This window comes from Triturus cristatus, chromosome 7 (genome assembly GCF_964204655.1).
Source record: "Triturus cristatus chromosome 7, aTriCri1.1, whole genome shotgun sequence".
Lineage (NCBI taxonomy): Eukaryota > Metazoa > Chordata > Amphibia > Caudata > Salamandridae > Triturus > Triturus cristatus.
In genome coordinates, this window is record NC_140590.1 from 835,937,593 (window position 1) to 836,081,771 (window position 144,179).

The window sequence follows — 144,179 nt, forward strand, 5'->3', positions numbered from 1 at the left end:
GTCGCGTTAGCCATCCCTGGACACGTGTTTCGAGGTAGTTGCCTCTCATCAGCAGGGAGTAGGTATGTGTGTGGGGTTGCCGCGTAGGCTGCCGAAAAAGTATGGTCAGGTAAAGTACCTCTCATGGCGCGCAGGTGCTGGTCCATGGGCTCGTCAGCCCCACCGGCACAAGGAAGCCTGAATATAAACAAAAGTCCAATTGGCCGCACCCTGCTCGTCCTACCAGCGTGTTACCCCAAGGCATTGTGGTCCATGCAGTAGCATCGGCGAATACGCCTGTGCCAAAATTGTAAGTGAAGGTAAGTGTCGCGTTAGCCATCCCTGGACACGTGTTTCGAGGTAGTTGCCTCTCGTCAGCAGGGAGTAGGTATGTGTGTGGGGTTGCCGCGTAGGCTGCCGAAAAAGTATGCTCAGGTAAAGTACCTCTCATGGCGCGCAGGTGCTGGTCCATGGGCTCGTCAGCCCCACCGGCTCAAGGGAGCCTGAATATAAACAAAAGCTCATTTGGCTGCACCCTGCTCCTCCTACCAGCGTGTTACCCCAAGGCATTGTGGTCCATGCAGTAGCATCGGCGAATACGCCTGTGCCAAAATTGTAAGTGAAGGTAAGTGTCGCGTTAGCCATCCCTGGACACGTGTTTCGAGGTAGTTGCCTCTCGTCAGCATGGAGTAGGTATGTGTGTGGGATTGCCGCGTAGGCTGCCGAAAAAGTATGCTCAGGTAAAGTACCTCTCATGGCGCGCTGGTGCTGGTCCATGGGCTCGTCAGCCCCACTGGCTCAAGGGAGCCTGAATATAAACAAAAGTCCAATTGGCCGCACCCTGCTCCTCCTACCAGCGTGTTACCCCAAGGCATTGTGGTCCATGCAGTAGCATCGGCGAATACGCCTGTGCCAAAATTGTAAGTGAAGGTAAGTGTCGCGTTAGCCATCCCTGGACACGTGTTTCGAGGTAGTTGCCTATCGTCAGCAGGGAGTAGGTATGTGTATGGGGTTGCCGCGTAGGCTGCCGAAAAAGTATGCTCAGGTAAAGTACCTCTCATGGAGCGCAGGTGCTGGTCCATGGGCTCGTCAGCCCCACCGGCTCAAGGGAGCCTGAATATAAACAAAAGTCCAATTGGCCGCACCCTGCTCCTCCTACCAGCGTGTTACCCCAAGGCATTGTGGTCCATGCAGTAGCATCGGCGAATACGCCTGTGCCAAAATTGTAAGTGAAGGTAAGTGCCGCGTTAGCCATCCCTGGACACGTGTTTCGAGGTAGTTGCCTCTCGTCAGCAGGGAGTAGGTATGTGTGTGGGGTTGCCGCGTAGGCTGCCGAAAAAGTATGCTCAGGTAAAGTACCTCTCATGGTGCGCAGGTGCTGGTCCATGGGCTCGTCAGCCCCACCGGCTCAAGGGAGCCTGAATATAAACAAAAGTCCAATTGGCCGCACCCTGCTCCTCCTACCAACGTGTTACCCCAAGGCATTGTGGTCCATGCAGTAGCATCGGCGAATACGCCTGTGCCAAAATTGTAAGTGAAGGTAAGTGTCGCGTTAGCCATCCCTGGACACGTGTTTCGAGGTAGTTGCCTCTCGTCAGCAGGGAGCAGGTATGTGTGTGGGGTTGCCGCGTAGGCTGCCGAAAAAGTATGCTCAGTTATAGTACCTCTCATGGCGCGCAGGTGCTGGTCCATGGGCTCGTCAGCCCCACCGGCTCAAGGGAGCCTGAATATAAACAAAAGTTCAATTGGCCGCACCCTGCTACTCCTACCAGCGTGTTACCCCAAGGCATTGTGGTCCATGCAGTAGCATCGGCGAATATGCCTGTGCCAAAATTGTAAGTGAAGGTAAGTGTCGCGTTAGCCATCCCTGGACATGTGTTTCGAGGTAGTTGCCTCTCATCAGCAGGGAGTAGGTATGTGTGTGGGGTTGCCGCGTAGGCTGCCGAAAAAGTATGCTCAGGTAAAGTACCTCTCATGGCGCGCAGGTGCTGGTCCATGGGCTCGTCATCCCCACCGGCTCAAGGGAGCCTGAATATAAACAAAAGTCCAATTGGCCGCACCCTGCTCCTCCTACCAGCGTGTTAACCCAAGGCATTGTGGTCCATGCGGTAGCATCGGCGAATACGCCTGTGCCAAAATTGTAAGTGAAGGTAAGTGTCGCGTTAGCCATCCCTGGACACGTGTTTCGAGGTAGTTGCCTCTCGTCAGCAGGGAGTAGGTATGTGTGTGGGGTTGCCACGTAGGCTGCCGAAAAAGTATGCTCAGGTAAAGTACCTCTCATGGAGCGCAGGTGCTGGTCCATGGGCTCGTCAGCCCCACCGGTTCAAGGGAGCCTGAATATAAACAAAAGTCCAATTGGCCGCACCCTGCTCCTCCTACCAGCGTGTTACCCCAAGGCATTGTGGTCCATTCAGTAGCATCGGCGAATACGCCTGTGCCAAAATTGTAAGTGAAGGTAAGTGTCGCGTTAGCCATCCCTGGACACGTGTTTCGAGGTAGTTGCCTCTCGTCAGCAGGGAGCAGGTATGTGTGTGGGGTTGCCGCGTAGGCTGACGAAAAAGTATGCTCAGTTAAAGTACCTCTCATGGCGCGCAGGTGCTGGTCCATGGGCTCGTCAGCCCGACCGGCTCAAGGGAGCCTGAATATAAACAAAAGTTCAATTGGCCGCACCCTGCTACTCCTACCAGCGTGTTACCCCAAGGCATTGTGGTCCATGCAGCAGCATCGGCGAATACGCCTGTGCCAAAATTGTAAGTGAAGGTAAGTGTCGCGTTAGCCATCCCTGGACACGTGTTTCGAGGTAGTTGCACCTCATCAGCAGGGAGTAGGTATGTGTGTGGGGTTGCCGCGTAGGCTGCCGAAAAAGTATGCTCAGGTAAAGTACCTCTCATGGCGCGCAGGTGCTGGTCCATGGGCTCGTCAGCCCCACCGGCTCAAGGGAGCCTGAATATAAACAAAAGTCCAATTGGCCGCACCCTGCTCCTCCTACCAGCGTGTTACCCCAAGGCATTGTGGTCCATGCGGTAGCATCGGCGAATACGCCTGTGCCAAAATTGTAAGTGAAGGTAAGTGTCGCGTTAGCCATCCCTGGACACGTGTTTCGAGGTAGTTGCCTCTCGTCAGCAGGGAGTAGGTATGTGTGTGGGGTTGCCACGTAGGCTGCCGAAAAAGTATGCTCAGGTAAAGTACCTCTCATGGAGCGCAGGTGCTGGTCCATGGGCTCGTCAGCCCCACCGGTTCAAGGGAGCCTGAATATAAACAAAAGTCCAATTGGCCGCACCCTGCTCCTCCTACCAGCGTGTTACCCCAAGGCATTGTGGTCCATTCAGTAGCATCGGCGAATACGCCTGTGCCAAAATTGTAAGTGAAGGTAAGTGTCGCGTTAGCCATCCCTGGACACGTGTTTCGAGGTAGTTGCACCTCATCAGCAGGGAGTAGGTATGTGTGTGGGGTTGCCGCGTAGGCTGCCGAAAAAGTATGCTCAGGTAAAGTACCTCTCATGGCGCGCAGGTGCTGGTCCATGGGCTCGTCAGCCCCACCGGCTCAAGGGAGCCTGAATATAAACAAAAGTCCAATTGGCCACACCCTGCTCCTCCTACTAGCGTGTTACCCCAAGGCATTGTGGTCCATGCAGTAGCATCGGCGAATACGCCTGTGCCAAAATTGTAAGTGAAGGTAAGTGTCGCGTTAGCCATCCCTGGACACGTGTTTCGAGGTAGTTGCCTCTCGTCAGCAGGGAGTAGGTATGTGTGTGGGGTTGCCACGTAGGCTGCCGAAAAAGTATGCTCAGGTAAAGTACCTCTCATGGTGCGCAGGTGCTGGTCCATGGGCTCGTCAGCCCCACCGGTTCAAGGGAGCCTGAATATAAACAAAAGTCCAATTGGCCGCACCCTGCTCCTCCTACCAGCGTGTTACCCCAAGGCATTGTGGTCCATTCAGTAGCATCGGCGAATACGCCTGTGCCAAAATTGTAAGTGAAGGTAAGTGTCGCGTTAGCCATCCCTGGACACGTGTTTCGAGGTAGTTGCCTCTCGTCAGCAGGGAGTAGGTATGTGTGTGGGGTTGCCGCGTAGGGTGCCGAAAAAGTATGCTCAGGTAAAGTACCTCTCATGGAGTGCAGGTGCTGGTCCATGGGCTCGTCAGCCCCACCGGCTCAAGGGAGCCTGAATATAAACAAAAGTCCAATTGGCCGCACCCTGCTCCTCCTACCAGCGTGTTAACCCAAGGCATTGTGGTCCATGCAGTAGCAGCGGCGAATACGCCTGTGCCAAAATTGTAAGTGAAGGTAAGTGTCGCGTTAGCCATCCCTGGACATGTGTTTCGAGGTAGTTGCCTCTCGTCAGCAGGGAGTAGGTATGTGTGTAGGGTTGCCTCGTAGGCTGCCGAAAAAGAATGCTCAGGTAAAGTACCTCTCATGGTGCGCAGGTGCTGGTCCATGGGCTCGTCAGCCCCACCGGCTCAAGGGAGCCTGAATATAAACAAAAGTCCAATTGGCCGCACCCTGCTCCTCCTACCAGCGTGTTACCCCAAGGCATTGTGGTCCATGCAGTAGCATCGGCGAATACGCCTGTGCCAAAATTGTAAGTGAAGGTAAGTGTCACGTTAGCCATCCCTGGACACGTGTTTCGAGGTAGTTGCCTCTCGTCAGCAGGGAGTAGGTATGTGTGGGGTTGCCGCGTAGGCTGCCGTAAAAGAATGCTCAGGTAAAGTACCTCTCATGGCGCGCAGGTGCTGGTCCATGGGCTCGTATGCCCCATCGGCTCAAGGGAGCCTGAATATAAACAAAAGTCCAATTGGCCGCACCCTGCTCCTCCTACCAGCGTGTTACCCGAAGGCATTGTGATCCATGCAGTAGCATCGGTGAATACGCCTGTGCCAAAATTGTAAGTGAAGGTAAGTGTTGTGTTAGCCATCCCTGGACACGTGTTTTGAGGTAGTTGCCTCTCGTCAGCAGGGAGTAGGTATGTGTGTGGGGTTGCTGCGTAGGCTGCCAAAAAAGTATGCTCAGGTAAAGTGCCTCTCATGGCGCGCAGGTGCTGGTCCATGGGCTCGTCAGCCCCACCGGCTGAAGGGAGCCTGAATATAAACAAAAGTCCAACTGGCCGCACCCTGCTCCTCCTACCAGCGTGTTACCCCAAGGCATTGTGGTCCATGCAGTAGCATCGGCGAATACGCCTGTGCCAAAATTGTAAGTGAAAGCAAGTGTCGCGTTAGCCATCCCTGGACACGTGTTTCGAGGTAGTTGCCTCTCGTCAGCAGGGAGTAGGTATGTGTGTGGGGTTGCCGCATAGGCTGCCGAAAAAGAATGCTCAGGTAAAGTACCTCTCATGGCACGCAGGTGCTGGTCCATGGGCTCGTCAGCCCCACCGGCTCAAGGGAGCCTGAATATAAACAAAAGTCCAATTGGCCGCACCCTGCTCCTCCTACCAGCGTGTTACCCCAAGGCATTGTGGTCCATGCAGTAGCATTGACGAATACGCCTGTGCCAAAATTGTAAGTGAAGGTAAGTGTCGCGTTAGCCATCCCTGGACACGTGTTTCGAGGTAGTTGCCTCTCGTCAGCAGGGAGTAGGTATGTGTGTGGGGTTGCCGCGTAGGCTGCTAAAAAAGTATGCTCAGGTAAAGTATCTCTCATGGCGCGCAGGTGCTGGTCCATGGGCTCGTCAGCCCCACCGGCTCAAGGGAGCCTGAATATAAACAAAAGTCCAATTGGCCACACCCTGCTCCTCCTACCAGCGTGTTACCCCAAGGCATTGTGGTCCATGCAGTAGCATCGGCGTATACGCCTGTGCCAAAATTGTAAGTGAAGGTAAGTGTCGCGTTAGCCATCCCTGGACACGTGTTTCGAGGTAGTTGCCTCTCGTCAGCAGGGTGTAGGTATGTGTGTGGGGTTGCCGCGTAGGCTGCCGAAAAAGTATGCTCAGGTAAAGTACCTCTCATGGCGCGCAGGTGCTGGTCCATGGGCTCGTCAGACCCACCGGCTCAAGGGAGCCTGAATATAACCAAAAGTCCAATTGGCCGCACCCTGCTCCTCCTACCAGCGTGTTACCCCAAGGCATTGTGGTCCATGCAGTAACATCGGCGAATAGGCCTGTGCCGTCGCTACTACATGGACCACAATTCCTTGGGGTAACACGCTGGTAGGACGAGCAGAGTGCGGCCAATCGGATTTTTTGTATGAAGGCTCCCTCGAGCCGGTTGGGCTGACGAGCCCTGGACCAGCACCTGCACGCTATGAGTGGTACTTTACCTGAGAATACTTTTTTGGCAGTCTACGCGGCAACCCCACCCACTTACCTACTCCCTGCTGACGAGAGGCAACTACCTCGAAACACGTGTCCAGGGATGGCTCACGTGACATTTACTTTCATTTAAAACTTTGGCACAGGCGTATTCGCCGTCACTACTACATGGACCACAATTCCTTGGGGTAACACGCTGGTAGGACGAGCAGAGTGCGGCCGATCGGATTTTTTGTATTAAGGCTCCCTCTAGCCGGTTGGGCTGATGAGCCCTGGACCAGCACCTGCGCGCCATGAGTGGTACTTTACCTGAGAATACTTTTTTGGCAGTCTACGCGGCAACCCCACACACTTACCTACTCCCTACTGATGAGAGGCAACTACCTCGAAACACGTGTCCAGGGATGGCTCATCCGACATTTACTTTCACTTAAAACTTTGGCACAGGCGTATTCGCCATCGCTACTACATGGACCACAATTCCTTGGGGTAACACGCTGGTAGGACGAGCAAAGTGCGGCCATTCGGATTTTTTGTATTAAAGCTCCCTCGAGCCGGTTGGGCTGACGAGCCCTGGACCAGCACCTGCGTGCCATGAGTGGTACTTTACCTGAGAATACTTTTTTGGCAGTCTACGCGGCAACCCCACACACTTACCTACTCCCTGCTGACGAGAGGCAGCTACCTCGAAACACGTGTCCATGGATGGCTCACGCGACATTTACTTTCACTTACAATTTTAGCACAGGCACATTAGCCCTTAATAGGATCGATTGGAATTAGATATGTGACCCACAACGCCTTGACCTAGGTAAGGTTTATTATTCAGGATTATACATCAATTTAAAAATTAGCTATTAATATTGTTACAAGTTAGAGTTTTACAATATTATTATTACTTTTTTGGTAGAATTAATAACATTGAAGGACCACAGTATATAGCAATATTGAATGTTCAAAACATCAGACGGATATGCGTTGTCCAGTGGACAAGCAACGCTGTTAAAAAACATTGGTAGGTGTGCTCAAACTTTTTAAAACTTTTTTGAACTTAATAGTTGAATAGAGTGAAAGTACTATTAGGCCAAATCAATGTTCTAAAAATGTCATTGGATAAGGAAACCTAGTTGTACCCTTAAAGATTGTATGTTTGATGGTCCCATAAGGAGTATTTTCAATGTTCTCACAGACATCATACATTGAAAGCACATCAAAGTAAGATCTAAAAGATGATTGTACTGTATAGGTGTAACAGGTGCTGTAGATATGACTCGCCATATTGTGAATCTTTCATGACTTGCCTCATAAAGAGTATAGGTATAAAATACAATTTGTTTACTAATTTAAGGTTTATATTAGTTCCCATGTGCAACCATTGGACATGCTAAGTCATTGGTATGGTAACATTCGTAACTTCTGTCTTAGGGATAGTGTGATTCGTATATAATGGAATGTATCATGATAGTTGTACAATTTATATTACTTCTGTATTATATATGTATTTTAAATGTTTTTACAGCCCTGACGAATTTCTTTGTAAAAGAACGAAACGCGTTGGCTGCTTAAGAATTATGAAACTGTAAAGAAGAATAAAGAGGAAGTTTTGGAAATACACACATCACTGGATGGACATTTTGTTTGGACTTATAAGAGTGGTGCGATTTGCAGTGGGTTTAATGTTTTGGATCTAGTTGATCACCCCCGTGAAACAGTGGGGGTAGAAAAGTTGCACACTACGTTAGCTAAACAGCTTTCATACCTTATCTAAACTTGGGAGGGCAGGCAAGAGATTTGTCAGGTGAGGTGCGACCTGAACCTTTGGGTCCAGTAAATTGAACCGTTTCCTTTTAGTCTGTGACATTTACTTTCAGTTAAAACTTTGGCACAGGCGTATTCGCCGTCGCTACTACATGGACCACAATTCCTTGGGGTAACACGCTGGTAGGACGAGCAGAGTGCGGCCAATCGGATTTTTTATACATTGCATTTTGAATATAGGAAGGGGACTCACTCGGTACACTGCAGACTGAGTTGCGCAACACCATCATCATGACCACAGTGACATAGTATCTTCACAGTCAGTCAGTACACGGATCGGAGATGATTGATGGAATAAGTCAGGGCGTTTCATGAGTGGCATAAAAGGTAAACAAGTAAACAACAACCACACTAGACCTAAATGTCTGTGTAGCGGTGGAGTCAAGTGTAGCAGTGGTATGTGCTTTGTCCAACTCTTTCAAAAAATGTACGCTAAATGGAGGATGTGCAAAGGGTGCCATCACCGTGGGCCTGCTCTGTCCTGTTGGTGTTGTAGGTTAATGCTGGAAACAGACTAGACTAGAGATGATGCATCCATGCCGCCTCGGAAAGTGTTCTAGTTGCACTACACCATAAGTGGTGCATTTTTTTCAACTTGGTTTCTCAATATCCCTTTTGTTTTTGCATCTACAATTACAGGCCGGGCCTTACCCTGTGCTATACTTAGGAAAACAATGCACACTTACCTTACCAATGAATCTACATCTGCCAGGCAGGCAGTGGCGTCACCCAAGATTGATGGACGGAGCATCCATGGAAGGGAGGACCAAGAGGAATGCCGAGATTCAACTCCCCATTTGACCAGGATAACACAGTAAAAGTTTCAACTTTCATCATCTTTTAAATAATTTGATTCTTTTTTTTGTCTACAATCATTACAACATCGTGTTCTTGTTGTTATTATTATTATTATCATTAGGTTTGCTCTCTGTCTATAATTCATACCTACAGATATTTTAAAATTTTCTTTGCTATCTGTAAAAGTAAGCCCGGTAACATTGAACACAAACTGTATGTAATCCGGGTCTCCTTATCATCATCATGCATGCATTTCCTTTTTCTCCCTTAACATATTGTAATGGATATGGTAGTCCACAAAGATTCTGTCGTTTGATGTTTGTCCATGCATACTGTTTTTCTTTCTCAAACCTTTCCCCAAACCCTCCTTCTCTACCATTCAACAAACCCTAACCCTCTTCCCCCCAGGCTGTGTGACTTATTGAGGTATGACTACATTAAATGTACACCAATAATTTATCACACGCTTGCTGGGGTGGATGTGGCAAAATCAACAGTACTTCAATTTTAAGGCAGGGCGGGGATCTTCTGTGTAAGTACAAAAGGGTTCCCCTAATTACTTTTAGGCCCAAGAGGAGGGGAGAGGGTACAAACAAAGAAAGAGAGCCTCTTATCTGACCTATCTAATTTTTCAATAGTAGTTACTTGTATGTAGACATTCCCCAGAGCAAAATTACATTACACAGCAACTTACTCTTTCATCTTTTTATTGTTTTCATTTTTTATATCACAAAACATTCATTTAGTCTTTTTTATATATGATTTGTATATCATTTAAATATTTCCATAAAAATGTTTCCACATTAGATTGGATTGGATTATAACAATCTGTACAATTGAGACACTGAAAAAAGATTTTTTTACTCAACTTCTAAATTTTGAAAAAAAACAATTTAAAGAAACATTGGCGAACCCTCATAGAGACAATCATCACACTGTCATTCTCACCTATCACTTTTACTCTCACATACAATCAGACACACCACAAAGAAGTTTTTCTGCTAAAGACCACATCTGATATAGGATCCTGTTTAAATTCTAGTTCATACATTTTTGAAAGCCTTAAGAGGTCATAAAACGTCTTAGTCAACACATTGACATGTAGTTCTTCTGTGGATCTATCAGATGTGTAGTCACTGGTCTACGCATGTTTCGGAGACTCAATACAAATTTCGTGTCTCCTTCCTCAGGACCAAAAAGTTTTTAGAAATGTCTTTATCGTCTGTGCGGCAATAAACAGGGGTTCTATGCGTGATGTAACATAGAATACTATCTAGTTCAGGAAGGGCTGGTCCGTATTACGACTCGCATCAAGTAGGCAGATACTTTTTGGGTATAATTCCTCTAAATTTGTTAGGCTATAGAGGGAACAGTATGTATTGGCCAAATAAACATCTGGTTGTTCTTATTTTCTTTTTTCTTCTTTGGGAGAAAATGGCAACACTTTCTAAGGGGCTTTCATAGTTCCATCTACATGGTTTGTGGACATATTTCCACAGGGAAGATGAATGAAGACTTCCTATTTTCTCCTATAGGAAATCCCATTTAGGAGGCTTCCAATATATAAAACTTCGTTCTCACGATGTTGAAAACACTAACGCCATTTCATTCTTGCCCGTTCGAAAAAGCGGGGATCTTCTTCTGCTTGCCCACCCATGAGCAGTATATTTGTGAGGTAATGTCTTTTCAGCATTAATTGCCGGCATTGATTGGATTAATGGATTTCATTTGTTGTCATCCTACTACACAGCATTAACAGTTACGCTTGTGTCCAGTGTACTGTAGGCCTAGTCAAGTGACTCGACACAACTAGAGTTTATAACTCTGTGTACTACTAGGCTATCCCCACCACCATTATGTTTTGTTGTATTTTTGCATATTATTGTTTGGCAGTAAGTTCTGTACTGTACTTCATTCTACTACTCCTCGAAGAGTCTCTCTCAGGCTACTGACTTACTCATTTTCTTTTTTTGCAAATGCTGCTGCCAATGTCTACTACTACTACTACCACCCCCACAACCATGGCATGTTAGGAAAGTAAACCATCATCACTATGCAGCCATCGCTGTGCCTAAGTTAAACATCAAGCAAAGGTAAGAGAAGTTTGGGGGAGGCATAATTAATAATGGACATGTTTTCATTAATTCAATTGCACACACCCCTTTGAGTCCAGTTGCAGAGTGCCTAGAGTAGAAGAGACTGACAGTACTAGTAGGACAAGTCACTCAGTGAGGGGTGCCGCATCTATCTGTTTCTGTCTTACAAAGTCATCCAATTATTAAAATCAAATACTGGCTGTGGGCGTCCCTGCACCAGCAAGGATACAGTGTGATGTAAAAGTGTGATGTAAAACAAGAACCCCACCCAGAAAACATTAACAACATTGTATGTAAATTAGAAATATATTGTTTAATACCCTAACAAAAATAAACTATGTAAAAAATCCCACAATACCTGGCCCACCCCTCTGCCTAACACCAACTAATGTCCGTAAAGAAAATGTCAAATTGTCCAATGAAAAGAGAAATTCCAACGCCCGATTCCCACCCACCCAAAGAATAATTTAAAAAGGGGCGATAAACAGGGTCTTAAGTTCGGCGGGCTTGACTCTGGAGGACCCAAACTTGCTCCTCCAGGCGGGCAACATGGCGCTTCAATGAGCGGCAGTTGCATCCACGGGGAGGGGGCAGCACTGATGGAGGGGCGGCGGCGGGCGGCTGCCAGACGGTGGTGCCGTACCACTGGAGGACGGTGGCTGGGGCTGCAGCTCCTGCCACCTCCTCCTCTTCCAGGACCACCAGCCGTCGATATTCAGTCTGTATGGCCTCCAGCTTCCGGCGCCAGGTCTTGGCTGCCAACTCCTTCCTGTCAGGTATCCCCTTGGAAGGAGTAGCTATATATGAAGAAGAAAAAACAAGACTATTGTAAAATATACTATTAGCAAAGCAGTAAGACTAATTTTTTCTACACATAGTGTCATGGTAGCACTAGCAAACACAGTACATAACATTTGTGGTATGTATCTATCCTCCCACTTTCTTGGACTTTAACATTTGTGGGAGTTTCAGGCATTCAACCAACCATGCATCTGATTCCTATCAGCCACCTATGCATGCTGCATGCATTCCACAAATCCTTCTCTGACAGTCATAAATATTAAATCTCGCCCGTCCTTCTTCCTTCCACTCTTCTTTCCTTTTTTGTTCTACCCATCCATCAAGGTCATCTGATCTGACTTTTAGTCTTCTCCATAAAACTTTCACAGCTTGAAATCAGATAGAAGAGGCCATTGGTTACTCAACACTCCCGCCACTAATTCTTTTACTAATGTTAAGTAAAGGGTGCCTTCAACCGTTCACAACAACTTCTTACTTAGTAAGTCTCAACTGTACAGTATTATACAGTACACCCTTGCAGTGAGTGTAAGTCAATAAGTAAGGATTAGGAATCTAACTTACCACCGTCCGCCACTGCTGCTGCCTCACCCCCTGCAGTTCCTCCTGCAAGTGCCGCATCCTCTCCTCCGTCAGCAGCCACGTCGCCTTTGCCGCTGGCCCCGGCACTGGTGGTTGGTAGTGCGCCTTGAAAAAACATTACACATTTTTTAGGTGTCATATACGCCTCCCCCTATTTTTCACTAGCAAGATTGAAAAATGAGTTAATAGTAATACATACATATACAACATACATCACTAGTACAAATCAGGTAGTTGTAGAGTAGACACTAGTAGTTATATGGTCCCTAGGGTCATTATAGTCTTTGCTTAGTTAGCCCAAGCCATGCAACCATTTTACCTTTGTGTCTTTTATTTTTGCACACCCGTCGTTACCTCGCAGCTTGTTGTATAAAGAGTGACGCCTTTGAGCCCACATGAGCTCATACTGCTACTGTCTTAGCGCTGCATACAAGGTCAAACAAAACAAGCAACTTTGTTGTGGAGTTCTGGTGTTAGTCCATATTGCTTATGCAAAATGCTACACTTTTTGGCACGACTGAGAAATGCTTGCAATATACTAACGCGCACCATTTTTCTCCTAACAGACGGAAGATTCCCTTCTACGAACCAGAGCTTTGCAGAGCTTATGATGTAACCAGTACTAGGTTCTTCTAAGGTGAGGGGTCCACAGAATTCACTCAGAGATCTTCATTTATAATTTTATATAAACTATGTCCTACCAAGGGGATGGTGGTGCTTCCACCACTGTTCAGTTATCATGATTTTGCATTTTCTTTTCTTCATTCTATGGACTTGTAGTTGTTGTAAGTGTAACTAAGTGTAACAATGTTTATAGTTTTAATCTTATGCATTTTGCTGTTGGTGCTGCATTATAGAACAACGTACAGAGCTTGTCAGTTGCAAATAAAACTTTTGTACTTACATAGACTCTGTGGTATTTGGTGTGGATGGACTTACACGAGTGAGGGAGCGAAAGGAAGGGTGTGCAAACTGTGCATGTGCATTGCTTCCACGACTGAGAGGTCGGGAGTGTTATGTTCTCGGTTGTCTACTCATTGGGTATCTTGGGGGGGGTTCGGAGAGCTAATAGTAATAAAACACTATTATAACTAGTTGGGCAGGGGATTGTGGTGGGTTCTGTTCTGATTAAGGTGTGAGGAAGGTCCAACCTTCCATCACCAACATCCTATTTTCTTGTGCAAAGTTCTGTATGTGAAAAAGTCCCGACAACAGTAGTAGTATGTCCTATCCTATCAAAATAGTAAAATCTGGTTGGGCATTTTGTTGGTGGGCATTGTCGAAAAACATCAGGATTAATAAAGCCTCAAAGATTAAGAAGAATAGAAGGAGTAAAAGAGGACAACCCAAAGGACTGGACTCAATGGCTAGAGCTACTGGTGAATCTGAGTTTTATTTAAAACCTTTTAAATAAAGAGTGGCCAACTGGGCATGCTTAGCTACAGACAGGATAATAGTAGTAGTACAGAGAGTCATAGTTAGAGGCAGGGATAACAAGATTTTAGAAACAGATAGTCTAGATCGAAGGATAATTGTTGGTAAAAAATAGCATTTGGAAACGGAAACAATAGTTCAGAAAAAAATACGGTGCAGTAAAAGTTAGTGAATAAGAATTATTAATATTAAAAACAGGAAGACTTACTGGGGCCAGCAGAAGAGCCCTCGTTCTGGTCCTCCTGTCCTTGGTGTTCTGGAACTGCTCCCGCCGACTCTGCCCCCGTCTTCTTGCCCCTGGGTGTTGATCATGAAAGATATAAGAAAGAAAGAGACAAACATTGATGATTGGTGTGAAACAAATAAAATATTTTTAAAAGACTGTCCCAAAAACATTTGTGTAAACAACAATTGCAATAAAATTGACCTATCTAATCTGGTTGACAAGTAGTATCGGGGGATTCGCGGACCGACTACTTATTATTTATCTACACTAATCCAGTGTTCCTTTCTGATTCTAGAATACTAACTAAGCCTAAGTAGTACGTACCACCTGACCTAGCCCACCTATTCCAGGCATGCCAATTGTACATTAAGTAAGCATTTCCACTTCTTTTAGTCCTCAAAAATGCATAAATGGAGGACACATGCCTGCATTTTTGCATACACCAAATTGTTGGTTGGTTGATGCTGATGTTCTGCTAGTGCTAAGCATATTACCACTCACTGAACAAACTACAAAAGGTTCTACTAAGGACTGGGGTAAGCACTAGCAGCACTCAGCAGCACGTGACGTAACAGAGGGGGCTTCACGAGTTGCAGACCACTAAAAAAATACAAACTCGTAGTAAGTAACTAAACCTAAGTATCACTCCACCCCTATCTCTTAGTGACAGGACAAAGGAAGGACTAGAGTCACTCTAGCATTACCTAACTTAAGATTTCTAAAATAAACTCTTATATAATCCCGCAAAACGAGCGCAAACGCAAAGTTGCAAATAACAAGATTAGTAGCGCAGAGCACCTGCAATCACAGAAGACTTTTAAACGTAAATTACCTGTAATGTAAGCAGCAGCATTCTAGCTGGTCGGAAAAAAATATATTCGCAATATATAACACAGAGCAGAAGAACAGACACAAAGTAGTAATAATTAAATAGCTACTCACCAAGACCCGGGACCTCCACTCCTAGCAGGTCCAGCAGGTCCTGCTCCCGGTCCAGGATATCGGACCACCGGTGCGTCAACTGGTTCTGGCTGCGCCGGTCACCAGAGCAGCGAAACACTGCCCGCCACACCTTTCCCCACTGCCGCCGACGCTCCCGGAGCCCGTACCCGGACCCAGGTCTGCCGCCTGCTGCCAGGGTTAAGGGGAGGTGATGCTGCACGAAAAAAAACAGGGCGGCCAACTCCACCTCCCCAAATAAGGCCCGTGCCTGCACCCCTTGTGGGCGCCGCCTTCCGCAAGGAAGGTGGTCGCGACTCTGGCTGCGATGTGCCCTGTGGCCCTTTGCCATGGTTCTGGGGTAGGCGGGGGGCGGAAAAGAAAAGGTACAAATTAGAAAAGTAAGTAAAAGAAATGAAAAAAGCAGGTTATAGAAAAGGAGTAAAAAAGTAGTTAAAAAGCACACAAAAAGTAGACAAAACAAAAAATATAGAATTAGGAAAATAGAGAGAGAGATAATAAATAAAAAAGTTTTCAGAAAGAAAGGATTGAAAAGATAGAGGGAGGATTGAAAAGCAGGCCCCAGAACCATAGCAATAGAGTGAAAAACAAGAGGGCCGCGCCCATTGTGACCGCATGGGGCAAATTCGTGAGATATTTTCCCACCGAGCACGCAAAAAGCGTCGCGAACACGTAATACGTGTTCCCGAACAGGAAATACTTATTGCGAACGGGCGCGAGCATGCATTTCGTGACCCGGAACAGGAAATAGCATCGCGAGCGGGCGGGACAAGTGAAAACAAGATGGCCGCACCCATTAGCGACCACATGGGCAAGTTAACGACACATTTCCAACGCAATCACACAAAAAACATCGCGAACAGGCGGGACAAAAACGTCAGCGTCTTCACGATATTTCCGCGTGTTCGCGGAGATTTTTAACATTTTCGCTGAAGATTTGCGTAACGCGATTACGCAAATTCCGCCCACCCCTAGCTTCACTGATTAACCCTTGCCGCGAAGTTGCCAATTGTTATGTGGTACCTTCGGCGAGCCTCGGTTCTTCCGACACCAACATAAACCATGCTGAAATTAGTGATTTATTCAATGGCTAAAAAGCCAGTTCTGGCTGAAGGAGTCATGCATGATTTAAGGTCACTTGGAACCTGTGATATGAACCTTCATTAATTGGTCTAGTCCAGGAATGCTGTCACTTCTTGTTTTTGCAAATAAAACCAAATGTAACCCATTTGTAACTATTTCATAGACGTTTTACAATTACAACATGTATGCAAACAAGCATTGAAAAGACAGTTTGTTTTGATGTATACATATTTGTTGTTATAAATCATTACCAACATGTAAGACTGAAATAGCAGGGGCAGTGAATAGCAGTGCAATCCTTTTTACCAGAATACAAACCAGGGTTACAGTCACAGTAAAATAGCGCATGATTCTGTCACACACACAGAACAGAACAACACAGGCAGTTTCCTTTCCATGCAGAACAGTTCAGATCAAGCAGCGCCAGTAGAATATTTCTTTTTGCATAAAACAGGCACAGATCACTAAGAATCAATCCAAGCTTCCCTTGTTCAAAGGACAGGTATATATCAAGTATCCAAGGATGCTTATTTCCGGTCCAGGGAGGGCCTGGCCTGGCAGTTCGGGCTGGACTGTTCCCATGAGGCACAGGGTCAAAACTCATTTGCATATGGCTGGGTCTAAACTGGGGTGGCGAAGTCAGCTAAAGAACCAATCAATCAATCAGGGGGTTTAAAGAGCGGTCCTCACCCGTGAAGGTCTCAAGGCGCTGGGGTGAGGGGTGCACCTCTGAGTCATCCAAAATGCCAGGTCTTGAGGCTCTTCCTGAAGGTGTGCAGAGTAGGGGAGCATCTGATGTTGACTGAGAGCTCGTTCCAGGCTTTGGCTGCAGTGTAGGAGAAGGCTCCTCCGCCCGATCTGGTTTTGCGGATGCATGGGGTTTCTGCTAGGGCGAGGTCGGCAGAGCAGAGGTTTCTTTTGGGTATGTGGAAGGAGACTCTTTTGTTGAGGTATTTGGGTCTGGTGTTGTGGAGGGATTTGTAGGCATGGGTGAGTAGCTTGAATGTTACTCTCTTCTCAACGGGGAGCCAGTGGCGGTCTTGCAGGTGTTGGGTCATGTGCTCATGTCATGAGATGCTGAGGGCGAGTCTGGCCGCGGTGTTCTGGATGGTCTGGAGTTTGTGTAGGTTTCGTGCGGGATCCACTTGAAGATCTTACTGAGGATGCGGAAGGTGTTGAAGCAGGTGGAGGCGACGGCGTTGATCTGTCGGGTCATGGTGAGGGAGGAGTCGACGATGATGTGGAGGTTCCGGGTATGGTCCGTGGGGGGGTGGGTTGCCGAGGGTGCTGGGCCACCAGGAGTTGTCCCAAGCTGAGGGGGTGAGTCAAAGGACGAGGACTTATTTCTTCTCTGAGTTGAGTTTCAGACAGCTGCTGCTCATCCAAGCTGTGACGTCTTTCATTCCTTCTTGGAAGCTGAGTCTGGTGTTTTCTGGGTCCTTCGTGGGGGAGAGGATGAGCTGGGTGTCATCGGCATAGGCTACGATGCTGAGTCCATGCTGTCTGACGATGGCGGCGAGGAGGGCCACATAGATGTTGAAGAGCGTGGGACTGAGTGATGATCCTTAGGGTACTCCGCAGTTGGCCTCTGTGGGTTCGGAGAGGAAAGGCGGGAGTCTGATCCTTTAGGTTCTGCCGGCGAGGAAGGAATAGACCTAGTCGAGGGCGGTTCCCTGTATGCCGGCATCGTGGAGTCTGGCTGCGAGAGTGCAGTGGGAGATGGTGTTGAAATCTGTGGAGAGGTCCAGTAGGATGAGGGCTGCGGTGTGGCCTTGGTCTAGGAGCGTGCGGTTGTTGTCTGTGGCAGAGAGGAGGGCAGTCTCGGTGCTTTGGTTACTGCGGAATCCGGATTGAGAGGAGTTGAGGATGGCGTTCTTTTTGATGAAGTTTGTCAGCTGGGCGTTGACGATCTTCTCGATGACTTTGGCTGCGAAGGGAAGGAGAGAGATGGGTCGGTAGTTCTGAAGGTCCGTCGTCAGCTTCCATCTTTTACTGTGATTTCTGCTCTCACTACTATAAATCAAGCTGCTGTTATGACATGCCATTCCCACTTCTGTCTCTCCATCACACATAATGCTGACACTTTATTTTGGACCAGCTGCAGTAGCGGCTCCTGGAGGGAGTGCTGCGGGCAGTGTGGCAGGGTGGGGGAGGGGCAGGGTGGGGGATAGTAAATTCCGGCATATGGCCGTACCGAGGTAAGTACATAAATAAATAATTAAATAAAACGAATTACATTGCGCACGCTGCAACGCCAAATGGCGATACAGCGTGCGCAATGTAATTCGTTTTATTTATTTATTTATGTTCTTACCTCGATTCGGCCATATGCCGGAGTTTACTAACCCCACCCTACCCCTCCCCCACCACCCCGCAGCACTCCCTCCAGGAGCCGCTACTGACCAGCTGTCACCTACAAAGGATGTTTTCAGGAGTTCAAACTCCAAAGTGGATGGGCGAGGTATTCTCCATAAAGCCTTTGAGGGCAACTGAACTTAAGGGTACAGGACAAGCGTTTTCATGCATCAGCTTCAGTCAGGGCACGGATTACAGTCGTTAAGATATGTCTCAGACTGCTTTGAGCACATCAATGTGTGCAACTGAAGAGTGAGGCACCTAGGAGTGTTGTCTGTAGATAGAGAGGCTTTTTTTAACATCTTCATCTTCCTTTTCAAGAACATTCAACATCCGTGCAGCTGAGGAAATGAGCTGAACCCTTGCCCTCCACTTGCCTTGGCAAGTTGAAATACCTTTGAGAACCTAGGAGAAGGCACAGTTTTTTGTATCCCCCTTTCCATCCATGCCACCACATTTGAGCTTGTGCAGTCAATATCACATCCTCTGTTGATAGTGCCATAAACATTCACCTAGTAATCTTTACTCAAAAATGTCCCTGTCATTAAGTCTACTTCGCTCACCATCCTCTCTCTTTACCTCCTCTTTCATCGTCAACCCCCATTCCAACTCGGACACAATTGTTTCTCACATCCTTTCATTTCTTCCCTAAACTCCCTCTACCATCTCTCATGCCCTTCTAGTGTGCACAATCTTCTTTCCTTATTTCTATCCATCCTTGAAACTCTGCTCCCTTCCTCTCTCTCCACTTATCTTGCTCAACTAAGTCACACATTACTCTCTTCCTCATTCTTCTCTCTTTCCTTTGACATAACATCTAACCCCACCTTCCTATAACCCTCATATCTCTAACACCCTCCTCTCTCCCATACCCTTCTCCTTCCCGCTTCTTTCACACTTATCTCCCCACCTTCCTTCCACTAAGCCTCCTCAAACAGCCTCACTTTTAAGACATCCTCACACCCCCTTCCCTCTTAAATCCACCTCTTACTCACCCTTATCTCATACACCCTCTTCTACTTCTCACACTCCCTTTCCTTCCTCAGCCAGCCTTTACTTTTTCACAGTTTCTCTCAATCAACATGCCAGTTTCTTACAAGCAATTTGACACTTGAGATTCGCCTATCACCATCTTTGCCCAGAATTTGACTTTTTGGGCTGAACCCGTTTTTGTTGACCATAGGGCTCTGCACGCTTTCTTCCTGCTAACCAGTGCTAAAGTGCTTGTATATTCCCTTTATAATACAAAATTGGCAAATACCTAAATGGCACATTTAACTTATAGGTGCCTAATGTATGGTACTATATGTACCCAGAGCCTGTAAATTAAATGCTATTAGTGGGCTGCAGCACTCATTGTTCAACTCACTAAAGTAGCACTGAAAAGCATGTCTGTAGGCTTGCCAGTGCAACCTGGGGGGTGCAGTTTTAAACTGCCATATTATCCTTGCAAAACAAACCTTTTGACAGGCCTAAACCCATTTCAGGTCGAGCCTAGAGTAGCGCACATGCACTGCTCTATGGGAGGATTCTTGTGAACACTCCACACTGTTCCTAAACTTTCCGTGGGAGTTAGTTAACTCCCACATATTCTATTGGCCTTTACGTGTGGCTTTCAGTAATGAAAGCACGCAAATAGCCAAAGACAGCAGCATGTCCTGCCTTTTCTTTTACGGTTAACTCCCCTGGCCTAGGGAGCTCGGGAGAGAGCAGCGGCGAGCATTGTGCCAGCTGCATACCTTTCTTATCGTGATCTTGGCTTGTGTTCCTAAGTAAACAAACATGCTCACTTTCGCAGCCACGCTTGTTAATAAATATTCACTCCCACTGCCTTTGTCTTGCAGGAGCGAGCGGTGGCGTGCTGGGCACCAGCTGCATTCCTCGTGTGTCAGGTTACACACAAGGTGCCACTCTTTCGCTTGTTTTCCCTTATACCACTCGCGGGCTAGCAGATGACCATGCAGAGACCTCCGGTGCGAGTAATCTGAGGAGGCCACTGCTACTGATTTGTGTACAGGGGAGCGTTGTCCTCAGCCACCTTAACAAAGAGAGGGTCCGTTTCTTAACACAATTCCAAAGTGTATTGATAGGGCTATCACACCTCATGGATTTTGGCAGGACAGTTCCAGTGTCTGACCATCCGTCGCAATACATTTCTGTAAATTTACAGCACCGTGTCCCAATTTTCTGAGACTGCTGACTGAGCCAATCGTGACCACACAAGGAGCCGTAATGTTTGTCCTATTTCTATGTTCAATACACCTACATGTGTAATGGCTAAGTGATCAGCGTCTGTTTGTCCTGCGCTCTCTGAAGACGTCACAAAGGCGCGTTGCAAACAGTGGCATACTGCTTTGTTGTTGTTCTGTCCTCGGCCTGCTGTTGCATCTCCCCTGAGGATGGCCATGTTCCGAAGCTTTGTGTACAGGAACCAGCATCAGTCTCAGCCTGCACACGAGAGTCTGGAGGCTCAAAACAGCTGTCCTACCCATCTCGAAGTCTACCAGCGACCCGTTTGCATCAACGGCTGTGCCCACACGTGAGCAACCATTGGGGCTGGGAAGAGGGAGGGCATGGAGAGGCAAAATAGGCAAGGCGTTGAGGGAGGCGGGCCTGGAATATGTTTGGGCAAATGTTTTGGGGCCCTGCAAAATCTGGCAGACTGTAATTATTATTAATTTAGCAGATGGGGTGGCATCAGGGCATAGTTTGTGAGCAACCCACTGCATCTCAATTATGGCTGTCATTTAGTAACATAGAGGGGGCAAATTGACACATTTCCTTGCTCGTAAACCACTGGATGAACGTGAAGTTGAAGGAACAATTTGGTGGAAGGCGCTTTAGGAAGTATGTCTGTCTTCTAGTCCTGTCAAAAGGTGTAGTCAGTTAGGAAGTGGGGCAGCGGTGAGGTGTGAATATGTGGGGTAGCTGAAAAGTGGAGGGTTTTTCATTTCTCTTTGGCCAGAGCTTTTCCTTCTGTGTTTTGGACCCCGACTTAGTCTAATCCCTTCCCCACTCCCAGTCCAGTCGTTAAAAAAACTTGATTTCCATCTGTTCGAGAACCTGACCATAACCATCAGCCCCTTGTACGGGGCACTGGACAATCTTCCTTCTTGTATCCAGCAGGCCAGTCCCGAATACAGCACGTTTGGTCTCTTTGCCCCTTCCTAACTATGCAGCACAACTCTAGTCTCTTCTCCCAGGCTTTTGCAATGGCCGAAACACTTTCCTGACCATTCTGTCTGTCTTCTGTGCCCCAGAAGCAGCCCTGGTCAGCGTGACCCAAAGGTGAGACCTATTGGCTATGCCAATGCTTGTTTTTACTACCATCAAGTCACCCTTAAGTAAGGTCCTAAATGCTCAAAGGGCAGGGTGCATAGTATTTGATCCATTGGATACGTATATTTAATGTTTTATATGTCCTGGCAGCGAAAAAACGCCCAAAGTCATTTTTCACCATGGCAACGCTGGCTCTCTCACAGGACATCAATGGGTTTCATAATAACAACTTGTGATGCTTAATTTAAGTTAGGGAGCAGCGAGAAAAGATTCAATGAATCATTTAATAGTAATTTGAAGTCCAACCTAGTGGTCAATTCAGATTTCATATTAATTGTTAGAAATGGGGTTTCTGGTTGACTAGGGTATGCACCTAAGCCAGGGTAAGGGAGTTACACACCGAAGATAAACCCTGGTCACACCTTTGGAAGCTTGGCTGAGCAGTCAGGCTTATCTCAGAGGGAATGTGTAAAGCATTTGTGCAACACACACACACACCAGTGACACAATAAATACACCACAAAAGAGACTCCACACAATATTATATAATACATCTCATATATTGTATATATCACATAGACCAAAACACCATAAAACAATAATCACTTTGCTAACGAGGCAATTATCATAACATCGCAGTTAGTGCAATAAAGTACAGACTTATATGTTGCATATGTCATAAAAACACTATCCCTGCACACACAAGGCGAACCCTTAAATAATACTGGTTATCCTGACAATGCAAGGCAAAAACGACATACATTAGAACACAACAGGGCCTGTAATGTAGGTTACATCATACATAAATCCTGGCTTCTGGGCATACTATGCAGGTCCTGGACCTGTGAGGAAAACCACATATATCACTCATTAGGGCATAAATATGAAGCAGTTTGGTAATGCTGAAAACACATAAATCACCATATGTCACTTACAAACTATAAGAACATAGGTCACAGTGACTTTGCGCTTCTACTAGACTCTATGTGGCACTGAGGGATTCCAATTTAGGGTACGGGAGCAGCTGTGCACCTATTTTCGGTAATATGATCATTTTTAGCATACACACACACCGGGAACGTCCTTCAAGGATTTACCCCATCCTGTGTACATGATCCTGTGCCCCCACGGTATGTGTAGGAGAGGGAGGGCACAGTCCCATGGCGATCTGTGGCGAGACCCTGCACGGTCTCCCCATATGTAATGAACTCAAAGCACCACACAGCTACAAATACATGGGGCCAGCTCCATTTGAGACTGTCTAAAGTAAATACACAAAATAGGCACCTGTCAGTCTAAAACCAGACGTTGATCGGAGTCAGGCTGCGGAGCCCAAGAAATCATAAGCATGCAGAAATGCCTACTTTTTTAAAAGTGGCATTTCTAAAATATTGATAAAAAATTCCGCTTTCACCAATAAGCAGGATTTCTCACCACTATTCCAAACATACCACACATGACAATGCTATTCCTTCCAGATCAGTAATTACCACTGAAACATGTATCAGGGAATTTCCAATGCAAACCTATGAGAGGATGACCCTCACAGCAGTGAGAAACCAAATAGGCTGTTTGTCACTACCAGGACATGCCACATAACTAATCAACAAAGGCCCATGTCCTACCTTTTACCTACCCAGCACCAGGCCCTTATGGCTACCTAGGGCATACCTTAGTGTTGATCTATATGTATTATAAGGGGAGTTTCAGACTTGGCAAGCACTTTAACTGCCAAGTCGCTGTGACAGTAAACTGCGTATGCAGGCCTTGTAGTGGCAGAGGCCTGAGACAGGTTTGAAGGGCTACATCTGCGGCTGCCACAAGCATTGCTGCAGGCCCACTAGTAGCATTTAATTTACAGGCCCTGGGTATATGGAATACCACTGTACAAGGGACTTTAAGGTAAATAAAATATGTCAAACATGTGTAGACCAATCATACCAAGTTTACAGGAGAGAGCACATGCACGTTAGCACTGACCAGCAGTGATAATATGCCCAGAGTCCTAAAACCAACATAAACAGGTCATGTCATGTAGGTCATAAAAATACATAGGATCTGCGCATTTAGACAACATAAACTAAGGAATTGGTGTGCAGACTGATTCCAGACACCCCCAAGGATATGTTAGCCTTTAGACCAGCTAACTCACTGTGCCACCATAAGCCCCCTAACCTTACCAAGGAGCGAAGAGTTTCCGGCAACTATTGAACATGACAACCCGTGATCATTCAGGTATCATGGAAACAGTACAGTACCTTTTGCTCAGTCAAACTTGCTCACTTAGTCTCAGAGAGATACACAGAATAAACGATGGAGACGTTTTCAATAGGCATTTATTGAACGAGCATCATTCGAGTATAAAACATGTCTTCTGTGGCAATCATTACACAGAAACAGATGCATAAGATTAGAAACACCAACAGAGTAAATAAAAGGTAGAATTCTACCCTGGTGCTGAAACAGTGAAAATATGTAGGCATATATACATGACAGTAATCAAGCGTACTCCTACGATGCAAAACCTACCTAAGTGTACCTAAGTGTACCTAGCATGTATGTGGGTGTAAAGTCAAGAATTCCCTAGGAAAGAGCCAATCCCATTACCTGATGGGAGAGAATGAAGGACCCCGTCTTGGTCTCGAGTTGGACAACCCGCAAGGGATGTCAGACCATTGCGTGCTGGAGCTTCTGCGTGCAGGGACCTCAGCGTCTTGTGTCAGCGTGGAAGCTTCTCCTCGGCCTATCTAGGGTTGGTATGGGTCTTTTAGACCATAAATATAGCCTTGGGGTTCCTTACATAATCGATATGTTGTGAGTATGAATATGCATATGAGCCTAGAACAATACCTGTGATTATGCAAAGTAGTTCTTTCGTCCTAGGATGAAGATGACCATGACTTTTACACAGAGTACGTTCCTGCTGTTATGTACATCATGTGCATCTACCTTTCTAAGAATCCTCATGCATAATAAATAAGGTTAGTTTCAAGGTAACCAATCGAAATTCATTCGGCTCATAACTGGGTAAAAGGTCAGTGCTGTAACCGTTATGCAAAGCAAGGCAGGATAAATGTAGATAAAAGGTTGTGTAGCTACCTAGGCCTAGATTGGGGTACATTGGGGTACATAAAAGTCAGAAAAAAATGCAGAAGGAAGGCAAAAAGTTTGGGAACAAGCCTGCAGAAATGGACAGGTTCAACATTAATATTTAAAAAAACAATAATTTGTTTTATTTTTAGAACATTTTCATTTTCATTATTAAGTTAAAAGGAGTCTTTCTGTCACTGTCCAGTTTCACCTCGCTCCTGATGATTACCCTGTAGTGAGATATGAATTGCTCCCAGACAGTCAAAAAAGGGCCAGGGTGTGGAGAGGTGTTTTTCTTTCTTGAGCAGAATGGCCTGGGGACTGTTCCTTAGTCCATTCCTGATGCATACCCTGTCACTGGCAAATGTAGCTCGTACCTAGCTTTGCATCCATTTTGTCTTGCTAGTTAGCTTGGCTCCACACCTAGTGGTGAGGGGGCATTGCCCCATAACTGGGTTGGAGTGCCCGCAAGGGAGGGTTTGTTCATTATCATAACCCCACATCTGGGTGTCACAGGGAGTTCTGACCAAGATAATGAAGGTACTTCCATGTTGAATGTGGGAATAGGGCGGCACTGTTGGATGCTTTACAGCAAAACACACGGAGTGCTGCAAAAGTGGATATGGTCACCTATCCCTGGGAACTTTCACCCATTTGTTAACAAGTGGCCATGAGTTTTCCCCACCCACAGGCTGGCAGTGGACATAAATGTGGCATCCGGTGTACCCTCTTGAGAACACTCCTGGGCCTGTGGAGCATCAGAAGAAGGGCTGTCATGCTTTCAAGAACCTGAAGGAAGATTAGACCTGCTCGCTGTTATTCCCGGAGTACAGAAGTGACTGCAAGGATCAATTCAATTCAAGGTACTTATAAAGCACATGGCTACCCAAACACAGGCTTCCCAGCGCTGATCAGTTTGATCTACAAGGACACAACAAATTTCCAGAGGCCTGTCTCCCTTGACTTGTCCAGAAGACCAGTTCCAACTGGACCTGCCCCATATGCTGCTGCTGGCCTCTATAGGAATAGTACTAACCTCCAAGTGGTGATCCCCAAGTCCTGGACCCTTGGCTGGTATTAGAGTGTACTCCTGTCCCCATTGCAAAAGTTGAGACTTTGAAACTTTCTGCCAACTTTCATCCTGTAGAACCAACAGAGACCAACAGAGACCAGGATTGCCATCGAAGCCACAGTCATCAACGTTGAATTTCTGATCAGCCTCAACCCCCTATTTGCCCCATTGACACAGATCTGATTTCCAGAAAAGTTTTTAAGTCCAAACATAGCAGGATTCAACAGGACCAGCGCCGAGCAGCAACCCATCACTAAGGGGGCTTTCCTGGGCGCAGAAATTGGACTTCACCCACTTGTAGTTTTCCTGGCTTCGCTGACGGCCACTCCTGGATCCCACGCTTCAACAACCCATCATCGCTGAGCTTGTTCCGCTGACGTCACCCTCCTAGGAAAGCTGACAAAAGGGTGCAGAGCCAGTAACGGGCAAGGTCTGAGCCATTTCTTTACCCTGGGCTCTTCTAACGAAGTGAGCCCTATAGTTCTACATCTGCGACAATGTAAGTTGATTGAGTGACAGGAAAGGAGGTGACACTGCTATGCAAGGAGCTGTTAGTCTCACCCCATCACCTACCATACTGCCGGAAGCGAGATATGACATTTTAAAGACCAGTTTACTCTAGGTCAGAAGAGAAATGTTGCATCAATTGTGAAATTCATTGACTGTGATGGGAGTGTGTGTGCAGGTTTGACTCTTGGGGTGTCTGTTGTGAGAGAAAGTTTAGCATGAAGCAAAGAAAAAAAAAGAAGTGCATAGCGTGCAGTGGTTCTAGAACTAGGTTCATATAGGGTGTTGCACCACTCCCAGATAACCTTGAGGGAGTTTACTTTGTAAATTAACAAATATGGCCTTTGCATGTTTGCCTTCCAAGATGCAATGTTTTTTTCAAAGATGAACTGCCAGAAGTCAGATGGCTTCTTCTGACCTGCTAATGATAATTCTTTTAAAAAGTGTTTTCTTTTCCATGTTGTCACTCAAAAGGTGAAGGCATTTTGTAACTTGACCCTAGTGACACTCTAGGAAAGTGCGAAATGAGAAGGCTGCAGTATGTCAAAGTTTGTTCTATGCACTCACATGAAAAAAAAAAAAAAACATCTGCTTGGCGTACAAAATAAACTTTCCAAATATTTATTTTAAAAAATGCAACATTAAAATATTATCACATCACGGCATGCAAGGATGTTGATACTGCACTAACTAAATACAGCTGTGGTGCCGAATTTACCAGCTGTAGTATTACTTACCTATTCTGAGATCTACACCTTGGATTGAAGGATATCTCAGTTATCACACATTGTCTCTCTTCAAAGCTCCAAAAATCGCAGAATTAAGTGGTACTTCCCCATAGAAATTCTGTCAGGCTTTACCTGACAAATTTTGTACCCGGAAAATGTATTTTATTTTTGCACTACCGGACCTTGCACTATTCCCCCGTGTACTAAACAGCAGTAGCTCATTAAATACACTAGCTCTTTAAGTAGCATTTGGATTTTTGTCAACTCTATGGGGCTCATTTATGAGCCCCTGCGTCACTTTTGCGCAACCGGTGCGTCACTTTTTGTGACGCACCAGTGGCGTAAAACATGCGCCATGTTGCGCCATATTTATGAAGTGACGCATCTAGGTAGATGCGTCACTTCGTAAACCCCTGCGCTACATTATACCTGCGCCAGGTATAATGTATGCAGGGTGGGCGTACCCCCGCAAGAAAGGGTCGTAGGAGTGGCGCAGCGAAATCTATGAGATTTCAGTGCGCCACTTCTAGGACGCAAATGCGTTAAAACCTTACGCCTGCCTCATGGCAGGCGTAAGGGTGACGCAGGCCCTTTCACATGGGTCTTGCCCCATGTGAAAGGAACATTGCTGGAGTTGCGTCAGGCTTCCGACACAACTCCAGCAATGCGCAACTTTTTGCGCCGACAGATACGTCAGTTATACTGACGTATCTGTCCTTCCTTGCGACATGATGCGTCATATTATAAATATGACGCATCATTGGTGTGGCAAGGAGAGCGCATTTCACGCAGCGATGCGTCACTTCTCATAAATGAGGCCCTATGTCTTTAGTGTGTTGATGTTGCTGGCCAACACCCCCACTCTGGAAACTGTTCCAGAACCATTGGTAGTGTGTGAATAGAAGGTACAGGGATCAGATTGGTTCAGGCTTCAGCAGAAAGAGCAGAGATCAAAGAGGGCAGAGAGCGTACGGGGCAAGGGTCAGTGTGTGGGCACAGCGGACAAGGAGCATAGAGGGCAATTAATGGCATTGTTCGATCTTTAAACGGATCAAATTGTATATACATGTTAGAAGTGGATAAGCTTGCTGTGCTCCCGCCCCACTTGCAAATCATCTTAATTAATAATTAAACGAGCCAATTGGCCCCAGACCTGCCAATAATCTTGTGAATCTGGCTCCCTAGCTATTTAGTAATGTACACTGTCTCTTTAAATACTGCACTAAAATATCCAACAGGCCCCTTCCAAATATTTAATCTGGAAGTAGCCAGCATGCTCTGGGATATGCTGTTTTAAGAGTCATTCTCTGTATTCAGCAAACTCTTCCCGTCAGTGTCAAAAAACTGCCTTTTTTTCCTGGTGGTCGCAGAAGAGGACTTGATTGACATATTTTACCACTTATTTAATGACACCCTTGACATTATTGGTTTGGAGAGGGTGAACTTTCTCAGAATTCAAAAACTTAATCAACATGTCCAGTACAACACGCTCTGCCGATCTGTTGCTTTCACAGTAAATATGGGTCTGGGTTTGCTTGTAAAGTTTTTATAGTGTGAAAAGTAACTCAATATTCTCTTTTCTTCCTGGAGGATGCTGTGAGATGCATCTTGATCAGCGCAGAGTATTTGATTCAGGCAGCTGCTGGTAACACCTGCCCACCGGCCCACCTCCCTTCAGCTTTGTGACTGTACATGAGAATTGACACTAATTTCTTTCACACCAGCTATCCCGAAATCACGCCCAATGATTAAAAACAGAATGAAAAGAGATTGGCAGAGCCTGCAGTGTGTCTGGAACCATGCTTTGGGTGGCCAGCAGCTCGTGGCCTAAATTAAAAGATCTGGTGGAAGAATAGCCCTTGTGTGGTCGTCGTAATTATCTATATTTGGGAATTTTGAAAGTCGGCGCGCTCCGTCGTCATCGGACGACTTGCCTGCCTCGGGCGGGGAGAGACAGAAGGAGCAAACCATGAGGAATAACCTTATATAGATATAGCATTAGAGCCTGGTGCACAATGTGAAAACAGGCGTAAATGATATTTGTGCTAGTGTTTACACTAAATGGCCCAGATTTGTCAAGTTTTTGCATTGTCCTTGCATCACGCAAGGTGACAACACAAAGGCTTCAGTAATATTTTCAAAGCCACTCAAGGGGTTATTTGCGCTGTCTTGCATGCCTTTGTAAAGACTTGTGAGGCAAAGCCGCTGCTTTTGCTACATTTTGTTACTTTTCAACTTGGGAGGCTTTGCATGGGTGTTCCCATGCATTGCCCCCTGGATTTTGGCGCATTCCAACATTTACTAAAGCTAGGAAATATGGGAATGTATCACAATGCTACTACACCTTCCCCAGTGATGCGTAACGAGGAAAAATATCATTATTTTTCCTTACTATTTCCTCTTTTTACATGTGCTGCACTGTGCGGCACACATAGAGAGAGAGGAAATGACTCTGGGGGTTGATTTCGTGCAGGAGAGTGTCCCTTCTTGCCCAAAAACAATCTTGCATAATAACTCAAGGGTGCATGAATTGACTCTAGGCAGCACACAATGTGCCAGCGCAAGGAAAGAGGGGAATAATGGTACAAACATTTTTTGCACTGATTTTGTAAGTTGTTGGGACAGAAATGTCCTTCTGCCTGCCTCTTTAGAGCATGTGCCCCTGCTCAGAGTTCTCCTCAAAGCATAGCTCTGTAGGTGTTTGATTTTCTGCCTCAGCACACAACAAATCATACATGTGTTCCAGAAGGCTCTTTGAAATGGGATGCAATGAAGAGTGGTGGTTTATGGTGTGGAGGAAAACATCAAGTTTACTCTGCTTTTGTGAGAGATCATGGGGTGGGGAAAGGGTGCATTGGTAGCACCAACTAGGGGGCGTATATATGACATTCTGATGCAGCACTGCGCAGCAAGTCACCTTGATGCGCCACACTGTGCCAGAGGGAAAGGCAGGAATGCACCATATGTATCCAATATGGTGCCTTCCTGCACCATTTTTATTCAATACGGTGAATTCCTGTCTTTCCCCTTGTGCCAGTGCTGTTTTGGCAGCCTAGCGCCAACAAAGGCGCCCTAGCACCAGGGTGCAAGGGTGACTCCATTGCATGCAGGATTGTTTTTGTGAAGGAAAGGGCACCTTACTGCACAAAAACAATCCCGAGACGCTTTTTCCTGTTTATTATATTTACTGCATAATGCAACACACACAGAAAGAGGAAATACAAGGAGAAATACAAATATTTCTCCTTGTTACACCTCACCTGGGAAGGGCCAATATTTTGATGCATTCCCAGGTTTACAAGTCCTTGTATGGGAACACACACCATAACGCCCATGGAATGCCTCCCTTGCGCAGAGTAAGGGAATACAGAGATTTGCACTGTGTTGCCTTACTCCTTATTTTTGAAGCTATTCAAAGACACACAAAGTGACTTTGCATGGCTTCATAAATCCGACTGAGGCTTGCATCATGTATGTACCAATTTGTGTGGTCCAAACATGGTGCAAGCCTCTTATAAATATGCCCCTAATTGTATTAGAAAGAACAGGACTTTTTACATGTTGGCATCAATAGCAGATCTGCTTATCAGCCTTTCAAATGGGATCTTCAGCTCATTCATATAGTATTTATGCCTTACTTTGTATAGTTTAGGCCAGAGTGGTATGCACGTGGTTCTTTACTGTGTGCAGACGACAATCTATTATGGGACACCTCAAGGTGGACCGTTTACAAAATGAAGGATTAGGATGAATCTGACAGAAACAGATGTGAATTGGAGGAAGACCAGACAACATTCCTGTGACTTATTTAGTGAGCCGACTAATAAGATACGAGGGTGGAGAGAGGGTGCCGTTCTGAAATATAGGAACAGAACCTGTCCCTATCCTGCTTTATTATTTGACCAGAAGTGTGGTGTGGCTAATTGTGTGCCTGGAAGGAGTTGTCTACTCTTGAGCCATTGTTTAAGAGTCCCTGAGAGGGAACACTCAATTCCACCCTCCTTCCTGCTTAATCTGCAGATCAAAAGAAGTTTGGTGGATAACTTTTGTGAAAGTGGTACACTCCCCTGAAAGGAGACCTGAGGAGAAACAGAACTGGACTTTGAGATACACATCTCTATCTTTAAAAAAATAGGGTAAATACTGAGAAGAAATCCTAAATCATGGTGCTACGATTTATCATTGACCAGTGCCAGATTCCCACATCAGCGTAGGTCAAGAAAGACTTACCTCCAGGGTTGGGGTCTTTTACCACCTACTCCCTTCCTTTTCCAAACCTAGTCAGGTTTGGAAACTGAAACTTGGAAGTGCTGACACCTTCTAGAATAAGCTGTCTTTAACCATCCTGAAGGAAGGAGCCCACTGACTGCTGAGGAGGGGTACTCAAGGTATCTTTGTATGAAGTATAACCTGCTTTGAGGAAGAGGAGGACCGTGCAGGAAGAGCTGGATGTTGACCTACTATCGGGAAGGAAAATCTGCATGGACAGGCAATTTGGTGCGACCTTGTGCCCTTGACCCCCTGGAGTGCAACCCAGAGGGAGGACACTTCCTTCTAGAATATATTCTTGCATTTAGGCTCTTTTCTCTCGCTTGACCAGTATGTGGGGAGCTGCAGAAGGCAGCCAGAAAAGGGAAAAGTGACTACAAAGGAAAGACAAGAAGAAGGCGCTCTTGCAGCTGCTTGCCAGTAAGAATATTGCAGTTTCGTATTAACACCTGGCAAGATTTCTGCACAATTTGGGATTGGGTTCTCCATTTGTTTGGGTGGAGGGCTTTAGTTTTGGGGACAAGGAAGATGTGAAGACAAAAAATCCCCAGCCATTTGGCACAAACGGAGTGCAGTCTCTACTTTACTATGCTCCTGCAGACCTCCCTTTTTAGGAACAAAGGTACACACCAACACAATGTCGTCAAGTTGGAGAACTTCATTGGAACCTGTGCGGCTGGGCCAGAGTCAGTGCTGCAACTCTCCATGATCTGTGGGAGAGTGCTCAATCATTTATTTTTATATAGAGCGCACTGCTACTCATATTGGTGTCCCGGCGCTTAGGTCCTATAACCACCAGTCAGAAGAGGAGAGACTTAGAAGGCCTGGTTGAACTACCAGCTTTGTAGGCACTGTTTAAAGGAGCTCTCGTCTTTGGTGGCCCGTAGATAACAGGGGAAAGTATTCCAACTGGAGGCAGTAACGGCGAGAAGGAGGAATCACCCTTGGTATTTGGGTACAGCAGCCAGAAAGGCATCTAAAGAGCACAAGGCTCTTGTAGGAAGGTGCACTCTATTGGGAGTGAAGCACCTTCGCCATCTGCAGTGTAAAATATGAGGTTCTTCCATTCAGTTACTTCAAGGTACAGTGCAAGACATTGTGGTAACAATATCAGCAAGAGACCCTGGTGCAGCCATGAAAGCAGCCTACAGATAACCCTGCCTTGTTGTTGTATCCACAAACAGCCATATTGAAAGTGAAAGTTAATTGTACTTTACAAGCTCCTTTGGACTTCTTATAATGTTGCAAAACCATAACCTTATCTGTAAAACAACAGGAATACCCTGAAATGGGAAACATCCATTACAATGCAGTCACTACTTTGCACTGCTTTTACAATGCAACTGTTACAACACAGCTGCCTTTACATCGAATGCCATTACAACGCATGCCATTACAACACATGTCACTACAACACATGCCATTACAATGCATACCATTACAATGCATGCCATTACAACCCATTATAAGATAAGTAATGGAGATTTTTTAGTTTTAGGGTGGGTATGGGTTTTGTGGTGGATGAGAATAGTAATTTTTACCCCTACACTATTCAACACTTTCCCTACTGTTTCACTCACTGGAGTGGGAATAGTAATTTTTACCTCTACACTATCCAACACTTTCCCTACTGTTGCACTCTCTGGAGTTGGAATAGTAATTTTTACCCCTGCACTATCCAACACTTACCCTACTGTTGCCCTAAAAGTAGTATGTGTTGTAATGCTATGTGTTGTAATGGTAAATGCGTTGTACTGGCATGCGTTGTAAAATCATGCGATTTAATGGTAGTTGCGATGTAAAAACCGCGTTGTAAAAGCATGCGTTGAAATTGTTTGCGTTGTAACGTCATATATTCCCCTGAAGTTGGTACCAGACAACTTTCTACACTATTGAATCCCCATCGTTTGTGCTCTCTGTTGCACTTTATATTTCATGTGTAGTAATCAGCTAAGTACTGTCATTAAAGTGCTTTTACTTTTGAGGTAAAAACACTGATTTAACAGTTATTTAAAAATTGTTGTCACGAACCTCTACCCCATAACACATTCCTGGGTAAATCTTGCACCACTATGCCTCGTGCAAAAGGGAATTAAAAGGTGCTCAGTTGTGGGCCCACGGCACTAGAAGTAAAAGTCTCTATTTGTTACAGTTTGAGTCCAGTAACTCCAGATAGCCCTGGGACTCCTGAAAAAACGTTATTATCACATTACTGGTGTGTACGTGCATTTAACAAAACCGCAGTCTGTGCAATTACTGCAGAGATCTAAATTAATAATTTCTAAAAATAGGCATGAAAACCAATTGTGCTTGATTTTAGTATTGTGCTGACCTATAATGCAGTCATAAATTGGCAGGTAAACTCCACTGGGAATTGTGTGATTTTGTCAGACGTTTTTGCCACCAGCTTTACCATCAAACCGCAAAAGAGATCCAATGTGTAAAAACCCCTCCTGAATCCAAATGTTTCCTCCTGCCGATGCAAAATGCTGCCTCTCATCTGGCAACAGGGCTACGCAATGCACTGTGAAATGGCTTTGCTGGCGCTTGACTGCATGTAATTTAAAATCATGGCTGGTGCAAATTGTTGAGGCTCCCTCCGTGGAAGGCTGCAAGTCTGAACAGACTTCTGTTATCTGCCTTGTCTGTCTGTAGATCATCTCTACCTATGTGCCTTTCTATCAATATCTTGCTGTTTACTACTATAAGTGCCGTGCTTGTACATAATTATTTGGTTCCATACGTAGTAACGTTCTTTTATTTGTTTGTCCACTTAATTCTTTGTGGTGATATTTTTGGGATGGGAGATGTTTGACCAGAAGCTGAGGTCTATTCTTGTTTGGTAGAGAGGACACAGAGCCCAGGGAAAGAATAGCGGTTTCACTTGTATATGTGTCAAAGGCAGATGTAAATGAAGTTCCTTGTAGATGAGTAAGTTGCTACACCTAGTAAGGTAATTGTCAGAGTAAATAGAGCCAATGAAAGGTCCTAGCTGAGGATGTGATAAAACAGTAAGGATCCTACCAGATCCTGATCTCGCAGCTGAAAGGATGGATCAGTTGAAAGGGCCTGACTTCAAGAGTGGAGGTAACCAAGCAAGTCAGTATTTGGTAACTTATGGGTGGTCTGAAAGGCAGGTGCAAGAAAAAAAGCACATATTGAAGAGGCCTGTCAAGGATGGAAAAGACAGCATCATTTGTTGTTTATATACAATATGCTGTGCATAGACACTGCACCACCCACATGCTAATTTTTTCTATGTACCTCTGGGACGATGGCATACTCCTTGCCATCCCAGAAATGGGCCATGCCGCATGGGCAAAACTCTTGGAGATGCACCTCACCGTCAATATCTCCAGGGGTCATGTACAATAAAAGGTCAAACATGCAGATCTTAAGGGGAACACAAAACTGCTGCTGCAGCATTTTAGTGTCAGCAGCATACTGCCAGTGACTGGGAGAGTTACAATTTCTGTGGTCCTGGACCTTCCATTGCTTAATTTGTGCAAGTATTTTACGGAGGTTAGCACCAGCACTTATTTGTTAACAGTGGAACATATGAAAATCTACCATACCCCTTCAGCCAGTACTGCCGGCTCCACATTTGGCTTTGCTTTCCCCAGCTGTGCCATTATTTGTTTTGCCTTCTCCATGGCATTGCCCCCGCGGCCTGACACCCCCGCTGCCGGGAACCAGTTTCCCATGGTCTCAAGCCATGGAAGTACCGCTGCCAAGTTGGCCAAAATGTCTGGCGGTTAGGGGTAGCCACCCCCATACCTTCCGCTGGGGGTACTGCTGGAGCCTGTGGCTGATCTCCTGTCGGTGCCGCGATTATCGGGGTAGTGGGTTCGCTGTTGTTTAGTGGGACCAACGTAGGAACCACAGGCTGCGGTATCACTTCTCTAGGGGCTGGCCCCCTGGCCCCTTTTTGCCTGTTTCCACCCACCCTGGACTTACTTCTCTTTGATAAGGGCGGGGAGTAGGGTCTAGGAGGTACTATGGGTCGCCTATGCCTCTCTTCCCCCTCAGGACCATCAACCTTCTCCTGTAAACGTGTCAACGCCTGCCCCATAACCTGTACTTGTTGCATCAAGGCCTCCAACATAACATCCTTGCTGGACCGTTTCTCATTACGTCTCACCTTAGGGGCCATTGCATTTAACTATAACTGCTGGGGAAGGCACAAAATTCCCCCCTGCGCACCGACCTGAGACAAAGCCCAAGCCCTTATCTGACAGTCATAGCAGTCACCAGCCGACCATAGCACCCACGCAAACAGAGCCACGCCCACCAGCTAGTCCAGTGGGTCAGGTGATTATTCAAACCCGCGTAGCTCCCGGAGGCGATGAAAGTGCAGGCCTGCCGATGCTGCAGTCAACAATTACCCCCAGCTGACAGCCTTGTCGTGGTGTTCCACCGATTGCTCGCCCGCTATGGCGAATGGGACCGTCCTGGTCGAAGCCCACAAAGATGTGCCTGAAATTAGAGGAAAAAATGACCAGTACCTGTGAACACCAAGCATTAAGCTTTAAAACATTTTACACGAGGAACAACCGTAACTGTGACTGTGGGTCAGACAAAAACAATGCTCCCCTCCGCATTCAAAAAACAGCCTGGCTGCAAGAAAAACAGCCTGTACATAACCCCCTCTCGCTCCTTTGTAACCCACTCTCCCAAAAACCCTGCAGTCTAAACGAAAAGAGATGCAACAAATCTCCCCTGTACCAGCACCTACCGCTTCTATGCACTTTTTAACTCGATTAAACCCGATTCAATTGCAGCTGTGTTTCTTTCTAGAAACGTGATCGGACGATGTGGCAGAGACACATTAAATAATCTGGTAAAGCCCAAAAGTTAATTGCGCACCGAGCGTCCGTCGCACCTCGCACGCTTGCCAGAACGTACCTTCCCAAAATACAGCTATGTTGAGTCGTGGTCACTATTAATCATCAGCCGCTGCGCCGCGCAATAAAACAGACCACACACAGTTGGGTCTCTAGGCGCGAACTGCCGAACTCGGGGCACGCCCCTCTTTATTTAACTTGACGCGTACGCCACCGTCGCGGCGTACGCATCACGTCGTTTACATGTGCGCTCTAGCGTCCGACGCTAGAGCGCTAACTTCAACATCCCTCTCCAACTTGGATGACGAAACTCCCCACTCAGTCACTTACTTGGCAGGCAAAGTCTCTGAGGCGGCTACTTGGTGGAGGATTCCCTCTCAGCCCATACCTGGTCGTCGCTCGGGTGTTGGCGTCTGGCGTGCAGTCGCGTTCCGCCCGGTCGGCTGCGGAGCTGGGCCCGCCCGGGTCTATTGTCGACTCGGGTTGGGTCAGAGGTGATGAAAGTTCTCTTTCGGGAATCCTGGTGTCCTCCTCCTCTTCTTCTGCGGCCTCTGGCCGGTGTTCTGTGGCCGAGGGTATGCGCTTGAACCACGAGATGTTACGTGTGGCTGACTCAGCCCCTCTTCGGGCCGTGATCATTGTCCCGTGGCGGCGTTCCACTGTCCAGCTCCCGGGCTCGTACGGTGGCTTGAATTTCCCCCCGGGTCTCCGGGTCTTTATGAGGACATTGTCTCCCGGCCCTAGGGCGCGCTCCCGGGTTCCCCTGGCCCGGCTTGCTTGCTGGTTCCGCCGCTCTCGTCATTTCAGAGCCTGCTCCGCTGCAAACGGCGGGGGGGCCCACCTGGGGACTGTGGGTAGGCCATCACGGCTTGTCCCTTTTAGCATGAGGGCCCAGGGGGCTTGTCTGGTGGAGCAGTGTGGTGTGCTGCGATACTCCCCAAGGAACCGTTGGATTTCTCGTTCCGGGTCCAGATGTTCGGCGCTGGCTATTCGCAGAACTTTGTTTAGTGTCCGCATGAAGCGTTTAACCTCGCCGTTGGCTTGGGGCCACTGTGGAGTGATCCGCCTGTGGCGTATGCCGTGATGTGCGAGGAATTCGCGGAATTCATGGCCCTGGAACGGTGGCTCGTTATCGCTCTTCAGTTCTGAGGGGCGCCCGAACATGTGGAATATCTTCTCTAGTGCTGGCCCTACAAACGTGAAGGCGGTGGATGGCAGCGCCTCCACTAGGGGGTATTTGGAGAAGTTGTCCACGACTACCAGCGTTACTCTCCCGTCTGGGAGGGTCCCAAAGTCCACGCTGACTTTGTCCCAGGGGTGTCTCCCGGGCTCTTCAGTCACGATGGGGGCTGGAGGTTCAGGTCTGCTAGTCATCTGACATGCCGGGCAGTTCCTTACGATGTTTTCCCCCAATGCGTCCATTCCCGGAAACCACACCTTTTCTCTCATTCTGGCCTTCATCCTCTCCGTTCCTTGATGACCTCTGTGGGCCAGGAGGGTGGCTTGGTGGTGAAGCGCTGCTGGCATGACGATCCTCGCTCCTCTCAGGACTATTCCATCTCTGGTGGCGCTGAGCTCATTCCGTACGCGCCAGATCTGCTGCAGGTCAGCCCTCTCGTCCTCTGTCCACGTGTTGGCAGACTGTAGGAAGTTGGTCCACGACCCCTGTTGGAGGGCTTCCCGAGTTCTGGTCATTACGGTGTCGCGATCCGCAGCTTGCAAGATCTCTTGGAGTGTCAGTACCTGCGGGCAGGTTAAGGCCGCGACGAAGTCTAGATGCGCTTCAGCTGCGTCTTCCTCATCCTTCCCGGCTTGTGGGGGCTCTCTTGTGTCCGGGTGTCTGGACAGGAAGTCGGCCGGGTTCTTGGCGCCAGGCCGGTAGGTTATGTCCATGTGGTATTGTTGGAGTCCAATGGCCCATCGTTCAATTCGTGGCGGGGGGTGTGGTGCTGTCCCTTTAAAAAGGGGTACCAGGGGCTGGTGGTCCGTCACGACCGTGAACGGATGTCCACAGACGTATAGGTGGAAGTGTCGACAGCCCCACCTTATGGCCAACGCCTCCCGCTCGATCTGGGAATACCTTTGTTCGGTTGCTGTGAGTGCTTTGCTCGCATAAGCCAATGTGGCCCACCACCCTGGCTCTTGTTCCTTCGTGAGGACTGCCCCGAGTCCCACCAGGCTGGCATCGACGAGTAGCTCCGTTCTTCGTGTGGGGTCGAAGTAAACCAGAGTAGCGTGGTCGAGGAGCGCTGTCTTGATGGCTTGGAACGCGGTGTCTTCCTGGGGCCCCCACTACCACGGTGCGTCCTTCTTCGTCAGTTGTCGGAGGGGCTCAGCAAGCGTCGCTAGGTTCGGAATGAATCGGCCGCAGTACGTGGCCATTCCCAGAAAGCTGCGTACCTCCGAGGCAGATGTGGGTGCTGGGGCATCCTTAATGGCTTGGGACTTCCGGGGGTCCACCTGAATGCCGTTGTTGGTGAACTTGTACCCGAAGAATTCCATCTGCTGCTGGAATAGCTGGCACTTGTCCTTGTGGAGTGTGACTCCGTAGTCCCTGAGGCGTGTCAGTGTGGCTCTGACTCTCCGATAGTGCTCATCTATGGTGGTGGAGTGGATCAGTATGTCATCACTCACATTCATAACTCCTGGCAGGCCTTGTAGTATGTCCCTGATCGTGTTCTGGAAGATCTCCGCCGCAGACGATATCCCGAAATTGAGCCGCCTGTATCGTCTCAGCCCAAGGTGTGTACTGAAGGTGGTGATGTCCCTACTCTCTTTGGCTAGTGTTAGCTGGTGGTAGCCGGCGTTTAAGTCCAACTTGGAAAACCACCGTGCCCCGTTAAGGTCCGCAATGATGTCGTCCATGGTGGGTGTGATGTGTCTCTCCCTCTTGATGGCTTTGTTGGGGAGCCGCATATCAATGCACACCCGGATCTTGCCTGGTTGGCGAGGCTTCTCCGCGATTACCATTGGGGACACCCATGGGGTGGGGCCAGTGACTGTCTCTATGACCCCTTGTTCTTCCAGCTTCTTGAGTTCTTCTTCCACCAGAGGGCGTAGCTGAAAGGGGATCCGTCTGTGCTTCAGTGCCGTGGGTGTGATAGAGCGGTCGATGTGGAGTCTGACCGGCGGGCGCTTGATTTTCCCCAGGCCCGTGAACAGTTCAGGGAACTGGTCCAGCAGGTTGGCCGTTTGATTATCTTGAACTTTCCGGATGAACACTAGGAGTCCTAGGTCCTCGGCGGCGTGTCCACTTAGGAGCGTATCTACCTCTTGGTTGATGATGTGTACATCAATGGTGATCTCGGCATCCTCTGTTCCCACCGGTACTGTCATTTTTCCCAGAAGGGGTAGTGGGACGTCGCTGCCATATGCATTTATGCGGGCCTTCGATGCCTTGAGTTCTGGCTTCGGTCGGAGTCGGTTGTACTACTGCACCCCCATGACGGTGACTGATGCTCCTGTGTCGATCACCGCGTTCACCTTTGACCCTGCGACTCTGACGTCACACCGGGGTTGTGGCCCTCTTGTGCTTTTTAGGGCTCTGGTGAACGAGATCACGTATGTCTCCTCTCCATCATCAGACTCCGAGTCGTCCTCCTGCAGGGCTCGCGTGTGTCTGGGTTCAGCGTCAGTACGTGAGGAGAGGGACAGTTGGGATAGCTGTCTCACCATGCCTTTCGCAGGCCTCTTGCTCCTGTGATCCTTCCGCGGGGCGCGCTTCCAGCAGACGGAGGCAAAGTGGTTCAGGGTGCCACAGCTGGTGCACGTTTTACCTTTCGCAGGGCACGTCTTGCCTTGGTGTTCTTCATACCCGCAGTAGTCACAGTGCGCTGGGGGCGACCTCCTGGGTGTTGGTCGGCGCGGCTGTTCGCGCGTCCTCACTGCGTCTGCGCGCTCTGTCTTGACGGTCACTCCTGGCCCCGTGCCTCGTGTGAGCGCTTGTTCCATCTCCTCCGCACGTGCGTCGGACAGGTCGTGGGACCGTGCCAGCACCAGAATGTAAGCCATCGGGAATTTTGGTTGGCGGAGGATGAGGCTCCGCAGTTTCTTGCTTCGGATGCCATAGATGAGCTGCGCCCTGATCTCTTCTTTTGCTCGGTCACCAACCAGGTGAGTGTCTGCGAGCACCCTCAGCCGTGCATGAAAAGCATCCACTGACTCCCCCTCTTTCTGCTTCGCCTGACGCATCTTGAAGTTCTCGAAATCCGGGTTCATCTGGGGGTCAAAGTGAGTATTGAGGGCCGTCACGGCCGCGTCGTAGTCGTCCGCATTACCGGTGTTGGGAAGGTGCTTAAACAACAGGTAGACTTCCTCCCCCGCGTAGTGAAGAAGGAGCGAGCGCTTCACCGCCCCGTCCGTCTCCCGAGAACCGATGAAGTAGTTGTTGAGCCTGCCGATCCACGTCTGCCAGCGTGGGGCGGCCGTGGCGGGGTCAGCCGTCTCGCTGAAGGGTGGCAGGACACCGGTCGGAGGGTGAAACGGGTGGGCAGGCGCCTGGGCTCCGTCATCTCCCATGGTGCGGCAGGGAAGGCGTGGCGCTGGGAAGCAGGGCAGCTGCTAGAGGACCAGCGCGGCGAAGGGAAGACGAGGGCTACGTGGAGGACTTCGGGGCCTCTGGGGGGAAGCTGGCGCAGAAGATGTGGCACGATGCACCAGGAGAGGCGCAACGCTGAGGCGAGACCAGCGGGAATCTTCTTCCACCGGTTGCAGGCACAAGTGATTGGTGCACATACGCTCACCGTGTGGAGAGGGCAGCAGTGAAGTCCAGGCCCTGGCAGCAGTAGCAGGAGACACAGACACGTGGTGGCCCTGGCTCGAGCGAGCAGCGTGACCGTCCGGAGGGGGGCTCAGGCGAGGCCAGAGCAGAATTGTTATTGTTATTAAAAATTTGTAAAGCGCGCGTACGCCCAAGGGCTTCTTGGCGCTGGTAAGATAAAAAACATAACAAGAGGTGAGTCTGCCGGAAGAGTTATTTCGGGTAAGCTTTTGTGAAGAGGTGAGTTTTAAAAGCCTTTCTAAAGGCAAGGAGGTCTTTACTCTGTCTGAGAGCTAGTGGTAAAGAGTTCCATAGGGTGGCTGCCAGGAAGTGGAAGCTGCTGCCGCCTTGTCGTTTTTTCTTGAAACGAGGAACTTCTAAAAGGTCTTTGTGGGCGGATCTTAGGTTCCGTGAGGGGACATATCTACCGATCAGCTGTCTGATAAATAGGGGTCCCTTGCCTTGCAGAGCCTTAAAGATAATGCACCCGGCTTTGAATTCGGCTCTTTGAGCCACGGGTAGCCAGTGCAAACTCTCCAGGCCTGGTTTGATAGGTTCCCATTTGGGTACTTTGCAGATCAGCCTAGCGGCCTGATTCTGCAGGTACTGTAGTCTTTTGAGTTGTCCTGCAGGTAGGCCTAGGTATAGGCTATTGGAAAAGTCAATGTGGGAGAGGACTAAGGCCATGACTACCTGGATTAAGGCGGAGGGAGTGAGGAAATGGGCGATTTTCCTGATTTTCCTTAGTTGGAAAAATCCAGAGGAGACCACGGTACCAATTTGGGATTTTAGCGAGAGGTCCCCGTTGATGGTTATCCCCAGGCTTTTTACAGTGGAAGATTTCTTAGGGGGAAGACCCATGTCCGACGGCCAGAAGTTAGGGCTCCAACTGATTTCGCTCTTGCCGGGCAGAATCAACTCAGTTTTCCCTGGGTTTAACTTGAGGTGATTTGAGGACATCCAGCTCTGGATTAGGGTCATGGATGGTGGCTTGGAAGTCCTCCACCGCGTTAGGGGAATTGAGAACAAAGATAAGCTGTAAGTCATCTGCATAGTTATATACAGTGACTTTGTGCTTACTCAGGGCAAAGAGGAGGGGCCGCATGTACAGGTTGAACAACAAGGGGGATAGTGAGGAGCCCTGGGGCACCCCACAGAAAGACTTGACCTTGGCGGCAGAAAAGGAGCCTAAGCGAACCGATTGGGTGCGTTCGGAGATGAACGATTTTAACCAGGCTAGGGCAGAGTCTCTGAGACCCGCCTGTTCGACACGGTTGACCAGAATGGAATAGTCAACCGTGTCGAATGCCGCGGACAAGTCGAGAAGTACTAAGGCTTGATGAAGGTTGTTATCAGCGTTGGACCTCAAGGTGTTCTGGACTGCCAATATTACTGCCTCAGTGGAGTGACCAGGTCGGAAGCCTGCTTGGTTGGGTTGGAGATATTCTGTTTCCTCCACGAAGTTAGAGAGGCAGTTGGTGACGTGCGCCTCCAGCATTTTCGATAGAAAAGGTAGCAAAGATATGGGCCGATAGTTCGTAAGGTCGAGCGGATCGATGCCAGGCTTCTTGGTGAGGGGAATCAGTAAGGCCTGTTTGAAGCTGCTAGGTACTGTCCCTGACGTGAGAGAGTCATTGAGTAGGGATATCATGCTGTTGGGCATAGCTCGACCAATTTCTTTCATGATATGGGGGGGGCAGACATCCATAGGGGATCCTGATTTGACTCTAGACAATAATGTCAAGAAAGTTTTCAAATCAATAAGGGGATAGGAATGTAAAGTTGAGGGATTGAAATAGATGTCATCCACTGGGGCGGATGATGGGAGTGTGGAGATGTTCTGCTTAATCGTTAAGATCTTATCACGGAAAAAGTCGTTCAGGGAGTTGCATAACGCTTGTGAGGGAACTACCGGGGGGGAAGTTCTATCGTCGTTGCAAAGGTCGTTCACAATCCTGAAAATTTCTTTTGACTTGTTGGTAGAGTTGAGGACTTTAGATGAATAGTAGGTTGTTTTATGGTTCTGTAGAGTTTTTTGGTATGTCTTCCTGGCTGAGCAGTATGTGGCCTTGGCCAGTGGACAGTACTGGGAGCGCCAGGTTCTTTCCTTTTGCCTCACTTCTAATTTCAGTGTTTTTAGTTCGGGTGTAAACCATTTATGTGCATCCGGGCTCCTTGAGCAACTGAGATGCGTGAGGGGAGCATAGATGTTAATCGCTTCAGTGAGCCATTCATTGAGCCGGCTATCGGCCTCATCCACATTGTTGCTGTCGAGGGGGGGGGAGTTACCCAAGAAGTTTAGAAAGGCTGGCATATCCATGGAGGACCATTTCCTGATGGTTTTGCTGGATTGTAGTTTAAAGTGGGTTGTCTTATCTAGCTGGAAAGAGAAACTTATGCTGTGGTGATCGGACCAGCAACAGGGTTTTATGTCTAATACAGATAGGGGCAGGTTCAGAGACCAGATTTGGTCGAGGCTGTGGCCCTTCTGGTGGGTCTCGGTGTGGATGTGTTGTGTCAGGTTAAGATCACAGAAGAGTTCGCTCATCTCTGCAGCTTGGGGGTCCAACGATAGGTTGTCGAACCAGAAATTTAGATCTCCAACCAGGAGTAGTTTAGGATGGTTAGTAACCAATGGTGCCAGTAGCTGAGCTAGAACGGAAGGGAATGTAGCCATGGTTTGGGGAGGGCGATATAATAGGACCAATATAAGTGAGCCATTGGGGGTGTCTATTTTGGCGACTATGTTTTCAGTATTAGGTAAAGGCAGAGAGGGGAGCTGTCTGAGTTGGAACTTTTTATTGACGATTATTGCTGCTCCTCCCCCAGTTTTTCCGCCTGGGCGGAGTGCTGATAGAATATAGTAGTCTGCAGGTAGGGCAGCTAAAATATCCGGTAGTGAGTCCGGAGTGAGCCAGGTCTCCGTCAGTAGCAGCATGTCAGGTTGTTTGTCCATGAGTAGCAGAAATATATCAGATTGGTGCTTAATCATGGAGCGGGTGTTAAGATAGATACACCTGAACGTGTAGGTGGAGCAGGGTGTGGTCGTGCGCATAGAGTACTCAGGAGCAGGGGCGTTCGTGAGGGAGGCAGAGTTGCCTATACCTAAGTGAAAAATGCGTTTAGCTGCGTGATAAGGGACAGGTGGACACGTCGTGGCGGTTGGGCCCAATACCTGTAGTTCAGCAGAAGTATAAGTGTAGTGGCTCGCAGGGTCCTTGGCCCCTGGTCCCGGACGCTCGCGGACGAGCGCAGACGAGCTTGCCTTATGCGCGCCTTCGGCGCGCATTCGTCGCGCCCGCTGCGCTCGTCCGCTGCGCTTCCTGTATAGGCACATGATTTATAGCTGGCAGGGGGGATGAGATGTGGGCGTGGCCTGACCGGGTGGGCGTGGCCTATGTCCTGGGCAATGGCGGCAGGGAAACCAAAACAAACCCTCGCCAATGGAAGCTTGTATCTCAGCTGTCAGAGGGCTCGTGAAAGCGCGAAGTGCTCGGTGCAGGTGAGTGCAAGTTTTTAAAAGACCAAAGAAATTCTGTCACTTTCTATTTAAAATATGCAAAATCGCTCTACTCCCGGCTCAAGCCTCAGGAGGTTCCGTTTTTTAAGATGCAGCGCTTGTAGTCAGCGCTCTCTATATAGCGCGGGAAGGTAGGGGTGGGCGTGGCCTGACCGGGTGGGCGTGGCCTATGTCCTGGGCAATGGCGGCAGGGAAACCAAAACAAACCCTCGCCAATGGAAGCTTGTATCTCAGCTGTCAGAGGGCTCGTGAAAGCGCGAAGTGCTCGGTGCAGGTGAGTGCAAGTTTTTAAAAGACCAAAGAAATTCTGTCACTTTCTATTTAAAATATGCAAAATCGCTCTACTCCCGGCTCAAGCCTCAGGAGGTTCCGTTTTTTAAGATGCAGCGCTTGTAGTCAGCGCTCTCTATATAGCGCGGGAAGGTAGGGGTGGGCGTGGCCTGACCGGGTGGGCGTGGCCTATGTCCTGGGCAATGGCGGCAGGGAAACCAAAACAAACCCTCGCCAATGGAAGCTTGTATCTCAGCTGTCAGAGGGCTCGTGAAAGCGCGAAGTGCTCGGTGCAGGTGAGTGCAAGTTTTTAAAAGACCAAAGAAATTCTGTCACTTTCTATTTAAAATATGCAAAATCGCTCTACTCCCGGCTCAAGCCTCAGGAGGTTCCGCGGGACTGCCGCGATCCCAGGAGCAGAGGCAGCGCTCGTTGCAGTGCACACAGCAGGTCCGGCCGCCTCGTCGCCAATGTTGCGTCGTGGTCACTATTAATCATCAGCCGCTGCGCCGCGCAATAAAACAGACCACACACAGTTGGGTCTCTCGGCGCGAACTGCCGAACTCGGGGCACGCCCCTCTTTATTTAACTCGACGCGTACGCCACCGTCACGGCGTATGCATAACGTAGTTTACATGTGCTGACGCTAGAGCGCTAACTGCAACAAGCTACACCCCACTCAATGGCACACCACTCCCCGGTACCAGATTTGCGGTACCAGATCCGAACTCACCCGGCTTAGGATCACAGCGCACGTCCTTGCCACCGCTTGCGAGCACTCTCCACAGCTGATCTCTGCCGCCGCACTCCTCGCAGCTGATCCCCGCCACAGCACCCCTCGATGCACCGCCACCGACGCCTGTGTTGTCGGTCGCTGCTTCCAGTGCACGGCAGCTTCTCATCCTCCAATGCTGCCTTCACAGCAAGTCCAGGCTCGACCAAGGATGCTTCTGTCCTGGGAAACTCCAACAACGAGCCTGCAATACAAAAGAGAAAAAGAAGTTACGGGCCGCCGATGACCCGGGTGCCGTTCTTGGTGGGGAGCAAGAGGAACAATAGGCTGTTCCCGCTCCCACTGCCCCCTTTTAAAAGGGACCGATGTGCCCACTGGGAAGGCTGGTCTGCCACAACGTCTGGCATTCGTATGAACCAGAAGCACTTAAAGTGCTTCCGGTTCATGGCCCTGCTGACACCTCCATTGGATGTCTGCTGAGTGGGGGGGTGCCACATCATCAGATGGCGCTAGACACACCCCGCCTCCTCTGTTTACCGGGGCCTGTCGCGACCGCCATAATGGCGGTGCGCGCTAGTTTGCGCTCTGCCATGCCCACTGTCTGTCTATTTCTGTACCAAACACATCAGGTTATCTATTAAATGCACATTTAAAAGGTGCCCAGGCCTTTCTTGCCACTTTGGGTGGCCTGAAATTGTCCACACTCTCACATGTATTTAGAGTGTGATGTTTAGTAGGGAGTGCTTATACTGAGATGTGGTGGTGATAGCAGTTCCAGGAGGTAGTGACCTTCTCAGCAATATCTTACACTCTGGTACTTGTTTATGTACAAATGAACCACGGGGGCTTTTCTGTGTGATATTATGATCCAGAATTGGCCTTGAGTTCGAAGCGTGTCTGAAGAGTGCTTGGTTGGCACCAGTACTTCTTTGCCTGTCAAGTGTAAAGAGATCTGGAAATTCTTCCCAAAATGGAATCACCCTTGAGAGCCAGGAGAAACATATAGCTCTGTGATGACAATTGACTGAGAAATGGAGGGAGGTTTCCGGCCATCAGTCAGCAGCCTACTGGGCTGTGAACACAATTAGCATGGGCTCAGTTCTACAGAGACCTAAAACCTTGCCACTGAGAGGGCATATGTGTTCTGAAAGCTAAACAAACCATGTCTGGGGGAAAGAGGGAAGAAATCTATAGCTTCCTTTTGAGCAGGCCAGAGGCCCTAATGGACTACCATCCATACCAGAGTTCTACCAGTATCTTTTGGAGAGAATGATTATAGAGAGAAGTATATTGGTTATCTATTTCAAATATGATTCAGACTAAAAGGTGTGCCTAGTTAATGATATGAATGACTATGTTTGTTGCCCTAAGAAGTTATCTACTGCTTTTTAATCTGAGCCTCTGAGATTTGTCCCATTGCAGGGGAAATCCTTGTGTCCCATGTTAAGGAAGACTTTGAGATCTGGTTCAGCTAGACTACCTAGGTCTTCTCTGTAGATATGGTTTATCACATTGCCCCATATCATTTCTGTTCATACGGAGTAATGTTGGTTTGTACTTCGCTTTCTCGTAATTGCTCTGATTATTGTGTACCCACCATTTAGCAGGTATTGGATTAAATGTTACAGTGGGATTACTCACTAGCTGATTCACCAGTTTAGTAGGGTGGAGGCATGCCAGGCTGGGAAATGTATTTCTGCTATTAAGCACAAATGTAAAAGGGTGCCTGTTGGAGTGATGTCACAGAGTCTAGGTGCCTCACGCATTCACACCCCCTGACCCCCACACAAAAGAGATTGTTTTTGCAGTTTTATGTATCACAACCCTGGACAAAGGCCATTAGAGAATATTGCATAAGCACCAAAATATTTTACACCTTTTCAGGCACCTGGAAGTTAACTGATTTGCAGAATCACAGGATCTTGAGCTGAGGATAGTAGTCGCAAGGCCACATCTCCTACCCTGAATAGCTAGTGACAGTACTGTAAAGCTTTAAATCCTTTGACCACATGAAGACATTTGTGATAATTCGAAACTTAGCAAACAGGAAGCAACTGAATAACCAGAGGAAGAGCACGTAATAACCTATTTGCAATTTCACAAAATGAGCATGGTACCACACTAGGATAATGGGGTAAAAAAGCATCATTAATCTCAGGTAAGAACACCCCTTTGTATCTGATATAGCTCTATTGAATGCAGGTTTCTCCCAGTCATTGAGGCGGAGGGGCGCATGGCACATATTTTCAAAGGAGCATCCTGCGGTTTGAACAAACCACTGTTGGTGCTTTGTAGCATTTATAAGGGCCGACTGATGGATGGGGGCTATGCGTGGGTCTTTGAAAAAGAGAGCCCTAAACACAAGTCACGTAAACCCAAAAGAAACACATATGAAAATCCACCCAGGAAACTCCACACAAGACAAGGTTCAAAGAACAAACCATGAAGGTTTATTAATATTTAGAAATCAATTCAGATGACGAAAAACATTGGTTATTCACCCATTTCAAAATGCTCAAAATGCAAATAATTGTTAAATCATTGGCAGAGGAATCTAATAAATAATCTAGTCAATAGCCAGCACTGAAAACAGTCCAGCACCAGGCAGAATGGGAGTGAAATAACATTTGTCATAAAGGAAGCTTAGTAAGTCAGGAGAGGGAGAACATGGAAAATTATTCCAGGTTCAAAGTGATAAACAGACCAACATAGGAGAGAAAGAAGTCTTAGCTAGTCCCTAAAATGGTGAGCCTGTATACATCTTCTAGACAGAAAACTGTACAGTCTGTGGTCTGAAAGCGAAAGTTACACATCACAGCCAATAGTAAATAGGAAACACATCACTTAATAAACTTAAAATCTGCCAAAAATCTCATTACTACCCTGTACTATGCCTTATCCAGAACACAATACCAGATTCACGATAAGTACAATACCTCTATTTGGCTTGAATGAAGTGACCTTAAATTACATACAGTGGTAAATTCCACCCGCTCCTGAAACATCAGGAACAGAAAACAGTACGGGGTATATTCACAAGAACGTGTGATAACTACTGCAAGAGTAGCTTAACGCAACTCTCAACATTGCAGCCCATCGCAGGAAAATAACCCTGTGTCAACGTGGAATTCACAACAAGGCGGTACTATGTGATAGTCTGCCGAAACCGCGGACAATGTCCGCAATACAACCACCTCGATGGAGATAAAAACACAAAGCACAACACAAAAAAACCTGTGATGGGCCAAAGCGCGATGAGGAAATCAACGATAAGCACTGCCAGGCCTGCAACACACACGTGGCAGGCGGGAAAAAATCACCATAAAGTAGAAAAAACACCCAAACACAAACTGACCAACACCCAAGCACCATGGAGGCAGCCGAATCAGGCGCAGAGGATGAGTGCAACCCCAAAAGCACCCCGAACGACCAGCCCGGGACCTCAGGGACAGGGAAGGGCAAGGACAAGAAGAAGAGGAAGACGAAGTTCAGTCCACAGGGAACAGGATCATAGTCATGGAGGTGATGGAACACCATCAACAACTGTTCATCACCTCCAACGTGTCATTGGGTACCAAAACTGGGATATGGCGGGACATCGTGGACAAGGTAAATGCCGTTGGAGAGCACAAGAGGACAATGGACAAGGTCAAGAGGCGATGGAATGACATCAAGCGGAAGACCAAGGAGAAACTCACAGCCAACCAGAAGGCAGCAATGCAGACTGGAGGTGGGGGCCCAGCGCCACAGCTCCTGGTGGATGATATGGAGGAGCTGGTGTCGACAGTCATCAGTGTGGATACTGTGGCCGGAGTCGGGGGACCAGACACTGCTCAACAGGACACAACACAACCGCAACAGGGTGAGTGACCACCAGGTACTGGGGGGACGGGTGGAGATGGCCATGATGGCACACATGCACAATCAAGCAGAGCACAGTGCACACCCTCAATGACTCTGGGTCATCGCCCAGATCTATAGACTGTCACAATGTACAATGCCATGCTGTCTGAATGTCAACATGTACCTTGCGGCTACATACATGTGGACACATTGCAATACACCATCTCCCCTTCACATTGCAGGGCCCCCGTCAACAACCCCTGCAGAGCAGTTCCAGCCACTGTTCACTGATGATGAGGAGGACAACCCCAGCATCGATGCACAAGCCCTCCTAGACATCATTGACATCATCCGTGACTCTCCTGCAGGATCAGGGCTGACCAGCTGCATCGAGGTGACCACACCCACCGCCCAAACCACCCAGCAGGAGGCACCCACGGCCCGGCAGTCTCCCAAGACCCCCAGGAACAACACAAGGCCTCCAACGCCGTGTGCTGGAGGCCCAGAAGGAGACGGCTGAGCAGGTACGGGTGGGGTTCCACCACATGGCCACCAAACTGGATGCCATCCATAGGTGTCTAGGCCCACTCCATGGTCTCCAACGAGCCCTGACTGACATCGCTGGAGTCCTGATGCAGAGAGAAGAACACCTGTCCACTCAGAGGGACACCAGCGATACCAGCCGTGAGCTGGCACACATGCGGAGGCTCATGGAGGACATGGTGCGGATGGAGGCAGAAAGGATGGCAGCCACCGCTGTACATCAGCGAAATGTAGCTGGGATCTACCATGCCCTGCAGATCATCATCATGGCATTGCTGCCACAAGGCGCGGTGCACATGAATGCTGCTGCCCCCACATCATCCACATCTCCACCCCCTGGTGTGCCATTGCCTCACAGAGCGGCAGACGTATCCACTCCAGCACCTGATGTGTCAGTGGCACACAGTGCCTCAGCCGGTACTGCAACACCCACAGGTGGGGCAGGGCATACATCCGGGGACGAGAACATGGATGGGTTTGTGATCAGGAGGCACTAGCATTCATTTCTGCCACCTGGCCTGTTTCTGCTTGGTGCTGCACATGGCCCCATGACCTTCCACTGACCCTGATACACTCAGATGCACTCACCTTGGACAGCGACATGGACTGCCATATCCTGTTTGATGACCAATGACATAGCGACCAGACTGCAGACTGTATCCTTCCTCTTCCACAGTACTTGTAATCCCCGGATGGACTATGGCTGGCCCTCCACGGGCACCTATTGTATAGTGTGCTCGGCATTGCCCTGTACCGCTCCAGCTGCAGAACTGCGCTGGATGTGCAATAAACATCCAGTGATGTACTGCTGTGTCATGTCTTTCATCATTCATGTATGAATGTGTGGATGAATGTAGGGACAGTGAATTCCCTTGCGTCAATGATGCTCATCCTGTGGGATGCCAGTCAGAGGATGCTGCATTGCATATTGTGTACCGGATCCCGTGAACACTACAACAGAGACTCATGCATCAGTCACTTCCATGTCCGGACATGGACTGAAACACACCCAGAGCCCATGAGCCATTGTTGCAAGTCCTGCACTGGTCTGGCGTACAGCAGGCCAGACCACTCTGCTTACTCTCCGATGGGGGGCCTCATTGCTACCTGTCGCAGGTGTACTCGCTGTTGGTGTGCAGGTCACTGGTCTAGTTGTCAGCATGTCACAGCCACTCCCCGAGAGCAGGTTTGCAAGCACACCACACCCATCTGGCACAGGTGTCACAGGCCATGTGACTCCGCCAACATAAGGGGCTGACGACGTCTCATTCCCCTCTGCCGGTGGTGACTGGATGACGGGCACTCCATGGTTCTCGATCATAAAGGGCCCATGAGTTGTTATGCACAGGGCTAGTGGCACCCGAGGCCTTGCGGCCGTCACTGGCCTACCACCACGTGGCGCTGACTGGGGTTGCACAGGGTTAGTGGCACCCGGAGCATTGCGGCCGGCACAGGCACCCCGGCACAGGACGGCGACTTTGGGTGCACTGAGTTAGTGGCCCCTTAAGCTGCTGAGTGGGTGTGCAGCCTGCGATGATGCCCCGTCCCGGTGTTCCGGACAGCTCAGGTTTTGTGGGCACTGCTGGACTGCAGTGTAGGCCAGAGCCAGTGGGCAACGCGGGCCTACCCCCATGTGGCGTTGCTTCCGGGATCCCATAGTTAGTGGCACCTATTAAGCTCAGCGGGTGTGCAGCCTGCGATGATGCCAGGTGCACTGGTATGTCCTATGCCATGGAGTAATCAAGACCCAGCACCAAACATGAGACCTGGTTGCCTGCGGAGCGGGGCTGCATGGTGTGGAGGGTGCCATGTCTGCGGCACGTGGTGAGACCTCCTGTCTGCATGCCGGTGGCGGAAGGTGAGCAGTGAGCCTGGGTGTGCATGGGCAGGCATGCTCTGATGTACGGCAGCAGGGGCTGAGGTGCCTCTGCCTGGATGTGCATGGGCGGACAGGTGATGTTGTCTTGTGCAATTGTGTGTACTGTGCCAATAATGTCTTTGGACTCTGTTTCAGATGACAGTTCTGTCTCAGATGTGTGACCTGGTGTACTGGTATACATACCGGCAAGTGGTTGGAGACACACCGGTGGCAGCCGGTGAGCAGTGTGGCCTGCGTGCGCAGGGGAAGCACTCTCTCTCTCTCTCCCCCTCTCTTCTTCACTCTCTCTCTCCCCCTCTCTTCTTCTCTCTCTCTCCCTTTCTTCCTCTCTCTCTCCTTCGCTCTCTCTCTGTCCTTTGATGTGCGCAGGACACACCTTCTCATCATGATTTTTGTCTTGCAGGCTGTGACCTGTGGATTGTCCCGAGGGGAGCCGCCATGTGTCTTCATTTCATTTCAGTGTTCATTTTAATAAAGTTTCATTTGTTGCTTCGAAAGTGAATGTGTGATGCTCATTTTTGTGATGACACATGCATGTCACCAGCTGTGAATGTGCGACATCAAGCGGATTATTTTGTACATGTTTAGGTTTAGCTGATGTGGCATGTCTTTGGTCGGGGGGTGGGGAAAGGGGGTCCTGGGGATGGGGGCAGCGGGTGTTGTTGCCCTTTTGGCCCTCTGGGCTGCATGTTCAGTTGCCCGGGTGCATCTGTTGTTCTTCAGGTGTGGCTCTGGGCTGGGCTCCCTTTTGTGGTGTAGGCTGTGGACCGACTTTGCACTAGGTCAGAGCAGGTGTTAATTTCCTGCTGCTAATGCGCCTTATCACCTGTTTTGTGTTCTTATCGCAGTTCTGGCTGGTCGTTATGAATGTTGTGGAGTGGTGTTGTCGCGGATTTTGGCACGGGAATGCCTACTCTGCATCTCATTAGCGATAGTTGCGGGGGTCATCTGTGGCGATGTTTTTTGCGGCAGCTATCGCGGGTAAAATGGTGCTGTGGGATGTTAACACCAGCTTGTGATTGGGGGGATAAGTTTATCGCTACTTTGGCTGCGATAAAGTGCCGTTAACTTGGCGATAGATCCTTGTGAATATCCCCCTACGTTTTATAAATTTCAAGCAGACATGAATATGAAGTCTGAAGAACACATCTGAACTTCCTGGTGCAGAGGAAGGAAAGGGAAAGATGAGCTTGTACCAAGCGCTAGAAAACACACGCATTAACAAGTGCAAATTGAAAACACAAGTAGGCCTAGAGCCTCACTCAACTAAATCTAACTTCATAATTTGAAGGACATTAAAACATTGCATTTGTTACTCTTCAGTGTTCATTTGTGGAGAGAATGATTTTTTGTGGAGTTCGGCTCCACAGCATCTTCAGGCTTGTAGACTCTGAAAGGCCGCAGGTGGTCATTAAAATGATGGAATATGTTAGAAATAAAAACAGTGCAACATAACACAACTTAGTGGTAGCTTGCTCAGGATCTCATTTCTTTGCTTGATTTGTTCACTTATATGAGACTTCTGTTTACTCTCAAGTGTAGAATTTACTAGCTCATTCTATTTTGTTTTACGAGAACTCAGTAAACTGTCATCCAGTAGTACTGAATTGTCAATTAACAAAAATGAAAATGTATGCTGTTATGAAAAATTCCATTTCATACCCCGTGAAGGTTTTAAAGTATTGGAAAAATTCTAGTAAAAATTGCATTTTTCAGAGTATACTTCAGAATATTGTGTGTGGGAGCTTGGTATTTAATTGCAACGAAAAGTTTTTTTGTTTTCCTTCAATTTAGGCCGTGTATTAATTTCAATGAGATGTTCATAAAACAGCTCTTACTAAATCCATCAGTTTCTTAAATTTTGTGCTCATTCAATTCGTTGGTGAAGGTTTCAATAGTGGAATGCACAGGGGAGTATGGGTGGTGTGTCACTCTCAAACCCTGAATAAAACAATTCCTTGCTCGGTGTTTGTGTAGCGGGATTGCCTGTCGGATCTGCCACGTGTCTGTGTCCAGTTTTAGCTGAAATGAGTAATAATGACTGGTTAAAGGTATGTCCCTGTGAAGTTTTTAGTTTTTGTTTACCCCAACCTCTCCCACACAGTAATAGGCAAAGGCATTAAAGTGATATATTTACACAAATAGATACATGATGGCGCTGTCATCAGCAGATGTTCAGAATCATTCACACTTCTCGCCTGTTCTGTTCAGAGAGAAGTTGCTCTAATCAGAAAACAGCTCACAGGTTCGCAGTGTCAAAATACAATCTGTGATTTAAACGTTGAGAGGAGGAAAAAGAACAATGGTGCCCTCTTAGGCAGCATTTCTATTTTCTCTGGAGAGGGAGGAAGTTGTGGGGCTGGTAAGACAAAAGTAGACTACTTCCCATCTGCATGTGTTTTTCTTTTTTTTTACAGGAGTTATGGAATTTGCTTAAAGCCGTCAGTTCATGGATTTTAGCCGTCCCTCTTTAGCATGACAATCCTCAACTTTTTTCAGCTTCACTGGAATTATGTGTTTATGGTGCCACAGCATTTTCACTTGACTGTGTATTTACCACATTTGCCAAATTTTCCATCTGCTACATAATTTTCTGATTTCAGTATAAACTGTCTTTCTAGCTATAATGATTCAAAAGCTATTCATAGAAACATGACAATTGGCTCAGCACAGTGGCAGGTGGTTTTCAAAAGTTAACTGGTCACTTTTCCGTTATTGATTACTGTATGCCGGTGCTAAACTAGCAATAAAGAAGAGGAATTGTTAAGTTGATAGTATCCTGAGATGTCCTTCAGCATCTCCAGATAATGGGGATAGGAGGAATCTTGTCATCTTAAAATAAAGCTTTATATTTTAAGATAATACAAATTCTTTGTACTACATGGACACTGTTAAGGTCTTGTGTCTTGAATATTACAGTGCCTTTTAGGGAGACACCACATTATGCATATGTAATTCAACATATATGTCAAACTTCTTGTAGCACTCACTAATTTACTCATGGAGGAGACGACGTTAATAGACAGTGTTCATTAGCTTCCGTGTAAGGAAAATCTTAGTATTAGCGATAGTATTTGTGATTGCTTTGGCATCAATGAGTGTTACACTGAGGGGCCGATTCCGATCCGGGTCGGAAGGGCACAGAACGCGATCTGGCCGGAAAAACTATAAACCGAATGCGTGTTTTCCGCCCGACTCGTACAGCTGTACGAGCGAGCAAGTACGATGTGAGCTACGTGAAATTCACCGACCGAGTCGTTTCCGGGTCCGAACCGCTCCATCCATCTCGGTCGGAAGCTAACCATGGCTTGCAATGGATGCGATTTCCAACCGAGCCAGTACGATGCACGCGTCGGACAGCCTGTGCGAGCTGGAGTGTCCGGCTCGCAAAACGTCCGGCTCGTTGCCTTTGGGGGTCCGCGTCAGACCCCCTGTCAGCCGCAGCCCTATCACCAACGCATACCCACTGTAGGGGGTGCCCTTGCGCGAGACGTACCCATTCAGTCAATGGGAGCCCATGTACGCGCCGTACGACCGGCTCCCATTGCCTTCTATGGGAGTCTGATCGAACCGAGTCTGGCAGCATACGGCCGTATCGTACTCGCTTAGTCGGACTGCAGGACTCCGGCTCGGTCAGAAAACACTCTGGATCCAGCTCGGTTGGAGCTCTTTCCGACCTGGATCGGAATCGGCAGCTGAGTGTTAAAATGTCAAATGTGCAAGACAATACAGCCGCAGAATGTGCCACACAATACTACACAATGTGTCTTTTCATGCTATACAATGTATTTAGCCCCGCAAGGTTTTTTGGTCATCCATTACTGCATAATTGTAGAGACCCTGTTTATACTTGCAGGTGTGTATTATTTCTTACTAATTTTTTTATACTCATATAAAACAGATGCCCAATGTTAAAAGCAGAGGTTGGTGAAAATTTTCACTAAAAAGTGAAATTGGAGAATACATCCTTTTAAATCCACTTAAAGAGAGGAGTTCTGTTTGTTAAATAGCCAAAATCCATACTCCGAAAACTGATTGGAGAAAATCATGGATTTTGTCCTTCGTCACAGAAAAGTGCCAGTCTTCAGGCTTCATGTGCCTCTTGCAATTCAACACTTTGTCCACAGAAGCATGGGCGACCCACTACAGTTATTATTGTCTGCCACCAGATCATCAGATTGCCCAGATATCGGGGACCTTTTCTAGCTAGTCAAAAGGATGACCAGTCAGATTGCATTCTGATTGGCCACACTTTCAATCAATTCAAATAAGCGTAGGAAGAACTGCCCATGACTCATGAATGGGCCAGAAATGTCACAGTGGTGGATGCACTACTGCAAAACTACAATATTTCTGTTTCTGTTCTCTTTTTGGTTAATGGTGGGAGGAAGTTGATTCTTCAAAAAAGGCGGATTCACCCCTGTTGTGCTTCCATGTATAGCAACCTGAAAAAATAAGACATTTGCCCAGCTCTAGTTGAACAGCTCATGTTCTGTTGTTGGAGAGCGGATAGGGTGGAATTCGTCGCACGTCAGTTGCCCACAGGCCCCTGCATCCTACCGAGTTATGGGAAAAGAGAACACTACACTGACAATGTTGGGAAACTTCATGGAGGAGTGTAAAGTTCCCTACCTTGTCCAGGGTATGTTTTTACTTTATTGACTTGATTCCCTGCATCAGGATGCCCCTCATGCCATGGATAGGATATAAATATAGAAAACAATGGTCCCAGACTTCTGAAAGCTGAAGTTTAGTTATGAAAACATTCATTAGTCAAAAAAAGCATCAGGTACGTATATGATTAGCATGGGATCATTAATGCACCACCAATTTCCTAAAAATGCAAGTATGTACATCCGCAAATGACACAATGGCACCCAATATCGCTCCAATAGTGACTGTTCATTATTTCTCAGTTACTTTTATAACAAATTACCATATTCATTTTTCCATTAGAAAGGTTGCTCCAAGGGGAGTGTGAAAAGGAAAGTGCTTGTGAAGTAGGACAGATATAAAGGAGGGTAATCCAGTCAGAACAGATTCAACAAACAATTCATTTTGCACTTTAATATCCTTAGTAAACTGGTCGTGGTTCATAATGACACCAGTTTACAAATAGGCCTGTCCCTCATAGATTTTTCAAGTGTTCTTTTTCGATTTTCTGATGGTGTGAAAAGGAGAAGGCTGGGGTGGTATCAGGTATAGGCCCACTGGGGAGAGTGTCGACTTTTTGACCCTGGCGCATAGAGGGTAAATTACATCCTCTGCAGGTGGGTCTTCCTCAGGACAGGGTGAAGGGAGGCAACCTATGGTAAGGTAAAGTCAGGATACAGTCCCTCCTGCGGTGGTCTGCAGTGAATTTGCGGCGTGGCTAAGACTAAATCAAAAGGGTTGAGGCTGCAGTGTGAAATTAATCAATCACGGTTGAGTCAATCGCCCACAGCATCTGATAGTAGCAGTTTAAGCGCAGCCCGGGGGATCCACGCTGAACTCCTCGAGGATATCACGCTGCAGAGAATTCTATCTTCTCGCTGTCACTATTAGAAAATTTGTATGCACTTACATAAGCCTTTGAACTGAAAACAGGGTGCCAATTGCTGTCTTTTTTCAAGTGACTATAAATCGTGTAATTGAAGGCAAATACCTGAACGTCCCTGTAGCTCATATTGTAAATGTATTTAATATAAAAATATGCAATTTAAAAAGTAACTGGACATTGACTGGCCTGTTTAAGTTGAAATACCCCATGGCTATGCCTTACCTTTTCCTCATCTCACATGACTTTTTATTTTCCTGTAACATGACGTCTGCTGGAGTCAACACAAACAGTACTGTTCTATTCACAGCTGCTCATGTTTTCATACTCCATCTCACAAGAAAATATTCACTGTGAAGCTGGGAACCCAAAGCAGCCCTGGCATTTGGCAAGTTTGTCAGACTGGTGTCCCGGGAGGAGAGGGGGGCAAGTACGAAGCACTGCTGGTTTTGTTACTGGTGGCCAATATTGCAGCACTGCTGCAAAACCGTCCCCCAGTAACTAAACCGACCCCCACCCTTCCAGTGTCCCGGAAAACGCTATGGCCAGTTCACCCCTGCTGTGAAGTATCTAACTGCTCCTGAGTGTTAGAAGCAGATCTACTAAGATAGGCTTCGCAAAAATCTGTTGTAAATTGGGAACCATATTTTGTGAATCCAAACTGATTTTGTGGTCCAACCTACGTACTAAGAGGTTAGTTTGCAAAAAAAGGCATCAGAGTGGCTCACAATTCAACCTTCCTATTAATATTCATTCTGTAGGTCGCAAATTGTGTCTCAGTCTGATTGACTACAATCACAAGTATGGTGGCCCGCAAAGGTTAGTAGGCCACAATGTCTGTAATAGCCTTTAATAAAGACACTTTTTTATTAAAATAAAAAGGAATTCTGCCTGATTCCTCAAATGGAAACTGGGCTTAATTTTTTTAAATAATTTGTCCTTTAAAAAAAGTTTTAAACAGAATTGGCAGTGGTTGCTTGAACTGCCTGCCTACTCCCCCTAAAACTTATACCACAAAGGGCACCCCATTTGCATTTGTGAATGGGTTACCACCACAACTTGAGAGTCTGTAGCTTTTCAATGGTTTGCGACTGGAATTTTGGTTGCAAACCATTTATAGATATACACCTTTATTTGGAAGACCCTTGCACACCCCCTTAAAATAGAGGTTTGGTATTCATTTCTAAGGCAGATTTGGAAATCTGTAAAAAACTTTTTGGAAACACTTAATGAGTTTAATCCATGGTTTAATGGACTTAGTACAGTAGAAAAATGGTTTTGACATTCACAAACCCTCTGCTTTAGCAGAGGGTTTGAGAATGCAAAAATCCTTCATACATCTGACGCTAGGTCTATACTACATCAAGTATGGAATATCAAATTTAAACTTGCATGAGTACAAAGATGCACACACTTGTGAAGCAAGCTATCTTACTTTGAACTGTAGGTAATGCACTTCAGCACTTAACCTCCTTAGCTTACTCACAGTCATTCAACTCTGGCGTGTGCTTCAATCAGTAATACATTTTGTGATAAACTTTTTCTCACTGTTTTTTAATAATAGAGAAAGCCCTCATTGCTTAGAAATATATTATGGAATTCCCAAATGTTTTTACTTTTCAAAATACATCCCTCTAGTAATCCTAAAACCCCCTCTACCCTGCCGAAAACATTATTTTCCTGCTCAACTCACCATATTCTTTTGTTGGGTACACCACAGTGCTTCGGAAAATATCAGACTCACGCCCTTGAATCCAACTAAGATGAACTCCTGCGAATGCTTCTTTGCGACCAAGAAGGGGGGATGTGGGGAGGCACACGATTCTGTACATAACCCCAGAGTGTAGGAGCAAGAAGTTTCTTTCAATCATGAACATCAAGGAAAACCTTTATCAGCTTTACCTTTTGTTGAAAAAAGTCATCTCTCCATTAAGCTTTGATTGTGCTCGATGTGGATTTGCACTATTGCACCCTGGTTGAGAATGCTTTCTTCTTCTATCTAACCTTGTAGTCTTCATCATCGGTCAGACTGTAATGCAGTGGCAGCCGGCAATATTCGCAGGTGTCGGGCTGGGGGGGGGGGTTAGTGCGAGGGTTGAGCAAAAAAAAAAAACATTATAAAAGAAACACTTACATTGCTGTGCCTGCTCTGCTTCTCTGCTCCTGCTCTCCTCGTCATACAGAGGCACAGGAAGCACAGAAAAGCCTCCCTAAACCAATCACAATGCTGCAATGCAGCGTTGTGATTGGTTTAGAGCGTCCAGGATCGATGCTCAACCAGGGAATGGGGGCCTGGGCTTGTTCTCCACACAGGCTGTAATGCAGCCTGCATGGAAAGTGGCATGGCTGGTTTGGGTGGCCCGAGAGGGCCGACCAAACAGTCATTGTGCAGTTAGTAGTGGGCAAACCACTCCTTCAGGAAACATAAAATGATAATAACTCAAAGTTATTATCATTTTATGTTTCCTTTACTTTGCAGTGCACTGCTTAAAAACAGTGGGACGCTGCTCCTCCACCATAGCGGAGGAGCCGCCCCTGCTGTAATGCCTGAGATCTTGCCCAATGAAGACCCATTTCTTAGAAATGCAGAAAACGAGGCAGTCCGCTACCCGCTCACAGAGTCTGATATCATCACTGCCTCCTGCAGGAACTATGTACTGTAAATCTGTCATCCACTCTCAGTATTCATTACATGAAAATTACACTCTTATTCCTTATATTTGTACCTGCTCATGCTGCCGGGCTCAGTAAAAAAAATTAGCTAGTAATAGATCCGTGTAGTAACGATGAAGCTTATTCCTGTATATGTGCTTCTTCTTTTGTATCTCATCTGCTTCTACCCACTCACATTTTTCTCATCCCTTTTTCACAGGGGAAATCAAAGGGTAAACAGTCTTTACAACGCTGTCTTAACCATGCATGCCTTTACCATGAATCCTTTACCACTCAATGCCTTTATCACACAATTCCTTTTCCACGCATGACTTTACCATGCATATGCGTTTACCATTCATTCATTTACCATGCAAGGTAAGTATATATAAGGGAAGTGTGTCTGTGTGTCTTTGTAAGTGTATGAGTGCGTGTGTGTGTGTGTGTGTATATTATGGAGTGGCGGCAATTATAGTTCGGAATCCCAGGTATAAGAATTCCTCTAAATGTTTCTCGCTAATAACTTTGCCCCCGTTGGATGAATCTCCATGAAATTTTCCAGACCTATATCTTTTTCTACATTGGCGGAGGATAGAAAGTTTTGCAATGACAGGTGAAGGGGGTGCAAAGATAAAAGGAAGGTTCTAAAACATGTTTTTCCACCCATGCAATTTACATAGCCTAATTAGTTTGAAAGCAGCTGAACGGTTCGCCGTGAAATTTGGCAGGATTATACATTATTGTGTGCAGATGTTTCTTTCGAGTACTACAGGTAAATAGGGTAAGTACGTTTTAAGTTATAGGGCATTTAAGCTTGGTGATATGCTTTTGTGCTAGCTTCACAAAAGGTTGCAATATTTTGTGAAACTACAGTGGTACATAGTGATGACAAGGCATTATGTGATTGGCTGTGACTGCGTTTACAAAACATTAAAAGGCAGCTATGTTGTTTTCAGTACACTTTGGCTGTGCTGTGCGTTACGCCCTTAGATGTACATAAGTATTAGGTTTTTATATTTTTTCTCTACCTATTACCACTTTATTAAACTGGTAAAAGGTAGTGAAAATGATTTATAAGTTACATATATCTTAAAGAAAATGTACAGAGTATCGTAATAATTCATAGGAAGTACCGCAGTACTTGAAATAAAGAAAATAATTCAATATGTTATAAAATGAAAAAAGTCCACTGTACTACACTATATTTTGCAAATATAGCATACTACGGTGTGATATTTTATTCTTTCCATAAAAGTATGTGGAGTACCGTAGTAAGAACTAAAAATTACTGCACTATTTATACATTTTTTCAAAAAGCCCAGTTCTCCTTAGCATGCTGAAAAAATATATAGAGAAATATAAAGACATTTCCCTACCTATTACCACTTTAGTAAAGTGATAATAGGTAGGTAACAACAATAAAACCTACTACTTACCTATATCAAATGTCCTAACACAGAACGCAGTTAACTGCAGAACGAAGAAGTGTGCTAAAACGACATAGCTACCTTTTATATTTTGTAAAGACAGCCATTAGAAAATAAGATACAGCTTTCTCATCGGCATACAGCGTGGCATAACTGCGAAGTTACCATGGTATACCGCAGCACAGTGTATAACTAGGTATTTTAACGATTTGAATTTTAACACTACTTACACTATCTACTACGAAAAATTACCATTAACACCTCATAACTTATATTCCTGCCACATTACATCTACATCCATACACCAACCTTCACAATACGTCTCTTTCAAGAACCACACTCCACTCTATGCCATTCCACTCTGTGCCACTCCACTCTACCCCGCTCCACTCTATTACACTCTATGCCACTCCACTGTATGTCACTCCACTATATGCTTCTCCACTCTTCTCTAATCCACTGTAGGCTACTCCACTCTATATCACTCCTCTGTATAGTATTACACTCTACACCACTCTGCTCTATGACACTCTAGTCTATGCCACTGTATGCCCTGCCATTCTACGCTTCTCTACTCCATGCTAATCCACTCTACGCATCTCCACTCTACAACACTTCACTCTATGCCAGAGATCTTCAAACTGTGGGCGTGCCTGTGGTATTATCCCAAGGGGGTGCAAATCCCTCAGTAAGCACTTGTTGAAGAGGGCCTGGAAGTATAGCTTTGTTTATTTTTTGCATTTCCAGGCAGTTTCACTTACATGGATCGGTTGTTAGGTAGATTTGTCAGCCATCTGTTCACCTTTTATGAATCTGCAAAGGCCCAGACATTGTTAAGTAGAACTCTATATAGACTCCTCTGTATTCATTTTTAACATGGCTTTTCTGTCTTTATTTACTTTAGTTATCAGTCAGAGGTCATTGGTCCAGCCGTTGAAGCATTTTAAAGTGTTTTGTTCAACTATCTATTTGGTTTTAAGTATGTGCTCATAACATGATAAATAGTGGCTTAGATAGGGATAAAAACAACAAAAAAAATTATAATTATGTTGTTGTTACTTAACCTTCACAGCAACTGCATATGAAGTAATGCACACACTGTGAAGGAAAAATAACAGCAAATTAAAGTATTTGGTGGGATATTGCACTCTTTCACATTGTGAAGCATTAATGAGTTAATGCAATCACTGCAAATGTCTATTTGTGAGACCAGAGATTCACAGAATTGAATTATACTTGGCACAGTGCAGAATAGTGACTTGTGTCATTATACTGCTATGATGTCCCAGCACGTGACAGAAGGTTATGGAATATTTGTCATTTCTTTAAAATTGCATTACACACAGTATAAGGTAGGCTGCCACACAATGACTTGGTGTATATGATAAAAACAAGTGCTTTCCAAGAATACATATTAGTAGTAGCTTACTAGACTGAACCTATTGTAGACATTTTTATAACTCGATTTTTAAGGACACTTTCCAAAACTCAGCATCCTTCCCTTATCTCTCAAAAACAATGAATGTTTGCCATAATGAGCCCTAAAGCACTTTAGAGACCCTTCCCTGTCAGCACTCTTTAAGGTCTCCAGGTGCCCAGAAACAATTCAGGCATGGTTGCTTTTAGCAAAATATATAGGAGCTGATTTTGTAAAATTAAAAATACCCTGGTCCCCATACACCTGGCAAACTTCTACCTCAGTTTACATGCAGATGTCCTCTAAGGTGACTCGAGGAGGTGTCAGGGAGGAGGCCAAAAGGATCATATTCAGAGCAGTGATCGCCTAGACCCTCTGAGGCCTCAGATTAATAGCTCATGAAAAAACGGAACTGGGCAAAATCCACAGATGATGTTAAAGAGATGATGTCAAAGAGATGGTCTAAAGAAGGGGGCAATATGTGGGGTGTAATCTTTTCATTTACAAATGGACAGAGACAGCTTCACCACTTCCTCAAAGAGATTCCCTCAAAGAAGGTGTTGAGAAATTCAGACTCTTTTTTCTTTCAAAGTGTGAACTAAACCTCTATTACAGCTGTTTTCACCATCACCTGTTGCTTTTACTAGGGCTAGGCGCACACTTGTTGTGTCAGTGTTGCTTTGGCCATTGAACCAATGGCCCAAGAGAGGAGAACAATGAAGTAGAGGAGACACCTTACATTGAGCCTCACAGAGATGGCAGAAAGATAGGGGTGGTGTAACAAGGGGCAGAGGAGTCTGTCTGATTCACAAGGCAGCGGGCGATTCAGTGGCACCTGGGCACAGGAGTGTGAAGGGCCCACTGTATCACAATTATAACAGTCTTACTTTACAATCAAGTCATGGTGGATAGCATAGGGCTGAACGTACTCTTGCTGCAAAGAAGCAGGCTACACATGAAAGTCAATTTTTTTCTAAAAAGGACAAAGTTTGTTTCAAGATTAAAGTGATGGGCGGCTTGGTGGGGAAGGGGAGAAAGAGTCAAAGGGGATAGCTTGCTACTCAGAGCTTCAGCTATGATTAGTGCAGAAGGTGCAGTTGCATTGGGGCTGAGGTGTGTGATGGGTTCACAAGATCCCAAATAATGGGAGTAGTGTTTTGTCTATTTCATTTTTAAAGTATTTTCTCATTATAACTCTCACATTTAGTGTATAAACTACTGAAAAAGTACCCCAGAAATATTCTTATACATCCCACGCTAAGTGCTGCCCCACCTGAGTCTAGTGATTTGGAGGGGTGCCCAACTTCAAAATATTTATGGGAGGCTCAGAGTAAAAATGTTTGAAGACCTCTGCCCTATGCGATTCCACTCCATGCCACTCCACTGTGCGCCACTCCAGGTTACTACACTTGATGGTACGCTATTTCACTGTACACTGCGCCACTCTAGGTCATTCCACTGAATGCCGCTCCTCTATATGCCATTCCATTCTACAACAGTCCACTGCATGCTATTACACTGTACACCACTATCCTCTACGGCACTCCACTATACGCCACTTCACTCTATGCCACTCCACTCTAAACCACTCCAGTCAATGCTATTCCACAATATGGCACTCCACTCTATGTCATTCCAGTGTAAATCACTACACTCAACATTATTCTACTATACGCCACTCCATGGCATGCTACTCTATTGTGTACCACAACACTCAATGCCATTCCACTTTACACTATACCATTTTACGCCGCTGCACTCTATGCCACTCCACTGTACGCTATTACACTGAACATCACTACCGTCTACCCCACTACATTTTACCCAGCTCCACTCTACAAAACTTCACTTTACGGTATTCCACTGTATCCAACTCCACTCTACACCAATCCGGTCTACGCTATTTCATTGTATGGCACTACACTATACCTCACTCCACTCTACGCCACTTCACTCTAAGCTATTCCACTCTATGCCACTCCACTCTACTTCACTCCACTCTATGCTATTCCATTACACTGTCCCTCACCCCACTCTATGCCACTCCACTCTACATTCCACTGTACGCCACACTACTTTATGCCACTCCACCCTATACCACTCCACTGTGCGCTATTCCACTGTACGTCAGTCCACTCTACCAATCTCCAGTCTATGCAACTGTTTTGTACATCACTCCACTGTGCACTATTCCACTGTACACCACTCCACTCTATGCCACTTGATTGTAAACCACTACACTGTGCACCAATCCACTCCACGCTATTCCACTCTACACAACTCCACTTTATGCCCCTTCCCTCTACAAGTGTCCACTTTATGCCATGCCACTCCACTCTACACCACTCCAGTCTATGCAACACTTTTAAATTAATATACCTTTATATAGTCTTTATCTTTTTTCTTTTTGTTTTATATTGCGCAAACTCTACCCAAAAGTATCAGAGCGCTTTACATGAGCACCAGTTGCATTACAGATGGACACATTCATTCTGTTAGGCACGGGAGATTAAGTGATTTACACAGATTCACAGGATGTTGAGCATCCCTGCCGAGACTTTAACTCATTTCCCCAGCCACGAGGCCCCAGCTTCACTCTAGCTGTTAGGCCACATCTACTAACCAAACCTGAACTGCACACACATTTAAAATGCTTAACTTATACTTTTGTAAAAACAAGGAGATGATGGATGGAGCACTGAACCTTTTCAGACACTTACCCCAAGTCACAGATCATCGTTCTTTAGCTCACCTCGCCATCCCAGTTCAGACACAGCTATATGCAAATCAGTCTTGACCCTGTGCCTCATGGGAACACTCCAGCCTGAACTGCCAAGCCATGTCTTTCCTGGACTGGAAACAAGCATCATAGGACAGGTTTTGGGCTAACAGCTCTTATCAGCCAGGCTCATGGGAACAGTCCAGCCCTCATCAGGCAGGCTAGCTTGAATCCAGTGGCAAAATGAGCAAGAGACCCACGTCTGGGCATACCCTGCCAACATACGGTGAACAAGATAAACACAAGGAGATGATGGATGGAGCGCTGAAACTTTTCAGGCACTCACCCCCTGTCACAGATGTGGGTTGAATCCATCATCGTTCTTTATCTCACTTTGCCACCCCAGTTCAGACACAGCTATATGCAAATCAGTCTTGACCATGTGCCTCATGGGAACAGTCCAGCCTGAACTGCCAAGCCATGTCTTCCCTGGACTGGAAACAAGCATCATGGGACAAGTTTTGGGCTAACAGCTCTTATCAGCCAGGCTAGCTTGAGAATCCAGTGGCAATGTGAGCAAGGGACCCACGTCTGGGCATACCCTGCCAACTTAGGACGAACACAGCAAATACAAGGAGATGATGGACAGAGCGCTGAAACTTTTCAGACACTAATCACCAGTCACAGATCTGGGTTGAATCCATCATCGTTCTTAAGCTCACTTCGCCACCCCAGTTCAGACACAGCTATATGTAAATCAGTCTTGACCCTGTGCCTCATGGGAAGAGTTCAGCCTGAACTGCCAAGCAATGTCTTCCCTGGACCGGAAACAAGCATCCTGGGACTCTCTTCGCCACTCCAGTTCAGACACAGCTATATGTAAATCAGTCTTGACCCTGTGCCTCATGGGAACAGTCCAGCCCAAACTTCCAAGCCATGTCTTCCCACGTCCATCATCTCCTTGTGTTTGCTTTGTTCGCCCTAAATTGGCAAGGTATGCCCAGATGTGGGTCACTTGCTCACTTTGCCACTGAATTCAAGCTCGCCTGAATGATGAGGGCTGTTAGCCTGAAACCGGTCCCAGGATGCTTGTTTCCGGTGCAGGAAAGACATGGCTTGGCAGTTCGGGCTGAACTGTTCCCATGAGACACAGGGTCAAGAGTGATTTGAATATAGCTATGTCTGAGCTGGGGGGCAAAGTGAGCTAAAGAACGATGATGTATTCAGCCCAGATCTGTGACTGGGGGTGAGCGTCTGAAAAGTTTCAGCGCTCCGTCCATCATCACCTTGTGTTTGCTTTGTTCGCCCTGAGTTGACAGGGTATGCCCAGACATGGGTCCCTTGCTCACTTTCCCACTGGATTCAAGCTAGCCTGGCTGATGAGGGTTGTTAGCCCGAAACCGGTCCCAGGATGCTTGTTTCTGGTCCAGGGAAGACATGGCTCGGCAGTGCGGGCTGGACTGTTCCCATGAGTCACAGGTTCAAGATGTATTTGCATATAGCTGTGTCTAATCTGGGGAGGGCGAAGTGAGCTAAAGAACAATGATGGATTCAACCCAGATATGTGACTGGGGGTGAGTGTCTGAAAACATTCAGTGCTTCATCCATCATCTCCTTGTGTTTGCTTTGTTCGCCTTAAGTTGGCAGGCTATGCCCAGATGTAGGTCCCTTGCTCACTTTACCACTGGATTCAAGCTAGCCTGGCTGATAGCCCGAAACCGGTCCCATAATTCTTGTTTCCAGTCCAGGAAAGACATGGCTTGGCAGTTCAGGCTGGACTGTTCCCATGAGGCACAGGGTCAAAACTGATTTGCATTTAACTGTGTCTGAACTGGGGTGGCGAAGTGAGCTAAAGAACGATGATGGATTCAGACCAGATCTGTGACTGGGGGTGAGTGTCTGAAAAGTTTCAGCGCTCCGTCCATCATCTCCTTGTGTTAACTTATACTTTACCATTAATGTATAATGTATGCAACATCTTCAAATTATTATAACTCGCACCCCTCCATACACACTGTATTCTACTTACTAGCCACACAACAATAACTATAACTCACCACTCTACCATGGATTGTGTTGTCACAATTGATATGATTTGTAATGTCATAAGTCTTTTTGTAAATGCTAATATTTTAGATGGTATAAGTAACATATTATTAAATGGTATACACAGTGCATAGAGAAGGCGCAAGTTATCATTAATGTAGTGCGGCTACCAAGTTGAATACAGTGTTTTTGGAGGTGGCTGGAGGAAACCAGCATGCTGTGCAGCAGAAAGAGGAGGAGCAGGCCATCCAGCAAGAAGAGGAAGAGTTGGAGTGGCGGAAAACTCCAAAGGAGTTTATGTTGTGGCAATTATTTTCTTTACCTGCTGGTGAGAAAAAAGTGAGCACCAGGCTGATAACCTGCAAATTGTGCCAGAAGGTGATATAACGAGGTACTCACCAGCAGCACTCATTGGGCACAAATAGGATAAGGAAGTATCAGGCCATCCACTCCACACTTCTTCCACGTGTAGAAAGGCGGCACCAGATGGAGCTGCAGGAGGCTGAGGCAACAACAACAGACATTACCCGCAGATACAAACTCTGCAGCACCCTCCACACCCGGAGTGTCATCTTCAGTCCGACCACCATCCACTCCATCTACTGTAACTTCTGTTCCTGCACCTGCACTGCAAATCCAGGTCACCTTCTCAGACAGAAATGTCATGTGGTAGATCAGGACGCCAATACTATAATGTACTGTTTGTTATGTCTCACCATTATTGTTGCAAGGGAGCAGGACTTAAATTTCTACAGTGAGCTTGTGATGCCTGACAAGTTTTTTATTGTTTATCCTCCCTCTCTTCCTTTCCCTCGTTCATCCTTTCCTTGCTTTTTTGTTTCTAATTGGTCCAGATGACCTGTTCTGAAAAAAATTAATCTAGAAAGAAATTAAAAACAACAAAAAGAAGAAAAAAAAATAGTTTTTTCAGAACTACCTTCAATTTTCGAATAATAAAGAGCTTGTGTTTATTGTAGCCATATTTTTAAAGGCAACGCCAACATGCCATCCAACCCTATATAGCAAGGAAAGGTAAGTGTAAGGTAAGTTATACATTTGTGGGTGACATCAGTCTTAGATGTACAGTACATTAAAGGTTTATACTGATAAATGCTGATAAGTTGAGTGATGTTTGATTGCATGTTAGTGATTAACATGTTTCTAATGTGAGTATATTTGAAAATAAAAGCGTGAGAGCACTGTTAAGTGTGTATAAGGTTTTTTGTTTTAATCAGCTTTTAAGAAAAGAAGTACAGCAATGATATAGATTTGTTCCTTTGTTATACACGCTTACTCAAGTTTCAAAACAGAAGTATCAGTTAGTCCAAATGTGATTTTCCTTTTCATGTGTTTCTCAGTAATCAGTAGCATTGCAGTTATATGAATATGCACTTAGATGCTTCTCAGGCCAAGATGATCATGTTGTGGTAGTCATCATGAAGCACTGGGGAAAAACAAATCATTTGAATTGCGTAAAATCCGATAAATGTCTAACTGTTTCAATTTTTAAGGGCACTTGCACATATATGTCATGCAATGATATTTAATAATGCTGACAGTATACCATCAAACATGCGAGGCCACATAATAACATATCTATTGAAAGAGATAACTCCTTCTCTAAAATACCATTGTATGTTTCTTCAAATGGTGATACAGTTAGTCAGAATTTAGAATGCAGAATTAACTGAGAATAGTGTTGCAAAGTTTTAGGTAGCCAGTGCTTAAAAGTCAGAATGTTATCATCACATTCTGTACACCCTGCGTTTTTCTTTAAATAGATCGTATAGTGTCCCGATGCTGAACTGTCCCCATGCCTTAAAAATATAGCAGTACAAGCAAAAGTCTGGACTGAAAAAGAAGTTTGGGAAGGTATGAAGTTAGCTATTCATGTATTGATTTATTTTTCTGTTATCAACAGTGCATCTTTGAATCATTAAGATGATATATTTTGTTACCACTGTTAAAAACAGTAAGGAGACATCTCCCAATTTACAGTTTGGATAGATGTTTGAGTGCACAGCGTTGTATATATTTCATTTTTAAATGCAATTTATTTGCTTTCAGTCATTGGTGTATATTTGCAAATCTGTCAAAATGAGTTATACTAGACATTGAATACAAGCAATGAAAGCTTTCATGTTCCCAAAAGTAGCTTCCACCAAAGTGTTGTACATTAGGCTGAGTCTCATTAGAATTTATTTATAAAACAGTCAGAAATAATTCTTGAGCATCTTGCTGTTGATTTATTGATAACTGAGCAGCCCGTGTTCACATATCTACCATATCTCTAATGCCACTTTTAGAGTGGCATATGTGGTTGTCTGAAACAATTTGTCTATAAAGGGTAGATAAGGTCTTGCACAAAGGTTGATGTACATGTTGTTGTACTACCTATTTGGCAGATGGCATATAGAAAAGTAGATTAAAATTGACATTTCTATAGTAGTTAATGTTCTTTTGATTATTAAACTGATATCCATTTTTTTCCTCGAGTTTATGCCACATCACTGGTGTAAAATATATGTTTTCTTTTGAAAGATATTTTAGGTTTTGCAAGAATGGACTATTCACCAAGATGGGGAGTGTATGATTTTTGTAAACAATTGTATCCACTGACACAGCTATAGTCTTCCATCATTCTTGTGTCATCAAAGTGTTTAAAATATAGTCATGTCATTCCCTCTATGAATACAGTAGAGTCATTGTTAATTATTGCATAATCTAAGCTTAGCCATTGTGAGCAGTGTATTGTAACTGCATAAGCTAAATAAAGAAGAAACTGTTCTCTTCTAATATATACATCTTTGATCAGTAAGACTTTGGCCGAACAGCAAGAGATTATTTTGTTGTTGTTCTATGTGGTCAAACTTACAATAAATTGTATATCTTCATTATTTGCAGACATTGAACACTGAACCACAAATCATTTGGTTCCATTTACAAGTCCTTCTTGTACATGTAAATTCTGAAGTAAAATAACGAAACAATTGTTAGAGAGATATAAGTCTCTATCAAATCCTGTTGTCTGACACACAGATTTTTGCATATTTTTTATTTTGTAGATAAGCTTTTGCTAATAGGTATGTTTAGTCTGTGACTCTCCAGTGTATCATTTCCTGGTTTTTCTGATGTAGCCAGTGATTGTTTATGTCAGTATATTACTGTGGAGTTGGCATCAAACAAACCATGTCTTGTAAGATAATGCATTACTTCTGATGTTGAAGAAAGGTTAAGGGACAATATAGTTATACTTAATTTCTTGAGGGTAATCTTTGCTTCTTTTATCAGAACTTTGAGGCAAATGTCTTGTAAATAGTTTGCCATACTATTCATCATTAGCTTCTTTGAGTTAGTTCTGTGTATGTAAAATTCATCCAAACGTTGACATTTGCTATACTCCTAAGGGAATTATGAGGTGGGTGCTGCAAAGGTTTTTTGAAAATTGGCTCAGTGTTTACAGGTGTAAGTTCTGATGAGTCTTCAAAAACAATTACATGTTTCCTCCAAGCAGGATGTCATTGGATATCCTGAGTACTTGTTGCATCCATAAATGAACAAAGGCCAACATTACTTTGGAAACCATGCTGACTTCATCAATGATCAAAACTTTTTATTTTTACTCTCCCAAGTTCTTGACATGTGTCAGTATTTAATTTCAAGTATTCCAATGTGTTATCATGCTCCACAGTCAGCAACAGTAGACAAAGTGAGGTAATGCCTATTATTTTATGTGCTGCTAATCCAGTAGAAATGCAAAAAGAACAATTGATGGACAGAATGCAGAACAATATCATACATTCACCCCAGTACAGAGATCTGGGCCTAAATCCATTGTTGTTTTGCCCACCATGCCATTCCAGTTTGGACCCAGCCCTATGCAAATCAGTCTTGACCCTGTGCTCAATGGGAACAGTCCAGCCCGAACTGGCCGGCCAGGTCCTCCTTGAACTGGAAACAAGCATCCTAGCACCAGTTTCGGGCAGTAAGCCCTCATCAGCCAGGATGACTTGACTACAGTGGCATGGAGAGCACGCGACCCACGTCTTGGCATACCAGTCCCACTCAGGGAGACAAATGCAAAAAGAACAATTAATGGACAGAATGCAGCTCAATATCATACATTCACCCCAGTACAGAGATTTGGGCCTAAATCCATCGTTTTGTTGCTCACCATGCCATTCCAGTTTGGACCCAGCCATTTGCAAATCAGTCTTGACCCTGTGCCCAATGGGAACAGTCCAGCCTGAACTGCCAGGCCAGGTCCTCCCTGAACTGGAAACAAGCATCCTAGAACCGGTTTCAGGCGTTCAGCCCTCATCAGCCAGTATATCTTGACTCCAGTGGCATGGAGAGCACGGGACCCACGTCCGGGCATACCGTCCCACTCGGGGTGAAAAATTCAAAAAGAACAATTGATGGACAGAATGCAGAACAATATCATACATCCACCCCAGCACAGAGATCTGGGCCTAAGACCATTGATTTTTTGCTCACCATGCCATTCCAGTTTGGATCTGGCCATATGCAAATCAGTCATGACCCTGTGCCCAATGGGAACAGTCCTGCCCAAACTGCCAGGCCAGTTCCTCCCTGAACTGGAAACAAGCTTCCTAGGACCAGTTTTGGGCTTTCAGCCCTCATCAGCCAGGATAGCTTGACTTCAGTGGCATGGAGAGCACAGAATCCACGCCTGAATTGGAAACAAGTATCCTTGGACTAGTTTCAGGCTTTCAGCCCTCATCAGCCAGGATAGCTTAACTCCAGTGGCATGGAGAGCACAGGACCCACATCTGGGCATACCCGTCCCACTCGGGATGACAAATGCAAAAAGAACAATTGATGAACAGAATGCAGAACAATATCATACATTCACCCCAGTACAGAGATCTGGGCCTAAATTGATTGTTTTTTTTGCTCACCATGCCCTTCCAGTTTGGACCCAGCCATATGCAAATCAGTCTTGACCCTGTGCTCAATGGGAACAGTCCAGCCCAAACTGCCAGGCCGTGTCCTTCCTGAACTGGAAACTAGCATCCTAGGACCGGTTTCCGGCTTTCAGCCCTCATCAGCCAGGATAGCTTGACTCCAGTGGCATGGAGAGCACGGGACCCATGTCTGGGTTTACCGTCCTACTCTTGGTGACAAATGCAAGAAGAACAATTGATGGACAGAATGCAGAACAATAGCATACATTCACCCCAGTACAGAGAGCTGGGCAGAAATCCATTGTTTTTTTGCTCACCATGCCATTCCAGTTTGGACCCAGTCATATGAAAATCAGTCTAGACCCTGTGTCCAATGGGAACAGTCCTGCCCAAACTGCTCGCCAGGTCCTCCCTGAACTGGATACAAGCATCCTAGGACCAGTTTCGGGCTTTCAGCCCTCATCAGCCAGGATAGCTTGACTCCAGTGGATTGGAGAGCATGGGACCCACGTCTGGGTATACCCGTCCCACTCAGGGTGAGAAATGTAAAAAGGACAATTGATGGACAGAATGCAGAACAATATCATACATTCACCCCAGTACAGAGATCTGGGCCTAAGACCATTGATTTTTTGCTCACCATGCCATTCCAGTTTGGACCGCCATATGCAAATCAGTCATGACCCTGTGCCCAATGGGAACAGTCCAACCCGTACTGCCAGGCCAGGTCCTCCCTGAACTGGAGACAAGCCTCCTAGGACCAGTTTTGGGCTTTCAGCCATCATCAGCCAGGATAGCTTGACTTCAGTGGCATGGAGAGCACAGAACCCACGCCTGAATTGGAAACAAGTATCCATGGACCAGTTTCAGGCTTTCAGCCCTCATCAGCCAGGATAGCTTGACTCCAGTGGCATGGAGAGCACAGGACCCTTGTCTGGGCATACCCGTCCCACTCGGGATGACAAATGCAGAAAGAACAATTGATGGACAGACTGCAGAACAATATCATACATTTACCCCAGTACAGAGATCTGGGCCTAAATCCATAGTTTTTTTGCTCACCACGCCATTCCAGTTTGGGCCCAGCCATATGCAAATCAGTCTTGACCCTGTGCCAAATGGGAACACTCCAGCCCGAACTGCCAGGCCAGGTCCTCCCTCAACTGGAAACAAGCATCCTGGTACCTGTTTCGGGCTTTCAGCCCTCATCAGCCAGTATAGCTTGACTCCAGTGGCATGGGGAACACGGGACCCATGTCTGGGCTAGTCCAGTAGAAGCAGGAACTGCACATGATAAATTTAAATTGGTAGCTTATTGAATGTAAACAGTAATTACTTTCATAAGGAGGTTTTTTCCAGTTGCAGCTTGTCAGGTAGTTTTAAAATTATTACATTGACATAATCCATTTTCATGTTGAAGTCCATTTCTACTACCTGCTGAATTTCTTTGAACATTTTATGTTGCTCAGAATTTAAGTTGAATACTAAGTAATCAACATTTTTTAGGTCCTTTTGAACTTTGGAAGTACAACCTCATCCATGACAACTATAGCCTCATCATAATTGGTTTTCCAAGTGTGTCGCCAATCCTAGAAGTGGATGTGTTAGTACTCCTTGCAGTAGTGCATATTATTTATTCATTAATGTTATTCTCATCTCATATTTCTTGTTCCAACATTTCTAAATATGTGTGATATTCAGGCACTGCAATCTAATTTTTATATACATGGAAAGCAGTTTCATAGGAATGAAAGGGTCCTATAATGTGTTCCTCTTTGTATCACGGTTTAAATACTTGTGGAAGTGCTAGGTAGTATATATTTTTTTCTCCTGTCTCACAACTGAGTTGAGTTGATTAAGTGTAGATTTTGAATGATGTGTTAAACATTCATTTGTCCCTTGAACTTGAAATTTGCCTGTGTTAATAACTTCTACTACATTATTTCTATATGTGTAGAATTGAGCAATTTCATAGAGTGATAGATTTTCTAACAAAAGGCTTCTGTTTGGGTAATATGCATCCAAGAAATGCCTTTGTCAATTGGATAAAGATGTGCAAGATATTCAATGTCAGGTAGGCTTTTCAGAACTCTTTGGTGTGGCAATGACACTCCTAAGCTAAATCAGAGAATTGTCTGGTATGTACTGTATGATCTTGAAGAACTTAAACTGTCACATGCTTCATTAGTACTGAAGTCTCAGTGAGAGAGCATTTGAAGGCTAAATCAGTATAGTCTTTTGCTTAAAGATTGCTCTGCAGACATTTCTTACCAAACTTCCTCTATACCAGTTTTTCTGCCTTTTTAATACAGGAAGTAACATAATGTGCTACCACTGTAGAGTTATCTGCACTGAATTGTATAACCATGTTAGCATTGCACATATGCAGACATAAGGGTTTGTAGTCGTTGATCTGTTGTAATGCTTGCTGTCTTTTAAGTTTGTAGGTAATTTTGGGTTATTTTCCAGTTACAGCAATTCATACAGATGGCATACAATTGTTCATTGTTCCTTTCTGAAAATTTGATCTTGGAAATCCAAAGCAACATTTAAAGTAATGTTTGAATTTGTTTGTATATTTTCTTGAGGAATATTTATCACAAGTATGTGCTTGAAAGCATATCACTTGCTCAAATAGTTTCTTATTTTTGTCTTCATAACGGATATCACAAGTGAACATTATGTTCAATGAAGTGTAGAATGGATTCTTCAGAGTTGTGTCCAAACGTAGGTTCATGTTTAATCCACAAAAACATATGAATGTTTAGTCCACCTCTTCCTTGGTACTCTTTACTCCCCAAAAAATCAAGTACCTCTCCACCAGGGTTTTTCTTCTTGTTGGTTAAGTATTTAACCATAGCTTGGTATTTATGGTTGAAATATCTGCAAACATTAGCAGGATCTAAAGAACATAATTCACCCTGTTGTCTTGGAGGTAATATCAGGAATATTAGCATTTGCCTGAAGTAAACGTGTATATAAATCATCCCATAGATACTCTGCACAGCTTGAAGTGCTAAACCAAGTAGGTGGACCTAAGTTTCTGAGCATCCATTTCAACTGTCTATTTCTTCAAAAAACAATATTCATTTGTTCCTCGCTAACATGCCATGATGTGGATCAAGTTGTATTCCAGGCGTTACTCATTGATTTCCACCTTTTTGAACAAAATCTTGTGCAGTCACATTAATGTAGCCAGTTCCACTTTGCAAAACAAGCACAACAGAATAGGAAGTGACTGAAAGTTCACTGTCGTATAATAGTGTGAAAATGTAAGGAATGTCTTGACAGAAGAGTGGAAACTTTAAATATGATTTGGTTGCTCAGTACGCTAAAGCAGAAATTTGCACTGAATAATCATCATATCATCCATCTTTCCCAGTGGGAACCTAAGGTGGATAACATCATGCTTCCAGAGTTTTTCCCCAATACTAAGCGGTTGTCCTTAAGCTTCCCTCAATTGATACGTTTTTATAGAATCACACATCATATCTCTAGAGTGTAGTGGGTGAATACTGTAAAGTTCTTATACATCTTGAGTGCGTTCTTTATTGATCTTCTGGAATTGGCCAATTACTTTTTAATTTGTAAAAAAACTTTTAAATTTCCAAATATATATAGGATATATTGTGCTCCTGAAGTTAAGACATAGCTTTTTGAGTGTTGTCGATACTTATTAATTCTTGACAAACTTTCTTGTCTTTTGTAGGTACTTCGTCGACAAATACCAGTAAAGGTTCATCTCATTTTCACTGTATTCCAAGAGTGTGTGAGTTTTTGTTACAATCTAATGGAAGGAAAACCACTTTTCCTTTCATTACGCATACTATTTCATGGAGCTGTAAGTTTCCAGATTGTTATTGCAGTCTAAGAATGGTTTGAATAAGATGTACTGTTTGAATTAGACTATTTTCATGTAATTTCCGTGTCATGAGTTCTGATGTGTGAGAAAGTGCCCTCTTTCTGCATGGTTACCCCCACTTTTTGCTGAACTGCTGATGTGCTTTGACTAAACAGGTACCCAGGGCCTGTGTTCTTTCCCTAAAACAGCTTTGAAACCCAAACCCAATTGCCATCACTGGCCACAGGTCAGCCCCAGGTAAATGGTACCACAGGTACCCAGGACACTGTGACCAGGGAAGGCCTCTAAGGGCTGCAGCACTTATTGTGCCACCCATAGGGGCCCTGTACCTTTACACTCACACACTGCCTTTGCAGGCTGCGTGTCTTGGTGCAGAACAAAGTGAAGATTCGACATGGCACACATTCCTGTGTGCCATACCTACAACACACTGCCCTGGTATAGATCAGTCACCCCTCTAGCTGGGTGCCCTATACCAGTGGTAAGGGTAAAGGTGCATGAGCCCTGTACCCCTACAGTGTCTTAGTTCATTCTTAGACATTGTAAGTGCAGTGCTGCCATTAAGAATATATTGTGCTGGGAGCTTGTCATTACGAACTCCCCAGCACCATAATGGCTACACTGAAAACTGAGAAGTTTGGTATCACACTTCTCAGCACATTAAACCCACACTGATGCCAGGGTGGGAGTTAATGAAAAATGCACACAGTGGGCATCTTAGAGATGCCCCCTGAAAAACTACCTGCCACTAGTGTCCAGGCTGAGTGGCTGTTTTCAGCTGCCACCACCAGACATGTTTATGGACCCCTGGGTCAAGATCCTGCTGCTCTCGGGGCCTGAAACAATGCACATCCTGGGAAGAGGTGCCAAGCTTCCTCCCCCAGGATGGGCAGGGTCCACAAAGGGGAAACTTCAAAGGCTTGCCGTCTTTGTTAGCTTTCCCAGGCCACTTGCTGCTTTCAGCAACTGGTCCCCACTGGTTCTGACCTCCACTTTAGGTGGGAGCACCGATGGGAAAAACAGGTGAGGAAGATAGGTGTGCCCACCTCTGCCAACTCCACCCCTCAGGTGGTGGTGGTGAGGTAAAGCACAACTCCTAGGCCACGCCATCTTGCAAATGGGGGGACCCAGCCAACTAGGATGAGGCTTATGCCCCCTCTCACTGGAGGGTGGCATAATAGGGGGTGCACCCACTCCACAGAAGGGACCCATTGGTCTCAACCTTTTACCTACCAGTAACACCCCTAAATCTAGTATTTAGGGGCACCCTTGAACCTTGCTTCTTCAGACCAGAAACCAGAAGAAGAAAAGAAGAAGAAGGACCAAACAGCTGTGCCGAAGCTAACAAGAGGAGGACGCTCACTGACTACCGGCCTGTCCCCCCGCCCTCACACCTGTTTCAGCGTAATTCTGGTGTGTCCTGCAGCCAGCAACCTTCATAAACCCGGAGGACATGACTGCATTCCATCCCAAATGTCTCCTGTGAACCACAGATTTGTTCATCAACAGACTCCAGCTTAGCAGGGATCCGCGGGTCTGCACCACTCTGCACCCGACGCCCACGACCCGAGTTCGAGTGGCTCAACACCAAGAAGAGGTCTCCCTGGTGATCCTGACCCAAGATCCGGTGACCCCTGACCTGACTCACAGTCTCCAGCTGACGCCTGCAGCCTCAAACAGGAAGGTCCCCCCAACCACGACCAGGAGCTGGTAAGAAGATCCGATCCTAAAAGGCACCCCTGCACCTGACACCCCACGGCCTTGGGTGGCCCAACCGACTATGACTAACCAACACCCAACTTCCCAACTTACCTCTCCAAGTGGTGGTCGCACCTATAGACCTTTGTCCCAGAGTCTGCAGTGTGTTTGCAAACCAGAGACTCCCCATTGAAAGCTAAAGGGTATCCAACTCCAAAACAGCACTCTGCACCCGGCCGCCTCAGTGCCGCTGAGGGTGCACCTTTTGTGCTGGCCTAATCCCCAATTTGCGATGAGCTTAAGTCCAGGAGCTTTGCTCCCACAACCCAGTGGCCTGCTCGTCAGCAGCCACCAACCGGAGGCCCCCTATCCCCCATTGGATAACATTGGGCCTCAGCACTCTGCACCCAGCCTCCCTAGTACCGCTGAGGGTGTGCCAAGAGTGAATCCTTGACTCTGGGGGAACCCTGAGTCTAACCCTAGAATACCAACTCCCACAACAAAGTACTTACTTGTTAACCGATAACACTATTATCCTCCATAGGATAACATTGACTGTTTTTCTATGCAAAGTTTTAAGTGTGGAGTTGGAAAACCTAAGAAATCCTTTTAAAAGTGTGCTAACTAACAAAAACGCTTTTATTCACCTGTTTTCAGGAAATGTCCCAGTGCAGTATCCAGGTATACTGCACTGTGTAAGAAAAGTAATCTACATGGTCATATTTACTAGAAAACCTATACAAAGTATATGTACTGTATTTCCGAAGCATTGCATTTTCAGTAACAGTACTGTAATCAAAACAAAGTGCATATACAATTGCAATCCAAACTGTGTTACAACTGCATTACTACTATAAAGTATGTATTGCTTACTTGTGCCAGGCTTGCTTGGTTCTAGAAAAGAAAATAACTCAAATAATATTTTTATACAAAAACAATTGGTCTGAACTTCAGTCTTTGAGTGTGTGAATTCATTTGCTGACTGAGTGCGCACAACAAATGCTTAACACTGTCTTTTGATAAAGCCTTACTGCTCGACCACACTACCCCATATAGAGAGTGAGGTGCTATCTATTTTACCACTGCCTACCTTTTGGGTTCCACTGGACTCTGTGCACACTGTACCTCACTTTGGTATAGTATACATTTCCAAATTGTTATCAATTTCACATGAAGACATGAAGTTATGGTCCAATTATCCAACGCAGTAACTGAATATGAACTTATAATCACAAACATCGTATCTTTCTTCCACCATTAAACATAGAGACACACTTTTCCATGCTACTCTATCTTCATTATTTAGTTTTTTTCAAGTAGATAAATACTTTGCAATTGGTTGTTATAATATGTTTTTATTCAATATTTTGTAAATGGTTTCTTGAAAGGCTGGGATCTCCTTTTAATTAACATCTAAGCCAAGTAATGGATTGTCTGATGGATCGCAAATCAACACAACATCTGGACAGTTATGGGTTTTAGTGCAGTAAAGTATTTGGATTGTATGTACTCTGTAATAAGGTTCACTTATGTTGGATTTTAATAAAGAAGAGAATAATTAAATTGTCCCATTTGCATGGTTGGAGTTTTCACAAAGTATAATGTGCGCACAACTTTTCTTATACGCGAATGATGAGTCAAGAGCATTTTAATGAGATGGAAAGTGGAGTTGCACATCTCATTTTGAAGGCAACCAAAAGAATGTCCTTGTAGATTAGTAATGTCACAACATAGGCAAATGTCTAAGGTTTGCAGTAAGTGTATTTTTTAGGGATTTTTGATGGGAAGTATTTTGAATATTGCAAATGGAAGTGCAATTTCATTCATAAATAGTTTTTTTTGCCTCATATAAAACATCCTTACATATACTTGGTTCTTTGCTTTTTCTATGCCTACTACACTACCATGCAAGACTTCATTTACAGTGTCCTTCATCTGTGACAGACATTGCGCATTTAGGGGCTGATTACGATATCAGGCGGTGTTTGCATGAGACTGATCGACACAAGGTGAGAAGTCCCGGACGACTAATTAGGATGCGACCGAACACTGTTCGGTCACATTCCTATACTTTACAATGGGAGCATGTATTCCAGCCGGTATGCATGCTCCCATTGTAAAATAGGAGGTGCAGTACATCCCTGCACCCTGTGCAAGGTGCCTGCCATGGGGTGCAGGGATCAACAGGGGGGCACAATAGATGCCCCCTCGGCCTCCAATCAGAAGCCGTGCACCCAAAGGGGCCCTGCTGTGGGCCCCTAAAGTTGAGTTCTGAAAGCCTTTCTGTGTCAGAAAGGCTGCAAAAACCCAAAATTGTAATCCCAGTGGAAGAAAGAGCCGCACTTGAGATTACTGGCTGCATTCCGACTAGCGGACGGGCTCCTACAGCCCATCGGAAGCCAGTCGGAATGACCATTCAGATTTCTTTACAACCGCCTCCATCACAATGAGGCAGTAGGAAAGGAATCCGACCGGCCTATTACGTTGCGGTCAGAAAGGCTCCTGACGACTGTCAGAGCCCTTTCCGACCGTATCGTAATCAGGCCCTTAGTGAGTTGATGGTAAGTCTCTTGGTGAAAATAGGGTTCAGTAGTCAATGTATGATGGCAATTTCCTTGTAAAATTATGACTTTTCATGTGATTCATGATAAAAATGAATGTTTTTCTTTTGACATCTAGGGGCATATTTGCGAGGAAGTGGCACATTAGCCTCCTTGGCTTAATGCAGTGCTCTGCCACTTCTGCACCGTATTTACACAGATAAGGTGCAGCCCTGCGTTTCCCCCTGCGCTGGTGATAAATTTAGCCACATAGCACCAACGCAGACAGGGGAAGATTGTTTATGTGCAGGTATAAGTATAGCATGAAAGGGTGCCTTATTTCCAAGGCAGCGTTAAGCCACTTTAAGCTGCTTAGCGCTGCCTTATACATAAGGCGAAGACCCTATCGCCACCACAACGTCAGAAAAAGTGATGCTTTGTTGGCGATAGGGGCTTGTAAATATGTCCCTAATTGCTTTCTCAACAATATGGTGAACCTATTGTTTCTATGCAAGTTTTTCCATCTTTTTCCTTATAAAAGCAAGTGTTTGTAGTAAATTTGTGAGGGCACAAATTTTATTATGTTTAGCATTAGTATTGCCAATCTTGTCCCTTCTCGCTCAACTGCATAATCTAACCAAATATTAGTTTTGTTGTTTTTGTGATGTGTAACAGATATATTGTTGGTGTTTGCTAACTTATTTGTAATAATTTGGTTATTTTTAATAACATACAGAGTAAAAACAGTCTAAGAATTTGAATAACAGGGAGTGTTTTTATTGCCATGTGATCAGTATTTCAGTGTAGTAAAACTGGGATGTGTTTGTGATGCGTTTTGAGTTAACAACCTATCTGATCATGCTTTAATACCGTTTTTACCTTCTTATGTATTTATTTGTTGGTTCTCATTGCTGTGGGACCAGAAATGTGTGTTTCACTAGACTAAGTAGTATGTGTGAAATTTTATATGTGCAGAGTAGCTAATTTAGGGTGTAAAGGAGTAAACATAACATGGTTTGGTGAAAGAGGTTTGAGACGGAATCGGCTAGGCCCTTTACTTTCATCTCTTACTGCATGTGAGCATCCGCAGTTTATGAAAATCCACTATGGAGGGAAATATTTAGGCCACCTAACTGGCATGAGACTTGAAATCGAGATGAACAACACATTTCGCAAGTTAGTGACTAAGGGCCTGATTTAGTTCTCGTGGACGGGTTACTCCGTCACAACGGTGACTGATATCCCATCTGCCAAAATATAAATACCATAGGATATCATTGGATCTATGTTTTGGCAGGCAGGATATCTGTCCCTGTTGTGACAGAGTAACCCGTCTGCCGAGATCTAAATCAGGCCCTATGTTTCCAATGACACATTTTGTGTCCTCAAACATTTATCAGAGACAAAGTGGAAATACTCAACTGTAAATCCTGAAAGACTGTATCAGCATTCCTCCAAGATGATGTAATGTCTTTAGTTTTTCACTTAAAAAGTTTTCCTGTCCAACATTACCAATTGAGTTAGTAAATCTATGTAACTCTACTTAATTTGGAATACACTAAAGGCTCTTTTAAGAGCCAGCCTATAATGTCTGTAAATGTAAATGCAATGTTTTTTACTTTTTTGAATGTTTTTTTGGTACTGCTGTACTATCTAGATACTACTGTGGTAGTATTGCTGTACTCCATAAATATCATTTTTAGAACAACACGCATTTACATTTAAATTTCCTTACCACTACTAACTTATCTACAGTGTCTTAAGTCTACCTAGACTACATATCAAGAGTACAGACATAGAGTGATCAATAACAACAAAATACTGCAAAACTGTGCTGAAACCTAGATGGCTGCCTTTTCATTGTGAAACTCTTTCAGTAGGCAATCAGATTTTGTTTTGCAATTGCCATGTGCCATGATACTACTCTATTACTACGGCAACAACAGATATTGCTAAGTTTTGGGCCTTACAACATAATAGCCAGTAGACCACATGAGTTGAAATCCCAAAAACAATCATCTATATACTACAATGTAAAATCCCGTCAAATTTGATTGAAGTACCTTGAGCCATTTTTTCACTACATCCAATACAAAAAAATCTATGGAAAACGCATTGGTGTCAAAACTGTTTTGGGAACCCCCTTTTTTCTTTGCACCCTTGCCTTGTGACCAATCACTGTGAAACTTAGCATCATCTACTAATGTAGAAGGAAGGATAGGTCTGCAATGTTTTGTGGAGATTCATCATATGGGCTCAAAGTTATTAATGATAAAAAATGTGAAGAATTCCTATCTCAGGGAACCCTAACTAAAATTATATAGTGGCTAGCCATGAACAAGATCAAGTGGTTGAAACACATTGGAGTAGTTGCAGTTGTGCCAGATTAAAGTAATCATATTCAACTTCACTGAGTGCAGCAATCTGTTGTTTTGGAGACAATATTGGGGGAATATGGTCCTTCCCCCAAGCCTCTACCCACTCACCAGAAAAGCTGTGGTTGCACTGATAAGAGGCCAGGCATTGCCGGGGCACCTGACAGTCCTAGATTTCATATCAAAGATAAGTACATAACTGTCATCTTATGCAATCCATGGCAAACAAGAAGCTGCACACAAAACAAGGTTATGCAGCCCTTTTAATCTTGCTTGGTACCTGTACAGTACTGAGCATGATTAAAAGTGCTGAATAACCTCGATTGGTGTTCCGCTTCTTCTTTGCCATGAGTTGCATGGGGCGACTGTTGTGTACTTATCTTTGACAGAAGCCTAGGACTTTTGTGAGCATATATATATAAAATGTATCGTTGATTGCTCCCAAAAAGACACGATGGGCACTCTCAGGTGATAAGAATTTCTTTATTTCATTGTTTTTCAGCGATCTGCCTTTTGGTTTCAGATCCTCTTAAAAAGCAAACGTTCATGGACTTGGAAGGCATTATAAATCAAAACACACAAAGGAAATATTATTAACAGAAATGGAAGAAACAGATATACATAGTGGCCATCTTACTAGTGTGCATGAATTCAATCAAAATAACATGCACTCGTTTTAGTAAATCACATGGCCACCAATCTTTTGCCCTCATCAAATGCAATTTTTTAATATACATATATCCCTCTAATATGATCAATATGTACAGCTTGGTTCAGCACTCAACAGCAGTCACATAGCACATTCAAAGCATGATTGATAACCACTCTAAACGGTACAAAATCAGGCAGAAAAGCAATATGGTCGCTACCCGTCACAATATAAACTATAGAACAAACTAACACACTCATTGGATGGTGTCATCAGTGATGTCATCAATTATGTCATTTGAGATGTTATAGAACATGTCCTGAGTATGTAACATATGAGGTCATAAGAAGTGCATGGCAGGGGCAAAAATTATAGTTAGCTCTGCTAACTATAACTGGGGAATTTCTGTGCCTCTTTTGGACTGCATTAACCAGTATGCCTTGCGGTGTGCAAGGCGAGAGGATTCCTGCAAGAAAGGGCGGGACTCTATTTTTGAATAAAAAGCAGGTGTTCCAAAACCACGCTGTCCTCATTCTGATTGGCTCTTGAGAAAGGAAGAAATTTGGAAACGCGTCGAGCCTTTGGCCATGGTTGAGATCAAGGGCTGGTACCTGTGGCTGATTCTGCTTTACGAGAATATGCTGGCATGAGGGCTCTCCCACTATGGGCAACTTTGGTGTTTGAATGTAATGCGGCTTGGTCCAAGTCGCGGCACTGCCCCGCTGCAGTTTGCAGACCTGCAAAGTCGGAAAACTTTGGCTCGCGTTTGGGACATCAGCACTCAACTACAGGAGGTTACGTAAAGCCGCGGGTTCTGTGCCCTTTTCAACCTGGACCAACTTGGGTTTTATCTTTCAGTGTGGCCCCCAACAGCACTCACTTGGGGTATACTCACAGCTTTTGGACTGCATTAACCAGTATGCCTTGCGGTGTGCAAGGCGAGAGGATTCCTGCAAGAAAGGGCGGGACTTTTGAATAAAAAGCAGGTGTTCCAAAACCATGCTGATGGTGTCCTCATTCTGATTGGCTCTTGAGAAAGGAAGAAATTTGGAAACGCGTCGAGCCTTTGGCCATGGTTGTGATCAAGGACTGGTACCTGTGACTGATCCTGCATTACGAAAATATGCTGGCGTGAGGGTGCTGTGCCCTTTTCAACCTGGACCCACTATGTGCAACTTTGGTGTTTGAATATATATATATATATATATATATATATTCACTGAAAAAACCATAGGTTTCACACATGTTATAGTTAGCGGAAATTTTACTGATAAAAAAACAATGAAATTCCCCCGTTATAGTTAGTGCAGGCAACTATAACTCACGCGACCGCAATCCTCTGCTGATGCTAATACTGTATTTAGACACTTATTTGCCCATGTCTTCTTCCATACATTTTTAGCTATACATATATTACAAATATTTTTTTTTCATAAAGACACATATGTCATCAGCAGAAGATTGCGGTCGCGTGAGTTATAGTTGCCTGCACTAACTATAACGGGGGAATTTCATTGTTTTTTTATCAGTAAAATTTCCGCTAACTATAACATGTGTGAAACCTATGGTTTTTTCAGTGAATTTGCAAGGTTTTTTAAATGCTAATTCCTAACTATAACGTGTGTGAAACCTATCGTTTTTTCAGTGAATTTGTACGGTTTTTTAAATGCTAAGTTACTTTACGCCATTCGTGGCGTGCGCGCCCACTTAACGCAGTTCGTTCCGTGCGCGCACGGTGCGCTTCGCGCACCGTGCGCGCACAGTGAGCACGCGGTGCGCTTCGCGCACCGCGCGCCCACTTTACGCAGTTAGTGCCGTGCACGCACGGTGGGCACGCGGTGCGATGACAAAGCAAGAAAGCACGTCAACAAATCTGTTTCTGCTTTCCTCCGTGACTATGGTATGGGTGCCATTTACCACAACAACTTGCGTTATGACATGCAAGACATTTATAGAGGAGATGGTGTGCACTTCAATGATGAAGGGAACAGAGTCTTCCTCTTGAACCTTAGACTCTGCATCGGTACTTACTTGTAGATACCACTAAAAAATCATTTCATAAACACAACGGCTCTTTTTAGAGCCCCCTAATATCTAAACACTTAAATCTGATTTTCATTTTTTATTTTTATTTTTTTCTACCGTACGCTTACCGTAAGCTTACCGTACGCGTACCCCGTGATTTTTTTTAAAATCAATAAATGTTTTCTTTGTACTTTACAGTCCTTCTTTGACCCCCTCACAAATGTAAGGGGGTCTGTAACTCTCCTCATTGCCCCCTTTTCTTGTTTTCACTCTTTTTTTTCTGAGTGAAATACACAAAATGGCGGCCGCCGCTTCCTGGTTTCGGCCGATTCGAATGTTTACTAAGATCTAAGAGCCAATCAGAATCGCGCTCGCGCACGCCACCGTACGCTTACGGTAAGCGTACGGTAAGCGTACCGTAAGCGGGCTCAGATATATATATTGATTTAAAGGCTATTTTCTCAGAATCTACTGAACAGATTTACACCAAACCTACAAAAGGCACTTCCTTGACCTAGGGACTACCTCTCTGCCAAATTTCGAGTAATTCTGTTCAGCCGTTCGGGCTGTAGCTCGTTCTAAAGGTCCTATGGAAAAATGCATGGGGAAAACGCGTTTTGGGACCCCCCTTTTATCTCAGCCCCCGCTTGACGGATCCCCCCGAGACTTTCAGGGTAGGAGCGGAGCGTAGCGCCCCACCTATTTTGAGAAATTCGCGAGGATTCATCGACCGGCGCCAAAGTTATTCAAAATAGAATGTTGAGGTTTTCCTATGGAAAAGGGGTCCTAACTATAACTACCTACTGGCGACCGCCAGTAGGTAATATATATATATATATATATATATATATATATATATATATATATATATATATATATATATATATATATATATATATATACATATATATATATATATATGTATATATATGTTCACTGAAAAAACCATAGGTTTCACACACGTTATAGTTAGGAATTAGCATTTAAAAACCTTAGAAATTCAATGAAAAAACCAAAGGTTTCACACATGTTATAGTTAGCTGGACATTTCACTCGTAAAAAACCAATGAAATTCCCCCGTTATAGTTAGTGCAGGCAACTATAACTCACGCGACCGCAATCTTCTGCTGATGCTAATACTGTATTTAGACACTTATTTGCCCATGTTTTCTTCCATTAAATTTTAGCTATACATATATTACAAATATTTTTTTTTCATAAAGACACATATGTCAACAGCAGAGGATTGCGGTCGCATGAGTTATAGTTGCCTGCACTAACTATAACAGGGGAATTTCATTGGTTTTTTACGAGTGAAATGTCCAGCTAACTATAACATGTGTGAAACCTTTGGTTTTTTCATTGAATTTCTAAGGTTTTTTAAATGCTAATTCCTAACTATAACGTGTGTGAAACCTATGGTTTTTTCAGTGAATTTGTACGGTTTTTTAAATGCTAAGTTACTTTTCGCCATTCGTGGCATGCGCGCCCACTTAACGCAGTTCGTTCCGTGCGCGCACGGTGCGCTTCGCGCACCGCGCGCCCACTTTACGCAGTTAGTGCCGTGCACCACGTGCCCACGTTACGCTAGATGGGCCATGGAGGACATATGATGCGCTTCGTTGTGAAAGGTAATATTTTAATTTACGGTACGGTAAGCGTAATCGGCGAAATCATCGAAAAATTTAAAATTGCGTTTTTTACCTTGGGTGATCTTTGAGGACTCCCTCACCATGGCTAGGTGCTTAGGAGCTGTCTAAACAGCCCCTTTACATGTTTTTGGACTTTGTTTGTTATCCCCCTCTCAGAGTGCGAGAGAGAAAATGGCGGCCGCCACTTCCTGGTTTCGACCGATTCGAATGTTTACTAAGATCTAACAGCCAATCAGAATCGTGCTCGCGCACGTCACCGTACGCGTACGGTAAGCGCACCGTAAGCACACCGTAAACTGGCTCAGATATATATATTGATTTAAAGGCTATTTTCTCAGAATCTACTGAACAGATTTACACCAAACCTACAAAAGGCACTTCCTTGACCTGTAGACTACCTCTCTGCCAAATTTCAAGGAACTCTGTTCAGCCGTTCGGGCTGTAGCTGTGTCTAAAGGTCCTATGGAAAAATGCATGGGAAAAACGCGTTTTGGGACCCCCCTTTTATCTCAGCCCCCGCTTGACGAATCCCCCCGAGACTTTCAGGGTAGGAGCGGAGCGTAGCGCCCCATTAGTTTTGAAAAGTTTGCGAGGATTCGTCGACCGGCACCAAAGTTATTCAAAATAGAATGTTGCGGTTTTCCTATGGAAACAGGGTCCTAACTATAACTACCTACTGGCGACCGCCAGTAGGTAATATATATATATATATATATATATATATATATATATATATATATATATACATATACATACACACACACACACATATATATATATATCACCCTACCACCTGTTAAGAAACTGTGATTCATTGCCTTAAGTTACCTAATGGCATAAGTTATAATTTCTTCAGATAAATTTAATTATAAGTATAACTATAACTGCTGAATTTCTATGGTTTTGTGCGAGCAAATTCAGAACCTAAGTATAACGTCCCAGTTACCTTTGTTTTTTCAGTGAATTTCTATGTTTTTTAGCACACGTTAACATAAGCAGAGCTGCTCATGACCAAAGGCTGTGCGAGGCGGAGGTTTGGCCACAGGGCTTGGCCTACAGCCAGGCCCTTAGGCCAGCCCTACAGCATGCGCCCAAACACAAGCTGCTCACAGCCTTTGGCTGCGCGCATGGGGTTGGATGCAGTGGGTGTGTTATTTTTTTTCTGAATCCATGCATCTTTTTTCTGGATCTGAGAATTTACACAGAGGGAGACGCTGAGACTCCGGGATGGATCTGTTGATCAAATGAAAAAAAAATGGCAATTTGTTGTCCATAAGGGGGTCCCTAACGAACCCCTCTATGTGTCCTATAGGGTCAGGATACCTGTATCCTGACCCCTTGTGTGTTTTTGCGCTCTCATTTTCCCATCCCTAGCTGATGCGACAAACAAAATGGAGGCCACACCTTTTCTGTGTGGTTGCGGCCAGCCAGTCACATTCTTTCTGTGGTGCGTGGATCCGTGTGTCCACTGTAAGAATCTATGTCCCTTTACATCCATATTTTTTCTCTTTAATAGCTCTAAAACTATTGAATGAATTTACCCCAGATTAGAAAAAGCACACTTTCTGGACAATCATCTAGCTTTCTGCCAAATTTGGTGTGATTCCGCTCAGCGGTTTGGGCTGTAGTTGTGTTCAAAATCCCTATGTGAAAATGCATGGAGAAAAACCATTTTGGGACCCCTCCTTCTTTCTTGGCCCCTGCTTGACGGATCACCCTTAAACTTTCAACACAGCAGCTGAACCCAAAAAGTATACGTTTTGAAAATGTTATGAAGATTCGTCAAGAGGCGCCAAAGTTATTGGCAAATCAAACATTGTGCTTTCGATGGAAACTAGATTCTAACTATAACTACCGGTCACCAGTAGGTAGTTATAGTTAGAACCTAGTTTCCATAGGAAAAGCATTTTTTGATTTGCTAATAACTTTGGCGTCGTTTGACGAATCTTCCTGAAATTCTCCCAAAAAGTCTATCCAGGTCAGCTCCTATCCTGAACGTTTGGGGTTGATTTGTCAAGCGAGGGCTGAGAAAAAAAGGGGGGTCCCAAAACTCGTTTTCTCAATGTCAATTTCCATAGGAAATTTTGCGACGAGCTACAGCTTGAACTGCTGAACGGAATTACCCCAAATTTGGTAGAAAGGTAGAGCTTGGTTCAGAAAGCGACCTTTTTTTAAATGGTGTACATCTGTCCAATAGTTTTTGAGAAATTCAAAAAATAGGAGTAAAAAAATCAATTTCCCATTGGAAACTTTGTGCAGGGCTATAGCCGAAACTACTGAACGGAATTACTCCAAATTTAGCAGAAAGGTAGAGCTTGGGTCAGAAAGTGACCTGTTTAAAAATGGTGTAAATTGGAAAAATAAAAGTTTCAATATCTGGGCGGAGCCTAAGTCACGTGCGCGACCTTCACTGTGATTGGCTGCTAGCACTCCAAACCAGGAAGTGTTGGTAGCCATCTTGCGGCTCGTTAGAAGCGAGTCACCCGAAAACGGACAAACAAAGGTATAAAACAAGAGAAGGGGGCAGGGTAGAAAAACCATGACCTACTAGGTCTGCTCAGGGGGTTTTAGGAGGACCCCCAGGGCCTAAAAAATCATTACAAAAAAAAAGAAATCGGCAAAAATTTGCGCTGGGGTCGCGGGTTCTCGCGTTTTATTTTAATGAGGCCCTTGAGTGGGCTAGGTTGTGGGGGTATTTCTTAAAAAATAATAGCAGGGGCTCGCAGGGGTTGCGGGGGTCAGCTAGGGCCCGCGCAGCCCCGGGGCTTCACTTACGTTGGGAGGGGGGTTGCGCGGCCCCCCTCCTGGAGTCTTCTATGTGCTTGTAACTTTGGCGTCGTTTGATGAATCTTTATGAAACTCTCCCAAACGTTTCTCTTTTTTTGATTAGCTCCTATATTGAAAGTTTGGGGGTGAATGGTGTAGGAGAGGCTGAGAAAAAAGAGGGTCCTAAAACGTGTTTTCTCCATGGAATTTCCTTACAAAACTTTACAGAAGACTACAGGTGAAACTGCTGCACAGAATTATGCCAAATTTGGCAGGGAGAAAGGTGATGGTCCAGAAAGCACGCTTTTGTTTAAATGGTGTAAATCTGTTCAGTAGTTTTTGAGAAATATCAAGTTTTACAGATATCGAAATTTGAGAATTCTGACATGTGATTGGCTGAGGGGTTACAAGCACCAGCTTGCGGTTATTGGCTGTGAATGGTTGAAACCAGGAAGTGTTGGCAGCCATTTTGTGATTTACTCGGTCAGCTCGCATCTCTTCATGTAGAAGCCATCGGGTCCGCAGTTTTACCTGTGCGAGGCAACACTGGCATCTGTGTCTGTGTGAGATATGCCTTTCACGCTGCCTCTCCTCATATCACCAGGTCGCGGGTATGCCTTTAGAAGCCCGTCCGTCAGCTCGGAGCTCTGTAAGTCAGTCTGTCGGCACGACCCTCTACACTACCCAAAGACTACCCAAACACCACTGCACTGTCATAAACTCTAAAACACTACCCCAGCACGATCCCCTACACTACCCAAACACCAGTGCACTACCCTAAACCCTAAATCTACCCCCAGCACGACCCCCTACCCAAACACCACTGAACTACCCTAAACCTTAAAATACTACCCCCAGCACAACCCTCTACACTACCCAAACACCACTGTACTACCCTAAAGCAGCTGTGCGTCTGTGAGCCGTCATGTCCCTAGCTGTACATGTGTGAGTCAGTCCGTTAGGTGATAGGTGTGTCTCTGCTAGCATGGCCGTTGGCCCGTTGGTGTCCCTTTGTGAGTTAGACCGGAGCTCTCCCTCTGCGGGCCAGCACGCAGGTGTGCGTTTGCGAGCCGATGGCCCTTAGCTCACACTGTGTGAGCCGAGCCGATGGCCCATATCTCTCTCTGTGCGAGCTGAGCCCATGGGCCGCAGGTGTCCCTCTGTGAGGCTGCTCGACGGCCTGCAGGTCTCCTTGTGCTAGCCGGATCATAGCTGTCACTCTGCGAACCGAAATTGGGAATATAAAGTGGCTCTAAAAAGAGCCCTTGTGTATATTAGTTGGAGCTACATATAAGTGCGGATGCACAGCTTCAGATTATTCAGAAAAATTCAATTTCCCTGATCTGTGATGTGTACTCCATCACTTCTGTAGATATCAGCCATATGAAAACGTATGTTGTTGTTATAGATCGATCCCATTCTATGGTCTCTGAGGTATGCAGACACAGCTTTGTTGACATTCTTCCTAGATTTTTCAATCTGAGGACAAAATTGGTTTGACCATTTCCACTTCAGTCTTTGGCATATATTGGAATATACAAAGACAGTTTGAGGCAAAAGCAACATCAATTGTCGAAAGGTGTACTTCATTAGCATTTCCAAACCTACCCCAGTCAATGTGCCTAGGTCGTTTCCACCACCGTGCACAATCATGAGGTCAGGGTGTTGGAGATGCAAACAGGTTTTAACCAAAGGCAACAATTGGTGCCACTTTAATCCTCTCTGTCCAAACCATTTAATGTTCACATTTTGTAAACCTAGGTCTAAGTCAATACGTCTCTGTTCTGCATACCTCTTGCACCAGAAAACATAGCTATGTCCTACGATCCACACTAGCATTTTGAAGGTATGACTGGGAGTAATGGATAGATGTCTGTTGCTCATGCAGTCGTAGAATAAGAGATATGTTTAAAGATGGGAAACTACTTTTTTTTGGCATACAAAACGATACCTGATTGGGAGATGAAAAGCATTGTTTTTTTAAAGTAGGGTGCACATTCGTTTTGTGGAAAAGCATCTTTGTGATTGGTTAAGAAAAAGCAGTTTAAATGTGGAGCACATATCACAGGATATAATTTGCTCAACTCAACCACACCTGCTACTTGCATTTGGAAGGCACTGTTCAAACTTAAAACAATCGTGAATGTTTAACCTGCACGTGCCGTTAAATGTTCGAGAAAATGTTGCAAAAAAATACCTTTAGGTTTAAACAAATTGATGAACTTTTAACCTGCACGTGTTGTAGAATGTTCTAGAAAGTGTGTTGATAGAATACGTTGCACTTCTGACTTCTATGTGTCCTTGAATATTAAACAAACTGTTTATATGGGAAAAAATAAAATTAAACTATAGAGAGAAGTTTTGAAACCTGAAAGAATCAAGGAACTATTCTAATTTGTTCTTTACATGTATTTATGTGTGGAGCATCAAAATTACAGACACAACAGCATCAGGAAGAGGAAGAAGCAGGGAGTGGGAGGACGGGGGAGATGGGCACAATTAAGAACAGCACAACTATAGACAAACCATGGCCAAAATGAAACACAACAACAAGGAGCACAAGTCACACAACCCGCCAACATCAGACCACTGAACAAGCATAGAAGTGAAAACCACACTGCCTGAAAGGGAGAAGGGTGAACAAAAGCTCACATGAAGGGACAACTCACACACAGTGCAGCACACACACATAGGAAGTAGAGTACACCAACATCCATCACAATGTTGGCCAGACACAAACATTCGCACAATCGAACATAGGACACAAATGCACTTGCCTGTGGCGGATAAGCGTCCAAAAGCGTCAGTACGAAACAGGCACATGAGAACGCATAAGTACAAACCCACAGTCCGGATGGGGTAGCAATTCACGTATGGCAGGCAGCCAGAGAGTCCGTGACACACACATTGGCATACAAATGAAGACACAACACATTTGGAGACAAGTGAAAATGTGGAAACTTTATTTTAAAAAGTGCGTGTCAGTATGGCCAAGAGTAGTGCCACGATATGCAGAGAAATGCAGCAGCATGCCTGAATAAGGAACGTAGGAAAACGTCCATGTTCACCTCGGGGTAGTCCATCACCAACACACATCAGTGTCAAGCAGTGTTGGTTGTCCGCGCCTCGGACAGGATTCAACGCCAGTGTAGCCATGTCCACTGTTGTTTTGGGACATATGACCAGATGTACAACGTGCAATGATGCGGGGGACAAGTGCAATGTGGCACATTGAGTCGTGGTTGCAGGTACCTTGTCACTCGTTCATGGATGGCCACTATCTCAAATGAGTGATGGCCACAATATTTGACATGCCGTCGACGTAATCCATCAGCTGATTGGGACAAATGTGCTGACTCCAACCACTGTACCCAATGTGCACCAAAGCAGAATCGGGAAGTGGGTCAATTTGCTCACTGCATACTACGACATGTGCCATCTCCCAGGCCCAGTTCCCAACATGCATGCCAAACATCCATGCATGCTATAAACGAGCATCACCATGACACTCCTGGTTGTGGGCCAACAGGGGGCACACACACCCATCGTAATCCATGTCAGCTACCCACTCATTGGAGAGGCACACGTCCATGCACCACTCGGATAGGCACGTGTGACATTGCAATACAGGTTGAACTCAGGTGACGTCCGCAATGAGGAAGCTCAGCCGGTAAGTGATCCGCAGTACTGCCAAAGGCAGTGCACCCAGGACATGCAGCATATAGGTGGACGTGAATGGAGTCGACCATGTGTTCGGGATACTCTGCCATTGCGTCAGTGGCTCTGCTTGTAGCTGCACTGGCTTGCCGTGTGCCAGTCTTGTGGATGAAATGGCACAGCTTGGTGCAATGAGCCAGGTCTGTGTGTAATGGGTGCAGGGCAGGAGTGTGGTGGGAGTACCGGTGAAGGCCATTTCACGCACGCTAACTACGATGAAGGACTTTTGAGTGTGGGATGTGTACTCATTGTTCTCAAATTGGGCAGTGCGTAGTGTGGGAGATGGATGCAAATATTATCGTATCTGTCAGGGGGGGCTGGCCACTTGCAAGGTTCTTCTCGGAGCAGCAGATGTGCTAGCGCAAGATAGCTCAGGCAAAGAACCTTTCATCCCTACAGTAACTTCTACAGCTGCATTCATACAGGATGTGTACAAAGGCCGGTCGTGGGTGTTGTGGGATGTCTGCAATCCTGGTCATCATGGATGAGATGCCCAGCACATGGCACATAGGCGGCTTCACTGTGTGTTACTTACGTTGCCAAATATCTGCTTCTCCATCCCAAGAGCCCCCACACTTTTGTATGGTGCACTGTTGTATCCTGTGCACTCCTACGGCAAACCATTGTAATGCCTATTTGCGCATGTCCTGTGGCATTCCAACCACACCATGAAACTGCAGTTTGGAGGTGGTGCATGCCACTTTACAACATCGACTGCTGCGGCCACACCAGAACACAGAGACACACTTATTGCACTTCCTGAACACGGACATGTCCGAGACACCCCGTTCCCCTTGCCGGATAGGCAAACCCCTGTGCTGACCTGTGTACGCCGGATCAGCACACGCCGCTAGTGCATGCAGGAGGATGCATGCATAGCTACATGTCCAGGCTCACTGCCAACGCTGAGGTGACATGGTAACGTCCGCTGACACTGTGATGTTGCAGGGCCCGTGCCTACCATGCTAACACAATGACCACACAGACACACTTGCTCAGATGCGGGTTCGGGGGGCGTTGGCGGTCCTGGGGTTGTTGCGATGAGTGTTGTGGACCTCATGGGTATCCGTGTATCATGCTCATTGACTCTATGGCACCTGTGGGTGTTTCGGTGTGGCTCTTGGCTGTGTTCCCTTTCATGCTGCAGGTAGTCGTCCTGCTTAACACCAGCAGAAAGCAGGTGTAAAATCCCTGGTGCTAACGCGGCTTATCGCCGGTATTTGTTTCGCATCGCAGTTGTTGTGAAAGTTGTGATGTGGTTTTTTCGTGTACAGAAAAATAAACAAACTGGGCAGTGTATCGCATCAAGATCCAGCACCTGACCGACTAGTCTCAATCAATATTAATATAATTACATTTCGTCATTGATTTTGTGTGTACACTGTAAGTGCATCCACTACCACAGTGCAATTCAATACAGTATTTTAGTATTTAGAATAAATCGCAAAGATGCACCTCGTGTCTTTTTGCACGGGAACGCCTACTCTGAATTGCATTATCAGCCCTTTAATGCAACTAAAGTTGAGATAAATCTAACACACTATTCAGAAGCTTGTACAAACTGCATACATCACGAGTATTCCTGTGATAACTGCCCCAAAATTTAACACCATGGTGGACACCACGAAATAACAGTAATAAGAACGAGAAAGAGTCACACAGCACTTAAGTAACAACCAAAAACTTTATTGATTTTTTCTTTTTTTAACTTAATTTTTTCATAAACGTATATATAAAGGATAAACTAAATTTAACAAACTGAACACAAAACAACAAGGTGGAAGACTCCTGTTGGGACCATGAATGTCGACAACACAGCCTGGAAAATAAAGCATAAAATAAGGACTGTGTAATGCGCATATCAAAGGAGTGAGACACAGACAAGGGAAAAAAAGCCAGAGAGAAAAAGAGAGGGGAGGAAAGAAAGGGAGTGGGAAAGGGAGAAGGGAGATAGAGAAAGAGAAGTAAAGGAAGAAAGAGAGTGAGAGGGAGAGTGAAGAGAAGGAAGTGAGAGAGAGACAGAGAGAGAGAGAGAGAGAGAGAGAGAGATACTGCCGCCCCTGCGCATCCATGACCAAATAATTACCTGCTGCCACCAGAGTGTCTACCAGTGGGCACTTCACGAGCCCGTCAAAGCTCCGCGGCCTGGCAAGTCTCACAGATGTCGCTGAGTCTTGAGTCATGAATGGCAGAGACCACATCAGCTTTTCCGCGGCCCGGCAGATCTCACACATGTCTCTGAGTCCTGAGTCATCAATGGCGGAGACCACAACAGCTTTTGGTGCCGCTAACCCTGTGCAACGCAAGTCAGCACCACGTGGTGGTAGGCCGCTGACAACCATACAACTTAGGGTACGACTAATCCTGTGCAACTCAAGTCCGCGCCACATGGTGGTAGGCCCCTGACGGCCACATCAGCTTCGGGTGGCACTTACCCTGTGCAACTCAAGTCCGCGCCACATGGTGGTAGGCCCCTGACGGCCACATCAGCTTTGGGCGGCACTAAACCTGTGGAACTTAAGTCCACGCCACGTGGTAGTAGGCCCTTGACAGCCATACAACTCAGGGTGCGACTAACCCTCTGGACAACTTTTCCTGGACTCTCTATGATTGAGACCCGTGGAGCGTCTGCAATCCAGTCACCACCGGCAATAAAGGATGTGACGTTGTCGATCCATTATATTTATGTGGTCACACGGCCTGTGATGCATGTGCCGGATGGGTGTGGTGTGTGTTCAAACTTGCCCTCAGGGAGTGGCTGTGACATGTTGACAACTAGACCACTGACCTGCACACCAACAGCTAATACGCCTGCGACAGGTAGCTAATTGGGGGGTGTGAAAACATGTTTTCTCAACGGATTTTCCATCGGAAACTTTAGACAAGGCTACAGGTCAAACTGCTGAACGGAATTACGCCACATTTGGCAGGGAGAAAGATCTTGGTCCGGAAAGCGCGCTTTCTCGCATCGAGTGAAAATATAAAAGAAAGGTCTTGGGGGCAATTTAATATACCGGAGCTCTGTTTCTGCGAGTTAGCTCTTTCACGCTCACTCTGCCCAACATCACCACTTCGCAGCTATGCCGTTAGAAGCCAGTCCGTCGGCTCACAGCTCTCTCCCTTTGCGAGCTAGTACACTACTGTGCCTGTACCTCTGCGAGTTACAACGCTGCTGTTCCTTTGGGAGTGGACGGCTCGTAGTAATGTGTCTGTGAGTTGAGCGGACGGGCCGCAGTTGTCCCTCTGCGAGCCTGGGTGCGAACTGTTCATAACTCACACTACATAAGCATTGGAAAACCATTTTGTGGCTCAGTCCGTCAGCTGGCATCTGTCAGAGGCATTTCTGAAAACATATTGGAGTTCTTTCTGTGAGAGATACCCCTTTCACGCTCCCCACATCAGCAGGTAATGCACTCTCTTCCCACATTTCCAACATACCCCCAACAACTTTCTTGGGCCCGGAAGTGTCCCTGTGCGGTTGGACAAACAAGAATCTTAGTCATGTATAGGTTTACTTATAAAACATTTTATTTAAAGAAAACAACAACAAATAAAACTGAAGGGAGTCTGGTGCTGTGGTTGCTGCCACGAAGTTGGGGTCACTGTCATTCAGGACTCAGGACACAGTTCCACACGTGGGATCGGCTTGTGTTGAACAGGGTTAGTGGCACCATGTGTCACCAGCTTCTGTTGAACAGGGTTAGTGGCACCACGTGTCGCGGCTTGTGTTGAACAGGGTTAGTGGCACCACGTGTCGCAGCTTGTGTTGATCACAGTTAGTGGCACCACGTGTCACTGGCATGTGTTGAACAGGGTTAGTGGCACCATATGTTGTGGCTTGCGTTGAATTCTGCCTCAATAAGGTCCCGTGGCGATGACTTGTGGTGCAGTGAGTTAGAAGTACCTTTGGCGCTGAGCGTGTACGTACCCTGCGATGATGCGTGGTCCGAGGGGGCCGCACTCGAACCAATGTCTTTTGTCTATTGAACTCTGTCTCAATTCGATTTTAGAGTGATAGTATGCCTCACTGGTGACATAAAACTGTTCACTCTTCCTTGCGATGACTTATGGTGCACTGAGTTAGTAGTACCTTTTGCTCTCAGCGTGTGCGCAGCCTGCGATGATGTGTGGTCCTGGCGGGCCGCACTGGGAGCAACGCGTCCAGGGGGGGACAACACAGCTACATGACCGAGATCTTTCCCATTGCCTGAGGTAACATGATTGCGTCCACTGTGCACAACACTACAAGTATCAGTAGTATATGTCCACATGGAGAGGTTTGTGCTTTGAATAGTGAGGTCTGTCCAGCACATCATCGCTACACTTGCTATTGTGTGTATTATTATTGTTGGGTGACTTGCCTTCTTCACACATACTTAGTTCCCACATCTCCCAACATTCAGCTATTGTGCGGCTGAGGGGCCATGGTGTTTTGGGAAGGTCCGTTGTCCTGCTTTGCGCTGCCTAGTTGGTAGTAGGGGGGGTGATCCGGGGGGAGGTGCTGGTGGTGGTGGCGGTGGGTGTTGTGGCCTTGTTGGGTGTCGGAGCTGCATGATCACGTGTTGGTATTTAGATGTGGCTGTGAGTTGGGTCCAATTCACGCTGTAGATAGTCGACCTCCTTAAACCAGTTAAAGGCTGGTGTTAATTTCTTACTGCTAACTCGGCTTATCGCCAGCTTTTTGGATCGCATTGCAGATTTGGCTGGTCATTGAAAATATGGGGAAGTGGTGTTTTAGGTTTTTTTTCCATGGGAACGCCTACTTTTCATATCATTAGCGTTAGTTGTGGCACTCATTTGTGGTGATTTTTTGGGTGGAAGGTATCGATGGAAAAGTGTTGAGATTTTCAGTTTTGACCAGGTTGAGAATGGGATGATAATTTAGAAACACAGAAAAAAAAGATAGGTTTAATAAACATTATAATTAGAAATTAGCATTTAAAAAACCTTTGAAATTCACTGAAAAAACCATAGGTTTCAGGCACGTTATAGTTAGAAATTAGCATTTAAAAAACCATTGAAATTCACTGAAAAAACTATAGGTTTCAGGCACGTTATAGTTAGACATTAGCATTTAAAAAACCTTAGAAATTCACTGAAAAAACCATGGGTTTCAGGGACGGTATAGTTAGTTGAACATTTCACTCATACAAAACCATAGAAATTCCCCCGTTATAGTTAGTTGAGCTAACTATAACTCGTGCCCCGCAATGCACTGCTGATGACGTCACATATTACATCATTCATGACATGGTCAGTGACATCACTGATGACATCACTGATGACATCTCAAATGACATCACTGATAACATCATCCATGTGAAAATCTGATGCACCTCATCACACCCTAATATAACCCTTGATACACCCACTCTAAAATACAGTGTATCATTTTCGAAACAATCAATACACCAATACCAGTTAGTACATATCCACTTACTAATTCCTAGCTCTACACATACATCCACTCATTCACCCATACAGTCACTCATACATACAGTCAGCCATCAATACAGCATTATCATATGCACTCACATATCTATACAGACACTCACACACCACCTCTCATTCATAGAGTTACTCACACACCTAGTCAGTCATGGAAATAATCAATCACACTTTCATTTACTCACCTGTACAGTTATACACACACCACCTCACTTATTTAAACTTATACTAACTGTTGCAGCCTTGAATCCTCAGGGTCGTATGTTGCTCGTTATGGTCCACCTCTCGATACCACCACGGTCTGATTTAGCACACAGACTCCATGGAGTGATCAAGCGGGGGAAGGGAAGGATGGGAACAGCGGGGAGGGAGACCTGTAAGGAAGCAACGTCAAATTACACACCGCTATTAAACACAGACTGAAGGTCCCTACGTTTCCCCCGTATCTCCTCTTTTGTTCTATTTACCTGAAAGGGAAGAGGCGTGGGTTTTTCTAGTCAGCACATAGAGATATATCAGGGCGCAGCTCATATCTAAGGATATGGAAGAAAGTGGTTATTACCTGTCTTATTCAGCGACCTATACTTCCCGCACCTCCTTATTACCTACCCATGGATATGCGGTGCTGAAAGAATACCGGGGTGCAGAGCGGACTTCAGGGATCTCAGGTTCCCCTGTAATAAACAATAGCAGAAGGCCCCCCACAGGCTTGGGAGCGTTAATTAACTGCACACAGTAAAATCATACACACAAAGGTTGGGGAGAACACACACCCCCTTTGCACCGTGTTCTTGCGTGGTTCTGTGTTAGGTTTGTCAAGTTCTGATAATGCTCAGAATCCTAGATCATCCACCGCCTGTATGGCGCTTTTTCCCAAGCCCTACAGCACCATACAACACAGACTTAATTGTAACAATGTTATGTTTCTTTTGTTCGTCAGAGTATGATTAGGAGAACAAAGTACCAGGGTTGTACCCCCCAATAATAGTACACGAACACAGCAAGAGAGTCCCGGAGGTCACCGTAAGTCAGGCGGGAGTATTGAATTCATACTCTCCCCTCCTTCCTCTAGGTGAGCTTCACCTGGGCAATTCCGCTCTCCCGCAAGGTCCCTAGATCGGGTGACCAGCCAACGGGAGCAGCGATATATTTCACACGGACTTCAAAGTATGCTGCTACTGCTGAGCGCACTAGGACTAGAATACACTCAAGAGATGGTGCGTCAGCACCCTTACCAGACCGTCGGGGAAACTCGAGGCTCAGCAGGCAAAGTAACCGGCATCCGCGGCTGTCTTCTCCGCGCATATGAATGTTCTTCCGGGTTCGTGATGACGTCGACGACGCGATCGGCGCCGGGAATCCTGGGAAATGTAGTTCCGCTGCTGCCGGCTTCGTCATTGTCTTCCCCGATGACCTCTGACAGTACATCCCTCTCCTGAAGCACAATGACAGAAGCAAGGTTTGTGAGGATAACGTTTGTGAAAAAGACGAACGTAACGGGGAGCATGAACCCCTGTAGCGGGTTCCCTTGAGTTTTCTTCGTTACCTTAGCCTTTCCAGGCAACCAAATACCAGAGTTTGGAGCGATGGATCTTGGAATCCAAAATCCCTCTCACTTCATGTTCCATTTCCCCATCCACCAAAACTGGAGCGGGTGGTGTCTGTTTACCTGCGAGTGCTGGCTTCAACAGGGATACATGAAAGGCTGGATGAATGCGCAAGGAGGAAGGTTTCACTACCACCGGATTAATCAATTTAATGATATTATAGGGGCCGATGTATCGGGGATTAAAAATGCTATACCTCTTGAAGCGTATGTTTTTGGTGGATAACCACACATACTCCCCTATTTTGTAGCGGGGCCCTTCCTGCCTATGTCTATCCGCATACTTTTTATACTGGCTCTTCGATTTCTGTAGCTCCTTTTGAGCCTGTTGGAATGTCTTTTGAATGTGTAATATCTGTTCCTGTACCTCTGGCACAGAAGCCTGGCCCACAGGATGCTGGAAGGGGGTGAAACAGGGGTGAAACCCATAGGTGCAGTGAAAGGGTGTGTGTTTCGTGGAGTTGTGCAATGCGCTATTATACGCTACTTCTGCCAACCATAGGCTGTCAACCCATGCTTCCGTAGAGGCTTCTACATAGCACCTCAGATATTGTTTTAGCGTCTGATTGACCCGTTCTGTTTGGCCATCGGTTTGGGGATGGTAGCTGGTGGAGAGATTGGAGGTGATGTGCAACGCGGTGCACCACTTCTTCCAGAAGTTCGCCGTGAACTGGGTTCCTCTGTCCGAGACTATCACCTGCGGCAGTCCGTGTAATCTCACTATGTGTTTCAATAGCAGTACAGCCAGCTCCCCCGCGCTAGGTAGCCGCTTACAGGCAATGAAGTGGGCTAATTTCGTCAAGTAGTCCACAACTACGAGGATGACGTTATGACCCTTATCTGAAGGCATTCCTACCACGAAATCAAGTGATATCCGTTCCCACGGATAGGCCGGGGTTGGCAGAGGCTGTAAGAATCCCGCAGGTTTGGTGAGTGTTGTTTTCGTCTGGCAGCACACTCTACACTCTTTGACCCAGGATTGTATGTTCTTGTTTACAGTGGGCCACCAGAACTGTCGAAGCACTCGCTCCCGTGTTTTTTCAGTGCCATTATGTCCTGCACTGGGTAGCGTGTGGCACCAATGAAACACCTGTAGCCGTGTGTGTGGTATTGGGATCAATAACTGTTGTCCACGTATCGGAAGGCCATCCTTCATCTTCCATTCCTTGTTTCTTTCCAACCACTCTTTCCATTTGTCCCCGGTCATGGTCGTCTTGATGCTCGTAAGGAATTTTTCAGTGGCAGTGATACATATCACTTTCCTGGGATCCACTATGGCATGTTCGGGTAAGCTGTCCGGAATCTCTGGGGAGGTTTGTCGACTCAGTGCATCTGCCTTTTTGTTTTCGCTTCCTGGGCGGAACGTCACCAAGAAGTGGTACTCCGCAAAGAACAACATCCAGCGTAGCTGGCGAGGGGTTAGGTGTCTGGCTGCGGCCATGAATTGTAGATTCCGGTGGTCGGTATATACCGTAACAATGTGTTTGGATCCCATTAAATACTGTCTCCATTCCTGGAATGCGTTTTTTATGGCCAATAATTCTTTTTCTGCAATGGTGTAGTTGCGCTCGGCGGGATTAAGCTTTCGGGACATGAAAGCAACTGGGTGGAGCCGTCCAGTGTCACTATGGCGTTGGGAGAGCACCGCCCCGAGCGCGTATTCAGATGCGTCTGCCTCCACGATGTAAGGTTGTTCAGGATCTGCATGTCGTAACACGGGGGCGGATACAAACGCCTTCTTCAGTGCCTCGAAACTCTGTTGAGCCTCCTCCGTCCATTGGAACACCACCTTCTTTTGTAGCAAACGAGTTAGTGGAGCCGCTAGCTTGGAGAATTGATCGATGAATCTCCGATAAAAGTTTGCGAAGCCGAGGAAACACTGGATGTCACGAACCTTCGTTGGAGAGGGCCATTCCTTCACTGCCTTTATTTTGCTTTCTGACATTTCCTGACCCCAGGGGGTTAACATCACACCTAGGAATTCTACCGTGGTGACACTGAACTCGCATTTACTGATCTTACAGTAGAGTTGATGCTGTCTCAAGGCCTGCAGAATGGTGAGCACATGTGTGCCATGGATTTCTGTATTAGGGGAGTAGATCAGGATATCGTCTATATAGACTACCACGAAATGGTCCAAGTATTCCCTTAATACATCGTTGAGGAAGTATTGGAAGGCAGCAGGCGCATTGCATAAGCCGAAGGGCATTACGAGATATTCATAAAGGCCAAATCGAGTTTTAAATGCCGTCTTCCATTCATCCCCCTGTCTCATCCGAACCAGATGATAAGCTCTCTTTAAATCCAATCGGGTATAGATGACCGCCCATTTTACCTGTTCCAGTAACACGTTAATTAGAGGGAGCGGATATCGGTTTTTTATAGTGATAGCATTGAGTGCGCGAAAATCCACACAAGCGCGTAGCTCGCCGTTGGCCTTAGGAATGGAAAATAGTGGAGATGCCGCAGGCGATTTAGAAACTCTGATAAATCCTAGCGCTAGGTACTTGTCCAAATATTCGCGGAGATGAGTGTTTTCGGGTTCTGCCAATGCATAGACCCTTCCAGAAGGAATGACTGCCCCTGGTAGCAGGTCGGTTTGGCAATCGTATTGCCTATGGGGGGGTAATGTTTCCGCCAGTGTTTCATTAAAAACATCTGTGAATTCCTTATATTCATCAGGCAGGAGCACCGGGTGTTCGGCCGCTGTAGCGATGTGGTGTTTTTCTGCCAAACTTGTAGCAGGAGTTCTTTTGCCTGTTAGGCAATGATGTTTACAAAACTCTGATGAGAAGGTAACCGATCTGTCCACCCAATTTATTTGGGGGTCGTGTTTTCTCAGCCAGGGAAGCCCCAATATGACACCGTACTGAGGTGCTTGGATAACGTTGAACTGTATCCTTTCTTGATGATCACAACCGTGCAAGACCTCTATATCTTCTGTGCATAACCGGATGGGGCCTGCCTCCAAACGTCTTCCGTCCACTGCATAGATGTCCTCTGGGCTTTCTTTTTCTTGCAAAGAGAGACCCAGTTCTCCGGCTTGTTTCTGATCTATGAAGCAGCCTGTTGCACCTGAATCCAGCATCGCCTGAACCGGACACCAGTGGTTATGAATGAAGAAACGCAATTCCATGAAGAAATGATCAGTCTTACCCAGGGGATCCTTGTCTACGGAAGGGATGTATACCTCGCTTGAAGACGTCCCTTCCGCAATCCTCAAGCTTGGTCGTTTCCCGAAGTGGTCGTGGAGGCTATGGGAACCATCTTGCGGTTTTCAGGATGAGGGTACTTGGAACGTAATGCGCATTCCCTAATGAAATGCCCCTTTTTCCCACAATATATGCATAACCCTTTCTTTCTTTGGTTCTCTCTCTCTTCCATGGTGAGCGCTGATCGTACGGCTCCTATTTCCATGGGCTCAGATTTAGAGGGTGTGGGACTTTCATATGGACGCATTGTCTCACCCCGGGCTGGCTGTCGCTCCCTTCGTTTATTTTCTCCCTTGCGCTCACTGAGCCTATGATCCAGGCGTAGCACCAGACTTATCAAGTCTTCACAGGACACCGGTTGAGGGTCTATTTGGGCCAGAATGTCTTTCATCTCCTCTCTCAGCCCTTGATGAAAGATGGCAGCCTGTTTGGCCTCAGGCCACTCGGTGTCTGTGATCAGCCTACGTAAATCGTTGAGATAGGCGATCAAGTCCCTGTTTCCTTGCCTCAGCTCCAACAGATCCTTGTCAGCAGAGAGCGTGGCTGATCTACGGTTGAATGTCTTCTCGAACTCCTTAAGAAAGGAGTCCCAGTCATGTAATAAAGGGTCATCTCTTTTCACCAAAGGCACCGCCCATTGAGCCGCATCTCCGGCCAAGTAGGATATGAGGATGGCGATCCTAGCATGGTTGGTGGAAAAGGCCTTCATTTTGCAGGAAAAATGTAACATCACCTGTGTCAGGAACACCTGTACCTTGCTACTCTCTCCGTGAAATCGCTCGGGAGGGGCCAAGGGAATGGGTGTAGGCACTTCCACTACAAGGGGTGTTGCTTGCGTCGCCTGTCCTGCGCCTGCATTAAAAGGGTCCCTTTGTATTCTGTCTACTACGGCTTGCAAGTGGGCAGTTTCGGCCCTAGAGGCCGCTAACTCGGTCTGTAACTGGGCTAATGCAGTCATGACGTTTTCTAAAGTGGCCATATTCAACTTGCGACTGGGAGGATATGAATACGTGGGCCGGTTACTCTGTCGCAGCCTTGAATCATCAGGGTCGTATGTTGCTCGTTATGGTCCACCTCTCGATACCACCACGGTCTGATTTAGCACACAGACTCCATGGAGTGATCAAGCGGGGGAAGGGAAGGATGGGAACAGCGGGGAGGGAGACCTGTAAGGAAGCAACTTCAAATTACACACCGCTATTAAACACAGACTGAAGGTCCCTATGTTTCCCCCGTATCTCCTCTTTTGTTCTATCTACCTGAAATGGAAGAGGCGTGGGTTTTCCTAGTCAGCACATAGAGATATATCAGGGCGCAGCTCATATCTAAGGATATGGAAGAAAGTGGTTATTACCTGTCTTATTCAGCGACCTATACTTCCCGCACCTCCTTATTACCTACCCATGGATATGCGGTGCTGAAAGGATACAGGGGTGCAGAGCTGACTTCAGGGATCTCAGGTTTCCCTGTAATAAACAATACCAGAAGGCCCCCCACAGGCTCGGGAGCGTTAATTAACTGCACACAGTAAAATCATACACACAAAGGTTGGGGAGAACACACACCCCCTTTCCACCGTGTTCTTGCGTGGTTTTGTGTTAGGTTTGTCAAGTTCTGATAATGCTTAGAATCCTAGATCATCCACCGCCTGTATGGCGCTTTTTCCCAAGCTCTACAGCACCATACAACACAGACTTAATTGTAACAATGTTATGTTTCTTTCGTTCGTCAGAGTATGATTAGGAGAACCAAGTACCAGGGTTGTACCCCCCAATAATAGCTCACGAACACAGCAAGAGAGTCCCGGAGGTCACCGTAAGTCAGGCGGGAGTATTGAATTCATACTGTCCCCTCCTTCCTCTAGGTGAGCTTCACCTGGGCAATTCCGCTCTCCCGCAAGGTCCCTAGATTGGGTGACCAGCCAACGGAAGCAGCGATATATTTCACACGGACTTCAAAGTATGCTGCTACTGCTGAGCGCACTAGGACTAGAATACACTCAGGAGATGGTGCGTCAGCACCCTTACCAGACCGTCGGGGAAACTCGAGGCTCAGCAGGCAAAGTAACCGGCATCCGCGGCTGTCTTCTCCGCGCATATGAATGTTCTTCCGGGTACGTGATGACTTCGACGACGCGATCGGCGCCGGGAATCCTGGGAAATGTAGTTCCCCTGCTGCCGGCTTCGTCATTGTCTTCCCCGATGACCTCTGACACTAACACATACTTACACTCTAATACAATAACTAATACAAGCACACACAGATCCATGCAGCCACTCTCACAATCACTCACTCTCACATATAGTCATTTATACACCCCAACACTCACATATACTGCCTTTCACATATGCAGTTACTCAGCCATGTACCACTGAGGCATCCATTCACTCACCAACACACCCATACACACACTCACCCATCCCTACAGCTCTTCTCAGATGCACTCTTGAACCTATACACCCAGTGAATCATCCACTCACACATTTGTGGACAGTTACACCCAACCCCACCTACCCATACAGACACCCAGGCACCCATAGAGATACTCAAACAACTAATCAATAACCCATATAGATCCTCATTTAGGTACTCATCAACCCATGGAACTGCTTACACATCAACTGGCAAACTAAACTGTGTGAATGTCTGTATTAGTCACTAACACATGCATTCAGTAAGACACAATTAATCACTCACTTATACAGTCAGTCACACACCTACTACATCATCCATCCTGACTCTTATACACCCATTCATTCAATACACCTTGGCATATATGTAAAACATAATTACATTTTATAGAAACACATAGTCACTGGATGATGTCATCAGAGATGTCATCAGTGATGTCATTTGAGATGTCATCAGTGATGTCACTGACCATGTCAGGAATGATGTAATATGTGACATCATCAGCAGTGCATTGCGGGGGCGCGAGTTATAGTTAGCATAAATAACTATAACGGGAGAATTTCTATGGTTTTGTATGAGTGAAATGTCCAACTACCTATAACGTCCCTGAAGCCTATGGTTTTTTCAGTGAATATATATATATATCTCCACACAATCCTTTCAAGGAAGGATGACGACGCCTCATGCAGTTGATTAAAATTTTATTCGGCCACCATCTAATGCATTTCGGCTGCACGGCAGCCATGCTCAGCGATGCTGAGGCAGTAAAAGTGGCCATTTTTTAAAGTGCGATTGTGCAAACTTCGTGTCACATGCAAACTACAACTCAGGTGATAGTGAAGTCAGACTCGTAGTTTTTTTGCATTTTCGACCCATTACATGGCATATTGAAATCGCAATGTTCTTACACAATATTATTCACAATTCGAACATTATTGTTTCTGATTCAAATGGATAATTCATTTTACGGCATCACTGCTTATTTTACCCTTTTTGGTATTCCACAATTCATTGCCGATTTATAAATAGCATTTGTCATTTATGAACGCCTTTTTAACTACAATATCATTATATTTTTATATATTTACTGAAACTCCTGCAGTCATGAGGTAATTGACGGGTGCACTCCACAGAAGATTAAAAAAATAAAAATGTTTTAGGCTAGATCAAGTATCACTGACAGCAAGAAGCCTTCTTCAATGGACCTCCCAGTGATGCTAGCACATCAGACATGGGTCATGAGGAAGGCAGAAGAATGGGTAGACACACAACACTTGAAGATGAGTTAGATTTTTTAAATATGGACAGGACAACAAATCACAGACCTTGATGAAGCAACACAAGACAAAGAGGTAAAGGAAGAGGAAGAGATGGCCAAGGAAACAGAAAACGCCGAAGACAACAGTGGCAAAGTGACGAAAAGCAACAGGAGATAATGAGTAAAGAAACTATGACAGTAATTAACCTTTCGGACATGACACTTACCGATGAGGACCACTAAAAATTGACATTGAAACTATCATACTGTGAACCTAAAATATTTTACTATGTGGAAACCAGAATTGAGCTTTTCAAATTTGGTAAGAAACTAAAGCTAGCGAAACTATACAAAATGAGTACTCAAAAATGTGCAATAGCTGCCCCCATTGATACCACCGAGCAGAACTTGGTATTAGGCGATATTGATGTTATGCAGGAGTTATGGGAACTGGAAGGTACAGACAAGGGCCCCACTGAGCAGACTTTGATAGCTGAAAGACTAGAAAAGGAGGTTGTCTGGGTCTCGGAAGAGGGTGGCCCGGCCTTAAGACCTAGATCCAAAACCTTAACCCCTACCTTAAATGATAACATAGACGAATTTGCTGAAAGGGTCACAGTCAAATTAAAAGTAATGAGAGACTCCAGAAAACTAGAAAGGTACAATGTTAATCCCTGCCTCAGGGAAACTATTAATGAAATATCTGAGAATCGAGATACAGTGGTGAGGAGTGCAGATAAAGGTGGCAACATAGTGCTTTGCTCAAAGAAAGTGTATATGAGTGGAGCGTATAATCATTTTAGGGACCGAGCATGTTACAAAAAGCTTAATATGCGCACTGTAAGGAAGTGGAAAAAGGCTTAGTAATCAACTGTCCCACTGGACAAATGAAGGGTTGATCAGCAGTGATGAATACAGTTTCCTGAGAGTGGAGAAACCTAAACTTCCTGTTTTTACCTCATCCCTAAAATACACAAAGATGCCTCGAAACCACCCGGCAGACCTAATATTGCAGCACAGGGAAGTATGTTTGAAAATGTGTCTAAATGTATATAGACCTTCCTCAAACCATTTGTTGAGTGGTTACCATCATACATTAGGGACACCACAGATTTCCTGAGCCACCTGCAGGATTGCAATGGGAGGAAGGGTTTCTACTTATGACATTGGATGTTCAGTCACTGTATACCAGTATCAAACATGATGGGGGTATCCGGGGTACAGAACACTTTCTCAAGGAGAGACATATATGATTTTACAGGCATAATATGATGTTGACTGAAATGATGAGTTGGTGTCTTAGACAAAACATTTTCTTCTTTAATAATGACATCTATGAACAACAACAAGGGACAGCCATGGGTACATGTTTTGCCCCACGTTTTGCGAACCTGCATATGGGGTGGTGGGAAGACCAGATTTTGAATAGTTCCCCTCTGGAAAAATGGAGCAACTACATAGTGACATGGCTCCTCTTTATTGATGATATTTTCATCATCTGGTGAAGTGCTATTGGTAGTGCTGATAATTTTGTAATTGAAATAAATGAGAATACCCTGAATCTTAAATTCACCAGTCAAATAAGCAATACTGTGGCTGAGTTCCTAGATGTTAAAGTTGAAGTCAAGAACAAGGAAATGATTACCTTGCTATTCTGGAAACCAAGTGCAGGGAATAGTTTACTGCATGCACAGAGCTTTCACCACCTCTGCCAGATACAGGGCATTCCCTATGGTGAGTTTTTAAGAGCCAGAAGAATTTGTAACTTGGAGGAGGGTTTTATGAAAGCAAAAGAAGAGAAGAAACTAAGATTCCAACAATGAGGGTATAGCAAATACACCCTTGCTAAAGCCAGTGAGAGTGTAGAGAGAACCCAAAGGGAAGCTTTCATAAAAAAATAAAAAGCGCAGAGTAGAGAACAAAGTGGGACATCGGTTCATTACCACCTACACCAATGCACACGAAACTCTTAGAACCATATTGCAGAAACACTGGCATTTACTGAAGAGTGACCCCACCATAGGTATTGATGTACTGAAAAAAACACTGATTACATTTAAAAGAGCAGACTCAATCTATGACCGGCTGGTTCACAGTGATGTGAGAGTGGAAAAAGAACCTTGGTTACAACCACAAGATGTTTTTTTCCGCTGCAGTAAATGCAAAGCGTGTACAAATGGAGAAAAAGAGTTTTTCATCAAGAAAAGGATACACAAAATAAAAGGGCAATGCACATGTAAGGGTGAACATGTAGTATATGTGTTGAAATGCAGATGCCAGAAGCTGTATGTGGGTAGTACCACTTTGCAGGTGCATAAACGCATACTGCAACACCTGGGAGCAGTAAAGAACAATGATCTCAGCTATGCTCTAGACCGACACAGCCAGGCTTTTCATGATAGTGATACGAAGGATATAAAGTTCAGTGTGATTGATGGTATCTGGATGGATGAAAGAGTTGGCAATAGAGAGAAAAAACGTATGATTCTGGAATCAAGGTACATTTTGGCACTCAACAGTAAGGAGCCTAAAGGGCTCAACGCCGATGAGGAATTGTATGTGCATTTTTAAGCACTCAGTCATGTTAATGTACACCATATAATGTGCATATAACGAATGTTGAAATAGTGATTGTCTTGAACTGCTAGCAGTTTGTTAAAGCCTATTTGGATGGTAATTTGTTGTTCATGACCTGACAGCTAATGTCTTATTTTATTTTGTTCTGTTGCAGGATAGAGTGAATGTATTTATACTCAGAGAAGACATTGATGATCAGTGAGCAGCGAGTAAGATTACAAGCCCACTTGGGCGTGACGTCTTCAAATAATAGCATGGGTACAGTAATACTCGAATGGGTCCGACCCATAGGCTACCTCCATGTTTGAAAAATCTTCACCATAAAAGTTGAAGTCACCCAACAAAAGAAAATGCTGGTAATGCAAGGACATGTAGGACAATGTATTGTATAAGAATCTGACTGAAGTCTCCTTTGGGTCCTGGAGGTTGATATACAAGTGCGCCCCTCCAGCACTCCTTAAGAGAGACTTGAATCTTGAAAACACAGGTCTCTTCTCTATCTGCTTGTAATGTACCTATGAATGAGACTTCAACTGTGTCTTTAAAAATAATGGCTAAACCACCACCTTTCCTACCATCTCTGTCATGTCTCAATATGCATTGGTTGTCTGGGAGTGCTAGGGTGATGGCTGGTAAAGTGAAATAAATCAGCCAGGTTTTGGTTAGGAAACTAAAATTTGGTTAAAGTGAGGATAGCACATCCCAAATTTCCACTGCATGTTTAGGAAGATAACTGACATTGAATAGAAAGCCCAAGATAGTAGGTGGAATCTGAGAGGGCTTCGGCAAGGAGGAGAAGCCGTAAGAGTCTATAGAGGAGCTAGGAGGATCAGATGAGTTACTAGCGGCTGCAGCAATTGTGGCTTGCCAGTCCTTAGAATCCTATTGAGAATATTGAAATTTACAATTTAAACAAGTCACAAGACCTTCTAACAGACATGAAAAAGGAATCAATCAATCAATCAGGGAATTGTGATGTGTGCTACTCACCTGTGAGGGTCTCAAAGTGCTAGCTGTGGGGGGTGCTGCTCTGAGTTAGCCAGAAAGCCAGGTCTTGAGGCTTTTCCTGAAGATGTGCAGAGTAGGGGAGCGTCTGATGTTGACAGGGAGCTTGTTCCAAGCCTTGGCTGCGACGTAGGAGAAGGCTCTTCCAACCACTCTGTTTCTGCAGATGCACAGGGTTTCTGCTAGGGTGAGGTCAGCAGAGCGGAGCTTTCTTTTGGGTACGTGGATGGAGACTCTTTTTTTGAGCTATTTGTAGGTGAGAGTGAGTAGCTTGAAGGTTACTCTCCTCTCGAAGGGGAGCCAGTAGAGCTCTCGTAGGTGCTGGGTGATGTGCTCATGTCGTGGAATGCCAAGGACGAGTCTGGCCACGATGTTCTGGATGGTCTGGAGTTTAGATAGCAGGGATTTGTTGATTCTGGTGTAGAGGATGTTCCCATAGTCCAGTCTGCTGGTTATGAGTGCGTGGGTGACGGTCTTTCTGGCTTCAGGGTGGGATCCACTCAAAAGTCTTCTGAAGGTTGAAGAGGGTATGGAAGCAGGTGGAGGTGACGGCGCTGAACTAGCAGGTCATGGTGAGGGAGGAGTCGAGTATGATGCCTAGGTTCCGTGCGTGGTCGGAACACTACACAAGGCACTTCAAGGACAACAAACCGAATGCTCACTGTTCAATTTGTGTAATTCTTCTGTGAAGTAAGTAATTCTATCAAGATAGCTGTTCTCCAATTCAAAAGGAGCAGTGTTCTTGGCTCCTAATAACGACTGGACACAGATGTGCGCAGACGGGCTTGCCTTTGACGTGCCTTCAGTGTGCCGGCCGCGTGCCCGCTGCGCAAGTCCGCTGCGTGTTGGTGTCAGCCTTCTCTCAAGTAGAGTACTGGAACACAGCAGCTAGACTGCTAACCCCCAAGCAGCAATACCATCAGGAAGTGAGGTAGTCGCAAGCTTTCTCCACTCAAACAGTATCGACCGTGGTGGACCAGAGTGTGGATAAAGATGATGGCACATTTTTAAAATTAGATTCAGTGCCATAAAGGTAAGTACAAAGCAGCTTCTAGTTAGGATGACCAACTACCTCTGAGCTGCCTTATACCTAATTTGCCCAAAGTAAAAAGTAAAAATAGTCCATAGTCAACATTCCTACGTCTCTTATGATGCTATGAAATATCAGAGGCTTGATGCAACCCAGGCGTTATAATGGGACAGAGAAGAATACCTCCAATATCACATTGTATGTCATCAGACTACCAACCTGCACAGAAAACAGAAAAATAAGGAAATTCCCTCAATTCCGTGCTGTGGTAAACTGGTCTATTAACTCAAAATGAATGTATTACTCGCCGTCTAATTAATGGATTGTGGTAGGTGAAAGCAAACCATGAATGACATATACATGGATCAACGGATGGAGAGGTTTAACTTTATTAATGTGCATATGTATGTGTTTGCTACTTATGTTTTTGATTCCATGAGACTTGCAACACAGCAAAAAAAAATTCTGGACAGGTCATAAAACAACATTTGCCCATTCAGATTTATTTCACGGCCCACCAAACTATGGGACAGATCTGCTAAGAAACGATTCACAGAAAATAGGGCGCAAAATCTGCACAAGCTTTTTGTGAATTGATTAAGATTATGTGAACCTACCTATGTACTAATTGGTTGGTTCACAAAATATACGTTTGTAGTGCACCGCAGATTCCCTTGCCTAATGGATATTTATTGTGTAGGTCACAACTGACAGCTCATTACGATGGTAACAATCACAGGGATGGTGGCCTGCAGGCATCAGCAGACCACTCTCAGTGTCAGGCCACCATCCATTTTTTGCTTTTCAAAAAGAAGCTTTTTAACGTTTTTTAAAGCACTCTGATTTCCATAAAGGAAATAGAGCTGCTTAAAAAATGTGTTTGAAAAGTTTCAGTGAGAGTTGTCAGTGGTCCCCTGGGCCACTGCCTGCACCTGAGACTTGTACCCCAATTCACAGACGGGATGGGGTGTAAATGTGACTCCACCCCCTTTGAGAATGTTACCCCCGCCCCTCACGCCAACTATCTCCAAATATAAATAAAAATAAAAAAAATACATGGCCTCCTGTCAGCCATCCACATCACTCTCTGCATATCACTTTCTGCTCTCTCTCTTCAAACAAACTGCACCAAGAAAACACCTAGCCAACTGACGCCCACCCCACTTCATTCAGCAAACCTCTCAGCCCAAACTGAGAAAAAATACCGGGCCTCCTGCCACGGGGCCTCCTGCCACCCACCCCATCACCAGACGGGTACAATTCCCACCCCTACCCAGCTCCCCACTCACACTGAGAGCAGAGAGTTGGCACAACGCTGACAACGGCTCTGCAGGGCTCAATTTCCCCTCTCATCGCAGGTCTACAGAGTCTCACTCAGAGGGGAGAGGGTGGGTGGTGCTGGCATAGCATGGCTTGCATTCCTCTTTCTCCCTTGGGTCTGTGGAGACCCAGGAGAGGGGGCAGGAGGCGGCGAGACCAACAACAGCACTTCCACTGCTACCAATTCCAATTGCCATGGAACCTGTAGGTTCAGGAAGTAAAGCTCAGTAAGTCAATAGGCAAGACTGGCCCATTGAGAAAGGGAGAAGGACAGAGGACCGGAAGGAAAAGACCAGGAGGTCAGGAGAAAGTAAAGTGTATTTCAGACCTAGCAGAGAACCTAGATGTCCAGAGAGTGGAAAAAATGGATTGCGGTGAGCAAAAATGTCATTGAAACACGTAAAGTTCACCCATGGTGAAATTTCACATGTGGAATGGATTCTTCAGGTTTGCGTACAATTGTCCAATGTACGAAATTCAGTTGATATCAGGGATTTCTGCTGATTTCCAGCAAACCAATTCATGGACTGTGACTAATTCACTTCATTTTGTGTTGTCCGGACCACCAGAACAATGTGAATCACCAAATTGCTACTGTTATTTTGCAGACATGGATAGTGAAATATTTATCATTGATTGATGCGGGGTTTTGCTGTCACATTCTGTGAAAATCGAACAATTCACTTAGATGTAGTCTTGGAGACTGAAGACGTTAGGCAGAAGAGGCTGCGACAAAGTCAAATATCGGGAGTTCGTGGATTTGAGGTTATGGTAAGGTAATAGACAGGTTGGTTTATTCGTTTGATGCTTAAGAATTTATACTTGTGTGCAAGAGGGTGGCTGGCGCATGAGATTCGATTTTGTGAGTTCTGTCCTGCCTGGACCATAAAAATACCTTTTAGCAAATATAAATGACGTCTGTGGCTCTGTAGTTGTATTCCCAAGTGGTCATACTACCTACACATTTACGACAAGATTAAAGAGGGAAGCGTGCTCTGTAATACCAGCTCCCAATAAAAACTCTTGCATCTCCCTGTCTGCCATATCTAACCGGATGTATGAACTCACCCCCTTGATCCTGGAATACCCCTTAAGGAGCATAAAAGTACAACGTGAAGCTCTCTTAACAAGTATAATCCAAAATTACTTTTGTACTATTGAAATAAAAATCGGACATTTAAGCCACTGGCCGCTTTACCGTCTAATTTGCTTCCCGCCACTTATTCAGCATTTTTATAAAAGAAGCCATTAACTTTTGAATCCTGGCTGTTTTAGCTTTCCACGTTGCACCAGCATGTAAAGACCATAGGTAGGCCGATGTCCACTCTCCCTCAGTATGTAAAGCACCATCTCCAGGGTAGTATCCACACTGCCCTAAAATTTAAAGCAACATACTCATGCCAGTATATACATCATAGTCATGCCTGTATTATCACAGTATGTAGAGCCCTCTATTCAAACCTATTACTCCAGCACGTAAAGCAGAATCCCCGGGCTAATGTCCATGATGCACCAGTGTGGAAAGCACTGTCTCTAGACCAGCAGCCACCAATCCTGAAGCCTAATGTCTAGACCGGCATCCCTGATGCCCCAGTATCGCAGGACAGCATCCACAGTGGCACAGTATGTCAGCCACTATGACCCCTCTGAGAACCACCTAACACAGTGTTAAAAGAGATCTCTTGCAATAGGTGGGACTGAAAATGGACCGATTTCTTTCGAAAAGCTCCAGCATCAGTCCTACCCCTGATCTTCCACAGAATGTCAGAAACCTGATCATCATATTTAACACAGACATGCTATTCCGAGCAATATGTATTGAGTTGATTCAAAACACAAACTCACATCTGTCACTGTGCAGGAAAATCTTGTCAGCCCTGAAACCAAAAGTAATGTAGAATCAGCTTGAGCCTTGGTTCTCGCCCTGTTGGATGTTAGTGATAGAATTTACGCTGGCCATCCCAACACTCTGAATCAGATCCCAGCACTCTGAATCAGATCCCAACACTCTGAATCAGATCCCAGCACTCTGAATCAGATCCCAACACTCTGACTCAGATCCCAACACTCTGAATCAGATCCCAACACTCTGACTCAGATCCCAACACTCTGAATCAGATCCCAACACTCTGAACCCAACACTCTGACTCAGATCCCAACACTCTGAATCAGATCCCAACACTCTGAATCAGATCCCAACACTCTGAATCAGATCCCAGCACTCTGAATCAGATCCCAGCACTCTGAATCAGATCCCAACACTCTGAACCCAACACTCTGACTCAGATCCCAACACTCTGACTCAGATCCCAACACTCTGAATCAGATCCCAACACTCTGAATCAGATCCCAACACTCTGAATCAGATCCCAATACTCTGAATCAGATCCCAACACTCTGAATCAGATCCCAGCACTCTGAATCAGATCCCAGCACTCTGAATCAGATCCCAACACTCTGAATCAGATCCCAACACTCTGACTCAGATCCCAACACTCTGAATCAGATCCCAACACTCTGACTCAGATCCCAACACTCTGAATCAGATCCCAACACTCTGAATCAGATCCCAACACTCTGAATCAGATCCCAACACTCTGAACCCAACACTCTGACTCAGATCCCAACACTCTGACTCAGATCCCAACACTCTGAATCAGATCCCAACACTCTGAATCAGATCCCAACACTCTGAATCAGATCCCAATACTCTGAATCAGATCCCAACACTCTGAATCAGATCCCAGCACTCTGAATCAGATCCCAACACTCTGAATCAGATCCCAACACTCTGAATCAGATCCCAGCACTCTGAATCAGATCCCAACACTCTGAATCAGATCCCAACACTCTGACTCAGATCCCAACACTCTGAATCAGATCCCAACACTCTGACTCAGATCCCAACACTCTGAATCAGATCCCAACACTCTGAACCCAACACTCTGACTCAGATCCCAACACTCTGAATCAGATCCCAACACTCTGAATCAGATCCCAACACTCTGAATCAGATCCCAATACTCTGAATCAGATCCCAACACTCTGAATCAGACTTTTAAGTGTGCAAAACGAAAGAGCCTCGATGAACCACTGCTTCCTCTGATATAAACACACTAAACTAGCCTTTAAAGCCCTCCATTAACATCTCCTGCACCATCTATAAACAAGGTTTATTGGAAAAGACCTTCAGACTGCCTCCAAAAACGAGCACCCCAGTCCATACCAGTCAGAACAGACAATTCTCATACAATTACAAGACGAAAATGTAAATGGCTGAAGAATGGTGGCACATTATTGAGAATAAAATGATACACATTCAGGAATGCCCTTCGCCTGATATTATAGCTGGTCCCATGTCTCTAAAATTGAGTAAATGGCAGATGAAAGAACTATTCAGAGAGCCTTAGGTGACCTGGAAATCAGCTCCTGTTCTGGCTGTTTGCATTATTCCTGTGCGCTTGCTGCAAAAGTTTGACATGAATGACATGTAATTGCTCAACATGGCATAATGATGTAATTTCAGGAATTTTGCACAACAAGTGTAAAGCGAAAGTGTCAAATTATGGAATTATACTGGCATCATTTAAATTTCCCCCTGGCTTAATTTTAAGGGATGGCCACTCTACTGGTAGCAGGGTTGCTCAGAGGATAGAACCTTGGGGCACACGCATACCACTTGACATTAGCAGTGATACTCAAGTGTGACAGGGTGATGTAACTCCCATTTCCAACTTAGGGGCATGTGGAACAAAATATGGCACCCCTACTGTTTCCAAAGGTAGCCAATGAGTGCAGTTTTTCACCACAACAAGGTAATCTATAAGGAGGCCTGGGTAATCAATGTCATACTTTCTAGAAAAGGTCAATACTAATGTGTATTGGTGATTTGTGCTGTGGGCTCAGGAAGATATCAGGGCCACTACTTTTCAACCCACAGTCATCAGTCAAGACGCCATGAATTGAGCACCAATGTAAGCAGCAGTAAGATTCTTTTGAAAAAGTGGTAGCCAAAAAATTTGCTTGAAAAGGGGCAAATAGAAAGCAAGAAACAAATGCTGGCCATACAGCAATACAGGTGATGTTTGAGGCATCTGTGCTGGTGACTGCCACCTACTGAGGTTTGGCGGAGTTAAAGGGCAATCAATATGAGGTTGGTTCAGAAAGCAACCACAAGAAAGAGCCCGAAGGGGCCATGCGGCAATGCCCGACAGTCCTTAGAGCAGGGCACTGGGATCGTGTCTACCTGATGCTTGTTGGCAAATCAGGTGGGCAGCCAGTTTAGGTCTTATTTCAGCTCGTTGGCTATGGATTCACCGTAGGTTAACCCATTACCTTATCAAATGAACCTGCAACATCATTTTCTCAAAAGAAAACTGGTTTGATTGCTTGTGGTCTTTATTCCTTTACATTTATTTTGTCAGTGAATGTCTGGCTATGGGATGTCATCACTATGTAAGTTAAAAAATCCATTAAAAATGCCAAGGCGAAGGTTTATGAGTGTCAAAAAATGGAAAATGGGTGGCTTCATTTTTTCTTTTTCTCACATTGCCCTTGTGCCAAGCTGAAATAAACCAGCAACAATTCCGTGAGAATGACAAAAGAATGCAGAGGATATCTTTAGCAAGGGCACTATTTAAAAAAACACAAAAAACCTCTATCTATCTCATGGTCATGAATACACCGAGCAGCCTTCGAAAAGCGGTGACTCACGGCATGCTGCACAATCGAAGTTGTTGTGTGTGTGTGACAAATAGATGTTCTTTAACTTTACAGATATTTAGTGCTTTGAGTTTTTGCGCATGTATTTGGCTTTTTTTGTGAAAAGAGACAATGCGAATCGCGTGCTTTAGCCTTCCTGCTGGAAGACCTGATGGCCAATAGGAGGTGAGACAAATGAGGAGCAGCTATAGAATACTCCTCATCGCGAGATTAGATATCACACATAGAAATAAGACAACAAGCAGAGAGTGCAGAGTAAAAAGGAAAAATCTGCGATGTAGATAGGATATAACAAAAGGAAGTTCTGCCTCAGTAGAGGTTATATACTGCCATGAAGAGAGCGCAAAAAGGTAGGAAGCTGAGGAAGGGAATGGACAGGTGGAAATAAGAAGAAAGGAAAAGAACATTGTTAAAAAAATTATGAGGAAGGATTTGAAGAGAGAAGTGAAAAAGTAAGGGAAGTGGGTTAGAACTGAAAAAGTCTGAAGAGATGGAAGTATTAGCGAACTGCTAATGAGAGCAATAAACACACAAACAAGAGGTAGAGGTGGGCGAAAATGAGTGAAAGCACATAAGAAGGAAAGAGAGCAAATAAAACACTCACCAAGGAAAGACATTGAAAACAGTGATGGAGAGAGACATGTGGACGAGTGTAAAAGACAAAAGAAGTAAAAAACAAGAGAGCGAGATAATGTAGAATGATGGCGGTGTAGAAAAAGGAAATATTGAATGAGAGATGAGAGAATGAACACTAAGGATAGGTGAATGAAGACAAGTGTTTTGGAGAATTGACAAAAAAGGGGTGAGTTTAAAGAAGAACTGGCGATTGAGCAGCAACTGAAAGTCTGATAGAGGAAAGTAGAAATGTGGGAGAGGTGAAAAAGAAAGAGGAGAAGAAAGAAGGAAGGGCAACATGAGTTGGAGAAGATGGGAGAAAAGAGAAAAGAAGACAAGGCATATATCCAATGAAATAGAGGAATGAAAAGAGAGGAAAGAGGAAAATGGGAAGCGAATGAAGAAATGGGAAGAATAAACAGGATGAAGAGTAAGAAAACCATAAAATTCAAGTAGGCAACAGTACAATGTAGGAACAAAAAACGTGAATGAGTGGGAAGAAGATGAATTAGGGAGGGAATGGAAAGAAGGACGGAGAAAGTTGTGAGAGAGTAAAAAAAAGAAGAAAACAGCGATGAAAGCGACCTTAATGCAGGTATGTGAAATAAATTATAGATTGGTGGCCTGTGTCTCAGAGCCCTGTTCCCAGGCTCTCCGTGCATTTATTCATTATTCATTAGGAGGCCTATGCACATGAACTCACACGCACAGTTCAAAGGAAAGCTAGCCTTTGAAGCTTTGCCTTCCAAACTTTCTGTCTGTGTGGAAACCTGCTCCTCACTGTATCCCTCCTGCCCGATCAGCCGGAGAACCTCCTCACTGGCTGTTTTAGAGCCCGAGGGCACATCTCCAGCTGCTTACAAGAGGGCTGTCCTGGAGAGCATGGGCACTCCCAGTTTCAGAGAGTCAATAGACTGGTCCTATATGATACCCTTCACGTTGCACAGTGGAACTGGACCAATAACATTTAACCTATTTTGCAGAGAATGGTGTTGTGGCAGTTATGTGAGATGCAAATGGAAATGGATTTGGTTTGGGGGTTAGATTTATGGATTGAGGTTTAAATTGAGTTTTGGATTGGATATAGGTTTGGAGATTGATGGCCTCTTTATCTGAGACCCAGTTGTGTTCTGCTTGGGATTCTCTAAATAAAAGTTTGCTTCTCAAATGTCCCTGTTTTGTGGAAACAAGACCTGTGCTTTACATTGCTTTATTTTCTAAAACTAAGGCCTAGATGTACTAAGCAATTTTATGGTCGCAAACACTACAAATCGGCATATAGATAGCAAAATTGTTTTTTTAGATGCACTAATCTCATTTTTCTGACTCCAAAAATGGGATTTCAAATGGATACCGTTTCAGTATCTGGAAGGGGGATGTCATAGGCATCCCTTCCAAATGCGGAATCAGCAAGCTATGTATAAATGTTTTGTAATTAAAACTCCAGTTGCAAAACATTGAACAGTTGCAGAGATTTCAAAGGAGGTGGTAACCCATTTGCAAAGAAAAAGCGTTTCATTGAAGGGTCCATGGGTCACTGTTAACTCTCAAACAAATGGAAACAGTTTTTCTTTTTAAATGCAGTTGATTTCCTTTAAGTGAAATGGACTGCATTAAAAAATTGCTTTATTTAAAAGCAATCACAGACTTGTCATGGTTTCCAGTCATAGTGAGTTGCACTTTGCAACCTAACTCATTAATATTCATGAGGTAGGTCAGATTGCTACCCACTGCACTATGGAATTTTAAGAACCCATCTATCAGTACAGAGATCAGTTATTAAAACTTTCTATTGATAGCAAAAATGCTGGTTGCAAATTGAGACCAGTATTTCGCAACCAATGTTTATTCATCTGACAAATAATTGTATCATTTGCGTTGCCTTGCTAGCCGACTCAAGTCTGTTCACAATGGGGCCATTTGTTGAGGATCCACTTTTGTTCCATAAATTACACTGCTGGGTGAGATTAATGTCTCTTTCGTAGACTTCATGGGTGGGTCTTCTATCTGCTCTGTATGTGGTCGTTTTGCCAGGAAATCTATTATGTTGTTGCTGTTGGCTGGAATCCAAATATTCTGTTTTTCCAGTGGCTTCCTGCATACTAGAGGCTTTCCCTGGTCTTGCTGACTTCTATCACTTCTGTTCCTTATGCATGCATGACGTTTTAAAAACTCATCTATTTCTTAAGTACATTTTCTGTCTGACACTCTGTTCTGCTTCTCACATGGTCTAGTTAGATGTAACCCTGGGCGCGACACTACGCTTCGCCCACGTAGTGTACGTAGCGCTGCCTGCTTCGCAGTTTTCTAAGTAGGCGAAGCAGGCAGCGCCTATGCACACGCGAGGGTGAAGCGTAGGTGCCTGCCGCCCACCACCCGCCTCCTGCCCGCCCTACTTTTAAAAGATAACATACGTTTATAATAAAGCAAATTAAAAGGCACTTACCTGAAGCGCGGCGTCTCCGGGGCTCCCTCTTCCTGGTTTTCAACTTTTCTGACAAATGCTCATGCGTGGACGCCAGCGCATGCGCATTTCTCGCAAGAAATGCGCATGCGCGGGCGTCCGCGCATGCACTACGCCCACTACGCCCACCCTTAGTTAGATGTGAGCCAATTATACTCCAGAGGTTTCTGTTCCTTACATGGCTCTTTGGTTGTGCATTTATGTATTGCATTGTAGGCCTAAATTTAATCCATGAGGCTGTGGGAACATTTGTGTGAGTCCCAGGGCAGAGGCAGGTCACAGGATTCAGACTGTGACAATTAAAGACTTTTACCACAGGTAAAACTGAACACCACATGTACCACATTAGCACTTGATCCTCAGGGTAGCATAGTATAGCAGTCTAAGACGTATTCGGGGAGCTGGAAGGAAATTAGAGACTCAGCGGCATATTTATGAGATTGTGATGCAGTTCAGCAAGTCACCTTGCTGTGTCACAGGGAAAGGGCATGAATGCATAATTTTTAAAAGAATACGGCGCATTTCTGTACTTGTCCCTGCACCAACACATGCACCCTTGTACCCTGGTGCAAGGGTGCTTGTGGTGCATACAGGATTGTTTTTGTGCAGGAAGGAGCACTTTTCAGCACAAAAGCAATCTTCAGAGGAGTATTCTGCTATGTGTGCTGCACTCTGCAGCACATATGGAAAAAGGAAGTAGTGAGGAGAAATACAGATATTTCTCATCCTTATGCCTCCCCTGGGAAGGAGTAGCATTTTGGCGCATTCCCCAGGATTGCCAGTTTTCATAAGTCTGGGAATGTGCCAAAAACCATGGGAGTTTTACGACAACTCCTACCCAACACCCATGGAATACCTTCCCAGGGCATAGTAATCGATTTGCGCTGTGTTTCTTTACTCTAGAATTATGAAGCCACTCAGGACTATGCAAGGTGGTCTTGCATGGCTTCATAAATCTCAATTTTGTGTCACGCATGCACCATGTTGCGTGGTTCAAGTGCGACACTACTGGGATGCAATAAACCAGTAAATAGCAGTAGATACATAAGGCTGCATCTAGTTACTTTTACTTAAAAACAAAAGTATGTTTTCTTCTACGTATTCAACACAATACTGTACATACGATTCAGAAAGGCACTGTGCATTGTTTCATTGATGATTCTAGTGACATAGACCCCTCTCAGAAAAAAGCTTTACGTGGAATTTGTAATGTTTTATTAAAGTGCCCCTCTTAAGTATTTACCCTGGGGAATGATACATTCCTTAAATGGGTCTCCACATAACTTCTCGTTAGATAAGGTCAACCAACCTTTTCCCCCAGGAGTTTAGTAAAGCTCCCGGGCTGGTGAGTCAAATAATAAAAATCACCCCCTCCCCTTCGTGCTGTACGGACCTGGGTTGCACAGTACTTTTGGTCTCAGTCCAAATGTGGTGTGAGCTTAGTCTACAATGCCTTTCATAGTCAGCAGACTTACCACTCCAAGTGGCATGCTCCTTGGATGCCCCCCCCCCCAAGTAATATAATCAGCTCATCACCCCTGTGGATGACATCTTGCTAAGCATGGTTGCAGCACTGGGACAAGCCTGGATAAGTTAATGTCAGCAGCACCAGCAACGGACTAGATGTGTTCAAGTTATGCAATTGTGGTTGAGTGATACTTAACTTTGTGGTTTCCTTTTCGGGCTCATACAGAGGCCGAAGCCCAAAACAAACCTGATCTATAGCATATTTCGTCAGTTTCACAGGCAATACAGGTCAGTTTGTGGTGACAATAGAATGTGATCAGGAATTGTTCAGCACCACACACTTCTTGGCACTTCTTTACCTAGGTTCACCGTGGGATACAATGATAATCTTCAGGAGGGCCTCATTGGCACTTTAAAAGCAAAACACATGCTTTGAGGCACCCTCAGTACTGACAGACCTCACCCATCAATGTGGGTAGAGCAGCCCCCCCAAGCTGCATTATATGTTTCAGTTCATCCTGCCTGGGCTCTTAATTGGTCCCTCATGTCTGGGCAGCATTTTCCTCATGCAAGGGATCCTCCAGTATCCCTCCTGAGCAGTCAGTCTATTCCCTCCTTCAAGAAGTGTTCAGGCAGCCCTCGCCTGCAGGCTTGTAGAACTTCCTCAGGTTTCTGATCAATAACCTGGCAAGGGGAGTTGGAGGTAGCTACCCCAAGGCTGGAGTCCAGAAAAATGTGTCTCTCATTCGCCACTGATGTGGAACCCAGGTTTTTGGTAGAGAAATCTTCTCACACTGGCTGAAAGATTAAGCCCTCTCTTTTTCCTAAAATGGCAGCCAGTAGTTGTGTATTCCAACAGTTAGTCGTGAGACCGGTTCTGGCCCGTTCTGCACCTTTGCTTATTCCAGATTGGTCCAGTCAAGGTCTTTGTCACAAAATGGGAGCAGGAAGGTGCGATAGAGTGCGATGGATTTGGGAGTCTCCAGGCTAGAAAAACCCAAAATAAGGGCACATAGGCAAGTTAGGCTGTCCCATTTCAATATCTATCAACGTGCAGAGTGATAACTCCCTGGCTTCAAAGGGCCCTTTTTTCCTTAACTGTCTTGTTGGACCTGGCCCTCTTTAAAGGGTCATAACAAACTTGTTGCTTTCCTCCTCCTGCACTTACTGAATTTGTTTTTGCTGGCCTTGGGACTCTATGTACTTTACCACTGCTTACCAGTGCTAAAGTGTTTGTGCTCTCTCCCTAATACATGGTGCAATTGGTCCCTAGCAAAGTGCATTACATGTGCCCAGGGCCTGTAAATTAAGTGCTACTAGTGGGCCTGCAGCACTGATTGTGTGACCCGCTTCAGCAGCCCTTTAATTATGTCTCAGGCCAGCCATTGCAGAGCCTATGTATGCAGTTTAAACTGCCATATTTTGACTTGTCCAAATAACCATTTTACCAGGACCAAAACATCCTTTTTAATACCTATAGCTTACCCCTAGGGTTGGCTCTAGACAGCCCAGAGAGCAGGGTACCATGTATTTAAGAAGTAGCACATGTACATTTAAGTTTTACATGCCCTGGTAGTAAAAAACTCTTAAAATCATTTTTCACGATTGGAACACCCATCTCTCCTATATGATAACAGTGGAATTGCCTCATTACATTTTATATGCGTAATTTTCAAATGGGAAGAAATAATCAGTTCTTGTTGGTTGACTCTGGAAGTCTAATATAATTTAGGATTAAGTCGGATTTAAAATAAATTACAATTCTGAAAAATTCCACTTTTTTAGAAAGCTATAATTTTCTTGCCTTAGCCATTTGGTGCCTGCAGCCTGCCTCAGTCACATGACTGGGTGTAACTGACAGATGGGCTTTGTGTATTCCTCCTAGACAGCCACACACAATGGGAGCTTTGGTGTGACTAGATGGGCAATCACTGGCAGAATGGGTAGGAGGATCTAAGCACAGCCACACTAACACTTGAATAGGCTGTGTCCTGTCTTCACACAAAGGGCCTAACGACCCTGAATTGTCACTTCAGTCAGCTTGGAGCCAGGGGAGGGGAGGTAGGGAATTCCATACACTTCAAGGACACTGTCTCCCACTTTCCATTTCCTGGCATCAGGGTATAAAAGAAGGATCACAGACATTAACTCTTCAGTACGCTTCGGGACCTGTGGATAATCTGCCAGGAAGAAGGCCTACTGTGCTGTTGAAGGACTGCAACTCTGCTGGACTGCACTCTGCTGGACTCCTGATTTGCTGTGCTAACCTGCTTCCTACTGCCCTCTTTACTGGGTAAGAAGGACTAGACCTGTAACTCTTGAACCCAGAACTCAGGGTGGCTTCAAGGGCTAGTCGACTGGCCTCCTGATCTGAAGTCTCAGGGGCACAACAGTCTGCCAACAACCTTGCCTCTGCACCTGGACTCTACTATCTGTGAGTCTACCCTGCCAAGTGGACCTTTGGAAGTGGGCATCCCCAACACCAGAGTTCACATCACAAGCCCAGTCAACAGGATCCACAACATTTAAACAACAGGACCCCACACCTCAGCCTTGCCATATCCCAGAACCAAAGCATTGCTTTGTCTGCATGACACATCTATGACGCGGATCCACGCAGCACTCCACAACCCAGGATTTAAGGTACTGTAGAATGGGCCTAACTGGGTCCCTGTAGCTGGTTGTCCTCCATCGCGGGCCACCTGGACTTGTGATTTTATCCTGTCTGGCGTGACCAGATATCCACAGTAGGCACTCTATGCCTTTTGGTGCTAATTTTAAAAAAATGTTAAAATTCGGTATCTTCAGTTCTCTTAATTGAATTATTGTTGATTTGGTCTTGAAAATCTACTCTATTTTTTCTAGTTCTGTTGTGGGATTCTTTTGTGAAGTGTTCTCACTGTGTTACTGATTAAAGAATTGCACAAATAATTTACATGTTACCTCTAAGTTAAGTCTGACTGCTCTGTGCCAAGATACCTGATGGTTGAGCACAGGTTAATTTAGGGTTGCTTGTGACTCTCCCTGAGAAAGATTGTGGTTGCTGTGTGAGTAGGGTGAAACCCTCCTCAACCAGAAACCCCATTTCTTACACCGCCTCAGTCTACCAATATAATTTATATTTTAAATGTTATCTTAGGTACTTTTAGAAATGGGGGTCTCTAGCTGGCATAAGTATGTACCTTGTCCATGTAGGGATCCTTCCTTCTAGTCAGAATGAGTAAAGTACACACCTGGGTTTGCCTGTACTCACCCTTCTGTAGCTTGGCAAGGAACAGTCAGGGTAAACGTCAGAGGCAAAGTATAAAGCATTTGTATATAATCCAAAGTAACACAGTGAAAACACTACAAATGACACCACACCAGTTTAGATAAATAAAGTATCTTTATCTAAACAAACAAGACCAAAATGACAAAATCCAACATAAAGGTATAAAAATATGACTTTTAGAAGATAAAAACAGCTCTGTCCAAAGGAAACTGTGGGTGCGTCACTTTTAGCACAAAGTACCAGGGATGCGTCAAAATCACAAGCAAAAAGAGCCGCAGGGAAGGTGATGCGTCGGTTCTTTACATGCAGGGAAGGTGATGCATCGATTCCTTGCTCCAGGGGAGGTGATACCTTGGTTTCTTACTGTCACACAGGAGAGGTGATGCATCGGTTCCTTGCTCGAAGGGAGGTGATGCACTGGTTTCTTACTGTGTGGAGAGGTGGTGCATCTGTTTCTTACTGCAGCTCTAGTGTTGTTGTAGATTCAGTGCACAGGTACGATGCGTGAAAAATCCAGACGCGCTGGACGTCAATGTGGTGGCAGTAACACAGGCGCTGTATTGATTTCTTCAGCTGCTGTCTAACGATATGTCGATTCTCTTAGCCACACAGCAGGGCCTGCATCTGAGTTGGTGAGGTGATTTCGGACTTCGTAGATCGGGCAGGCGCTGCATCGATTCCTGTGGCCACACGAGGCTGTGCATTGAAAACTTTTCCCACATGTTGGTGCTGTGTTGAAATCAACAGCTGCTAGCAGAGCAAAGTGTCGATATTCACGTTTTCACAACTTAAAGTAGCAGGAACAACCTTCAGGGGCCCAGAACTGGAAATGCACCACTTGGCAGGTCAGAACTCCCAGCTGGAGTTCAGGAATGCTGTAGGTGAAGATTTCAGAACAGGAGGCAAGCACACACAAGCCCTTGGAGACCTTCTCAAGCAGGTTTCACAGCAAGGTTCAGTCTTTGTCCTCTTGAATATAAAAATTTGAATGAATATAAAATTTATAGAGCGCTAACTTAGCCCAAGGGCATCAAGGCGCTATAGCAGAACAATGTCCGGACAAGACAGAATCACACTCAGACAGGGGTAGTTGTAAACAACCAGGTCTTTAAAGCTTTGCGGAAAAGGGAATGTGACACCTGCCCGGAGATTTCTTCCGGGAGGGAATTCCCCATTTCATCTCTTTGAACCTTGGTACTATGAGGATGTTTTTTCTCGCCGACCTAAGCTCCCTAGTGGGTATATAGCGCTTAAACATGGATTTGATGCCCTCAGGTCCCAGACCATAGTAGGCATTGTGAGTCAAACAGAAGGTTTTGAAAAGGATTCTGCGATTCAGTGGCAGCCAGTGCAATGTGGTAAGAGAAGCCGATGCTGAGTGGTACTTTGGCAAGTCCATTACCAGCCTGGCAGCGGCATTCTGCACCAGTTGTAGGCATTGCACCAGCCCCTTGTTAATACCCAAATAAAGAGCGTTACAAGAGTCCAATCTGGACATTATTAACATGATGACAGCTTGTTTACGGGAAGCAGATGAAAGGAACTGAGAGATCTTTCTAATGGTTCTGATTAAGCCAAAACATGTTGACACTGCCCTGTTAATCTGTAAACTCAAAGAAAGGGAATTGTCCACTAGGACTCCAACATTTTTCCCATGGGAGACAGGTCGTGTACAGTTACCTAGAGAGTCTGGCCACCATTCGCTGGACCAGACATCTAAATTATTCCCGAATATTAAAACCTCGGTCTTCTCAATGTTTAACTTCAAGAAGTTTTGCATCATCCACGAGGCGACTGCTTCCATACAATTTTTGAGATTGGTGGCAGAAGCAGCAACTACAGGCCAACCCAGCAGAGCAACACACAGCAAAGGGGCAGTACTTCTTCTTACAGCTCTTCTTTCTTGGCAGAGCTTCCTTTTGATTCCAGAAGTGATCCAAAGTTCTAGGGTTTAAGGTCCAAAACTTATACCCCATTTTATCACAGTAGTATTTGCTTCAGAGTCTCTGAACTCAGTTCAAACCAGCTCTGTCCCCCCCGGTCCAGCTTAACTACAGGGGGTGAAAAAAGTATTGTGCAGAGGAGACACAGCCTCTTCAGGTGCTAGTGAAACTCCTCCCACCTCTCTAAATGCAGAAATGTCTATTCAGCCTGGCTATGAGTCACCCTGAAAAGGTAGGACTTACCTCAACCCCCATGTGACTCGAGTTAATGCACATCCCCAGCTCCTGTCACTCCAAAATGAGACGGTGAATGCACAAACAGGCAGAGGCACACAAAATGGTAAAGCGAGAAAATACCCACTTTTTAAAAGTGGCATTTTCAAACACAAAATTTTAAAATCACCTTCACTAAAAGATGTGTTCTTAAATTCTGAGTTCAGAGAGCCGAAACTCCATTCCTCTTGTCCCAATGGAAAGTTACACTTGTAAGCTTTTACATGGCAGCTCCCATGTTAACCTATGGGACAGACAGCCTTTCAACAGTGCACAAACAAAATGCACAGGACATGGAACACACATGTCTTACCTTTGACATACACTGCACCCTGCCCATGGGGGCACCTTGGGCCTACCCAAGGGGTGCTTTACATGTAAGAGAAGGGAAGGTTAGGGCCTGGCAAGTGCGTGCACTTGCCAGGTCGAGGTGGCAGTTTAAAACTGCACGTGCAGACACTGTTGTGGCAGGTCTGAGACACACTTACAGGGTTACTCATGTGGGTGGCACAACCAGTGCTGCAAGTCCACTAGCAGCCCTGGCACACTCGCTGCACTTTACTAGGGACTTACCAGTAAATCAAATATGCTAATCATGGATAACCAATCGTAATCAGAATTTCACAGAGAGCATATGCACTTTAGCACTGACCAGCAGTGGTAAAGTGCCCAGAATCCTAACGCCAATAAAAACAGGGTCAGAAAAATAGGAGGCAAAAGGCAAAATATTTCGGGATAACCCTGCAAAAAGGGCCAGGTCTAACAGAATGTGGACAAGAAAATGGATCTCAGTTTAGCTATGGGCAGCTATGTCATGCAAGTTCCATGCAAGCATCATCTACATACTACACAGATATATGTGACATCCATATCCCACATATATATGTAGTATGTAAGCATCATCTACAGAACGTACAGATATATGTGACATCCATATCCCACATGGACAGGCAGAGGACCCGGTTGAGGGAGCGGCAGACCAATTTAAAAACAAAGGAGAGGCCATTAGGCCACTCTTCCTTGCAGGCAATGGGTATATTGCTACTAAAATCCTATTGCTGCCACCACTGTCACTCCTCGAGAGTCCAGTAGTCTGACAGTAATCACGTTCATCAAAAAATGGGTGTCCCTCTAGCCACAGAGCCTGGCTCTGGGTCTCATTCCTTATGTGTCTCTAGCATGCATGGATGAACGTACGTGCTGCTCTAGGGGTCAAAAAGGGTCCTACAGTGAATTGAAGGCAAAGACATGCAGTGGGCCTTTCTCTGTCCTGTGAGAAGCATATTGTCTGAGACTCATGTATGTCTGTTACATGGCCTAGTAAGAACTAGTCATGTTCCATATCAAGCATATTTTGGTACCTTGTTCTATCCCTCACTGGACCTCAATGTTTGAGATTCAGTGCAGGTCCTAATGCACTCTCATTGTTTGAGACTCAGATCTGCTTCTGAAATGGCCTGTTACTGGAGACTTTGGGCCTGATTGAGATTGTGGTTAAACGAGCATCTGACCGCCATTGCCATAAACCGTTGGCGGTCCCCCCCGCCCTATTAAGATACAACGCCTTGCAGGCAGTCGTAAAATGTCTTTCACTACTGTGGCTTCTGCTGCAGCCCGTACTGTTCTACAGATATCTAGGTTTATTTCTGACTTTCTGGTACACAGGCAACAAAGACAGTGTGTGATTTGCACTGATGCATAGAAATCTGATGCAAAAACTTCGCAAAGGACAGCATTTTCCTCTTGTTCTGCCGCTCCATCTTGCTAGAGCTGTCCCAATTGTTACTGTCACATGACCTATATCAAAAAGAATGTTTATGCAATGCCCACTGTTCATTGGGCAACTCAAACACAGGTATAGATATTGTGATGACACTGTTGGAAATTGGGTTAATAGTTGAGGGGGTGAAACCCTCATCAATTGCCAACCACCAGCTCTATCAGGGTGAAACACACGCTAACTGCATATTAACCTGTTCTCAACACTCTGGTATCTTGGTACAAAGGATTAACTTAGAGACAATGTGTGAAGTATTTATGCCGAACATTAAACATTGATAAAGTGGCAGGCCATACTCGTAGCACCAACCAGGCAGAAACTAGTCACTCGTCTATACAATACGGCGCAATCAGAGCACAGCGAGGTAGCAACTAGATCTCTAGTAAAATGGGAGACGCTGCTCGGAGACAAGATAGAGGAGCAGGACTGGGAATATAGCTGCACACAACTACAACTATTGACATCGAACTGCAACCTAAGGATAATACACTTTAAATTTCTTCACCAATTTTATTACACACCGACTCAACTTTACAGATATGGCCTAAAACAACATGACAGGTGCCACAGGTGCAATGCAATGAAAGCTGACTTCCTGCACCCGGCGTGGGCATGTCCCACGATACATGATTATTGGCGGGAAGTTATGGGGGCGATAACCACAATGCTTGCAGATCAGGTTCCAAATACGCCTCTGATATGTCTATTGGGGATATATAAATTGAAGCTTTTGAGGAGGCGAAAGTTCCTGGCTGTAGCACTATTACTAGCAAAACGATGGGTAGCTATTAGATGGGGTAGTAAACGGCCACCTAGATTAAAGGACTGGCTCACGGACATGTCATATTGCAGGGAAACCATGGAGACGTATTCGGAGGAATTGCCTCTCTTGTCGAGACCCCGAGATTTTTGGGAGCCACTGAAACAATATCTTCTGACCATGCAGGAAAACACTGGAGGTATATAAATAGATGGCACTGTACAGACACGGATGAAACTCAGGTGTGGCCTCTCCTTCTTTCTGTTGTCCAGGGGGAACTGTTGTGTCCGCTGTTTAAATTCCAGGTGTCAAATATTGTAATATCTTATTCCCAAATGGCGTGCTGATAACTTATGATGTTGAGAATGTTGATGTCACATCACAAAGAGATGGGAAGTTCGCGGGCAGCTGGGAATCGTATAACTTTGTAAAATGTATTATCAACGAGCATTGACTGTTTCTTGTTTGTTCTGATGGAAAAATAGTAACAATTAGCAGCATGGTTTGTTTAGCATGTATTGTTGACCGGACCGAATAAAGAAAATTAAAAATAAATAAATTAAAAAAAAACATTGATAAAGTGAATACACAGCACAAGAAAATCCCACATTAATTTAGATACATTGAGTAAAATTCAAGTAAATATTTTGAGACCACAACAACAAAAATCCAATCAGTAGAACCGGAGATATACAAATTTAAACTGTGGTTATCTGGTTTGCATGAGACCAGGACAAAGTCACAAGTTCAGGCCGACAGTGATAGAGCGGAGGCAGGGACCATGTTGGCACGCTGAACAAATTAGCTTAATTCCTAGTTAGCGACTGTTGCAAGATGCTGCATTGAGGATGTGTCACACAGCGGTGGTTCCAAGGGTGCCGTCCTGTGTTGAAAATGCGTTGTGCACCTGTGGTTCTGAAGAAACAGCAGGGCTTCTGATGCAAAGCCCTGCATCATCGTTGAAGATGCCGTCAATGAGGGGTCTGTGATCCGAAAGACTTTGTTGAGGATGCTTTGCACAGTAGTGGTTCCAAGGAGACTGCAGGCTGCGATGTGAGGTTTGTTGTTGAGGATGCGTTGCACGGTTTCGAAGCGGTACTACAACGTGATGCGCCACACTGTGTCAGCTGGGCTTCAGGTCCACTGAGCAGCTTTAGGCCCACTTTCTTGGGTCCAGAACGGGGGAGACACCACTTGGGTTGACACGACTCACAGCAGAATAACTCCAGGGGCTGGGCTCAAGGTGGTTGGAGCCCTTTCTCTCCCTAAGGCTCTGATCAGGAAGTCAGCCATCTATCCCTTTCAGTGACTCTGGTGGTCCTGGGATCAAGATGAAGGTCCAGTCCTTTCACTCCAGCAGCAGGGCAGCAGGGTAGCAGGGCAGAAGGGCAGCAGGGGACCACAGTATCAATCTTTTTTGCAGAGCAACACAGCAGTCCTTCTGAGTTTTCCACAGGTGCAGAGGTGTATCCAGGAGATCGGTCTGAGGGTTCAATAGTTATGCCTTACTGATGAAGTAGGAGAAGGTTCTGTCAGATTTCACCCTCAGAGGTGTTTGGAATCCTCCCTGTCCATGCCTCAGCTTGTATAGGGTCACAATAGACTTGTATAAAACCTTTTCTGAGTGTGTTCAGGTAGGGTCTTTGTAATATGCAAGTGCGGTATGTAACAGCTCTTCCCACTCATCAAGACAGAGATGGCCCATCCTGCAAACACCTATGCTCCTTTGTCTCACTGACTAGTAGCAATATACAAAGACCATCTGCCAGCTATACTTATTCATGTGACCCAGTAAACACGCTGCAGACACCAAATATTTGGGGCAAAAAAATGGCAACTTTCTAAAAGTGCCATTTTCAGAATTGTGATTTAATCTCTGGTTTTACCTTTAAAGAGGGTTTTGAATTACAGTTCTTTAGATACCAAACTTGACATTCCTATTGGCTCCCAATTGAAAGTTATCACTTATTTATTATAATAAGGTAACCCAATGTTATCCTACAGGAGAGGTAGGCCTTGAAGTAGCGAACAATTTGTTTAAGGGTTTTTCACTACCAGGACATGTAGAAGTTAAAAGGGCATGTCCAACTTTTTAAATACACTTCACACTGCCCTAGAGGTTGTTCTGTGCCAACCCAAGGGGTGACTTATATGTATTAAAAATTAAGGTTTAGGCTGGCAAAATGTTTCTACAGCCAGGTTGAAATGACATTTTAAAACTGCATACAAAGGCTGCAATGGTGAGCCTCAAACATGTTTAAAAGGCACTTAAGTGGGTGGCATAATCAGTGCTGCAGGGGCACTAGTACCATTTAATTTTCAGGCCTTGGATACACGTAGTACCACTTTAATAGGGACTTACAAGTAAATTAAATGTGACAATTGGGTGTAAGCCAATTTGATACTGTTTAAAGGAGAGAGCACACTCACTTTCGCATTAGGTAGCAGTGTTAACGTATGCAGAGTCCTATAGCCAACAAAACACAGATCAGCAAAAATGGAGGAGTTAGGCAAAACATTTGGAGGGAGATCAGCCTGAAGCTGACAGTTCTATCAGACAATCATTTGTTTCCTGCAGTATTTTGTAGACTCTGTACCAGACGAATTGTTTAACTTAGAAATCACTGGTGTGTTTTGTCTCTTCCTGTCCCTTCAATCCTGTGATTTAAACTACCTTGATTAGATGACAGACAGACAATTAACCAGGATTATGTGATGCATGCCTTTTGAAATTTCCTCTCCCAGTACATCATCACACAGGTATCTCCCTGTGTGGAGTTATTAGAGCCTTGGAGTGTTTACACCTGGACTCCTTTCTACTCGGTCCCCAGACAGCCTAGCATGATGTACCTGATTTTGTGCTCTCCAGGCATGACCCCACCGTAATTTGAAAATGGTAAAATATAAGCAATAGTCCTTGGTGAAATTTTAATCATGCCAGAGTAATCAGACTAATTTAGTTCATTTTGTGTTACTCTTGTTATCTGAAATTGCTAAAAATTACATGATTATGTACACTCTCACAACTAAGAGTAATTTGGTGGAAAAAACTATCGCAAGAACTCAGGAACAAAGTGGCTGCTAGCTGCCACTGTTCCTGTTCCGTTTTATTTAGCAAGCTTTTCTTAACACAAAATGCATCCTCAGGTCCATTTTGGACACAAGTGGGCATTTTGCACAAACAAATAGTGCTACATCCAGGGTTACATTCCTCGTGTAATTCAACGTAACCTTGCATAATTTTGCAGTGATTTTGCATTATTATCCTACAACATATTACTCAAGTTACGGCCACCACTAGTAAACGCTCTCCTGAATGAACATACACACACTTGTAGACTTAGCAACTTTATACTGATATCAGATCGTAGTTAACAAATCAAAATGGGTTTATTCTCCTAGTCCACAAAATTAATTAACTGCGGTGTCCCACAAGGATCTTCCTTCCCCCTTTTACTGTTTAACAACTCTAAGAGAATTCCAACAAAGATCATTTCTCTCTACCAACTTCAGTTCATAATGCATGCAGATTAATTTGAATAGACCTACAGTTAGGCAACCATTCAAACCAAAATACGAATATAGAGAACGATTACGATGGCGGTGAGACCGCCACTGACAGCCCGTCGTAGGCAAGTTTCCCGCTCGCCATATTACAATGGTGGGCAGTTTGTTGGCAGTTGGAAAGATCGACCGCCACACATCTGACGGGCTTTTTGAGCCTGCCGGTGCATCGGAAGCAACCATAATCCCTATTATCGTGGCGATGCCTGCCAGGCACTGCCGTAGGGATTATGATGTCCCTCCCTGCCTCCCGTTTCATTGTGGTTTACCCACAATGAAAAGGCTGGCGGAAAGAGACATTGGGGGCTCGTAAGTAGCATGCATTAAGCTATCATCATCTGATCAGCTAAGACACTCAAATAATGATAGTTACTGATATCAGGACAAACCACCAACATTTTGAGTCGCCAAAGAAACCAGAAGATGCTCCTTCCCTAAATCAGCCAGTGAAAACTCTCAGGGTATGGTTCAAGATTTTTTTTTCCATATTGGAGTTCAAACAGCAATCAGCAATCAATATATGATGCTCAGAATGATTGCCCCTTTCTCCAGCTGAAACATCAGATTAGATTCACCATGGCTCTGTTGCTAGTATGATGATTCAAGTACTGCAACATACTGGACAGAGAAGCACACAAAAAGATATATTCTCAAACCCCAGGATGCAAACTCAACCAGCCAAACTCTGCTTCAATTTCAAGAAATCTTACAACATCACTGCAGCTTTGAAATATCTAAACTGCCTTCAGGTGGTGCAAAGAATCAAATTCAAACTACTTTGTAGTGTATTCAGGTCACAGGAGGAAAGAGGTCTGAAAGGCCTTCAAAAACTAACTTCATCTTGCACACTGACCCATGACCTTTGGCCAGTAAAATTGGTTGTTCAAACCAGATGCTCCTGGGAGTTTCATGCAGGATGTGCAATCAGATCTCGAGGTGAATCCCTGTAGAGCTCACTTGTCTCCAGCCCAAGAAATAAACCAAACTTGATGTCTTTTTAAAGAAATCTAAAGAAAAGCTTATTCAGAGAGGGCTGCCGAACCAGCAGACTCCCATGAACTACCCGACCCTCTCTTTGAAGTACAGGACTCCTTGTAGGGCCTACATTCTGGTAGCCAACATATGTAGCTAGCAGACTCTAAACTCCTAAGAAGAGGACAATTTGACTCCGAAAGATATAGTGCTACAAAGTATAGATATGCCACAAGTCAGCACTTCACAAATCAATAAAATCGATAAATAAAACGGATTGACTGTACCACTGGCAACACACCTGCATAGCAAGACCATACCTCAGGCTCAACAAACATTCCACAGCATACCACAAGGAATACATTACATATTACATCAAAATGCAACATTTTGATACAATCTGCATCACACAAATGTGGCACTCCCTCAATCACCACATACACATATGTGCTTCGTCGCGCAAAGCATCTAACATAAGACAAAGAAGACCTCACGATCATCCACAAACTTCGAGGTCTTGTACTCTTCTAGAGCCTCAATCTCTTTGTAGTGGTGGGAAACCATTCTCATAGCTATGAAGGGTAGTGGATGAACTGATTTTACTTGCCAATTGTCACCCACTCTTAGTCGTTCCTTGCTCTGAGGTGTCGGAGGCAAATTTTCTCAGAAGTGTGCCTCATTACCCCTGCTCTGTCCCACAAAAGGCACCTTCCCCTGTGACTCTTGCTGTCATGTATCATTCCCTCTATGGAGCCCCGACCCACAATTCACACACCCATCCCCTCCCCTGCACCATTCCCAGCATCCTTCCCAGCACTTTGTACCTGAGCAGTGCTGGATGGGATGGCAGGGTCATGCGGTGTGTGGCTCCTTAACCAAGATGTCCTCTACAAGGGATATCCTGCAATAGGAAATCATAACTGCTGCCACTCAAAGAAGCCCTTAAAAAAGTTCATTAAACTCACAATTTTCGCCTAACTTAGCTAGAAAAGTGAATACTTCACCCACAATACATACAGGCTACACTCATGCCAACACGGATCACTCTCAAATGAACCACCTTCAGTTGGTCTTAAACAAAGGCAAACGAATCACTCTCAAATGAACCACCTTCAGTTGGTCTTAAACACAGACAAAGTTCACAGTATCACCAGTCTGAAATTGACCCATATGAAAACTACACGTTCAAATTGATCACTGTAAATTTAATTTCTTCAAAAGAACATGCCACTTCTCTCTTATACGATATCTTTTCTGATGCACTCAAAGCAGGAAACGTTCTTCTTTTATTAAGGAAAGCAACAGTGTTCCCTGTCTCTTAGTCTTTCCTCACCTATAAACAGCTTTGTAAACTGTTAAATATCAAGGCATGTCCAACATCCCATCAACCTACATTATTCACAAACAATATTCTTCAATCGTTCTCAGACTCTCATTCACGCCAACAAATATGGGGCATATTAACAAGGGCTTTATCTCCGCTTTTTTGGCTTTAAAAGCCAAAGAAGCGGAGACAAAAATATCGCCCTATCAACAACAGGGTGCTAACATGCAAAATCGCAAGTTAGCACCCTTTTTCACTACGCTTCCCTTTGCATCTCTAATGAGATGCAAAGTGGGCGTTCCAGAGCAAAATAATAGGAGAGATGTCGCTAAGCGACATTTCTCCTATTATCAAGCTTCACGCTAACCCTGTTAGGGACAAAAAGAGCAGCGCTAACCATGGTTAAGGCTGCTTTTTTACGTCTGCTAATTTTCAGACTTAGCCATGTAATCCAATGGAAGGTGGATTACATGGCTAAGTCCACCATGAGCTATCAACAAGGATATCCCTATCCTTGTAGTTTTATCGCTACATTACCAGCGATAACTTCCCAAAATGCCGCTATCGCTGGATTTTTTATCGCCTAGGCGGTTAGCGTTGTTAATAACACGATAAGCAGGCGATATTATCCAGCGATAGCGGGCGTTAAAAAAATTAATGCTAAGCGCCCTTAGCGTTCATTTTCCCTGTTCCTTGTTAATATGCCCCTATGTTCCTTAAAAGACACAATCTGGTCATAGTGACCACCAGAAACTTGCTGAGTGCCTCAAGGACTGGTCCTCTATCCTGCAATACTCAACCTTAAGGTAGAGGTTTTCATGGCCAGCTACAAAAGCAAGATTTTTCAGTATACCAAAAACATAGAATTCTGTCTGAAACTTTCCACAAACATAGTAATCCAGCAACTCAAGGAATGACTCACAGTGATCTAAGCCGGGATGCTGAGTGAACACCTAAAGCCGAGCATGCGTAGACCTAAACAAAATTCATCCTCACCACGAACAGCGCCAGCCAATGTCACACGACATGCAGCTCTCTTGCATGAAGATGGATTGCTTGCACCCTCAGTTTAGCACAGATGGAAAATCTTTTGGATTCATCATTAACACTGACTAGTCCTTTAAAAATATTGTCTGGAAGAAAACCTAGAGTGCCTGGTTTCAGAATTTTGATCTACAGCACTTAGAACGCCTCTTTCCAAATCAGATTTCATACCCACTATCTAAGTCCTGGTTTTATTCCTCCAAGTTGGTAGCTATGCTTCAACTGATGAGTTCAGGATTCCACGCTGACTCCGCAGAGGAAAATCCTTCAAGTCTTTGCTTGTTTCATCAGAGTTGGAGAATTATAACCCACATCAGTCTCACCCTGTTCTGCATTAGGTGCCCCTCCAGGCTGGCATCATTATGGAGACAAGCATCATTGTCTGCAAGGCAGTATGAATGAGCACACAAGCCCTCTTAACCAAAAACATGAAAATATATGTGGCCCAGCTTAATAGAAGGAGCCACAACTTTAAATTAAGAAATGCAGCAAAAGAAAGGTGTAAGAGTAGTCTTCTCAAGCTATGCAACAGGATGTGCAGTAACAATCCCAACATAGCAGCCTCATCGCCATTATCCTTGGCCTTCAGAAAAGGTCTTTGATCCCAACTCTTGCAAAAAGACCTACTCAATCAATGGTGAGTACTGTCCTATCTCTTCTGATCTCTAGCCCCTCAAGAGATCGCCCCTTATGCCATCTGTACACCTTATGTACATAACCTTGAACTATTCCATACACCCAACCTTACACTCTTGAATCCTCCCCCACCACCCCCACTAAGTACAGTTCACCTTTGCTTCCTCAGTATCTACACATTCTACAAATAACTAAGAATATATGTGTGTGTGTGTATATATATATATATCTATAAATATATTATCTACTGGCGGTCGCCAGTAGGTAGTTATAGTTAGGACCACGTTTCCATAGGAAATCCGCAACATTCTATTTTGAATAACTTTGGCGCCGGTCGACGAATCCTCGCGAATTTTTCAAAATAGGTGGGGCGCTCCGCTCCGCTCCTACCCTGAAAGTCTCGGGGGGATTCGTCAAGCGGGGGCTGAGATAAAAGGGGGGTCCCAAAACGCGTTTTTCCCATGCATTTTTCCATAGGACCTTTAGACAGGGCTACAGCCCGAACGGCTAAACAGAATTTAATGAAATTTGGCAGAGAGGTAGTCCCCAGGTCAAGGAAGTGCCTTTTGTAGGTTTGGTGTAAATCTGTTCAGTAGATTCTGAGAAAATAGCCTTTAAATCAATATATATATCTGTGGCAGCTTACGGTGCGCTTACCGTGCGCTTACCGTAAGCTTACCGTACGCGTACGGTGGCGTGCGCGAGCGCGATTCTGATTGGCTCTTAGATCTTAGTAAACATTCGAATCGGTCGAAACCAGGAAGCGGCGGCCGCCATTTTCTCTCTCGCTTCCTGAGTTGGGCAGCAAAAACGAACCCCAAAAATGTGTAAAGAGGCAGTTTCATGAGATCCTAACCACCCAGCATTGATACAGGGGTCCCCAAACCACCCCCAAGCCCAAAAAAAATAAAATTGTTTTTTTCGGAAAATCGCCGATTACGCTTACCGTACGCGTACGGTAAAAAATTGTAAAAAAAAAAAAATTATCCACAATCTCCCCACCCCGTGTGCAAATGGTGCCCGAAGGGCACCATTTGTGTATGGCATAAAACATGTAAGAAGTTAACAAAGAATACATTTCACAAAGATGCGCAAAATATGTCCCCCATGTGCGCACGGTGCGCGAAGCGCATCGTGCGTACATGGCCCATCCCGCTTAACGTGGGCACGCGGTGCGCGCAGCGCACCGCGTGACCACTGTGCGCGCACGGAACGAACTGCGTTAACTGGGCGCGCACGCCACGAATGGCATAAAGTACCTTAGCATTTAAAAAACCTTGCAAATTCACTGAAAAAAACCATAGGTTTCACACATGTTATAGTTAGCTGGACATTTTACTGATAAAAAACCAATGAAATTCCCCCGTTATAGTTACTGCAGGCAACTATAACTCACGCGACCGCAATCTTCTGCTGATGACATATGTGTCTTTATGAAAAAAAAATATTTGTAATATATGTAAAGCTAAAATTTAATGGAAGAAGACATGGGCAAATAAGTGTCTAAATACAGTATTAGCATCAGCAGAGGATTGCGGTCGCGTGAGTTATAGTTGCCTGCAGTAACTATAACGGGGGAATTTCATTGGTTTTTTATCAGTAAAATGTCCAGCTAACTATAACATGTGTGAAACCTATGGTTTTTTCAGTGAATATATATATATATATATATATACACACACACACACACACTCATGGGTACATATACACACATATCTACATATATATGTGTGTGTGCGTTTTCTGAAAATGCTGTTACGCAGCACACTTCACTAATGTTTCTCCAGTCCTACTGGCTTTTCAAGACCAGGATCTGTTTGGAAAATCTCAAAATGTTCTCATATATTAGCCCATCCCTTCTCCTCCACCCCCCCGCTGCTTGCTAAATCCACAGAGGGTCTTGAATTAAATCATTTTAATTAAAATAGAAGGTTAAATGGAGAAACACATTCAAAGTCATAGCCGTGTTTGGTGCTAGAGTCTGCTAAAGGAAAAGGCAGCATGTTAAACTATGATTTTAACTTACCCCACTCCCGCCTTTGGCTCTCAATGCTCCAGGAGGGCTCCCTGGACACTTCCCGTGGAACTCAATAGATGCAGATTTTTCATTGCTCTACTGGTGTTTCATTTACATAAAACAAAGATTTACATAAAAAGCCACACAAGAGCAGATCTTATTATGGTCTACTAGGGTTACAGAAACCATTGCAAATACCTTGTATTTTTTTTGCAATGCTTCAGCAGTGCCGTTGGTGATATTTCAGTAGTCGGTGAGATAGTTAATTGTTATAATTTGCCCCTTGGAGGAATGCCTGTGCAACCTGTAGGTCACAGCTTAAACCGCTGGAGGGCCAACTCATACTCCACAGATCATCATTCTGAGCTTGATTCCATGCTTAACAGCTGCCCCCTCCTTGCGAGGACCACAGAGTTGCTGATTCAGCATTCCATACGGGCAGGTTCATAATACGGTGAGAACGCCACAGCCAGAAATGCCCTCACTATGTGGTGGTTGACTTTTTAGATGCAGGATCACCAGTGCTCTAAATGGGCCGGTACTCACCGGTACTGAGTACCGGCACTACCGAATTTTCTGGCTGGCACTTCTCTTTAGCCAGGGAGGGTACCGGTACGCTAATATCGGCACTGCAGGCTCCGGTTAGGTATTTCTTCTAGCACAGGGTAGATGCCGCTCTGCTTCTCAGGAGCTTGTAAGAGCAGTAGCCTTTTGCAGAGTCCCTGCTGGAGATTCCAGCAGCGTTCATTTGAATGCCCTGAGACTGCAGGAGTCTGAGAATACTTGCCTTGCATCATGCTGTGATTAGCAATGCAGGGTCTAGACAGACCCTGCACCGTCGATCAGGGACACAACGACCATTCAGTTGAAAGTGCGTTAGCCTCCTTCCTCCCCCCCACCCCTCTCCATCAGGTGTGTAAAGGAGGTCCCTGTGTTCAGCATCACATTGTGTTTGACAGTGGAGGGCCCATGTAGGCCCTATGCTGTTAATCACATTGACACTATTATGTGCATTTAGGCAAACACAGGTATGGCGGCAGCACACTGACAGTTGCAATTTAGAAAGCCATGGGAGGCAAGGAGTTTAAAATGGCTTTAATCCCACCTGAGACTTTGTGTGAGTGTTTGCTTATGTCTGTGTGCCTGTCAACTTGTGTATGCCTGTTTTTGTGTGTGAGAAAAAGAGGAAGAGAATCAGGACATCTCAAGAGATATTGTAAAGGGAATGGGTGGAATGCTTTTGTGACCTTGTCTGCTTGTTTCTGTGTGTGTGTGGGTGGGTGGGTGGGTGGATGTGTGTGTGTGTGTGTTTGTGTGTGTGTGCACACTTGAGAGTATATAGTATTGTGCCAAACAACAACAAATAACAGTATGGCATTATGAAGCAGCAAATATTACAAAACAAGGAACTGTTAACATATCATGTTTGGCTTTCATTGTGTGTAATGAGGTAACCTTGTTTGTTTACATAAATGCATTTCTCATGTGTTTTGATATGTGCTGCTACTGGTACAGAAGTCGTTATGTATCATCATAGCTTGCCCTTAGCCCCGCCCCTTTCCCCCGCCCACTTGCCACACCTCTAGCTCATATTAATGAGTACCTGCACTTATTTTTTCCCCATTAAAGCACTGAGTATCACCCCTTCAGGTGTCCGTCAATTTCGGTAATTAAAATCTTACTTGGTTAATAATAAAAGTGAAACTCTTATGTAAATAAAGAGAGTACAAATTTGCAAAGTCTGAAACTTTTCCAGGCTGTACACTTTTAAAACGATGAGACCCATGCAAATTGTGTATCACTTGGTACTTACAAAACAGAGAGGTGACCCAGCATCCCTTAGTGACGGAGGAACCACTCCGCTGTCATAAGATACCTCCACAGAAATATGGTGACTGGTACTATACAACCCCCAGCTGCTGTCCCCTACTCTGACTCTGTTTCAAATTCCTGGTGGTCTACCTCTTCCACCAGCAAGCCATGCATGTATGCCTCCGCCAATCCACTCAGCTGCACCCTGTGTGGTATCCCTTCCATGGCCACTGACCCCTAATGGTGATGGAAGAAACGAGCAGCCCTCTAACCTACCATTTCCTGCCTCAGAATGTCACACCTAGAAACACTGGACCAAGGGATGTTCATGGGGATGCAAAGATGTAGTTGTATGCTATAGCATTGCAGCAACAGCTATTGAAGATTATTCAATTATGTTATAGACCCCGGGCACTAATGAGGGCTTATAACGAGCAAAAGGGACATTAATGGCGAGTGTGGCCTGAGGCAGAGGGGCTATGAAGCTAACACAGCATTCCATCCGCTGGGGGTAGATTTTTTTGTTTTGCTTTTTGTAGTTTTATATAGCACACATTCGACCGGAAGGTAATGGTGAGCTAGTGAACCACCTACGTAAATTCACATTCATTTTTTTTAGGCACCGAAGATTAAGTGATTTGCCCGGAATCACGGAATACTGAGCCAACGCCGAGACTCGACCCTGATTCCCCTGTTCTAAAGTCGGCAGCTCTGGCCTTAATGCCACATCCCCTACACTAAACAGAGACATCACTGAAACCTTGATGCAGGAAGTCAGTACAAGCCAGTTTTGGCCTTCTGCCATTCCATAATCATGTTGGTGTTCTAAAATAAGCCTTGCACAGATGTGTAAAATAAGAAAGCTTTGGCCTATTATCCAAAGCCAAATATGTTCTGAATTTGCCTGACTTCGTCGGCGTAATAACAAAACCGGCTACACATGTAACAAAAAACAGCGCTTGCGAGCGTGAGTACATTTTTTTCTTGAGTTTAACTTGTTTCCCACAAGCCTATGTGCAGGTTGTTAAGGTCAATGTTACTGAGCTTTGTGAAAATGTGGACTTTCACAACGCTTTCTCCCCGTGTTTGCCATAAAAGTTTTCTCACATCTTAAGGCTGCAGCAATTTTTTGGGCGCCACAGTAAACATCCTTTGTTTTGCATGCAAGTCGACTAATTTAGCACAGCTTTCCCTCCCGCGTGCTGCCAGAATGTTCCATACTTTTTTAGGGTCAGAAGTAAAACACAGCAATCACAACGCACATCTGGCTTCTCAGTAAGCTCGTGAGAAAATAGTAGATCCAGTTCTGGGCGATACTAAAACTTGCGAGAAAATATGATGTCATGTTACTAAGTGTGGGAAATAAAACCAATATAAGTGATGTTCAAAGATAAGCGGGAAACTTCTCAAAGGACATAGATGCCAATGAGCAGGGTTATTTAAAAAAAACTTTGCTTGATTAAAAAAAAAAAAAAAGAACTTTGCACATTCATGGCTGCAAGTCAATGGAAAACGTCTCCAAATGAGAACTAGAGTTAAACGCAAAAAGGGGCTTCAAGCTCTATATAAGCATGGGCGCTTGAAGTCAGAAGAGCCCAGTGCCTTTCCCATTGCTCCCTTGGAGGAGGAAGCAGCAAAATCTGTCATACCCCCTGAGGTGTTCGGCCAGCGGGCTCAGCCCAGCTGTCCACATCCAGCTTCGAGACCAACCACTGGTTTGCTGCAGGTTAGCAAGGTGGGTGCAGAGGGATACGATTAAGGCTAAGACTGGCCGGAAGTGCCTGCCCTCAATCCTGCGTCATGAAGCTGAGAAGGCAAGCCGGCTTCTCATAGTGGCCACCTCCTCTAGCTCCGCGACATATTCCGCGTGTCTTGCAGGGTAACCGTGGGTGAGGAATTGGCAGGCGTTGAGGTTGCTGCTACAAACCGTTT